At 35.4% G+C, this 144,179-nt stretch overlaps 2 long non-coding RNA genes across 3 annotated transcripts; both read right to left on the bottom strand.

Moving 5' to 3' along the window:
* Positions 1 to 28,954: 28,954 nt before the first annotated feature.
* Positions 28,955 to 69,559, bottom strand: LOC122238429. Of its 2 annotated transcripts, XR_006217347.1 has the most exons (7): positions 69,247 to 69,559; positions 68,894 to 68,995; positions 56,727 to 56,806; positions 49,949 to 50,114; positions 35,697 to 35,768; positions 33,265 to 33,417; positions 28,955 to 29,084 (listed from the first exon to the last, which is right to left on the bottom strand). It is a non-coding gene; the product is annotated as an uncharacterized LOC122238429 (long non-coding RNA). The 2 variants fall into 2 exon arrangements; XR_006217348.1 differs by lacking the exon at positions 68,894 to 68,995 and having other exon boundaries at positions 69,260 to 69,559.
* Positions 69,560 to 107,576: 38,017 nt separating this feature from the next.
* On the bottom strand, positions 107,577 to 143,886 carry LOC122238428. Its single transcript, XR_006217346.1, has 3 exons — positions 143,807 to 143,886; positions 114,888 to 114,946; positions 107,577 to 107,599 (listed from the first exon to the last, which is right to left on the bottom strand). It is a non-coding gene; the product is annotated as an uncharacterized LOC122238428 (long non-coding RNA).
* Positions 143,887 to 144,179: the final 293 nt, after the last annotated feature.

Raw genomic sequence — 144,179 nt, 5'->3', positions numbered from 1 at the left:
ATCCTAAGATAAAGCATGTCCTGAGCGATTAATAATGTTCCTTGGGAACTATGCCTAGAAGTCTTAGATCTTTCTGATATTTGCCTGTGTGTGTGTGTGTGTGTGTGTGTGTGTTTGTGACTCTTTTGAATTATATGGCCCTGAAGAGTTGCTGCATGGAGTATAAAAGAAATTGGAGTCAAGGAATGCTACAGGATTTTGGTCTGAGCAAATAGAAGATAGGGAAAAAGGGAAAACAGTGTTCTGAACTGAAAACTATGCCTGAAAACAGTTCTGTAGACTGGGCCTCATTGCTTCCTTGTGGACTTCAGAATTATGAAGACTGTGATTGAGCAGAAAGATGATCTCTTAGAAAAGTAGAGGTGGTAAAACTGTCATCATAGAAGCCTAGCTGAAGTTTGTGAACCCATTTGTCCAAGTCCTACCCAGAAGAGAAGCAACCATGTACACTTTGGCTCTGGGAATGGAGACCTTGACAGTTAATCACTAGCCCAAATCAAGTTAGCATCTGGTTTCTCTAGTTAGGAAGCCATGTGAAGTTGGTGTATCCTCCAATCTTAACTTTGCTAGATCCTTCTGGTACTCATGGAATGTCCTTAAAATCTAGCCAACCTCCTGTAGCATAGAAAAAGGAAGTGCTCATTCAAATAAAGGAGGTTCCTGACCAAGAACTGGTGTGCCAAGGGGCTTCTTCCAGTGACTCTAGAGACTTGGAGCAGTCTCAAAGTAGACCCAGGTACCTAGAATCCTGGCCATCTAATGGGGAAAAGTCTTTTTAAAATGCCTATGTATGTCTTCCTAAATGTCATATTCATGCTTGTCATATTTACTCCACAAAGAAATACATGTAAGATAACTACCATTTATGTTGGTTCTAGGCTTGGGTACCACCTTTGAAAATCAAAGGCTATGAAAAGCAATCTTACCTGTGAAAAACTTTTAATGTATTTGACACCCTTAAAAAAACAATAGAGGGGGAAGTAAGAAATGTTAAATAATTACAACATTAGAGGGAAAAAGTATAATGAACTCCCATGTACCTACCACCCAGCTTTAGCAATTGTCAGACTTGTTACACCTGCAACTCAGTGCATTTCCTCTCCCTCCACTCTATTATTTTGAAGTTAATCCTTGATTCTATATTATTTTATCCTTTTTTAAAATTTTTTTTTAACGTTTATTTATTTTTGAGACAGAGAGAGACAGAGCACAAACAGGGGAGGGGCAGAGAGAGAGGGAGACACAGAATCCGAAGCAGGCTCCAGGCTCTGAGCCATCAGCCCAGAGCCTGATGCGGGGCTCGAACTCACAGACCATGAGATCGTGACCTGAGCTGAAGTCGGACGCTTAACCAACTGAGCCACCCAGGAGCCCCTATATTATTTTATCCTTAAATATCTCAGTTTGTACTATCAATAGCAGGATTATTTTTTTCAGATATAAACACAAAAGTTGTCTTTAAACATTAAGACATAAAATAACTTGTAATAAAGTGGTAGTGCAAGCAGTTATCAAGATGAGATCCAAATTTCCTCAGTTACCTCATAATTGATTTTTCAAAATTGGTTTGGTTGAACAATATAGTTTGGAAAATATCCAAACTAGGTTCATTCTATTTAGAGTTTTATTGATATGTTTTTTTTATCTCTTCTGTCATATATGTATTTTTTTCTTCTTGTCCTACAATTGACTTAAAAACCCTGGTTGTCCCCTACTCTGGATTTTCCTGCTTGCATCTGTAGGGTCTTGTTTAAATATGCTTTTCTCTCATCTTGTATTTTGTTTAAAATGGCAGTTAGTTCTAGAGGCTTGATTTGGTTCAGGCTTGACTTTCTGGCTAAAAAAATAAGTCATAGTTTGTGATGTGTACGATTAGCAAGCAAAATAAAATGTATCTTCTTTTAGCCTGTGTGTGTGTGATATTACCTGCTATTTTATGATATTATCTACTACCTAGATCCATTCCATTAGGGAAGTACAGAATGTCAATATTTTAAATCTGTCATTCTTTCTCCATTTGTTAGCCAAAATAATTCTATAAAAAGAAACACAAAAATTTGTTTATCCTAAGGTATTGTTAGTATGGGAAAAGCAACATAGATACATTATTATTTCTCTTTACTTAACATTTTGAAAATTATATATTTATTGCCTAGCATTTTTTGAAAGGGTTTCTTTTTCCCCTTGCAGTTTATTGGGGATACATGGGTGTTAATATATTTAATGTGTTTTGATTCATTATAATTATTCTTCACATTAATCCACAAAATGTCCCATTTTGTTAGTGTCAGCCTCTTCAAGTTGGTTCCCGATTCCTTCTGACGTTACCTCATAGTTTTAATTGTTTTGTTTGTTTGTTTGTTTGTTTTTGCTTTCTGGATTGACAGTATAGTCTAGGTTCATCTCTATTACCTTATGCATATCAAGAGTAGTCACATTTCCAAGGGTTCTTAATTCTTTATATGGAAGATAATGTTTAGAAGCTATGCTCTGGGCTGCATGATTATATGTTGCTACTGAGTCAGTCATTGTTTTCAGGTATTTACATTTAAAAATCTGGGGAACACACCTATTTTTAACAGGTAAGGCCAATATATTAGAAGTATAGAAGGGTGCTGAGGTAGTTCAGTCAGTTGAGTGTCTGACTTTGGCTCAGGTCATGACCTCACAGTTAGTGAATTCAAGCCCTGCATCAGGTTCTGTGCTGACAGCTCAGAGCCTGGAGCCTGCTTCAGATTCTGTGTCTCCCTCTCTCTCTACCTCATCCCTGGTTCATGCTCTCTCTCTTTCTCTCTCAAAAATAAATAAATAAACTTAAAAAAAGGAAGTATAGAATTGTGCTTAATTTTAAAAATTTTCTATTTGTATCTTTTTTCTCTGACCCTGAAAATCTTGGATCTTAATTCCATTACAGTTTGCTGTAAACATACACTACCATATATGTGGGTCTATGTAAGTGTATGTAAAACATATAATCGATAAAATATGATTACCATGATGAGATAACTGGGACTTGTTTTATCCTACTTCATAAAACAATTTTAAAAATAAGGTAATAAATGAAACATTTCTTTGTTAAATCAGATACAATATGTTACTATCAGATGGTGCAGGACAGTGATCCTTGGGAGAAGGAAAACACAAAAACTAAGTGAGTCTAATGATTTCCCCAGTTTACCACGTGGACAGCAGAACAGAGACAGTGAACCCAAAGAGGCTGGCAGTGTTGCTGAGGAGAGGAGGCAACATGCAGGATTTGATAAGCAAAGATGGCTAGAATTCATAGGGCATGATGCCAGAGGGAAGAGTGATGCCAAAGATCTGAAGAGGGTTCTTCTCAGGTCTAAGTATTGACCAGTATTTGTGTTTAAGAAACCATCAAGGCCAGGGGCGCCTGGGTGGCTCAGTCGGTTAAGCATCCGACTTCAGCTCAGGTCATGATCTCACAGTTCGTGAGTTCAAGCCCCACATCAGGCTCTGTGCTGATGTCTCAGAGCCTGGAGCCTGCTTTGGATTCTGTGTCCCCCTCTCTGTGCTCCTCCCTGCTCACATGCTGTCTCTCTCTCAAAAATAAATAAAGTTTTAAAATTTTTAAGGAAAAAAAAAAGAAGTTATCAAGGCCAGAGGAAAAAAACACTGGTGAGGGGCAGATAGAACAATTTCCTGAGGTTGCAGGAGAGTCTCATTATCCAGAGTGCAAAGAACTCCTGATACATCGGTAGAGGCTTCAGAGGATACTGTCTTAGTAGAGGAGGAATTTATGCTATAATAATGGCTGATTTTGATCTGATAAAATAGCTTAAAAAGAAGACTTAAGAAGATTGTACTTCTTTTTTTCCCAAATAACTTTATTACCTCTCAGGAATAAGCCAGACAAGAAAAGAAAGGAAAGGAAAGGAAAGGAAAGGAAAGGAAAGGAAAGGAAAAAAGAAAGGAAAAGAAAAGAAAAGGGAATAATCAAAATAATAGAAAAGGATATTAATACAGTTATTATCAATATACTCATGCTTCAAAAAGTAGAGAAAAGTAGGATCATGACAAACAGAGTTTTAATACATAAAAAACACTCAAGTGGAACTTCTAGAGATTAAACCCTGGGCCACCTGATTGGCTCAGCCAGTTGGGCATCCAAATCTTGATTTCAGCTCAGGATATCATCCCAGGGTCATGAGATCAAGCCCCACCTCAGGCTCCATACTGAGTGTGGAGCCTGCTTAAGATTCTTTCTCTCTCCCCTCTGCCCCTCTTCCCTGCTCACACACTGTCTCTCTTTTTCTAAAAAAAAAAAAAAAAAAAAAAAAAATTCTGAAAATGACAACAACAACAAAATCCTAAAATGTCTGAGGGTAAAAGTACTCTAGCTAGGATTAACAGCATAAACAATGCATGAAGAAGATTAGTGGGGCGCCTGGGTGGCTCAGTCAGTTAAGCGCCCGACTTTGGCTCAGGTCATGATCTCACAGTTTGTGAGCTTGAGCCCCATGTCAGGCTCTGTGCTGACAGCTGGGAGCCTGGAGCCTGCTTCAGATTCTGTGTCTCCCTTTCTCTCTGCCCCTCCCCTGCTCATGCTCTGTCTGTCTCTCTCTCTTTCTCTGAAATATAAACATTAAAAAATTTAAAAAAAAAGATTAGTAAACTAAATATACACAAAAGAAACCGTCAAAAATAAAATAAGAGGAAAAAGACTGAAAAAAGAAAGAAAAAAGAACAGAACATCACTGAATTTTGAAGGTTTATCAAGTGGACTTACATATGTGTAATTGGAGACTCAGGAATCAATAGAATTGGGGGGGGGGACAATTTTTGAATGTAATGTATATGACATCCCTATTCCAATTAGATTAAGTTGGAAATAATTTTCTTATGTGATATTTTGCTGCCCACTCTATACTAGGTTTGGTTTGCTTTTGATTTTAAAAACTTTATTTTAAACTTGATATAATTTTTTTAAAATTTTATATAAAAGTTTCAATAATTCCAATGTTAAATCTTTGAAACAAAGTATATTCTGAGAAATCTGTCTTCTATCCCTGGTCCTTCCAACTAGTTTCCTCCATTCCTAGCAACAACCTTCAAAAAAATGTTATAATTTATGATTTCAATTGTTATAATACAAGCAAATATGTGTGGAGGCTCTGTGTGTGTGTGTGTGTGTGTGTGTGTATGTGTGTTTGTGTGTGTATTCTTGTAGAGGCATATAGATAAATAGATTTGTATCTGTTCTTTATAAGCAATACTATACACTTTTGTCTCACTTTGCTTTTTTTTTGTTTTAAGAATTTATTTATTTATTTCATGAGAGAAGCATGCAAGCAGAGGAAAGGCAGAGAGAGAGGGAGAGATATTCCCAAGCAGGCTCTGTGCTGCCAGTGCAGAGCCTGATGCTGAGCTCAATCCCAAAAACTGAGAGATCATGACCTGAGCCAAAACCAAGACCAAGGTGCCCCACTGACTGAGGCCACCCAGGAACCCCACCACCACCTTGCTTTTTCTATTAATAATTTATCCTGGAAAACATTCTATTTTAATTTATGGACAGAATGTTCATTTCTTTTTGTAGCTATTCCGCTGTATAGTATTCTGTTGTTTATCCTTAGTCTTCTGTGGGCAAGAAGGTGGGTGATTTCTGTCTCTAGGTATTCTAACAGTGCTGCTACAATGAATAGGTGGTCTTTTTATGGTTTTCTGATCATTTTTATTACTTGTTTCCTTCATTTCACTATCTCTTTACTTAAAATGGCAAGAGTGTCTGTTAAATCAAGTAGCTTATAGGGAACCTACTATACATCCATATCTGTGTGATATGCTTATAACTGATGAAATTTATACTATAAATGAAGATTATATGAGCATTTATTCCCATACATCTATCAAAACTTTTTTCTATTGTTGATCTTGGATACTTGCTGATTCATTTGTTACTGTTTCAGGTAACAGATGATTTATCTTTTCAGAAAAAACTCAAGGACTCAGTTATCACATTGATTCTATATTTTCATTTTGGTAGATGACTATTGTTCCTCACATGAGAAAGATAACTAAGAGGGAGAGAAGAGGAAAGTGCATAGATAAAGAGGGAGAAAAGAGAAATATATTTGTTAATTTAGATACACAACTTTAAAAGAATATGTGACTTTAAAAGTATTTCTCTATACTAAAAATAAGCCAATAAGTGTAAAGTACTTTATAATATTCCAAATACTTTCACATATATTATGAATTTATTTTATTTATATAAAAATCTTTCTATTTTGGGGGGATGTCTGAGTGGCTCAGTCAGTTAAGTGTCTAACTCTTGGTTTCCACTCAGGTTATGATCTCAAGATTTGTGGATTTGAGCCTTATGTCAGGGGATTAACTAATCATTCCATTTTATCCCAGTTTGGGGAATTAATATTGGAAAAAAATTCAACAGAAATAAAAATTGAAATTCATGGTAATATTTCTTAGTTCTGTGCCTATGATGATAACGGCAACACAAATGGAAAAAAAGCCTAAGTGTCATTCAAGACAGTTTATTAATTATTACACACCAACATGATGTAATATACACAGATAATGATGACTGTCTGGTTTTCTGCAACCTCCCTCCCACCCCCTGGCCTCCCCATCGCTGACCCTAGCAATGAGCCTTCTAAGAATAGTGCCATGCTTGATGTGAGCATTCCAGACTTTTCCTCGTCCTTTTAGGAGTGATACTGATGGGCAGACAGAGGGGGAAAACTAAGAAATATAATGATATGCATTACTGCCTACACTGATTTTTCCAGAATGAGAAAAAAAAACACAAGTCAGAAGGATGCAGATACTCCTGGAGATGGCCAGCTCAAGTGAATGCTTTCATATAACCCTAAAATGTTGCCCTTTTAGGCATTATATCATGTGTGAAGCAACTGTCCCCCTCCCCAGATTACTTCCCGGTCCTTTTCTATTAGACTCCCCCTCTAATTATTACTCACTTCATTTGGATGTGGTTGTTCCTCATCATCATAAAAATAATGCCATAGAGACAAGATGGCATTCTTTTTACCAAGACAATTCAGGAATGAGTGGGCCCGGTTATGCCTGGATTCTGACTTTCTAATTTGTTGGGTCTGAGATGTTCTTGGCTTCCTTCACTTTTGAAGTTGAAAACGTGACAACCGTTTCACACTTCTGTGTATATTCTGGTCTTGTTCTCTTTCTCTGCTTCTTAGCTTTGTCTAATCTGGAATAGTTTGTTCCGAATTCACTGTGTTCATTCCATTTATATGTACTATCTAAACTTAATCCATATTCCTCCTCCTGAGAAATGGAGTCCTTTCTTTAAATTCTTCCTCTAATTAATAAAATCTACTCAAAAATTAAAAATAACAAAGAAGACTATACCTTTTGAAAATAATATAGTCGTTAAAATAGAAGTTAATCAAGTGAATGGAACCTGTCATTTCAATTCCATAAACTATTTACACTTACAAACAAAGTCTAGGAGACATCTGTGAAGTTACAATTGTTTTTGTAGTGGAATATGGGATTTTGTGTGAGTTTTAAAATATATACACTAATATTGTTTATAATTATTGTTTCAATTTTTAGAAACACTTAAAGGCACAACTAAAATAATAATACTTTTTTGTGTGACATAAATTTGCTTTTTAAAAATTATAAATACCTGGTGGACAAAAAAGCATAGAAGTTTTGAAATTAGTTAACAGTATTTGAATAGAGTATATGCCTTTTAAAAGGCAATAAAAGAGGACAATCTTATTATTCTAGGGTCTGGCAATCCATAAACCTGAGTTTTAAAACAGAGCATCATTCAAACAGAATTTCTAAGTTGAAGATAACCACAGGGAAGAAGGTTGATTCCACATTCTCTCTTTATCTCTTCTTATTTCTTCTTTGGACCCCCACACAGAATCTCCCTACACCATGTCTGCAAAATTTCCCATTGTGATGCTGGAAAAGGAACATATGTCCACCTTTTCAGCACGCAGTCCTTCTTCTTTTCCCTTGTCTGGAGAGGAATGACTTTTCCATAAGTTGAGAGTGGGTGCCAGTCTGACATCTACTAAAATGTTCTTTCGTTTTAAAGAAATTTATGAAAACTTCCTTTCTGCTTTGTGCTACATGTTAAGCCTTTCCTTCATACTGTGTTTCTCCTTGCCTTTCAACAACCTTTGTAATATTTGTTGACAGTGAAAAGGGACAAGACTGAGGAAAATAGGCCTTTAGTAGAACAATTTCTGTTGCCGAACCAGGCTGTGTTCTAATGTTTACTGTGGTTAAGAGACTTAAATTTTTTCTAGCGTTCTTGTTTTTTTTCCGCATCTTGCCTTTAGGGCTTCTTTCCCCTGGCACTGCTGCCCCGAGAGGGCCTTCGCCTCACAGCTCTCACTGTCTTGGAGCTGTGGTCCACAGTTGTTTTCCCTTGGCTTCCTGAAGTGCAGTGGGGGGGGTGGAGGAGGCATTCTGTGATCTTGCGATGAAGTCTGGAGGATGGCCTGTGTTTTGGAGCTCAGGTCTTCACAAGTCTTTCAGACTCTCCGTCTTTGCTGTAACATTTTTCTTCTTGCTTGCTACACTGGTTGCGGCCTTCCCAATCAATTCCCTGTAAGTCCTGTCCCCTGCTGACTGTTTCTCTCCTCTTAGGTGAGAAAGGAAGACTGGGGGAGCTGAAGAGAAGGAATTATATTCATCCTCCTGGATCAGGTTTCTGAATAGTGCTTTGGCAAAGACGTCCTTTGTTAAGGAGAAAATTGTGGGACCGGTTCACGGAGGGTCCAAGAAAAGTCACTGTTTTTTAAATTGGTCCAGCTGCTTCTTATTGTAAGGATGGGAGAGATGATTTTCAAGATCTTTACATGCAAGAAGCTCGCAGCCCCTACATACTAGTTTTACCCAGAATCGTTAATATGAATTTGCTTGGATTTAATAATATAGAAATTGAAGTTGAATTAAGAAATCCATTAATTTTAGGGGTGCCTGGGTGGCTCAGATGGTTAAGCATCCAACTCTTGATTTCAGCTCAGGTCGTGATCTCATGGTTCATGGGATTGAGTCCTACATTGGGCTCTGTGCTGACAGTGCAGAGCCTGGTTGAGATTTTCCCTCTCTCTGTCTCTCCCCTGCTCACAGTGTCTCTGCTTTTCTCAAAAAATAAATAAATAAATAAATAAATAAATAAGATAAAAGAAATCCATTAACTTTGTTAAGGTAAGGAAAATATTGTGAAATACATTTTAATGTAAAAGCGATTCCTTTATACCACATAGACCCTCTCCATATCATATTATTGACTATCTATTTGAGAAAATTAGGAAATTCATACATTTATGTTTCGTCTCACTTTGTCAAATGACTTAATATTTTTTGTTTCTTCTGGTGTGCCTTTCATTCTGACAGTGGTCTTAACTATTTTTTTTCTCTATTTCTTTCCTAATTTCTCCCATTGTGCTATTAATCTCCCTCTATAACTTACAATTTCTCCTTTGGACCTATTCCTGGAATTATTATATTGTTGCCAACTTCTTTGATTCTAGGACAAAATAATTGTCTATATTCTTCCATGTTACTCTTAGGTAATTCCTTGTGTAATGTATACACTTCATGTGTCTTCGTTCATCATCTCATCTTCTTTTGGGGGAAAAAGTGCCAATCTCTAAGCATAACTTCTCTCTTGATTTCTTCCAGATTATCTTTCATTGTTGAATGATACAGGGTATATAGTTAAGAAAAACAGGAGTGGGGAAGCTGGGGAGAGGGAGGTTTAGCAATCACACTGTTGACTTCAGCTTGATACATCTTACCTAACCTGCCACATCTTTCCCCAGGGAGAAAGTCTCTTTCAAAGCTTATGGCATTCAGGATGTCAACATGGCTCATGGCAAAGTTGAGCTTCTCTTCGTCATGTTCACTACCTGCCTTCTTCTATGACATTTACTCCTGCAACTTCCTTTGGCTGAGGGATTAAATTATAGAAAAAATAAATGTTTTGACAGAACAATGTAATTTTTCAACTTCATTCTATTGCTGTTCTGAATTGTCACACAAGATCACTAGAGGGAAAATGCCTACTTTTGCCCCAACCCAACCTTAGTGTTCTTCATTTTAATCAAAGAATATATATTCTTTCCTAACTCCCAATCTTAATGTTAGAGAAAACTGCTTTCATCTGGGGTGAAAGAGGGCTGTTGGCCACCTTGCACATTCCTTTCAGCAACATTCTCAGGATCTGCCAAAATATCATTCAGAGATTCTGATTGGAGTTATGTCCATATTTTGTTGTTGTTGTTGCCATTTTGAGAAGTTAGAGGAAGGAGAATAGACCAGCAGGATAAAAATGTCATTTTCTGATCTCAGAAATAATTTTAATTTACTAGTTAAATAATACTGCTAGGGAAAACAACAAAAACATAATGAATACCATTCCTTTAATTTCTTCATTATATTAATGAATTTTCTGAACAGTAGAATTTTGGTTCTGAATTGGACTGTGAAATATTTTAGGCAAATTTTGAGATTCCTTTAATGTATTTGTATCAGATTGGAAATGAGCAGCAAGAACTTTTGGTGGCAGACTCTCATCTCTAGAACTGATTCAGTGCAGACCTTTATGAAATTCTAAGGTACTAGATCTCAACACAGGAGCAGATTTGTTACCTGAGCAACTTCAAGGGCCTGCAAACTTGAATATAAATAAGCTCTCAGAGTGTTGGGATTTTTCTACGATATTATCTTGAGAACTATTGGAATTCCTTTGGCATTACTATTTCTATTTTTATTTTTATGTATCCTCCCAGAAGGGTACATTTTAGCACGAACTCCAGAATAGAATAAAAAAAAAGTTTCTTTCCAAGATAAATATATGTATAGACTATATGCATAAGGGCTAATGGATAAGAAGGATCATATTTTTTATTATTAATTTTCTTTCTTATTATAAATTTTAAGCCGTTGATGAAAGAAGCAAACAGCTTTTTTGTTCTAGTGTATAAATATAAAAATCGTATTACTGTTACAAGTGCAAATAACATCATTCCTTGTAAGTGCTTCCTTTAGAGGCACAAGTTTATTACAATTCTTTTGAGATCTAGTGTGTATATTGCATTTCGATTGTCTGAACACTCCCTGAATACACTTGTGCAAATGTAATGAATATTAATAATTCTTCCATATCTACACTCAAGAAAAGCCAGGCAGTTTTTTATGTAATTAGAATCTCACAATATGTTTACTGCTTTTTGTTATTACCTTGCTTATCTGAAAAAGTGCCTAAGGCCATTTTTTACTGTTAACTGAATATTGTGTAATATCACAGCAATTTCCTATAAAATTTCAAGTGACAAAGTCAGATTGCTAAAACAGTGAATCAGAACACAGAAAATAAATTTAAATTCCATTAACTCTTGAAAACTCTGGAGCTCTAGCTTTCTGCATTAAGAAAAACAGTTGAGAAATTTTTATTTGTAAGTAAAACATTGTGAAATATCATGTGATTTTAATATAGTAAATATCACATGTATTATATCATACTTTAAATATATATAGAAACTTGAATACATTGCTTCTATTGTGTTAGAATGTGCATTAGTCTCTAGTATAAAACTATAGAAAAAGTGGCCTTGCAACTACTACTTAGTAAACTAAAATACTAGAGGCATAGCATAGATAATAGGCAATTTCCTTAAAGAATCATTTTGTAATGATATATGAGCTTCCAGTTGTATATACATTTAGTTAAACTTTGGCACTAGGACTTAGGGTACCTTGTCAAATAGCATTGACTCACATTATGAAAGCATGATGTGTTGGGGCACCTGGGTGACTCAGTCGATTAAGCGTCTGACTCTTGATTTTGACTCAGGCCATGATCTTCCGGTTTGTGAGTTCGAGCTCCACGTCGGGCTCTGCACTGACCGTGCAAAACCTGCTGGGAATTCTCTTTCTCTCCCTCTCTCTCTGCCCCTCCCCTGCTCGTGCACTCTCTCTCTTTCTCGAAATAAATCAATTAATTAAAAAAGAAGAAAGAAAGAAAGTGTGATGTGTCAAAACTCTCAAACTACCAGCATGTAACAATTTTGTCAATTAGGCAATTAAATACTCTCTAGTCTGCTTCTGCTTTGAATTAAACAACAGCAACAACAACAAAAAAGAACCTGGCATTCCTTGTTCCTGGCTCAAACCCAAACAGAAAACAAACAAAAAAAATCACTCCTTGTATACAGTAACACTTTTAAAGAGTATCAGTTGAACAAGGGAAGGACCAAAAAATGTGGTTATAGAGATCCAGATATAACAACGGTACCCATATAAAACCAACTTGTAATTACTGGTAGCAAACAAAGCCTAAGAATTAGTTGTCTAATACTTCAGGAAATAATGCAAATATCCTAAGGATGATATAAGATTCGTATCAGCTACAGTGGGTGAACGTTCTTCCAATGCGTGCGAATGATCTCAATTGTGTGGTGCTCCTTAAACCGGGATACAGTGTGACAGGCACGTATGAGGATTTCAGCACACCATGACCTCTCACCCTCATAAAGTCAGGTGCAATTTTACTTTCATTCTTGGCACAAATTTATGAATCTCGAACGCTTTGTACAAACATTTCCTTGGGAGTCCTTACAACTTCCACACTCTTCTAGAACAGAATACACTTTTTTTTCTTTTTTTCTTTTCCAGGAAGATAAAATGGTAGATTTTTCATGGCAAGAATTACAGTCCTCAGAAAATCATGGTTGTAAATGTCAGGAATCATCATTTTCCTTCCAACCCTATTCTAAAGTTTATTCGTTTTCACCAGTGGGGTCTTCTGAGATGGCTGAGGTGTCTTGCTGTTTCTTCCAGAAACACCCATCAGAATTGTGAGCTCAATGAATGGTTGGTTTTTTAAGTCACTAAGTTTTCTGTTATTTTGTTACTTTGCAATAGGTAACAGATACACCATTCGAAGCTCTCTGTTAATTATGCCCTTTACATATATTATTTAATTGATCATCACAATAACCCCATTGTATTGGAGGAGATTACATTGCTTACCTAAGATCGCATAGTTGGTAAGTGATAGTGTTGAAACCTCATCTCAGTTACAATCCTACTAAGTTACCACAGTTACAGGTAAAAACTTCTCATATTCGTGTCACAGAATAAAGAAGGATGAAAAAAGGGGCATCTGCATGATTCAGTCTGTTAGGCATCCAACTCTTGATTTTGGCTCAGGTCATGACCTCAGAGTCATGAAGTCAAGCTCTTAAGATCACTCTCCCTCTCCCTCTGCCCCTTTCCTGCTCATGTGCTTGCTCTTTCTCTCAAAAAAAGAAAAAAGAAAGAAAGAAAGGTAGCATGGGGAAGCCTTGGGTATATATGGATAAAATGGCTGTAAGAAATAATCATTACCTTTTTTAAACACAGCTTTCTTGAGATACAATTCACATACTGTATAATTCACATATTTAAAGTATATAATTCAATGTTTTTTAGTATATTCAAAGATGTGTGCACCCATCATGATAGTCAATTTTAGATCATTTTCATGACCAAAAAAGAAACCTCATGCCCTTAGGCTACCATACCCCCAACCCCTTATTCTCCCTAGTCCTAAAACAATACTCATCTGCTATTTCTATAGATGTAACTACTCTGGACATTTCATATAAATGGAATTATACAACACATGGTCTTTTGTCTCTGGATTATTTCAATAACATAATGTTTTTAAGGTTCATCTATGTTATAACATGTATCAGCACTTCATTCCTTTGAATGGCTAAATAATATTCCATGATATGTATGTACCCTGATTATACATTCATCTGTTGATGGACCTTTGACCACTATTATTATCACTGCTATGAAGATTCTTGTACAAATTTTTGTTCAAACATCTGTTTCCCATCATTTTGGTTATATATCTAAGAAGGGAATTCTGGGTCATTGCTAATTCCATGTTTAACTTTTCAAGGAACCCCCGAACTGTTTTCTATAGCTGCTACATCACTTCACATTCTCACCAGCAACCTGTAATTTCTTCACAACTTGAAAATTAAAGAAGTAAAAAAATAAAAAATAAATATATACGTATACATAATCTTAGCCATTCCAGTAGATGTATAGAGGTATCTCGTTGTGGCTTTGAGTTACAATTCTCTAATGACTAATGATGTTGAGCATCTTTTCATGTGGTTGTTGGCTACTTATATATCTTTTTTTGAAAAATGTTTATTAAAATATCTTACCCATTTTCAGTCAGTTGTGTCTTTTTTTTCTTTAAAAAAATTTTTTTAATGTTTATTTATTTTGAGAGAGAAAGAGACAGAGTGCGAGTGGGGTAGGGAGAGAGAGAGAGAGAGAGAGAGAGAGAGACGCAGAATCTGAAGCAGGCTCCAGGCTCTGAGCTGTTAGCACAGAGCCAGAAGCAGGGCTCAAACTCACGAGCTGTGAGATCATGGCCTGAACCAAAGTCTAATGCTCAACGAACCCACTGAACCACCCAGGTGTTCCATGTCTCCTTTGCTTCTGAGTTGTAAGAATCCTTTACACATCCTGGATAGTAGACTCTTACAGATATATGTGATTTACAAATATTTTCTCTCATTCTCTGGGCTGTCTTCACTTTCTCAATTGTATCCTTTGAGAGATAAAAGTTTTTGATTTTTATATATTTTTTTAGTTTTAGCTCTTACATTTAAGTCTTTGATTCATTTTGAGTTAATTTTTATAAGTGCTGTAACAGTCCAACTTCATTCTTTTATATGTTGCTACTCAAGCTAATGATTAACTTTCCTACTAAGCTTACTTTTTTTCCCCCACAAAACTTTGCACATTAGTTTTTGCATGCAACTTGTGGGGACTACACAGGATTCTATACTATTTTATCCATGCATTCTTAATGTCTATCATGTTGCCTAGCAGATGAGAAAAGTGTTTCATTCAAATAAGTGAAATTAATAAAGTATTAGTCAATATAAAGGAAGAATAACTCTTGTACATATCATACCTTATGTCATGTGGGAAAAAATTAATTATATAGATATTTTAAAAACATAATAGCGGTATCAGTTTTCATAAATTCTTTTAATAAAAGAGAAAATAATAATGCAAAAATACAGATTTTGAGCCATAAAAACTTAGATTTACATTTTCTTTCTTTTTAAAAAAATTTTCTTAATGTTTATTAATTCTTGAGAGAGAGAGATACAGAGCCTGAGTAGGGAGGGGCAGAGAGAGAGAGGGACACAGAATCAGAAACAGGCTCCAGGCTCTGAGCTGTCAGCACAGAGCCCAATGTGGGGCTCAAACTCAGGAACTGTGAGATCATGACCTGAGCAGAAGTCAGCCACTTAACCAACCGAACCACCCAAGCACCCCATACATTTTCTTTTTTCTTTAAGTTTATTTATTTATTTCGAGAGAGAGAGAGAGGGAGCATGGGAAGGGCAGAGAGAAAGGGAGAAAGAATCCTAAGCAGGCTTCATGCTGTCACTACAGAGCCTGTCGTGGGGCTCAAACTCAGGAACATTGAAATCATGACCTAGGCTGAAACCAAGAGTTGGACCCTTAACCACCTGAGCCACCCAGATGCCCCTAGATTTACATTTTCTTATGATTCTCAGAGTAGTTGTATAGGTAATTAAGAATAGATATATATCTTTTATATATTAATAAACTAATGGAAAAATTTTCCCAAGGTCTATACCAACAATATAATATGGTTAAAAAAAAATCAGTCATCTCTCTTGACTTAAATCAATGTTCCTTTTGTATCATCATGACTGCCTCTCCCTTCAATTAGATCTTTAAGTAATTTGTAGGTCCAGTTAAAATAAATGCGTTCAAAATCAATCTTTCATACAAAGTTGGTGAAATTTTCAGGTCAAATCAAATCAAAAGCCTTGTTGTAATACAGCTGTGTCAAATCTAAGTTTTTTTCCCTCCCTTCTGCCTTGCTTTTCTCCCTGGGAGTCCAGTACAATTTGCTCATCACAAAATCACATTAACTGCTCTTTAGTATCCTACAAGTTAATATATTTCAGAAGGCAGTGATGAGTACTTGTTACAGGTGATTGATTGCTAGGAGAAGCAGATGGAGATATTTTAAATCTTCAAAAATAAGAGACAAGTATTTCAAAGAACTTAATAAAACTTAATGCTCATTTTCCTTTTTCAATGATGATCTTCAAACAGAAGTGAAGAGAGCGCAGAGTGGGGAATAACACACCATAGGAAGAGAAATTTTATTATTAAGATAATTATTTTCCACATGCTTAAGCCATTAGGTAAAGATTCACAAGCATTCCAAGGCTCAGAATATATACCATCTACATAAACTTTGTGCTCCCTCAGCCCCCCTCCCTAAATTATTTGAGAATGTAATTTAACCAACTGGGAAATAAATAAAAAGAAGAAAATTAATAATTGGAGTAAGGTGGCATAAATATTAGTATAATGTTCACTGAATACTTTTAAATAGGATTAACTTTATGTAATTTTGCATGTATGATTATAAAACAATTCAAATGTCATGATAAACCATGAGAGAAAATATGCCTAAGATCAAAACTGATTGAAAATAATAAACTTGTTTAAAAATTATGATTCAACAATATAAATCAGAAAATGAAAAGGGAAGGAGACAGGGGAAGAGGCTTGTGTTATTTTTCTCCTTTTACCTGAGGGCATTCAATAGATCAATAGATACACTCTAAAGTTTTGCCGTCCTTATTTATAGAGTATATCTTCCAGTATACAAAGAAAAAAACCTCTCAAATGTAAGCAACAGTAGGATTTAAAGCATGACATGTATCTTCCAAATCAGCAGGGAAAAAATGTTTTCATGTGACCTGTTTTCATGTGGCAAAATATAGAGTCAAAGGAACTTATTCTAAATGAGAGACAGGAAAAGAAAAAAACACAACATGAGTTAGCAAACAACTTCCTATGGCCAAATCTGGCCCACAGCCTGCTATTTGTAAATAAACTGGAATATACTCACTGGAATTACTGGAATACACTCACTCCATTCATTTACACATTACCTATGTCTGCATTCATGCTTCAGTGGCAGAGTTGAGCAGTTGGGAAAAAAATTACAAGGCCTACCCTACAAAGTCTAAATTATTCACAATCTGGCAATATTTGTGAATATCACAAGTTTTGCCAACCCTTGATCTGTAGGAACAAACATACATACGTGTGAGGAGAGAACTTCACATGGCATGCGTCATTTCTGTTGGATCTTGAAGCATAATTATGGGTTTTCTAAGCAGAGGACAGAAAAGGCATCTGAGCCTGAGAAAATATCATGTGAAGAAGGCATGAGGGTGGAAAACGGATATTTGGGAGGCAGAGGGAAGTGATCAAACAGAAGAAAGTGACCTCTGTAGGTCTTTGCACTCAGTATTCCTTCCCTGTGGATCTTTCAGAAGCGTTTGTCATTTTCCAAAACAGTCTTACATGTTCATTAATACAGTCGCCACCATCTTCCGAAGGTAAGCTTCTTAAGTATTTGTTGAATTAATGGGTGAATGAATGAATGACCAAATTAATTCATGGCATAGTCCACTAAGCATGACATAGTCATGGCATCGTCCATTAAGCATGACTGCTGTGGAGTCCCAGAGCTCGAACAGCACCATGGTCTATTCCCACTGACTGGTTGAGTGACTTAGGTTACTCTGAGCCATGCTTGCTCTACTCTTTGTCTACATGTCACCATTTTCCTGAATGAAGATGGTAAAAGCAAAAGAGAAGTTGAATAGTCAGCTATCTCGCAGATAGTTATAACATCACTTGTTTTTATGTTATTTTATTTTTGAGATAGAGTGAGAAAGAGAGGGCATGAGCAGGGGAGAGGCTGAGAGAGAGGAGGACACAGGATCTGATATAGGGTTGGTGCTGACAGCACAAAGCCTGATCCAGGGCTCGGGGCTAGACCTCGTGAACTGTGAGATCATGACCTGAGCAACAGTCAACAGCTTAACCGACTGAGCCACCCAGGTGCCCCATAAAGTCACTTTTGACCAATGCATTTCTTCTTCTATCTACAAATACAGTTAAAAAGTCTATTTCTGCAGTTTTGTGTAGAGTTCTTATAGCATGTTTGGTCAAACCTGCCCCCAGATGCTTGTCCTGCTGCTTGAATGTCTGTGGTCTATTATTTCAGTCCTAGCCTGTGGCTGACCAGAGTGAAGTGTCTGTGGTCTAGTTAGCTTTTAGTCTGTTTCATGTCACAGACTGAAGCTCTAAGACTCCTTAGAAATGCTGGCTACACAATGTGAGTGACCAGATGAGAGTCAGCGGACAAACTTTTGTCAATCTATCCTTACTCTGGAAATGACAACTTTCTGCACAGGCTCAATTATTGATCAATTATTATCACTTTGATACATAAACAGAATTAGCTTGCAAAGCAAATCTTTATTTTCATTCAAAATATAGCTAGAAACTTTATATAATGGATAATTAAGTCAGAGTAAATGCTTTTTGTGACTTTTGAAGGATTAAATAATCAAAGTAGGAATAATAGTATATACAGAGTGTATTTCTAGCTTTAATGAATAAATGTTAAATGCATATTCACCCCTTATTTAATAGGATTATCACTTTAAAATATATAACATTTGAGTTTCACTTTTATCCAGGGAGCAATTGCACAAGTTCCATCTGCCTGCTAATATTGCCTAATAAAACTGCACCTATCTACCTAAAAAGGGGATTTTAGTTAGCATTGTCATATGCAGTAAGCAAGTGACATTCTTCCATGGAACAACCACCCTTCCTCATGTTTCCTAGTCTTCCTGAAAAAAAAAGTGACAATTTTATGTTATGGTGAAACAGTAACACAAATGGGCCGTGATTTTCATTTTCAAAGAAGATCGTTCCTTCCAAAACTGGAGGAATCAAATTCCATTTCAAATTACAAGACTGGCTGTATTAGAACATGGTTGGTTAGTCACCTATGCAAACCTTCAGGTTTGTGCCAGATGAAACAATCCCGGATGCAGGATTTTCAAGATTTACAGAGGTAACCCAATTGTTTGCGGGTGTTTTCCTTTGAGATTATTCAAAGCTTTAGAGGAAGAAGAAATATGATCACAGGATTTAGAATTTAAAATCCAGGATGAAAATAACTCAGACTAAATCATGAGGCTTTGTGGAGTCGTTTGGTATCCTGACACTTCTGAGAAAGTGAGAGAAGTGTAGATATTGTGAAATAGAGATGAGGCAGAAATTGAAAGACAAAAAACTCGGGGCAGGTATAAGTCAATACTAAGCATTCATGTGCCCACAGATGCCTTATCTTTGTGTGCTTTGTCTTTTTTTTTTATAATATATATTCAGATTCAAATTTTTAAATAACCTATTCCTGAGAATATTTCCAGAATTATACAACTGTGCACTAGAAATCATCTGACTCTTCTTTTTAGTAGTCTTGGGTGGGGCTGGGGGGCTGAGATGATTTCAAATGAATGAGCAGTGAATTTGTCGCATGTTTTATATGATAAAAATAAGCTTATCAACTTTTTACATTAGTTACATCAAATACTTTTTGAGGCTCACAGACATGTTGGTAATACCTTTTTCTTGTCATGAAGTGGATACTCTGAATTGGAATACAAAAAAACAAAAACTAGTTTCAAAGACCACCATTCATTTTAACCAGGCCATTTTGTGTTATGACTGATAGATGGATATTTTTGAAGTCCTTGTTTCCCAAGATGACTTTCTGCAAGAGAAAAAACTTTGAAAACAAAATAATATTTCTTCCAATGAGATTCCTGATTCTTTCCCTACATTATTGTACATTACTGTACATGAATTGTAGAATATACATGTCACACATCTTTTGCACATTTTATAGTGAAAAATCCAATGCCTGGCAAGGAGCAATCATTCAGTGTTTGCCAATGGCTATTGGGATTCCATGGCTTCACATTCATTTTTTTTTTAGAATGGTCACTGTAATTAAGCAAACTTGGCAGAGTACATCAAAGATACAAATATCCCAAACTAAATAGAGTTTTTGGCTAAAATATTCACAGCTGATCAGCAATCCATTAATAGATTATTTGAGAACAAGCCAGGGACTTCTCTAGAGGATCCATTCTGTGTAAGCTGACTTCAGAGATGGGGCTTTTAGGACAAATTTTTGTGTGTTTTTTTAAATAAGACACTGTCATTCTTGGACATACCACACGATCCTAATTGACCTAGTTGCCTTTAGCACTTAGCTGTTAGAGATCTTCATTCTGAAATGTAATATACTCACGATTACTTTTATTTATTTGTTTGTTTAAAATGTGCGTAATTAGGCAAAATTCATCCCAGAAATGTGTTCACTTAATACCACGCTGTATAATTTCTTAGAACAGTAAGAAACTTAGATAAAAAGCACTTTATACATTCAAACTATGTTCATATACTATCATGGTATGAAAGAAAATGAGAACTATTTAGTGAATAGAGACTCTTCATTTTCTCACATAGTTACAGGACCCTGTTTACACCTACACAGCTTTTCAATGGGTGGTTTCATTTCTCTGTTCAGTATAAAGTAATTATGTTGCACTTCCATTCCTATGAGATATTTCCAGATGCCATCAAGATGCGAGAGCTGAAGTCACATCGCTGTAGGCAGCAGACAAAGGCAAACAGTTAATCAAACTGTGACCGTGATTAGCTGGATAAAAAGTGACAGTTTCTAGCCGTTTTGCAGCACCTGCATTTCTTCAGAATGTAGCTCCGAAGCAAGGATGGTCGGCTCAGCAAATTCCAATATCACAATTAAGAAATAATGTAGAGCATTTTGGAGAAAAAGATTATCAGGCACGAAACGCAGACTGCAGGAAAAGCAGTGTTTAAAAAAATTGCGTAAACTTATAATTTTGTATATGAAATGGAGAAATGTCTGTAATAAACTCAGGAGCTCATCCTTAAACTGCAAGAAAGACAGGAATTTGAAAATCATGGTGACGGTGACAATCTTGCAACAGGAACTACCTGCTAATGAAAGGAAGAGGGTGGCAAAAACTTTACTGAAGCCGAAGAATATTAAATCTGGATTAAGGGTGTATTAACATGAGGAAATAACCACTCAGCCTTGAAAAATGAATACTGCCCTTTCACTGTTTCTAGTAATTATGTCATCCAGCATAGTTGCGTGTTTGCATTTTCCATATCCAACACTGCCATGCTTGTTATCTTTATGTCTGAGATGTGAAAACTAGAATGTAAGGTCATTCACTGAAAGTTTTGCACAGAGGACTTTGAAAATCTTTACAGAACTCTTAGAAAATTCAAATGATCAAGGCTTTGATAAAGAATTGAAGTAATACATTATCTACATATTTGAACAAAGCAACAAGGGGGGCCAAAAATTCATAAAAATGTAAATCCAAGCCTTTATAAAATTCTTGACGACAAAACCACCTATGTTTTCACTTTTCTTCACTCATCCATAAATAAACATCTGAATTTTAACATATGTTTAAATGTCAAGCACTGAGTTGGCTTAACAGAAGGATTTAGATATAGTCCATAACCCTGATCCGTAAGGGCTCCATCAACCATTGAAGTTTAACAAAGCTTTAGGCCCTTGTGGAGTTTCACAACACAGCAAGTATTTCACACAAAATGCACCTGTATGGGCATCAATAAGCCAGGGGCCCACAAAGCTACCAGTCTTAGGCCTAAAGTTGGACAATTCCAGAAAAAAAAAAAATGTTTCTTACAGATAGGAGACAGGTCAGTCCAGATAACCTCTGAGAATGGAGGTGAGACAAGTTGGGATCCAGACTCACAGAGACAGGAGTCCTTACCAGTAAACTGAAGTTTATTCAACCTGCCCACCTGAGTGAGTCTCTGGCTGTTTAGACCAAACTTGCTTAGAATAAATGTGACATTATTTAGTAATAATGTTGATTCACAAAAAGAAACTCACAAAGCCACATTCTACCTACTTTCTGTAAATAAAAAAACACTCAAAAATCAGTGAAGAAGAAACAATAACAATGTGAAAAGCAAGACTAGAGAAAATTAAGCACACCCAAACAACCGTGATCAGTTCATAGCAATAAAGTTTTCCTCAATCACTTCCAGGCAGAAAATGGAGTCGATGTGGGCCTTCATGTATGGGAAATTTCAGCATAAAGAATAACTTAGAAAAATGAAATGAGCTGGGGTCACTAAAGTTGGAGGTAAGATAAAGGTAAGAATCCATTACTCTGTTCTATCAAAAAAAAAAAACCCTTAAAATGTATACATTAGAGTGATCTATCATAATTACCAGGCAAGAAGAAGATTACACGCCCTATCCAAAGTAATGCAGGGCTGATGGTTATTCAAAAAATGCCCTCTCCAGTGAAGAAGAATTCCCCAAGCTTAAGAGTAACAACCATCTCAATGATTTGCATCAGAAATACTATATTTTATCAATTTTTCTGGAAGACGACAGTGTTTCATTCACCTGAATACATGTATTTCTTTTAATACTCAAATAAGCTTAAGAAGCCTTAAAAATTGTGTGTGTGTGTGTGTGTGTGTGTGTGTGTGTGTGTGTGTATTGAGGTGGGAATACCATGTGCAACAATTAACAGCAAAATCGACTGTATTATATGAGATACGGATTTTTTATTTGTATTGATTCAGAACACTAACAAAGCCTGCAGAATAACGTTTTGGTCTTTTCCTTTTTTACTGGCGCAAAATAGCTCCTTTATCTCTCAATGTTAAAAAGTCATTTAAGTTTCAAAAATATTATAATTTTGCCATCAATATAGATACAGTGAGTTTCCTAACTTTTATAGTTTGACACATAGTATTTCAGGAATGAAATTCTATTTCTATTCCATTCATTTCTCAGGAATGAAATTCTATTTCTATTCCATTCATTCTCAGGAATGAAATCTTGAATTCTATTTTAAGAATTTTCTTTTTTAAAAAAAAAATCTCAGTTTTATGAAAACATGCCCAGTGCTAGGCTTGCCATCTTGAGAGGAAGAAAAGAAAAGCATGATACAGATTTCCTAACAACAAGGACGTAATCAAAGATTTGCTGTTTCTGTGAGTGAAAACAATGACTTTGAAAGAGGGCACTCAATATAAATGGGAAGAGCCAAGTAGGTTTTCCTGGAAGAATCATAAGTCTCAAGGCAAAAGGGATTAATACTGGGCAGCTTTGCACAGCCAGTTAATATTTCTTTGATTTGTCAAGAAATTAAATATTAAATCATAAATCTAGAAAATCAAGCTTACATCAACTTTTAGAGAATATTATAATTTGCAATACTCATAAAATGAAACATTTTTTTATAACAATATCCTAAGACAGCGTGGTACTTTTTTTCCTTCAACTTCCACTGGTCAGTTCTAGCAAGCCAACATTATTTCCAAATATACTTAGCTTTTGTCAATGGATCCAGGTGATTTTTAGAAACACTAAAAAGTCTCAGGAGAAATATGGCTCTAACTTCAGAAACATCTATACATACCTATACCTATACCTATATCTATACATATATGTGACTGAGACCTTACATTTTTTGATTCATTCATGTATTTTTTTTTACTTACCTAAACAATGTTGGCATTGTTTAGGATTCAAGTCTGAATAAGAGAGACAAATGTATATAAACGATCATAGTCACATGTTGAATGAATAATAGAAATACATACAGAATAAAATAGTAGGACCAATAAAGATATGATTAGCCTTGATTGAGGGTTAACTTTAGAATTTCACCAGATGATACAAGATAAGAAACAGTTTATTTTTTTATTTTTTTTTTTAAATTTTTTTTTTCAACGTTTTTTATTTATTTTTGGGACAGAGAGAGACAGAGCATGAACGGGGGAGGGGCAGAGAGAGAGGGAGACACAGAATCGGAAACAGGCTCCAGGCTCCGAGCCATCAGCCCAGAGCCTGACGCGGGGCTCGAACTCACGGACCGCGAGATCGTGACCTGGCTGAAGTCGGACGCTTAACCGACTGCGCCACCCAGGCGCCCCAAGATAAGAAACAGTTTAAACACTATTAACAGCGTATGAAGACATATAGCAAACTTTGATAGCATATCTTATAGTAATTAATAAAATAGCAAGCTAATGTAATACTGCTCATGCTTAAGATACAGATGATGGAAAGAAGTATTGATAAATGTGGTGACATAGTTGCCAGAGTCATATTTTGAAGGCTCTTTCACAAAAGAGTTTGGACTCTGTACTATGGGTTATGGGGAGTCATTGAAAGTTTTTCATTAAGAGAGTGTCATGGACAAATTTACATTTCTGAAGGTTGCCTGTATGGAGTAGAGGCAGCAGTAGAGTCCGTAGGCAAATAAATTAATCCAAGAGAGGACGACAACAGGGGCTGTGGCTGGAGCAGCGACATTAACACCTGTTTTTAAAAGATTGAGTCAAAATTATTTGGTGACAAATTAAATCATGTGGAGAAGAAGCAAAGACTATAAGTTGACTTTCAGGTTTCTAACTTGAGAGATGGTAGGAAGCTAGTAAATAACAAAGTGAGGTACTGATCAGAGAGTAACCGATGACTCATTTCTTACCTTTTTCCAGCACAAAAGCAAAATTTACAACACTTCTATGGGCTAATTTTGGTGCTATGTGTAGATATAAAAATGTTTAAATACTTCTGTTTTCTACTTTCAAAGAGGTTACTGTATAAGAGAAACAATAAATCTACAAGGAAATAATTATTAGACTCAATGTAGATTTGAGGTCTAGGGAGCAAGTCTTACTGTTCCGCTCCCATGTCCAAACATTATCCAGCATACAAAGCAGAACAGATTGTGCATGACCAGGTCATCAGGGAGTGAGAGTTAAAGCCACCAGACCAATGAGTAGAGCAACATCAACTATCCAGAGACTCTAAACTGTGTGTCAAACAGTATATAATAGAGATCAGAAAACTTAGCTTGCCTGGTGTGATATGGTGATATATAATAAGAAAAAATATTTTTGGTCTTTGTCCCTTTTTCTGGCCCAGAGCTCCTAAAACCATTGGAATTTGCTTAGTGATGGCAGCCATAAAGGCGTCTTTTGTTATGTTTATGAGGTGACTTTGGGAACCAGATGGGGTTGATCCTCAGTGAAGCCAATCATGTGATTAGAGGGTTAGATGGTCAGTCTCCCATCCACTTCTGGGGAATTTAAGAGGGACTGGAGGTCGAATCAATCTCCAATGGCCAATACTTTATTCAATCATGCCTCGTTACAATGAGAACTCCATAAAAACCCCAAAGGCCAGCGAGGGTTTGGAGAGTTTCCGGCTGCTGAACACATGGAGGTGCTGGGAGATTGGTGTACCCGGGGGACTTGGAAGCTCCATACCCTTTCCCCATATCTGTCCTTTGTATCTCTTCACCTGGCTGTTGATTTGCATTCTTTAACATCCCATGTAATAAACTGGTAGGGAAGAAACAGGTTTCCTGAGTTCTGTGAGCTGTTCTGGCAAATTAATTGAACCAGTGGGGTGGGGTGGCATGGCGGGAAGGCTGGGGGGGGGTGGGCAGTGGTCATTGAAACTTCTGATTTATAGCCAGTCGGTCAGAAACACAGATAACAACCAAGGCTTGAGATTGGCATCTGAAGTGGAGTGCAGTCTTGCAGAACTAAACCCATAACCTGTGGAATCTGGATGCTATCTCCAGGTTGTTAATGTCAGAATGGAGTTGAACTGAAGGACACCCATCTGGTGTCTAAGAATTGCTTGTTGGTGCCAGGAAGCCTTTATACACACATTAGAATTGGGTCCAGAAACTCAAAAGGTCTGGTTTTACTTTGGCTTCAAAGGATTCTCTCCAAATGAGATTTGAACTTCAGGAATATACTTTGAAGTCACACCAGAGAAAAGGAGACAAATAAAAATTTTCCAGTGAGACTGACTCAGAATAAAACACTACTTTCTTCTGATGAACCGATGTCAAAAACCAGAAGAGGCTGTAGAGATGGCTACAATGTGCAGTCAACACATTTGTCTTCAAAAAGCTTGGGCCCTATACTTGTGTTAAGGAGAGATTTCCAAAGTCATTTTTAAAACCAACCATGTACAGTATAAGTCAATGTATAATTTGACCCTGGTGTCCATTGGAAATTTTATCGAGTTCTGTGATCATTTGAAACCAAAACTGTGGCCATTGCCACCACTGATTTTTTACCCAATGAAGTAAGATGTTCACTCTTTGGGGGGATTTTTTTCTTCTTTACAGTTCAAGTCATGCATTTGCTCCCCTGTTGTGTACCAGTCAGATTTAGTCTTTTCTAGTTACTGAGAAAATTCTTAATTTCTAGCAACAGGTGAATGACTACAGAATCTTTAGGTGCCAGGGAGGTAGAAATTCTTTACATTAATTGAAACTTGGCAAGGAAATCTAACTTTGGTACCCTCTCTCAGAAATGATGGAGAAATAACTAAAATATTTCTAGATTTCAGAGAAGTATCCTCTTAGCAGTGTAGTTGAAGAGTCTGGACCTAAAGATTCTGATTAGAATCTAGGCTCCACGATTATGTAGGTTGTGGAAATTATTTCCCCTCTGAGCCTCAGTTTTTCAATTTTTAAATGAGGAGTTACTAGATTTCAAGACCTTTCAAGGGGTTTGGTAACTCCAGCCATCAGAGATTCTTTTAAATATCATAGTCTTGCAATAATAATTCTCTGCTATTGACATCTATGACAGTGGCCAAAAACATTAAAAAAAAATTACACTATAATCTAATTTGAGTAGTAATAGAAATGTATACAGCACAAAAGAAGGAATAGTTTGTTATTTTTTAGAATGGGGGTAGGATTAGGGTCAGAGAGATATTCACAGAGAATGTAGTACTCAGTGAATTTCATAATGTGATGTATAACACGGTATTTTCAGATTACTAATTTATAAAGGATGGTCATTTAACTTAACTTGTACATAATTTGGTACAATATTCTGTACAATTAAGTGTTTAATTAAATCTTTTAATAATGAATTAAAAGGAAGTTAATCTGAATGTAAAATATATGTTAAGATGATTGCTCACTGTAATGATGAACAAGAAATAATGTTTCTCTTTTTTCAGTCTATTTAATGATTAAAAATAATAATTCTAAGAAGCATTAGAAAATGATCATATCAACATGTGAAATTCTTGGAATCCTTCACAGTGACAAACACTATGCTTGGTACATAGGATTATATTCAGCAAATATTTGAAGATTATAGTAAATTTCTATCATAAAATGATTTTCTAAAAACTATGAGAATAAAAATATGAATATTTTTGTTCATCAGTGATGAGTATTTTGAGTTGTTCATAATTATAAATAAGTATTTACCGAAGTGTTATATTTGAATGGAAAATATTCTTCCTATTAAATAAAATTTTTAAAAAATCAGGCAAAAAAGTATTGTGGATATATAGACACATCATAATGTCATGTGATATTAGAGATTGGTTGATCAGAACTCCTGTCCTTGGAACGCTTGGGTGGCTCAGTCAGTTGAGTCCAACTTCAGCTCAGGTCATGATCTCACTGTCCATGGGTTCGAGCCCTGCGTCGGGCTCTGTTCTGACAGCTCAGAGCCTGGAGCCATTTCAGATTCTATAACTCCCTTGGTCTCTGTGCCCCTCCCCTGCTCACCCTCTGTCTCTCTCTCACTCTGTCAAAAATAAATAAACATTAAAAAATAAAGAAAGAACTTCCTGCCTTTATGGATGTATTTCTTTGCTTTAGGTTTTGTATTTCAACTCAACATATTTAACTATAGTCTGTGAAATGTGAATATAAAATAGTTGAAGGAAATATTATTTATACTGAAGGTTCTTTCTTGGGATTAGTTCTAGCCAAGAATGTATGCCTCATCTGAAAAAATTTGCAGTTGCTATGGTAATATCCATTTGAATTTAATAATTTATTTCAAGACAGAGAAGAATTAATTTTTTAAATGATCTGGTTTAAATTATTTTAACCAGAAATTAAATACATTAAAACAGAGATTCCTTGAGATGTAAAAGATTGGATAGTTTTCATGTAAGTCAGTCAACTTCACATTGAAAATGGTTGTATCTTGGAAAATTTACCTCAGAGAGACCAAAAAATACAGAGCAGTAGTTTTTCTGGGGGCAGTTTTGTCCCCAGGAAACACTTTGGGCTGTCACTACTCCAGGAGGGGGCATTAGTGGCATCTAGTGGGTGGAGACTAAACAAAGAATTATCTGGCCCAAAATGGTAGCAGTACAGCTGTTAAGAAATCTTTATCAAAATAAAATGGGTGCATCTTATCATTTTCTTTTTTTTCACAGCTGGCTATTTTTGGCTCTCATTAGATTCTCAGGGTTTCAATATTCTCCCTCTCTCTGTCTCTTTCTCTCTCTCCTTCTCTTTCATTTTTCTTTTTCTTTCTCTAATAAACCTCTTCAAAGAAGATTCATTAATATTTTAATGGAAAAAGACATTTTTCTCATAACTAGAAGCAGGGACCTGAAGCTCTCGGAAATAAAGGCCTAAATTACGAAAGAGTATAGTAGAGGTGACATCAGCAAGGTTAAAAAAAAATCTGTTTCAGTAATACTACTTTTAAAGATACTTCAAATTGTCCTAAAGATGAATTGAAGGATTCTACAATGGAATATTTCAAAAACTTCATGAAAGTTAGCCTCAGAGCCTGTAAACAAGGCTATCAACCAGTGTCCGTGAGAAAAAAAGACTTTACATTTGTAAACCTTGCACTGTAAAATTATTTTCCTTCCATGTCCTCAATTAACTTTGTGAGGAAACCCCTGAATTTCAATCACTCACAGTTCTTTGTCTTTGTTTCTATTATTTTAATCAAAAAATAAAAGACCATATTCTCCTTATTTATGATCCTATAAAATCCTTCATCTGGGTTCAACATAAAATTTTTTATTCTTTTTTATTTCATTTTTCTTGTGGTAAAATACATATAAATTTTACCCATTTTTAAATGTACAGTTCAGCAGTACTGAGTTTATTCACATAGCAGTGCAACCATCACTCCCATCAATCCCCAGAACTCTCTTCATCTTGCAAAGCCAAAACTCTGTGCCCATTCAACAGAGGTAGTAGGTAAACAATATTCATCCAAAACTGTGAAAGAAATTACAAAATACAGTATGATAATTTTGATTATCATTTTTTTTATGAATTCAATTTACTTATTTAAATTCTAGCCGCAATCTTTCCTTTGGACCTAATTGTTCTCTATGAGAAATTTCTCTTAAATTTGACTTCTCATTCATTTATTGCATTAATTAATTTGAAGACAAGGGAATAAGAAAATGAGAAAGAGTCTCATTACTGAATTAATTGAACAGGGAAGTTGAGATGTGAAATAATGAAAGGAAAGTGAAATGTATTTCCACAATCAATTGATCATTTTATACAACTCTTCTCCTTACATGGTTTTACATGATCTCATTCTTCATATTAACTATTTTATTTACTTCTGCCATGTGTCCACCATCGTTTCTTGTTTAATACAAGCACACAAGGTTGTTATTTTTCTCTTCTCTACTTCCTTGGCATTCTCAGGCACAGGCAATGCTACATTTAATCCCTATTCCCTGGGCTTTAGGACTTTTCATTCTTCTAATTTACATATTGGTAAAATGTGGTTTCCCATATGGATAAAGCCATAAATTTTACCTATTGGTAAAATATGAGATTTACAGGAATTTCTTGGTATTTAGAACCTACCTTCCGAGCAGAGCATCACATAATGGAATGCTTACACGTGCCAACCAAGTAAATAAAGCAGCAAGTTTAAGTATACACACAGGTAAGAGGAAGGGACTATGGAGGATAGAGTGCAAGTCTCAGGGAAAAGGGTCTGGTTGCCCCTCACCTCACAGAATCACCAGACATTACGATTTTTCAAATGAAGCCCCAGAAAACTTGCTTCCATATAAAATTTCTCAATTTTTTAATGTTTCCACAATTTAAAATCACTGTAGGCCAAACAAAAGCAATCTGTATGCCAAATGAGGTTCTAATTCCTGCAGGTTCTAATTACTGATCTACTGTACATTTTTTCACGGTAGACTACAAATAGAGTAGAGACTGTCAAAGTTCTGTTGCTTGTATTTGTGGACCCTTGAGAGGTAGTTTACATGCTTCCACACCTTCCACTTGCAATGCACTTTAACTTAATCATTAACTGAAATTATTACAGGTATTGTGTAATAATACCTATATTTAAATTCCATAAGGGAAAGCTTTTCTGTCTCTCTAGCTATCACATCCTTCTTTTTCCTCTCATAAGTTTTTTCTTTTTTCACATGAAGAAGACTCTGGGAATACTGTATTCACCAACTTTTATTATTTCTCTTTATTATTCATAATAAACTTTAGAAATACTGATTTTAAAACAGTATTTCATATTTCCATACATAAAGTAAGTGTGATGTACTACTATGGTTTCAGTGAATATATATTTTTATCATGGCATATTTTTCAGTCAGAATTCGTCATAATTTCTCATCAACTATGTTTCTCTTACTAATTTCCATATTGAGAATCCATATGTTGGTTCTAGATCTCCAAGCTTCTATGTTCTTTTATTCTGTGCATGGAATTTCTCCTTCTTTAGTATTTCTGCTTCTTTAGTTACTAAGTTCTTATTTATGTCTTCGAAAGACTATTCTATTCCATGAATTTATTTTTAAGTTCATTTTAACATGTATCGATATCTTTATTTAAAAAGTAATTGAGCTCTACAAAAGTTTTACAGTTATTAAACCTCAGTGAAGAAACTTGGCATTTAAAGGAATACTGTAATAAATATTTTGGAAAGCAAATAATCAACCTGTTTAATTTATTCTTTGTATAAAGCATTTTGTAAATGTTAGATTTGTTTGTAGTAAATGTGCATTTTCCTGATATCTCTCTTTAGATAATAATTTGAAAAACACATAGAAGTTGTCTTATATTCCTCTGTGTACAATGTATATCCTAATAACCAAAACTAATCCAAAAATCTGAAGTCGTGTTGTGAGTGTGTGTGAGCACGTGTACAGACAACACACGCACACAATTTTCCTACTCAATTTCAGGACAGTTTTAACAAGTTCCATGAGAAGAATTTATTTCTACTTGCTTATTTCAAGGAATTACTGTCGCTGAGAATTATTTTCTGGGGTGTGGAGGCAGGAAATCTATAGTTAGACTGCGTTGGCAGAGGGCAAAGTTGGTGGTTCTCCTTGAATCTATTCTACTGTCAACGCTCCATTTCTTGTCTCAGAAATGACATTTAATATATGACTGACCTTTATCTCAAATTCTAAAATTGTCAATTTTCTTTATGATAGCCTCCAGTAAAGAAATTAATCAAAAGTTTAGGAAAATAAATTGGTTATTTAACTTTTGTCACTCGGCACTAAAAATAACATGTGAAATTTCTTGGTGCTGCTCATAAGAAATATGCAGTTTATGATTTTTTGTCTTTGACTATTTGATATTCCTTTCACTCTGGCTTAAATATCTCTGGCTTCTCAGGAACACTGACCTCCATACCAGTAGGTTGTAGTCACTCACACAAGCAGTCACAGTATATATACATTTCACTATCATTTGAATTTTTTCTTAGGATGACCGACCTCAAACTCCCACTGTCTGATTGGGCCTCCTGATGGTTTAGATTTTACGCTTCTAAATTTCCACTGAACGGGATTTTTATCTCTACCAAGATGGAGACCTCTAACCATCCCAGTTGTACCATATTCTTCCTCACGTCCTAATTCTGGCATCACTTGCCTCTCTTCCAAGTCAAAACCTTATAACCAGCTGTTCAAATTACATTTTTCCAACTGTTCGTTTGCCAATTTGATCTACCTTGAAACTATCTGTAGTTTCTCATAGCTCCAATTATCTACATTTATTTGATCGTGCTCTTCTGGATGTTCTGGAGAAAGTCACGAAACGGTGATGAATGAGTAGGTATACCATCAGGCTTTCAAAGTCAGTTGAAATCTTACTTTTGCCTAACAGTCCTGTTATTTATATTTCGCCATTGATTCTTCTCTTAGTCACTGTAATACTTTTGCAATATCAATTGGAAGCTGTCCATTCAAATATCCCCTTAGTCAAAAATGATCTACTTCATCTATATAGCCTCACAACTTCCTTTCTAGCAATATATTGTCTCCTGCTTTTTTTTCTTGGCCAAATCAAATACTATATGAATCCATTATAATTGATTTCTGTTAACCACCTCTTGACAGAAACACCAAATGTAGATAAACTCTACAATCTACAGATGCTGTGACTAAAGCAGAAATATTGACTATTGTGAGGGAAGAATTATATAAATGGGTTTGTTTCACTTGTATTCACAATGAACAACAACCAAACAAAAAGAAAAAAAAGGATGATTCTTTCTTAGATTATCTCTGTTACTCAGTTCTCCCAATTTCCCACAGCCTTTTCTCAATGCAGCAGATGACCAGCAGATGACCTCACCTAATATTCTCACTGCTTTACTATTTTCCTCAACAAATCTCTAATCCCACCTACATTCACCACATCTCTTTCTTTACTGTTTTTATAACTAAAGTAGTGTCAAGGTGCCTGGATGGCTCAGTCAGTTGAGTGTCTGACTCTTGGTTTTGGCTCAGGTTCTCACGGTTCGTGAGTTCAAGCCCTACATCAGGATCTGCCCTGACAGTGCGGAGCCTGCTTAGGAATCTCTGTCTCTTTGTCTCTCTGTCTCTTTCTCTCTCTCTCCCTCTGCCCCCTTCTCTCTGCTCATCCTCTCTTTCTCTCCCTCAAAATAAATAAACTTTAAAAAAAAATAATAAAGGAAGTGTCTTTCCTTCTACCAAAGGCCAGTCTTATGTGTGCTCTAAAGCTTATCCTTTTAACTTTTCACTAAACTCTGCTTTTTAATTTTGTCTCTCCTTGGCAATTTCGTCTCTCCTATGGCAATTACATCATTATAACAGCATCTTCTAGTATCTTCAACAACTATGCACAAAAAATCCAATTTTACACTATCTCCAAATATTTGGCCATATTCTTGACCTATCCCAGAGTCAACCTGCCCAGATTGGTCTGCACAGGCTACCTCCAATTGTATGCCTTTAGTCCACACTTTGATCCAACCCACCTTCTTCATTTCCCTACTACTCCATTAAAAATGTATCTGTCAAGGTCACCAATATTGTTAATCATATTTCTGCTTCAGCTTACTCAATATCTTACCAAATCCCCGTTATTGAAACTTCTCTTTCATAGCTTCCAGGACTCTAACATGTCTTTTTTTTTCCCTTACCTCAACTGATCCTTCTTCGGTCTCCTTTGCTGTTTTCTTCTTCTTCGCCAATTTCTACCTATTGGAGTCATTTGCAGCTTAAATCTGGACTTTCCTCTCCATGTACACTCTTTTCCATGATGTACTCTAGCCCACTCAGAAGCAGTACTCAACCTATACATATTGTTTTGAAATAAATATGTTCCATAGAAAAATTAGGTTCCATAATTCCTACAGTAAATGTGTCTTTTAAGTTTTTTGGTCATTACAAGGCTTGAGGTTAAAAGTTAGATTCCAGGAAGAAAAATTGACATTTTTAGATCCCAAATGAATAAATTGGATAGCTTCTTGATCCTTTCACTGTAATTCAGTACTGTGACTCAAGTCCTGACTATGATAGGAAATAGAATATATAAACATTTTAACTTAAATAGAAGTTTTGCCCACTTGCCTAGTTTTCTATTTGCATTCTTTATATATTTCTGTGGTCACCAGAGTGCATATTGTCAGGACTTTTGTAATCTTACTGAAAATCTATTTTCTTATTGAAATATGTTTCAACAAAGCGTTTGCATATTTAAAAAATAAGTGTTTTATGATAAATAAAAATGTAGCAAACATTTCTGTAGCTAGTTAAAGAAAGGAAAGTCTATAAATTCCATAAGCAAAATAGTCTATAAACAATTTCCTGAATATGACGTCTGCTTTCTATCCACTGCATTTTTCATAAAGGATAATTCTCATCCATTATTCTTTTGAATAAATAACACTTCGTTCTGATCATCTCTGCTACATATTTCTTAAACCCTGATTAGCTGGATGCTAAACCTTGTAACTTTTTCCTACAGCTTTCTAATCTCTCTCTTTTTTTTAATTTACCACATCTTTTATTCTATAAAATCTATGCTGGAAAATTTCTTCAGTCATATCATCTATTCACTAACTCTGTTTTTACTTGTGTCTAAACTTCTGCTGAATGTGTCCATTTAATTTTTCATTTGAATTTTTATAGTTATTTCATGGCTAAAATTTATTTTTCAAAATGTTTAGGTTTATTTATTTTTGGGAGAGAGAGAGAGAGAGAGAGAGAGAGCACGAGCACAAGCAGGGGAAGGGCATAGAAAGAGGGAGAGAGAAGCCCAAGCAGGCTCTGTACTGTCAGTACAGAGCCCGATGCAGGGCTCAAACTCACAAACCATGAGATCATGGCCTAGCTGAAGTCAAGAGTCGACCATTTAATAGACTGAGCCACTCAGTCACCCCAAAAAGGTAAATGCATTCAATACCCCCAAAATTTTATTTTTCAACATATTCCAAGTTTGATAATTCAAATTTTTCAAGTCTTTATGAGTCTAGCACAGCTAATTTTTGTTTTAGCTAATTCACACACATCTTCATTTTTGTGTTGTGTGTGTGTGTGTGTGTGTGTGTGTGTGTGTATTTTAGTTGTAACCCACTAACTTTTTTTTAAGTTTATTTATTTATTCTGAGAGAGAGAGAGAGAGCAGGAAGGGAAGAAAGAGAGGGAGAAAGAATCCCAAGCAGGCTCCACACTGTCAGTACAGAGCATGATGTGGGGCTCAAAGTCACAAACTGTGAGATCATGACCTGAGCTGACATCAAGAGTTGGACACTTAACCACTGAGCTATCCAGGCGTCCCAAGCCACCAATTTTTTTTTTGACACATTAGCTCTGGAAATTATTTGAGACTTGCAATTTGAATTTCTTATGTAGAATATTTGCATGTGCTTTTGCCTTATGGGAAATAAACTGGATTCTCCACTTTAGCTTTTTGCACTTGAATTCAATCATTAAACCTATGTGAGAATTTGTGATTATAAATTACACAGGATCATCTTTCTTATCTCTATTCAAGTTTGGTGTCAGAGAAACTCTAACATATGTGCAAAAAAGACATGTACAAAGTATTTATTGAAATGCTATTTATTATTAAACAAAAATGAGAATCCAAATATCCACCAAAAATAAAATGGGTAGGGGGTGCCTGGCTGGCTCAATCAGTAGAGCATGCAACTCTTGATCTTAGGGCTCAGGCCCCACATTTGGCATGTAGCCTATTTAATTGAATATTACTACCACTACCAATAATAATAATATTGAATAAATAATGTTTGGTGTCTTCATTGGATAAGATACTATACTGTTGTTAAGGTAACTGCATTAAGAAATATATACAGAGTTTGAGGCGCTTGAATGGCTCAGTTGGTTAAGGGTCCAACTTTGGCTCAGGTCATGATCTCACGATTTGTGAGTTCAAGCCCCGTGTCAGGCTCTGTGCTGACAGCTCAGAGCCTGGAGCATGCCTCAGATTCTGTCTCTCCCTCTATCTCTGCCCTTCTGCTGCTTGTGCTAAGTCTCTCTCTCTTTCTCTCAAAAATAAACATTAAAAAAATTTAAAAAAAAGAAATATATACACAATAATCCCCCTTACCTGTAGTTTTATTTCCTCGATTTCAATTATCCACAGTCAACCATAGTCCGGAAGTAGATGATGCTGATATTCCTTATGAAAAATTGTCAGAAGGTCAATAGTAGCTTAATGCTATGGCACAATGCCTATTGTCACTCACCTCGCTTCATCCCATCATGTAGGCATTCTATCATCTCACATCCTCACTAGAAAAAGGATCAGCAAGTACAGTATTTTACAAGTAAGACCACATTCACATTTATTACACTACTTGTTACAAGTATTCTATTTATTATAAATCTGTTACTATCCCTAAATTATAAGGCTGTATTGTAGGTATGTATGCATACAAGAAAATAGAAAAAAGTAGTACATACAGAGTCCACTACTATCTGTGGTTTCAGACATCCAATGTAGATCTTAAAATGCATCTCCTGTGGGTAAGGGGAAACTACTGTACCCAACTATTAATCTCAAAGACAATGTAGAGTGTAAAAGATGCTGTAGGCATAATATAATTTATACAGATTTTTTAAGTATGTGTACAGATTATTTACGAGTACATGAAATGTGAGAACAATATCAAATGCCTCTTAAATAAATAGTTTTAAGTGAATGATTATCATTAGAAATAAAAGAAAAAGTGATGAGAGATTTCTCAGCTGCATCTCTAAAGATTAATCTGAAAAGAAATGATCATAAGGTAAAATGTCAAGATTTGATGTAACTGGGTTATAGGTAATTACATCAATTATATTACTTCTCTTTCTCTCTTGTTTTCGCATTATTGAAATATTTTCAAAGATTTTAAGTGGGTAGAAAAGACAACAATGTCCATGAGTCTCTTTATTCTTTTTAAAAATTATAAGCTTTTCAATGGAATGGAACATCTTTTTGGAGGCCACCTCTTGCTGAGCATGTACTGCTTACTCAAATCTTTAATACTATGGGGTGTCTGGGTGGCTCAGTTGGTTAAGTGTCCAACTTCATCTCAGGTAAACATCTCATGGTTTGTGTGTTCAGCCCCATGTTGGGCTCTGTGCTGACAGCTCAGAGCCTGAAGCCTGCTTCGAATTTTGTGTCTCCCTTTCTCTCTGCCCCTGCCCACTCATGATCTGTCTCTCTCTCAAAAATAAACATTAAAAAAATGTTTAATTCTAGTCATCAGTTACATACTCTGATATTATAATATTCTATGTGTTTACAAAGTATATAAAATGTAGTTTGTGTTCCTTCTCCAAATGATGAAATAATATGCACTAGTAATTTTTATGCTATTAATTGTAGTAATGGCAGTGCTAACAAGATCGAGGCTATTAATAAACCCGAAAAGCCAAGTTGATAGAGAAGGATTGGTATTTCTGAGTCCCTGCCTCTCAGAACACATTGTAAACCCTTCTGTGCCTGTGTTGGGTCTTCATGGTGATTCTTCCAGTGGTTTAGGCATCCCACAGCAATGGAAATATTGGTGTCCCTATAGCTTTGATATTTACTTGAATGTGTAAGTGTGTTTCTGTTCAATGTTATGCTCTATTTTTTCCCCCAACAAATCGAATCTCTTCTGCAAATAAGCAGGGCATAGATTCTAAATTAACAGCAACTACTCCTGTGTTAGGCCTCATGATGCACATCCATGTAGGGATCAAGGCCATATGCCTTACTAGAAATCATGCACACCCACAGGGCCATGTAATTCAGAAAATCATTTATAACTGCATGAGGTTAACTCATTTACAACAGGGAAAAATAGATTGAAGTTTAGTGTGTGTAAGTTTTATATTTCTTGAATGACTGATGCTTCCAACCATTTTTTCCCATTTAATAATTAGTACTGTAAGGGCTGTTGGATTCTTTTCAGCGCCTTGCTTGACTGCTCAAATGCAGAAATTTTAATAGTATGGCATCCGTGACTGAGTAGATAACTAACAGCAGTATTTAGAACCCCCTCGAAGAAGACCTCAATGGTGTTTCTAAGCTTTGAACTTGATTTGCAAGATAGATGTAAATGTATATGCTGGTAGAAGCTTTCTAAAGTAAGCCTCTGTTTGAGACTAATTTCCCAGGACAAATGTATAACACATTCTCAGATTTTACTTGATTTTTTTTAAATCAAAAGAAATCTTTTATTGTATTTGTTTATCCCTGTGCTTGTTTCTACCACTTACCAACCTAAATTCCACATTTCCTCTGCTTTCCCTGAAAGATAATTATGCTTTAATAATGGCATACTTAAAAAAAATATCATCTCCATTTATCACTTTAAGCTTGTTTCTGTACCTTCAAAGGGACAGTTGTCACTGCTACAAAAATTCCATGAATATGAGCATGAACATTCCCAAGAGCTGTGCCAATGTACACACAAGCTCAAGAATTCTCCCTGAATATCCTGCTTCAAGTAACTCAAGCTGGGAACCCCAGCAGTGTCTCTCATTCCTCCGTGTCTCTTACAACCATGTAATCAAATTTCAACTCCTATTGATACTGGTTCTTTTATCTTGGCATCTTTTTTTTTAATGTTTATTTATTTTTGAGACAGAGAGAGACACAGCATAAGCAGGGAAGGGGCAGAGAGAGAGGGAGACACAGAATGTGAAGCAGGCTCCAGGCTCTGAGCTGTCAGCACAGAGCCCGATGCGGGGCTCGAACTCATGAACTCTGAGATCATGACCTGAGCCGAAGACAGACGCTTAACCGACTGAGCCACCCAGGCGCCCCTATCTCGGCATCTTTCTACATGTGTCCTTTTCTTTCCATTCCCACAGCTTCTACCCCAGGGCGAATCTCCAGAACCATTTCTTCCCACTATTGCAATGACTTGGCGATAGTCTCTCATCTTTAATTTGAACACACTCCCTGTCCCTTGCTTCTGCTAATAGGTTGGACTTCTCCAACACTATCCTTCTTTTTCCCTTAAACATATCAAGCCTGAGCACCTTAGTGCAGAATTGAGATTTTCACTAAATCATGAATTATCTGTTAAAAGATTCTTTTTATATTATGTTAAATATGAAAGGGCAAATTTAATAGAAATATATGAATACATTCTATTTCTTTAATTTTCAACTTAAATCCTCAAAAATGATTCATGAACTCAAATATTTACTGAAACCATCTGTAGATTTGGTCGTTAGGAAAACAATATCTACAGCATCTATTAATAGAATTTAAACACACTTGATGTCAGAGGAAAACAAGAAGTTAAGTGTACTCAAATTATATAAGTAACTTTAAATATCCAAACTGTAATTCACCAAATTGTACTTTAATCAGGGAAACCAGAATATGCCTGCAGGACAAATTTTGTATTTTACTATTGTCTACATTTTCTGGATAACATATTATGCGGATAATATTGGATATGAGAAAATTCTTCTTAAGGTAATGAACTTTTTCCCCAATTGTTTTACTAATGGAGGTCACATGCAGAATTCCAGTATACTTTCAACATTCCGAGCTTATTCTGTTCTTAACAAGAATAAGAATATTCTCATATATGTTGAAAAATTCCTTTTATTTCATAAAGATGCAAAGGAAATACTACCTTATATTTCTTTTGCAGTCTCTTTTGGACAAATAACTACGTTCATTCTCAAAAGTATAGACATATTTTCATGCCACTGACTAACATAATTGGGATAGAAGCAACTGAATTTTTTTCAAAATTCTACACAATTATTATTCTTTTAAATAGCTTTTGGTGGGGGCAACTTGGTGATTGGAAAATCGTCCACTTAAAGTTAGAAATCTCTTGACGGAATCAGATTACTTTAGAGAAACATCTCTCGTTTTAGTATGGGAGCTGTATGGATCACGTGGGTTCCTCCTCTGAACACTTAGCCAAAATTATAGTCTTTTCATGCCTCATTCATAAACAGTAAAATTTCTCTCCTGTTGCCAGTGTTTACTTATATGCTAGTGTTAAATTTAGTGGTGGTGCTATTTTATTCTAACAAAGATAGAAGTCACTATGCATTATTTCCAATTCAATTTAATTTGACTTGAAATGGAGAAATTTCATTGAAATTTCCTTCCTCCTTCCCTCCCCCACTTTTTTCTTCCTTCCTTTCTTTCTTTCTTTCTTTCTTTCTTTCTTTCTTTCTTTCTTTCTTTCTTTCTTTCTTCCTCCTCCCCTGCACCCCCTCACCTCTCAATATTCCATCAAAACAGTTTTCCTGGAAAACTGGAATGATTTGTCAAAGTAGGCTTTTTTCCGTAGCAGTCATGGGCACTATCATTGCTTCTTACCATTAACTAATCATAGATTCACAGATTTGAAACAGTGGTGTCCATATATAGATATCTAAAGGAACTTTACGCCTGTATTCCACACAGCTAACTCACAGACATCAAAGTCACCATGGTAGCAGACAGCATATTATAATTCTCTTTACCAAGAGAAGATAATAGAGGAATTCAAAATAGGAATGAACATTCACTACTACATAAACACCCAACACATTTTATAATCTCCCTATCAACAATAAATTAGCAAATTAGAAAGGGACCTCCTCAATTCCCCACACCCTCCTTCAGTAGCAGCAGGGCATATGTTATTACTGCATCAGTCAGCACATCACGGCTTTGGGGGAGTGATTTGTGATCTGGAGAACGATTCTAAAAGAAGATGAAAGTATCTCCCACTCCTCTCCTGAAAGACATTAAATATACTTCAGTGTTTTACTCCTTGTAGAAAAGGGTAGTACCTACTTTGCTTGACCTTGTATCCCCTAGGTTTATTACCATGATTTTGAGACAATCTAGTTAATATTTACTTCTGAAAGAACTAACATACTGAGAAATTTGGAACTGGTTAATACATCTTTGAAGCAGAGGGCTGTCATCTATGTTCAGTGGGATTATATACATTGCATTAAAGAATGATTTGAAGAACTGTCCAGAACTTGTTTTTGATGTCAGCAGCCAACAGATGGCTTGCAAGGTAATTTACTGCTTTCTTTCCACTGGTATTCTAGGAAAGACCACACCCTTCACACCCTCACCAAAATCATATACAATTTAAATAAAAGCTGTGCAAATAAAACATTTTGACAAGTGCCCTAACTCTCCATTCCAATTGGAGATCTGCACAAGGACGCTCCCATTGTAAAGGGATTGGAGCAACATGCTATTTTACTTTTCTTCTGCAGCAAAGGAAGGATTACTGTAAAGTGCTTCCTTCCATGTGGGAGAAAATAATTCCTTCTTCTTTATGAGTGTGTGAGAAATAGCTTAATTTTCCTTATCTGTGACTTACTAGGATGAATAGAAAATGTGTCACAAACAATAAATGTAGTAAAATACATAATGCAATTTGTCACAGTCTGTTTCTTGCTTCAGTTCTTTAGTTCATTCTTTCCTTGAAATGATCTCTAATATTCTTCCAAGGCAGATTGAATTGTATAATACCTATCTATGTTTTAAAATTTAGGATTATCTTCAGCTAATATAGGCGGCCTTCTTTGACACCATGGTTCTACAATATTGCTCCCTGTATATCTTTATCCTTGTACTTACTTTAGTGTGTTATAACTGTCTAACTAATCAGGTTGAATTTATTGGGATGACCAGCACAAAATTATTTTAGCATTTCCAATACTTGCTACAAACTGTACTCTATTGAACTGTTCTTTCTTTTCCTGAGTTGTATACTATTTATGAAACCATGTCTCCATCCTGATTTCATAAAATAACGCAAAGATTCAAGTCCCCTGCTCCCACACACACAGTGATTGAACATATTTCTAACAAGAAAATTAGAAATTGTCCTTCTTTTCTTAAAACTCCTGCCCACCCCCCACCTACACTTTATAGGTGATTCCTTGGGGACCTCTTCCCTTTCTTTAGTGAGGCAAGCCAGTTGAGCCTCGGAAACTTATGGATAGAGAGGTGAAGAAAAGCAAGAGAATAACCTTTCTTCTAGAATGATATATTTACACAAAAGAGAGGCCTGGCTCCTTTCCCATTCACATGCTTCTCCGGGTGCGGACCTTCAAACTAGGACATCACTCTTCATCCTGTGCACCTAAGACTTCCCATGCCTAGAGTGAAGCCCCCTTTGAATTTAGTCCTATATAATTCAAGGGAAAACTATCTCTACTGAAATTCTCTGCACTACTAAACAAAACAAAATAAAAGCAAAGCAAAAACGAAAACTTCTGTGGCAGTATATCTCAATCAGTATCTCATACCACTGTTCACCTATAGAATCCTGCCCTTCCCTCCCTAGAGTATAAGCCAGTGAAGCTAGAGCCTGTGGCCTTTTCATCCTCATATCTCCAAATAAGTTGCAATATTGTGGCTTATAATAAATCCTTCTTGAGTAAATCACTAAGTGAAGTTGATTCTCTCAAATTAATAATCTCTTAAGATATGTTAACAGTAATAACCTAGAGATGCCATTGTCTACTTTACAAGATAGTATACTAAGTGCTATACAGTTACTAATTTAAGACCTCAAGATACTCTGCAGAAAAGTTATGATTATTATTAATTTATCATTAAATTGTGGCTCAGAAAAAAATAAATCTTTCAAGGACCCATTTTTATAGGTCGAGTAAGTATTCACACTTGAGCACATTTGATTCCACAGTTTATACAACGTCTACTATAACATAAAGGCCTTCAGTGAAGTGCCCAGATAGCATTTGTTTTCAGTAAACTGTCCATTGCATTGACATGTTATGTGCATATGCACATATAAACACACTATCGTACTATGCATATATTATGCTCACGATATACATATGAGCAAGTATAGCTATATCATGTCTATATAATTATGATATGCTTTACTTAAACATATAATATATAAATTATATACATCTTCTGTTTTATTAAAAAGAATATTGAAGCGATAAATACAATTTTCTGAAAATGACCCTAGGGCTTACTCCAGGTGGCCAAGATGTTCAGCTACATGGGACACCCTCCTTTCAATGAGAGATAATATACTCAGGCTCAGCTTCTCAAAAAACTGAAATTTTCTCCTTCTGGAGATATTGACAAAATATCCTTCAGACTTAAATGTCTATAAGAGCTGGGCAACTGATATTCCCAATAGTCTTCTCTAAATAACTGACAGCAAACATCTAGGCTTCCTGCCATCTTGTTTATTCTTTCAATGACAAAGCTAATTTTTTATACTTTTTCATGTAAGATGGTGAACTTATGAAAAGCATTGTCTTTTCACTGAAATGTCTCATTTAACAGATGCCCTAATATGATAGGAAGCCGGGCACATGCATGTGTCTACCTTGCTTACCCTGGCTTTGAGAGAATCCCCTTTCCAAAATAGCACCTATAGCTGAACTTCTATTGTGTGATGTCGATGTCATCATGAACCCTGGTGTGTGATCTGGTGAAAAGAGAGAAGTGAGTTCAATGGGGAAACAATAGAGAAACAATCACAAAGTCAGATTTAACCAAGATTTTAATAAGATAAACCCCAAACAGTGTCTTATCTTCCTTTCCTTTTTTAAAACTGATCCTGCCTTTCAAAGAAAGGCTAAAAACCAGCTTACCGTCCTATAGGTTTTTCAATCATCCTTAAAAGACTGAAATCATAAGTAAGAAGTGAAAAGGGGGGAGGGGAACAAAAGAAGAGAAGAATAACTGAAAGAACTCCTGGAGTTCCAATAAACATGGTTCACTACTGTTGTCAATGAGAGTTCAGTGGCCATTAATGTCACCATTCCAAAAGAAAAATTACTCCCACTTTATCTATCAAATCAATATCTACACAGAAGAGAGAAAGCATCATAGATTGTAATCAGCAAGCAGCTCAATAAATTGTCTGAGATTCCTAAGCCACATTAATCAGATCCTTGTTTTAACTGTTATTAATGCAATATATTCACAAATTGTATTGCATACCTTTGTTATTTCAGGGATATTTTGGAAGCTTCCCCCATCACCAAATTATGGTAATTATATGGAGGGGAGGGACAAGGGTAGGAGACAATATTTACATATTTTCTAAGTAATATTTAAAGTTTATGTTAAGTTTCATAATGCATCAATTGGGTAAGTACACTAATGCTGAGGGAAAAAGGGATTTGTATTACCTTCATGAAAATGACACAGTACGGTTGTGTCATACTGGATAAATCAATTTTTTCCCTTGCTGATTCTAGCTCTGCTACTATCAGTATATGTTTCCTGTATCTCAGTCACCAAATGCCTTTAAAATATTTACAAGAAAATATCCTTTTGTCTTTTTTAAATTTAAATTTATAATTAACTCTTTTTCCGAAATACACTGGTGGAAACGTCACTGGTTATGAAACTATTATGAACTGAACCATCTTGGCAACCTGCTTGATGAGGTGAAGTAATTTGAAGCCACTCCCTTCCATATACCTTCAAGTGCAAAGTCTGAATTTCCTTGAAGTGAAAGGTCTCTGCTCACATAATGGCTTTCCTGAGTGCATTTTGTTCTCGGCTAGACCCTTCTTTGCCAGGGGCAGTTATATTCCTGCTGAATATGGGTATAGATATAGAAAGAACAAATAAGGAAAGCTTTGCCTTCTGGAAACACTTTATTAATACTGAACAAGTAGATAAGATACAGAATTAAAATGCATTGTGGAATGTCACAAGACACTAGGGATTTTCACGGAGAAAATGGCTTTGCACACAAGGTTATAATAGGACTATTTTAGAATGTTTAAAAAGTCACGTTTAAAAAATCTCTTTGATGTTCAAGGATGAAAAAAAAACCTCCAAAGGTTCTGGGAGCTGGATTTTTCTTGGTTCTTCTAAGTTAGACCAGAATTCTAGTGGCCCAGATCACCAACAAAGAAGCATCAGATAGTAATAGCTGATCAGATGGGCATAAGGCACTAGGCCAGGTGAAATGGTAAGATAGATGTCTTCTTCCTCATGCATTTTAGTGTGTTATAGGAAAAACAGGCAAGTAAACTAATATGAAAATAAAATAAGAATAAATTTAAGTAATTAAGGTTTCCTCTATCCCACTTTCTTTTTTTTTATATTAAATACAATTTATTGTCAAATTGGTTTCCATACAATACTTAGTGCTCATCCCAACAGGTGCCGTCGTTAATGCCCATCACCCACTTTCCCCGCTCCCCTAACCCCCCTCACTCTCAGTTTGTTCTCAGTATTTAAGAGTCTCTTATGGTTTGCCTCCTTCCCTCTCTGTAACTTTTTTCCCCCTTCCCCTCCCCTCCATGGTCTTCTGTTAAGTTTCTCAAGATCCACATAAGAGTGAAAACATATGGTATCTGTCTTTCTCTGCCTGACTTATTTCACTTAGCATAATACCCTCTAGTTCCATCCACATTGTTACAAAGGGCCAGATTTCATTCTTTCTCATTGCCAAGTAGTATTCCATTGTATATATAAACCACATCATCTTTATCCATTTGTCAGTTGATGGACATTTAGGCTCTTTCCATAATTTGACTATTGTTGAGAGTGCTGCTATAAACATTGGGGTGCAAGTGCCCCTATGCATCAGCACTCCTGTATCCCTTGGGTAAATTCTTAGCAGTGCTATTGCTGGGTCATAGGGTAGATCTATTTTTAATTTTTTGAGGAACCTCCACACTGTTTTCCAGAGTGGCTGCACCAGTTTGCATTCCCACCAACAAAGGAATTATTACAACCAATCCCTCAGAAATACAAGCAATTATCAGGGAATACTATGAAAAATTATATGCCAACAAAATGGACAACCTGGAAGAAATGGACAAATTCCTAAACACCCACCCACTTCCAAAACTCAAACAGGAAGAAATAGAAAATTTGAACTGACCCATAACCAGTGAGGAAATTGAATCAGCTGTCAAGAATCTCCCAACAGAGTCCATGACCAGATGGCTTCCCTGGGGAATTCTACGAGACATTTAAAGCAGAGATAATACCTATCCTTCTCAAGCTGTTCCAAAAAAAATAGACAAGGAAGGAAAACTTCCAAACTCATTCTGTGAAGCCAGCATTACTTTGATTCCCAAACCAGACAGAGATCCTCTATCCCAGTTTCTAATGAAAGAATTTTTTGCTTGCTGGGTCTAATGATTGGGAAAGTGGTAACTGGTATCAGATTTTGGCTGTTATATTTTCTGTTATTGTTTGTGATGTTACCCTACACTGAGATGAACTTCTAGCCTGGAAGATGAGGGTCCAACCAAATCCACTAACATTTGATTACATGAAACATTGTGAGGAAGTAGGGAAAGGGAAAAAGTGTAATAAAAATCCAATGCAATGGCATATGTTTCATTACATGGTGACCAGAGAAGCTGTATTGAGAAAATGAAGTTTAAACCGATACCTCTTATGTGAATAAGAATTAGCCAAGCAAAGTAAGGTAGTCAGGCATGGATGTTTCAGAGGAAGTATGAAGGTGCAGGAATGAGAGTTTTAGATCAGTGAAAGCTTTAAATGCATGTAGTTTAGTATCCAATATTTGAATATTTTCCAGATACATTTCTCTTATTAATTTCTAGCTTGATTCATTATGGTCTGAAATCACAGTTTGCATAATTTTATTCCTTTTAAATTTGTTAAGGCTTGCCTTATAATTTATGATACCCACGTTGGTGAATATCCCGCATACACTCAAAATCAATGTGTCTTCTCTATTGTTGGGTATAAATGCTATGGGTCAATTGGATAGGTTAGGTTGATGATGTTATTTGGCTCTTCTAAAATCATGCTTATTTTTTGTATTGAATTATTGATCACGAAGAGAGGAATGTAGAAGTCTCCATGTGTAACTGTGGATATATTTACGTTTTATTTCAGCTTTTTCAGTTCCTGTTTCATGCCTTTTGAACTTTTATGTAAGGCATTTAGAATTATTTTGTTTTCCTGTGCTTTTACCACTTTGTCACTGGAAAATCTCATGGTTTATCCCTGATGAGTTTTCTTGTTTTGAAATCTACTTTTTCTGCAACGAACATAGCTACCAATCTTTTGATTAATGTTTACATGTTTTCCCAATGCTGTTACCTTTAATTTACCTGCAGTACTATAATCTAATTTTTAAAGGCTCTATATCATTGGATCTTGTTATTTTGCATGTCCTGACAATCTTCATGTTTTAAATAATGTGTTTGGACTATTTGCTTTTACTGCCGTTATTGATACGGTTGGATTTTGGTTCACCATTTTACTTTTTGTTTTATGTTGTACTCTTTCTGGTGTTTTTTGTTCTCCTTTTCCCAATCTCCGATCTTTTGTTGGATTATTTGAATGTTTTTTAGCCTTTAATTTTATCTATTTCTGTTTTGTCTTTTTCTCTTTCTGTTGTGTTTAATATTTTCTCTGAGAAATACAGCATACATACTAACATTTTATAGACCCTTCAGAGTTAATATTTTACCACTTCAGCTAAAATGTAGAAATCTTGCAACTAGACAGTCCTTTGACATTATATGTATTAGATCTAGATACATGAAAATATCACTACAAAGCATTAGATTTTTTTCTGCTTTGAAAGGTCATTTATATTTTTAAAAACTTAAGAGGAGAAAAATAGTTTATTCTAACTAAGCTATATACCACCTCTGTAGCTCTTCTTTCCTTCCATTCCAAGTTTCCCTTTGTTAAGGTTCCCTTTAGTTTGGGGCACCTGGGTGGCTCAGTCGGTTGAGCTCCGACTTCAGCTCAGGTCATGATCTCACAGTTTGTGAATTCAAGCCCCGCGTTGGGCTCTGTGCTGACAGCTCAGAGCTCAGAGCTTGGAGCCTACTTTGGATTCTGTGTCTCCCTCTGTCTCTGCCCCTCCCCTGCTCACACTCTGTCTCTGTCTCTGTCTCTGTCTCTCTCTCTCTCAAAAATAAACATTAAAAAAAATTTTTTTAATAAAAAATAAGGTTCCCTTTAGTTTTAAAAACTTACTTGAGGGGCGCCTGGGTGGCGCAGTCGGTTAAGCGTCCGACTTCAGCCAGGTCACGATCTCGCGTCCGTGAGTTCGAGCCCCGCGTCAGGCTCTGGGCTGATGGCTCGGAGCCTGGAGCCTGTTTCCGATTCTGTGTCTCCCTCTCTCTCTGCCCCTCCCCCGTTCATGCTCTGTCTCTCTCTGTCCCAAAAATAAATAAAAAACGTTGGAAAAAAAAATTAAAAAAAACTTACTCGAGCATTTCTTTTAGATTTCTTTTAGACGGGTTTGTTGGTAACAAATTCCCTTAGTTTTCCTCCTGCTGAAAGTGTCTATTTTGCTTTTTCCTAGAAGATATTTTCCATGAATACAGAACTCTGCATTAACATTTCTTTTGTTTCAGTCTATCAAGAATAGCGTTCTTCTGTCTTCTGCCATCCATTTGTTCTAGTAAAAATATGAATACATTCAAATTACACTACCCTTATATGTAAATGGATCATTTTTTTCTGCCTCATTTCAATATTTATTCTTTATATTTTGGGGCAGTTATATTTTGATGATTCTGAGCGTGATTTCCCTAAAGTTTATCCTTTTGAGTACTAGCTAAGCTTTTGAATCTGTACATATATGTCTTTTGCCAAATTAAATTTTCAGTCATTATTTCTCCAAATATTATTTTCTGCACCTGTTCCTTTCTACCTCCTCAATAACTCAAATAGTAAAACTTTTGATGTTGTTCCATAGTTCTCTGAGTCTCTGTTCTCTTTTTTTCAATCTTTTATTATGTGTTTCTGCTCTGAAGAGTAGTCAGTTTCTTTTTTTTTCTTTTTTTAAAGTTTACTTATTTATTTTGAGAGAGTGTGTGTGCCTAAGAAGGGGGGGGGGAGCAGAAAGAGAGGAAAGAGAACATCCCAAGCAGGCTCCGTGCTGTCAATGCAGAACCTGAAGTGGGGCCCAATCTCAGGAACTGAACTGTGAGATCATGACCTGAGCCAAAATCAAGAGTCAGATGCTTAATCAACTGAGCCACCCAGGTGCTCTCAGAATAGTGAATTTCTATCAGTCCAACTTGATATTTGTTGGTTCTTTACTCTGCTTCCTCTGCTCCACTACTGAACCCATTTAGTGAATTTTTATTTTAGATGCTATATTTTTCAGTTACTTCATTCTTATTGGGTTTCCATTTTAGACAGCTTCTCTCTGTGTCTCTTGTCGAAAACATTTATTTCCATACCTTTCCGGAAACTTCACTTTTACCTCATAAAGCATGGTTATAATAACTGCATTTATAGTCTTTGATATTTTCTACTTTTGACATCTGTTTATATTCGGTTTTCTTCAAATTGATGACATTTCCTTCTTTAGAATTATATCCTAGATTTTTTTTAATTTTTTAATGTTTTTATTCATTTTTGAGATAGAGAGAGACAGAGCATGAGCAGGGGAGGGTCAGAGAGAGAGGGAGACACAGAATTGGAAGCGGGCTCCAGGCTCTGAGCTGTCAGCACAGAGCTCGACGCAAGGCTCAAACTCACGGAGTGCGAGATCATGACCGGAGCTGAAGTCAGACGCCCACTGACTGAGCCACCCAGGCACCCTTATCCTAGATATTTTTGTATCATGTTGTGGGACCTGAATCCTTTTAAAATTGTCTGGAGATGGGGTGCCTGGGTGGCTCAGTCAGTTAAGTGTCCCATTCTTGGTTTCTGCTCATGTCATGATCTCATGGTTCATGAGTTCGGGTCTCACATTGGACTCTGTGCTGACAGTGCAGAGCCTGCGTGGGATTCTCTGTCCCTCTCTCTCTTTCTCTGTCCCTCCCCTACTCTCACTCTCTCAAAATAAATAAATAAAGTTTAAAAAAGTCATCTGAAGAATGTTGATTTGTGTGTGTGTGTGTATTTGCTGTCAAAAACCCAGTTAGATTTAGAATACAAGCTCAGTGTCATTGTCTATGTGTTGGGATTCCAATGTCATCTATGTGCAGTTCAAGATTTGGTGCACTTCTGAGCCCAAGACTTGGGTCATTATGCACACAAAGTTAGTGGCGAACTTCTTTGGCTCTCTCTTGTTTTTTATTTCGTCTATACTCTTTGTCTCCCACAGGCTCATTTTCCCAGGTCATCTAGCCAAACACTGGTTTATTTCAAGGTTTTAGGCTCTGTACTCTTGTATAGCCATGTGCTACTAAGGCTTCCCTTAACAGAGTAAGAAAAAAAAAAGTGAAAACTGAGTTTCCTGAAACACACTATTTGGTCCTCAGGGAATCCTTTTCTTGATTCTTCTGGCCAGAAGAGTTGATTTTCTCTCTAAATTTTGATGCCCACCCTTTTGTTTTTCTCAAGAGAGTGTAGTTTAGCAAATTAACCAATCTTATTTCAAAGCTGAAAATTAAAGGAGAAAAAATAACCAAGAAACTCACCACAGATTGTTGCTTTGCAAGTTTTGACTTTCCTCCCCAACCTTCCTATTATTGCTGCTTATTTTGCATGTCCTCAGTTAGTTCCTTTTCATATTCTGTCCAGAGTTTGCAGTTATAATTAAGGGAGAAGATAGGCTGTTGTGGGCTTACCCCATTTTGGCTGCCACTGGTAGTGAACAAAATGATTTAGAAGGACCTGTTAGGCATACGAATCTGGATCCCAAGCACTCTCATTGGGTTCAATTTGTGATTCAAATAAAAATAGATGATAATTTAATCCATAGAAGTGACTGAGGGTACCCAATTGGTGAGTACAGAGTGAAGAAAGAAGAGAGCAGAATTTTGGCACTAGCAACATTTAAGTGACATTTGAAGAAAGGGAAGAATGGAATACAGACTGTAAGGGATGAGAGAGGTATGTGTGTTATAAGGAAATGACAGAGTACGGAGTCTCAGTACCTCTAGTGTTGAATGCCACTGCAGCGAAGGAAAATAAAGTTTTGAAAAGAAAAAAAATGTTAAAAATTTGAAATTCTACCCAGAGATGAAGAAAAGTAACATCTGAAAAGCATCCACTTGACTTAAGGACAGAGATATCATTGGCGACCTTGGCAAGAACATGGAGTCATTAAGGCCAAATGATAGTGATTTGACTGGTGAGGGGGATGTGAAGTAGATACTTCAAGCTTGGGCAATGCTAAAATAAATTTTGTTGTCAAAAGAAGCAGGTAGGCCAGCAGCTACAGGAAGAAATTTCTGATGGACTGAGAGATTTCTTCTTTAAGTTTCATTTCGGTAGATGTTTTTGTTCTTACACTAGAAGTGGCCTTAGTACTTGAATATGTTAACAGGAAAGAACCAGTAAATTAAAAATAAAAGGCTAAAAGCAGAGAAAGAAATAAAATCCTTGAAGTGGTGGTAGGAAAAGGGATTCTAAACACAGGTGAAGGCATCAGTTAAGAATTAACAAAAGGAGGAATACCTGGGTGGCTCAATCGGTTAAGCTTTTGACTTCAGCTCAGGTTGTGATCTCATGGTTCGTGAGTTCAAGCCCCGCATCAGGCTCTGTGCTGACACTTCAGAGCCTGGTGCCTGCTTTGGATTCTGTGCCTCCCTCTCTCTCTCTCTGCCCCTTCCCTGCTCACACTTTGTCTCTCTCTCTCTATCTCTCTCTCTCTAAAACAAATAAACATTAAAAAAAAAAGAGTGAACAAAAGGAAACTCTTCAGGATAACAGTGAAAACGTTCCTCTGGAGCTCCCAATGGAATTCTTGTCCTTATTTCCTTACCCACCTCCTCACTGGCTTCTCCCAGAAGCAACTGTCTAATGAATTACTGGCATATAATTTTTTATTCTGAGTCTGCTTCTGGAGAACCCAACATGAGACAATTATAAATGTATTTGTCTATCCCTAATTTTAAATTATTCATAGAATTCCAAACACATCTATCCTATTGCCTATTTTATATCTCTACTTGTTTTGTATAACAAATATCTCAAGCTTAATATGTTCAAAGCAAAGCTCTTGATTTTTTTTTCCTAATGCTGTACTCTTTCAGTGTTCTTCTTTTGAGTAACTGAGAATATCCCGCACTCAAGACAAATAATCATCTTTAATTTTTCCTTTCTCCTTAACCCACATCCAAACCATCAGCAAGTAGAGTTACCTTTGAAAGTTCTAGAATTTGTCAAAACTCTGTCAATGTAATATCATCTGCATTGCTATCACTCTTGCTAAGCCCCTAATAATCTTGGACTTGTAGCACCACAATCACCACCTGACTTCTGTAATTCAAGCATCTATGTAATTGAATTAATCTAATATTATCCATAGAGAGATCTTTGTCAATGTGTTTCAAATCATGTATATGCTTCTTAGGAAACCTTCAGTGGTTTATTTTGAACTTAGAGAGAAATTCCTGCTTATTGTCATGTCTATGTGCAGGGTATATGAAATAAATATTTAACAACTGCTGTGGAATGAGCATTCACCAGTCAGAAGATATATTGGTCACAGTGTGCAATACTGAAGCAGTCTCTAATGGAGTATCAGTCTTACCGATGAGATGCTACAAATCCATTCTCTCCTTCATTTATTCTTTCCAATGTTTGCAATTCTGTCTGTCCTTCTTCCAAAGATTCCCTTTGTTGAGAATCTTCCCATGGCTGGCTATTACTTCTCTTTCACTTAGTATCTTAGATATTGTACTCTCTGTGAGGCACTCTTTTACCAAGTTATATCAAGCCCTTACCTTGCCCTGCTCAGTCTCTATCAGACCTGTTTATTTTATTCCCTTCACGAAACTGAAAGCTATATGAAATTATGTTTACATTTACATATTTCTTCTGTTTATCTGAACTAGAATTTAAGTTTATCAAGAATAAGGATCTTGTCTTATATTTTTATCACTGTATCCCCAGAACCAAGTTCTGTGCCCGGCATAGGGTAGACATTTAATGCTCACTCATTAAATGAATGAGTGAATGAATGAATGAATGAAATGTAAAGATAGATTTAGGAAAAGTCATTATAAAAACTGAGATAAAATAAATTATCAAGTGTGTTATCTATCTCTTCTATTATTAGCCTACCCATGAGTTTCTGACCTATACTTCCAAATTCCTTTTGGAATGCTCACCAGCAGCTAAATCTCAATATGAATTCATCTATTTACCTCAAAGTATTCCTCCTTTATTCCTTGTTATGATATATAAGGCAGATTCATTCTATAATAATTTGCAAAACAGCTTTGAAAATGAATTGAATGGATCCCAAACCCATTTCTGCTACTTATTACCTACGGGAAAGTTACTTAACCTCTTTGTGGCTCAATATTCTTCCTCTATAGAATGATTATAATGAAAATACATGGTTTATAAATTTGTTGGGAGGCTTATATGAATTAATTAATTCATGTAATCCCTTGAGAGTACCAGAGAGTAAGCACTCTTTATATCATTGAGATTATGGAAATAATCTTAGTTTTCTCCAGCTCTCTTACCTTGCCTATATGTTTGGAACACAGAATCTGCAAATTTTGCCATCTGACATCTCCCCAGTCTCTTTCTCTAATAAACTCTAATTGCCATTTACATCTGCTACATATCTTGACAACTGCAAGAACTGCTCAGCTACGCCCTTTTGCTCCATCTCTGCTTTCTCCTCTATTCCCCTTATCACACTGATCTTCGTAAAATAAAAAACTGATATATGACTTCCCTGCTTATAATCTCTCAATAACTTTGTCTTGCCTTCAGGATAAAACCTAAACCTAGCAAGACAAGGTTCAATTTCAACTTCTATTTTTAACAGTTTAGGCACATCAACCTCCAAGCCACAGGCATCACAAGACCAGTGGAATAAGAACACCCTGGTGATAAAAGAATGCAGTGCTCTCAGCGACTGCTCATCAATAAACCATAATGAGACCTGCTAAAGACCACAGTGTGATGCACAGCCTGTAAAGTGGCAAATGCTGCTGGGTTGCTAAAGACGAGGAAAGTCAGAGCTGTAGACTAGAAACGTTTATTCCTGGTGAAGAGTCCTCCCAAGGTTAATTACATAGACCTTGAAAGAAGAATTCAGTTTCCAATTCATCATGAAGATAGATGAGATCTTGAAGGTATGGCAGCAAAAGTTCTGTTATCTTAATACTATTGTCCATATTACCAAGGAACCGCCATACAATCCTAAAAAATTGGCCAATATTTGATAACAACATCTTCATATTTCAAAAATAATGTTTTCCTTGACAGGGTCTTTCCAGCAGGCCATGAAATAGTTGTTATAAGAATTCACAAATTGCACATCATCCAAAACAGAGGATTCTAGACTATTTCCTTGGAGCCTGAGGGATTTTGCTATAGCAGTTCCCAGGCTGGTCAGGTCAGAGAAGTGCCGGGGTGAAGCTGAGCAAATGGGACTCCAGACTGAGCTAATGCTTCCAACCAGGGAGGCTCTTCTCTTACCTGATTATATAAGGGATGTCCCCATAAGCTTTTAAAAAATGGAGTGTTGACGGTGGAATAAGGGCTGAGGTATTTCAAACATCTCAGACTTCAGCTCCTTACAATTTGTGCATTTGTAACTTTTATACACTTATTTTTAAAAATAGAAGTGGATTCTATTGTATGTTATTGTATGTTTTTAATCCACTACTCTCAAGTAAGCTTACTTATCCTCAAGTATTTTAGAAGTCCCTTAAAACTTCTATCAATTTAAAGGTGTTTATTGATTATAGGCATTTTCTATTGTATTACAAATATGCATTTATTTTCAGTGAACATATTGCAAGCACAATATACAACCTAAAATAATGTAAATGTGTTTAGGGTGATTTGAGAGCAGCTGTAACTATTTCATAAGCCATTCATATAATAAAAAGCTGCACACAGATATCAATGTTCTGTAATTATTTAACAAACACTTCATGGTATAACGCATAATCCTTACAGTAACTTGAGTGGTTTCTGGTGTTATAATTGTTTTTTTGCTGTCAAAACAACAAATGGTTAGAAAGATCCTTATGCAATGCTACATTTTCTGTCCCAAGTATCTGGTAGCTATTTTAAAATACCTAAGTCTTTTTGCTAACTTGCTATCACTACCAAATACTACCTCAGAATTTTTTAGAGAGATTGTCTTGAGCCTTTGGAAATTATGAATTGGTACAAGAGATTTAAATATATACTTCTGTATCAGGACAAACATGATTCAGAGTAAAGAACATCATGTTGGAAATTTATGAAAAGATGTCATTATCAATGAGGTATCTGTATATATATGATGTGCATCTACAAAATGTTAAGTGTCATGGAAATTTGAAAGTAATAAACAATAGGATATGGCCTCTGCAGTCAAGAAACTTAAATTTTGTTTGAGGTAATAGTTATTAGGCATGGCATAATGAGATGGTAATGATGTATTCAACTAATCGCTCCATTTCTAATCTGTTACTACCATGGGTTGATGGACAATCATTGATGGAGTCTACCACAAATTCATGTTACCTAGAATTAATAAGCTCTCAATTACCTTTACCAAATATTTTGTGCATCACTTTCCTATCACATTCCTTGTAAGATTATTCCCAATAGTCCCTGGTTGTTAATGGCTGTGACTCTTATCCCTAAACGCTTCACGATTTGGAGATCAAGTCACCTGTGGTGCATGATTGAAATAAAAATCAAGACCAGTCAACAAATGTCCCAATTTACTCATTAAAGCTCAAATACAATACTCCTTTTCTTCATGTTTATTTGCTCTTTTCCTAGTGGAAGGATGGGCCGAGTTTTTGTTTAGGTGAATATTTTCACATACAACTGATATAGACTATTCCTCCTCAGAATTCTAAGACTTTGATTTGTCTTTTTTATTTTCCTGTAACATCCTCTAGACCCTTCTTATCAGTTGTATCCTCCCTTACTATCAGAAAACACGCTCAGGTTATAGTTACACTAAATATGCACAAACAGCGATAACCCCAAAGTCATAAATAAACAACTAATACTTTTCCTTCTAAAACAATGACTTTTTTCCTCTTATAACCACATTTCTTGAAAAATAATCTACCTGTCAACTCCACTTTATCACCATTCACTTTTCACTTCAGTTTTTTCCTTAACCATTATACTGAAAATCTTCTCTTGAAGGTTTTACTAACACTTCTACTGGAATTGTGTTAAAGATCATAGGTGAAACCAAAAGCCGTGATGATATTTATTTTGTATCTGCTTTTAACCTATATAATCTTGTAATAAAAATGAACAGAGTTTGGCACGTTAGCCTTTAATAAATATGTGCTGAATTGAATGAAATAAAATTCTTTAATCAATGAAATCCAAGAAAACCTCAAAAAACAAAATCAAATCAATGGTCCTAGCTGAATTTTCTGTCAGTTCAACTTTAGTGCAGCATTTGGTACTGTGAGAACCATAACCTTCTCCTTGGAATTTTTATTCTACTGATGACTTTCATGAAATTACTCACATTTATTGGTCAAAACAGGATTTGGCAGAACGCGCTTACTGAAGAACTGAGAAGGCAAACTGAGAGTTTTGAAATGGAGCTTACAGATGACCAGTGAGGCACGTTCAGGCTTTGAGGATGGATATGGAAATGAGGAGGGCTTGTGTACAATAAAGACAAGGTTAAGCACTGGGTGAGAGCTGTCAGGTGGACATCACAGAGGTGGTCCATCAACAGAAGACTGTTCCAGTGTATACACTTGGCACAGCAAATGATACTCAAGAAACAGGCAAATGGCTGAGACTCAGATATGAAGCCCACACTCAGTATCAAGAGTAAAGCCTCAGGGAGTCTCATCTCCAGGTACATACTTCATTAGGGAAAGTGACATAATAATATTGGGATCTTCGATTATCATCAAGAGAAGGACTTGGCTTCAGATCTCAGTTTTTCAATTGGCAATGCAACCAAAGAACACAATTAACAGGCCTGATTTGTTAAAGACATGGGCTCTAGGATGAGGCAAACAAGGTACTTTTCTTAAGGGGCGGGGAGCGTTTAAGATGTCAAAATATTAATTACATAATGGTTTTATGCAATGTTTTTTAAAAATCAAATTAATGTAAATATTTACGATAAAAAAATTATCAAAGTTTTAAATTACTAATGTCACTCAATGTAGATACTGTGAAGCATGGGCACCTGACTGCCAAATAACTAACATAAACAATAAATGCGCCAACTGCATAAGAACAAAAGGCACTTCTGGATTTGTGAGGACTGGAAAGAGTTTTGAAGTAGGAACTGACCTGGATTTCAAAGGACAGGCAGAAGGGGCCAGTACTGAAAGCAGTAAACATAGTCACGTTTCCTGTTTATGACGAACAACCTGTAAAAAGGAGTTAATTTTATTCACCAGGTTTTCTCTTAGAGACGGTATTATTTGAGTTTGAAAGATTTCTTTTCATTAGGATCATTGGGTGCGGTTTACATTTCAAAGACATATTCTGAGTAACAAATCAGTGCACTTACATAAGGTATTTACAGATAGTCTTTTATTTTAATAGTGGCAAAGAAAAAAAAAGCCCACACACATAAAATTCATCTTCCCAACAATTTCCAAATGCACAGGACAACAGTGTCAGGCACAGTCACATTGTTGTGTGAGTTGTGTAACTGATGCCCAGAATGTTCACATCCTATATGACTGAAACTTTATACTCACTGAACACAGACAACTCCCCACACCCCCACTTCTCCAGCCCTTAACTGAAAGTCTTTGTTTTAAAGATTAAAGATCGTCTGAAGTAACATTATGACATTTGGAGATAGAAGTTGGGTAGATATAAATCTTCTCTCCGTAAAAGAGGAAAGTGAAATCAGAGAGCGAGATAAGTAAAACCAGTAAATCTGGGGACAGTGTTGTCCAAGGGCAGAAAGAGGAATCCTGGTTTGGGGACCATACAGTGAGGGGCAATTGAATGAAGGAAGCTCAGTTTTTTGTTATTTGATGTGAACTGTAATCTGCCTCCCAGATGCCCCTTAATATATCATCAGTATTGTTCACTAATATTTTTGTGGAAGTCAGTAATGCAGGGGAATTTTAAAGAAGATGGTGAGGAAAGAGTAAGTATCTAAACTGCACAAGAAAAGAAATAAAGCATCTGTCATCAATTGTTTTGTTGGATGATTTTCACAGTTTGTAAAATGGGTGTAGAAGTCTTTTTGAGCTACTGTGGCTGTAGACCAAATGATTCTGATACATCTCCTTCTATTTTCCCCATAAAATTGGTGAAAACTGATGTTTGCACTGAGAACTGAAGAGAAGAACATTGGCTAGTATTTGGGATGCTTATGCTACTTCCATTGTGGATAGTGTAGATTGTGAAACAATCCCCTAGACTATGCTCTTGGGTTCCATTCTTTGAAGCAGAATAAGACAGTTATCTTTAATGGAAATGGGCAAAGACATTAACTTTCCCCACTCTTTGGCATTACTTTGTGACACATTAACACACTGAATGGAAAATTATACACTTGCCTTTTACTATGAACCAGAAAAAAAAATCTGCTACGTCTTCTTCTATAACTTGACCTTCCAGGATATAACCCAGATGAAAGAGAAGAGAAATGAGAAAAGACATACTGAAATTGACATATTTAGTTTAGGGGGATACTGAAAACAAGGAAGGAGGCATGAAAAGTTCTGGTAGCAATGCAGTTGAGGATGTAGTCTTTCATGCACTAAAGTTAACTCTAGAAACATCAATACCTTTATCTTAGCCTATTTGACCATATGATTCAAAAAAGATTTTTCCTTTATCCAGCAGCCTTAAAGTAGATCATTGTTGCTGAAATATTGCAACTGGACTGTACTCATTAACCTGAACTATTTTATATTGCAACATATGAAAATACTGAGAAACAGATATTGAGAAGGGATAAGGTCATTCATTCCATCTCTCCAATCTGTAGCAAACATGAGATTTGGAGAAACTCTTTCCAATTTAAGGCTAAAAACAAAAGCAGGCACATAATAACAAGGAGCCTTGAAAGATATTAAATCATTAAAACAAAAGAAAGAGGAAGAAAGAAAGAGAAGAAAGAAAGATAGAAAGAAAGAAAGAAAGAAAGAAAGAAAGAAAGAAAGAAAGAAAGAAAAGAGGGAGGCAGGAAAGGAGGGAGGGAGGAAAGGAGGGAGGATGGAAGGGAGGAAGGAAGGAAGGAAGGGAGGAAGGGGAGGGAGAAAGGAAGGAAGGAAAGAGTTTGATGAAAATAAGAACATGTTCCTGAAAATAATTTTAAGAATATAAGGAGAATACTTTTGTCCATAAAGGTTCTTTGAGAGGTTCTTTGAGAACCTTTGTCCATAAAGGTTCTCAGCTTTTTAACAGTAAATATCTCACATGACATTAGGTGATAGGACACAATGGAACAGTATCTATTGAGGCAAATATGTTGTGACCCAGGAATTTTATATTGAACCAAATTGCCAGATGAATATAAAAGGACAGAAGCCCTGACTCAGAACATTTAAAACTTCTGTGTGTATTTTTTGAAATTGAACCCAAAGATCAAACATAATTTTAAACTAATCAAAGACAGGAACTCAAGGATGAAAGTACATTGTTCCATTGTATAGGTATAGAATAGGTAATTAATCTCATGTTTTGCTGAGACTAACAAAGTTAAATTAAATTTGCCCTTTCTGAGAAGTATCTGTTAAGGCCTGGATTCTGACAAAGGCTGACTGGGTTCAAATTGGCCATTACTAGATTTATGACTCAGTTTCTAAATCTGACATACAGAAATATTAATAGTATATGCCTCCACAAGTTGCTGTGAAAGTTACGCATGTAAAATTATATGTCTGGCACATAGTAAGTCTTTGGTCAATGGTCGACATTATTATTGTCAGCTCTTCAGGTAATCTAAATTTTTTTCATTATAATAAATGATGTTTGATTCATTTGATATGTTTCCTTTTATGCATGCCATTACTTCTATTGGACAATTTCTTACAAATAGAATTTCTGGGTCAGAGTATGTGAACATTTCAAAGACTTTTAATGCTAACTCTTTGCAGCAGAGTATATGAAAATATTATGTAAGAATAAATTTTTCCTTCTTCCATTTGAAGATTGTTCCTCTAATTTAAGTACAAATTTGTAATTAATAGGCAACAACATTATGCTGTTATTTACATTTTTAATTGTGAAGCTGACATTTTGGCATGATTAGCAGCAACTTACTTTCTTTTGTGAATTGCCTGTTTTTTCAGGATCTGTCTTGGTGTTTTGCTTGCCGATAAATAAGCCAAAGTTATTTTTCAAAAAAAAAAAACATATCCTTAAAGTAATAATTATATTTTAATAGATTATCTAACAGTGGATTAAATTAACAAAGCCTGAAAAGTATTAAAATAAACTTTTTATCCTTCATTACAGAAAATCATAAATATCATATTATCATGACTGTAGTAAGAAGCAAAATATAGTCTAACAAGTCAGAAAACAAAACAAAACAAAAAGAGAGAGGAAGTTAAATGAAGGAGAACTAAAGAATTTGCCTGAAACATGGGGACAGAAATCCAAACATATCAGAGATGACAATGAATTTAAATAAATTAATCTCTTACCTAATGGCTAAGTTTTTTAGAAATGGGTTTTAAAAAAATTTTTTTAACGTTTATTTATTTTTGAGACAGAGAGAGACAGAGCACGAACGGGGGAGGGGCAGAGAGAGAGGGAGACACAGAATCGGAAGCAGGCTCCAGGCTCTGAGCCATCAGCCCAGAGCCCGACACGGGGCTCAAACTCACGGACCGTGAGATCTTGACCTGAGCTGAAGTCGGACGCTCAACCGACTGAGCCACCCAGGCGCCCCTAGAAATGGGTTTTAAAAATAAAGTGACTCAAGTACACAGTGGTGAAAAGAGGCCAAATTAACATCAAATGTTACAGAAAAATTAAAAGTATGCTTTAATTTTAAAGAAAAGCTGAGAAATTTTTATTTAAAAAGGGAAAAATGAGAGGATAATTTTCACATAAGCTATTTCTTATATTTTTAAGCGTAGACCATTTTCTTCTTCTTTTTTTTTAATTTGATACTGGAATAAAAGTCAAAAATTATATCAACCTTTCTACATAAATATACCTGTATAAATGTATACAATTAAATAAATCTAAAAATTGAGGAATTGATTACTCAATAACCTGAGTATTTGGGGGAGGGGGAACCAAGTTACCTGGCTTGCAACTCATACAACACCCAAAAGAAAATCTGGGTCATTTAAATATTTTTAAAAGTAAAAAATGTAGTCATACAAGCTAGAAAAAAATAGAAGTGGATTTTCATTGGTCTTAACTGTGCAAAAAGTTTTTCTAAGCTTACAAAGAATAATAAGAATTATATACATGTGCACATCACTAAACTTGGCACTATAAAAATAACATCATTTCAATGCAGAAGAATACCATAAATAAGTTATAAGGCAATTTAAAAACTAGGAACGTATGGGCCACAAATATGATAAACACTGGGTTAGTGCCATATATAAAGTCATCTTAAAATAGATGGGAAAGCACTAATAAACCAATAGAAAGGCCATGAACTGACAATTCCCAGAATGTTCATCCTCATTAGTAATGAAAGAAATTAACATTAAAACAGCAGTGACATTGTTTCAATATGAATTGGTGAAAATGTTAAAAACTTGTAATTGTCAATATGGCTGAAGAGATGAAATTGTCACTCTTATGCCCTTGTAGTGAGAGTATTTGTTATAGGAACTTTGAGTGGTTGGAAAACATATGTTAAGAGCTTTAATAATGTCCTCAATTGACCTGGCTATTTTTTCCTGTAGTTTTTTTCTTAATTTTGTAAAAATGTTTATTTATTTTTGAGAGAGAGAGAGAGGGCATGAACAGGGAGGAGCAGAGAAAGAGGGGGACAGAAGATCCAAAGCAGACTATGTGTTGACAGCAGTAAACCTGACGGGCTCTAATCCAGGAACCGAGAGACCATAACCAGAGTTGAAGTCAGACACTTAACTGACTGAGCCACCCAGGCACCCCATTTCCTGTACTTTTTCTTAATGAAAAAAACCAGGCATAGATGTATATATGTGACCCTAACATACAAGAACATTTATCAGGTTATTATTTATGAAAGCAAATATTAGGAACAATCTCAACAGATTCTTGGTAGATAAATTATAGGACATAGTTATAAAAAAACTAAATATCATTAAAATTAGGTTGGAAGAGTATTCCATCTAATGATAAAATGGTAATTATGTAATATTTAGTGAAAAAAATTAAGAGTATTTCATCCAAAATCATTTATGTAAATATGTATCTGGAGAGCAAAATGGAAGGGACTATTTCAAAATATGAATAACAAAACATGAGATGGCAAGTAATTTATGTTTTCATATTTACTTTCAGTAATTATTCATTATTACCATATAATACTTCTGTTACCAAAAAAAAGTAACACGAAATACAAATATCAGGATATAAAAGTAGTATGGGATGGAAAGGAGAGCCACCATCTAAAGACATAGCCTTCAAGAGACATGTACCAGGATGGGCCTCAGCCGCCCCTCAGAGCATCTACACAGGCTATCGTTTGCTGCTGCCATAGTGTTGGTATGGATCTCAGAACAACAGTGCTCTGTAGAGCAGAGCGCATAATCATTTTGTTATATTTCCCAACCTTATCATAGTATTTCTAGCTCTATCATGTATTCTGTATATATGAGTGTGTGTGTGTGTACAAAGCATATATATATAGTGCTTTGATATGTGTAGATGTGTGCTGTTGGGGAAAATATGTACATATTTTAAATTACTGAATCCACAAGCCAGAAGATGTTATATATACTAATCATCAGAATTATCTAGGATGTTTTTTAAGAGTAATATACCCTTGTCTCATACATCGATATTCTAATCAGTCTGGGCGTGGTAATTAGACAGCTTCATGTATTGCTGTTTACCCTGTTTAAAGCTGGGAATCACTGAGCATAGACTCAAAGAAAGATTTTCATGTACATATACTTCCATATCTTGTTCAATAAGCCTTGGGTTTTTATTAGATATGCGCTATTCAATTGAGCTCTAAAGATTCTGTCTCGGTCCTTGTATGAGTCAAGATTCTCCAAAGAAACAGAAGCAATAGAATGTGTATAGAGAAGCAAAGAAAGACTTATTCTGAGGAATTGGCTCACACCATTATGAGGGCTGGCAAGCCTGAAATCTGCAGGCAGGCCTATGGACTGAAGACCCAGCAAAGAGCTGTTGCTCTCCGGAGTCTGAAGGCATCTGGAGACAGAATTCTTTCTTCCTCAGGGACCTGTCTTTTCTCTCAAGGCCTTCAAAAGACTGGATGAGGCTAACCCTCATGATGGAGGGTGATCTGCTTTACTGAAAGCAGTGTTTGACCAAAATCTGTATGCCCCTTCCAAGCCAAGTTGACATATTAAAATTAACCATACGATCTTCAAGTCAAAAATGATAGAATATTATAAAGTCATTAAAAGCAACTATGTTCATTTCCTTGAATGGCATGTTCTCTAATGATGTCCAAATAAAATATTTTTGGAAATAAGCAACTTATAAATATCCACTCAGGTTTCAGATCAAGGACTTAGGAGATACTTTTGATATAACAAGCTTTCTCAGATTATTAACTAGTATTCCGCAACTTTGTGTATCTCAAGTTGTCAAAATCTTCTAAACTGTTGTTAGCCTTTACCTCAAATGGGTAGGAAGAAAATAATTCATGAGAGAGGAACCCAGATATGGGTAACTGCAGTTCACTGCAGTCTCAATGGTTTTTTATTTATTTTTAATTTCAGGAGGGGTTATAAGAATGTTAAAGTGAGATTTCCTGTGAATCTCCAGGTAGATGAGGCACAGTCACTGCTTCTTCCCACCCCTGTGCTTTCCATCTCATCTGCCTGGTACATGCTCCAGTACATGTAACACTCTTATTATTTTTCATCATTTCCTGTGGGATGCTTGCCCAGGGTCTCAAGTGAGATCCACCACCATACTGCATGCTCTGTTTATTGCAGAACTAAATGAAGCATGCCGGGCAGCATCTGAAAACAATTAAAAATAATTGAAATGAGCTGTGGACTCTACTAGTCTCATTAAGCTTTATATTTCATCCACCACACATTGGGGATTTAGATCTGAACCTCCACTCCCTCAGGCCTCCTGCTGGCAGAAGGGATTCCTTTCCCAGGGCAGATAAAGGACCATTGGTTTAGGATGTAGGAGCTGCAATCTACGACCAGGCAGGGAAAAGGCCTGATGGCTGCCAAGAGGCTTCTGTGAGAGGAGATGATGTCTCTCTCCACTAGCTGCCTTTGAGCAGCTGCTTTATGAATTAATAAACATCACTATGAATATGCACATATCCCTTATTAAGAATTCACAAGCACATTAATCACGCTGCTCAAATGCAACTCAGGATATTGAAGTTAGTTTTTCTGTTGCCTTTCTTTGAGGGAGATAGGAAGAGAGAGACAGAGACAGGGACAGACAGGAAACTAAAATGTAAAATATAATATTTTAAATATTTTTATATAAAATTAGACATAATACAAATTTTGAAATAGTTTCTGAGATGATGCCCTATTTCCAGAGTCCACATTATGGTAGCTTGGACACAAATAACTGAAATATCTCAAATGTTACGTTGGAACCCATTAGATAGTTAAACGATGTTAAAATAATACATAGAATATTCTGCAGAATATAAAAATGGCTATCCTGGAAGACCCTATTTCTGAATGGATAAAGCCATTTCCTTTTTTTTTTTTTTGTACCCAGGAAGGCCAGGAAAGTTTAGCTGTGTGAGGTAATTATTCTTGGTGAGATATTTAACATGATTCAGTGACAGGTATGAGGAAATGAGATTAGTTCTTACCATGAAGAATGACTTAGATGTGAGTTTGGAATAATGTGTGTATAAGAAAGATAAAGGTAGGTATTTTATTAAACTGATAGTACTTGTGAAGATTATTCTATAGGCAGCACTGTGGATTTGCATGTTTGACAAAAAAAAAGAGCACTAGGAAGCTTCAAAGTACAATTGACCTTTTAATTTTCTCTATTTCAAAAAGATCTGATTACCCTTAGGCTTATCTGAGAATTTTCTTCCCCTGTCAACATTAGAACACTAATATTAACAATTTATTCTAGATAATCATGGTGATGAGACTTGAAGAGTTAGAATCCCTTCAGTTTCTTCTTTAAATTTGTATGAGTAAATTAACCACAAGAGAAACTCCAACATTTCAGATAGAGGGCCTTTTTCACATAATGTTGTAAATTTGTGCTCATTCTCATCAGAGCTGTATTAGTCAGTAACACCTCCCTCTCTGCCTTGTCTAAAGACAAACAAGAACTTTCCAATTTCTTCCTCTTTACAAAACATGTTCTCTATGATAACAACAGGTAGCATTTATTGAAGGCTTGCTATGTGCCCTTCACTGCCCTCCATGCTTTGTTCGCACTCTTTTAACACAGTTGAACTGTGAGGTAGGAGACTCTTATTATCTCCATTTTTGCACATACAGAGATGTAGTTGAATGGGGAGAAGTAACTTGCTTATGTAACATTTAAAGGCAGGTCTAGGACTCAGACCCTAACATTCTGGCTCTTGTATCCATCTTCTTAGCCATCACACCTACTGTCTTCATAGAGCTTGTCTATTTATTTTCCAATCATCTGATTTAGGTGCAGAGGCCAAAAGAGGAGAGAAAACAGGACACCTTTGAAGATATGGAAGGAATTCAACAAATCTGGAATTGGGGAAGCACAGATTATGAGGGAGTTAGTTGAGAGTGGTTTGAAATGAGGAACAAATCGGGGTCTAACATGCCAATGGTCACATTTGTATTAAGGAGCGTGGACCTTATCTCACAGTAATAGGAGCCTGTGCAGAGTTTTAGTCATGGAGGTTGATGAGTTTTTGCTTTTCAAGCCAATACTGATTGACAATTTATGAGTAAAATTAGGGATTGGATTAATTAGGCTACTGCCATGGTCCAGTCAAAGATGTAGCTCAATTTTTTGCCCTGAGCATGCTAAGGCGGTGTCTTATATGGACTCCAACAATGTGTAGATAGGTGGAGTCACCGGAAATAGTCACCACCAACATATGTATGAATCATAGTAGGCCTTAACTACATTTCAATTTCCTTACCTCTTTCTTTCATAGAACTAAATGGAAAAATTTCCTCAAATCTTTCTCACACTTTTCATACTTAGTGTGTTATGTAGACACTCAAGTAAGCAAGTACAGAATACCAGGAAAAAATTATCTGCTGTAAGAGATTGGATTTGAATTTTTTTTTTTAGCTCACTTAATAGCTCTCAGTTGAAGTTTTTCTAGTTGTGCCACTTTCCCCTTCTAGGCCTGTGGCCAACACTAATTTCCACTACTACATGAAATTGCAGCCCCCTATTGAAGGGAATGTGAAAATGATTTTGAGATGATTATGGCTCTATCATTATGTTTCTTGCATCACAAATCTCAGATTTAAACCATGAAGACAGTTTAAAGGAACGACAGCAATCAAGGCAAGACCAAAATAATATAAAACACAAAATTCTCTATATCCCTAGAGTCCTTTTGTCCTTTATTGCTCTTCTTTAACTTGTTCAGGAATAAAGAAGTCTCACTTACAGGTTACAGTCCCTTTTTGAAATTCTAGCATATGGAAGTGATTCCTGTTGTCATCAGCAAGAAAGTGAGCACTAAAATTTGAGAATAAAACATGCAATAAAGAAATAGGACTAGAGGTTATTTTTATGAAATGCTTTTGGTGGGGGTAAAACGTTTCTAAAGCCTGGAAGCAGAGAGTGAAAAATAACTATGAAGGAAATAACTGGAAGCTTATGCGGTGGAAGGAAGTGATCATGGGCAAAATCAAGCTATAAATGCAAATATATGTAAGAAATGCAAAAATATATAGAAAGACTGATAAAGATATAGATATATCAAAGTTATATTTAAATGTATATGTATATATAATTATCTTGCATTTATATCTTTGTCTCCTTATGTATATTTTTGTGTATATACAGATCTTTATATCTATCTATCTACAAAAATGATTAACTAAAAGTCATCTAAACTTAAAATACTTAAATTTTCTACATCTTAGGATCTGTCGAGCTAGTCTAGAGAAACAAGACTCCATGACACTCAATTATAACATCAAGAACATTTGGATAAAAGAGTAGACACAGAGGAATGTCATTTGGGATTCATTTTATCTATAATTTGATTTGTTTTGATTAAATCCTTCTGGAACTAACAAGGAGTGGAAGTATGTATGATGGATGTTACATTACCAAGTCGCTCACAAGGAGAGAAAATGAATTGAAAACAATTGCACATTTTTACTAACTTAACCATATTGAAAAAATGAGATTCTGTGTATTTGGAATGCTATCTTTTAAATTAATTTCAAAAGTACTTGTAAGGGCTTATTTATGACCTCATTCACGCAAACTATTTTTTTTCCTATTAAGGCTTGGTTACTTAGTGGTACACTTCTTTCCTATAACAACATATGAGCTCGTGAATTCTTTACAAATAGTCTTTGAAGAGGCTCAACAATTCAGCGTCCACTTTAGAGCCTTAGTGTTAGGCTATTTTTGTGAAATTATGAGTTTGAAAGCACGTCTAATTTGTTTTATATATCACGTAGTACATATTTACTCTGTAGAAATTTAAGTACTTTCTGATAATTGACTGGATTGGAGCTGTACTACTTTTGACCGTGTCACCTTTTTTTTTTTTTCCTGATGTTATTCAGGTCTACATTCACCCCAAATACTCATATACTCCCAACTTAATAGATGAATGATTACCAAAAATCATAAATGAACTAAATTTTACAACATATATTGTTACTGACAAAGATGGCTTTAATGTTCTCCTCAGCTTGACTAAAGTTTCTTCCTGATCATAGGTCCTGACCTCCCTTTCCTTAGAGCATTCACTCTAGAAACCTTGGAATTGTAACTTTTTCTCTGCCTCTTTGTGATATAAATCTTTACTGCCTAAAAATGTTTTTCTCAAGGACCTGAAAGCCAAACCTTTACATTGCAATCAAGAAAAATAGAGCTCCTATCTCCTAGTCTCTGTGTGAAGATAGAAGTCTAATTTTGATAAGGTAAACACCAAGATAAAGCACAGAGGGATTAATCACATTGGCTAAACCCCTTCCAACATCTTTTAGTATGTTACCACTAGCTAACCCCAGATTTAAAAATTATTTACAATAGCCAAAATATGGAAGCAACCAAAGTATCCATTAATAGATGAATAGAAAAAGCTGTCACACACACACACACACACGCATTCACACACACACACACACACACACACACACACACACACACACTAGAATACTACTGAGCCATAAAAAAAAAAAATCTTACAATTTGCAACAACAGGGATGGACATAGAGGGTATTATGCTAAGTGAAATAAGTCACACCAAGAAAGACAAATATCATATGACTTCATTTACATGTAGAATCTAAAAAACAAAACAAAACAAAACAAAAAATAAACAAAACAACACAGAGTTTTAAATACAGAGAACAAATGAGTGGTTGCCAGAAGGGAGGTGGGAAGGGAGATGGGTGAAATAGGTGAAGGGATTAAGATGTACAAACTTGCAGCTACAAAATAAATGAGTTAAAACAGAGTTTCAAAGTACAGCATAGAGAATATATTCAATAATATTATAATAATGTGGTATGGTACAGATCATAATTACACTTACCGTAGTGAGAGTTGAGTAATGCATAGAAGAGTCAGATCTCTGTGTTCTATGTCTGAAACTATTGTAACAGTGTATGTCAGCTATTCTTCAATAATAAATTTAAAAAAATTCCCCTGCCTTTTTTGCATTGGAGTTGAGTTGAATATCTTTCCTCCATCACAACTGTCTTTAACCTTATTGCAACAGTATTGGATAAAGTCTTCCTTGCTTGTTTTACTTGTCTGGTGCAGTTTTCTTTGACGGTCTCAAATTTTATGTTTTATTTTCAAATATTTTATTGATAAGGTCAGGGATTTTTCCAAAGTATAGTTGAATATGACACCAAAACATAATAGGAAAAAATAAAATTAAGAACTTTGTGTGTATATTAAAATGATTTTATACATTTAATGACAGAGAAAGTCATTAAGTCAAAAACATAATTTTAATGACTTTTATATGGATCCAGTTTTATGAGAAATGGATATCAATAATGTATGTATTTGTGCATGTGTACATCAATACAGAAAAATATATAGTAGCCCCCATTACAAAGCAAGATTATTATATAATTTAAAATTTATGTTTTCTGGTTTTCTGATTTTTTAAAAAAATTTTAAGCTTAAGTGCCAATGTTTAAAATTATTAAATGCTAATATTTAATTATTTAACTAACCAAGATAGATTCTATTGTTGGCAAAGGCTTCGGGTGTATTCATTAGTTATTCCTGATGGCTCTCTTCTCCGTAAAAACCATAGGGAGAAACCTTAGTGCTCTCTGCAGGAAAAATTATAATGATAGTTAAGTTGTCTCAGTTTTCTAAAGCCAATATGGAAATTTTCTATGGAAAATTCAAAACTTCCCTTAAAAGTTTCTACTAAGCTAATATTGAGGGAATAGAGGGAATTCCTGAGCTTCAACATATAGAAAATAAATATGCCCTACAACCACAGGAATCCGTCTCTGTCGATTAAACATGAAAAAAAAAAAATCCTTACAAAAAATATTCTACATCTCCGTTCTCAAACCTCATTTGTATACCGGTCAAACTGAAGTCTTCTTTCCAGGAAGAGTAATTTACCACTTGAACGATTTTCATTCTTGTTTTATATATGGACTTGGGGAAAAGCAGACAGGAAGGCAAGACTGTGGAGTGCTGTGTCAGTTGTCAAGGTGCCAGAGTGACTCTGTCTATCATTTTTGCACATGGATAAACGTCGTGGTTGTCAGGGAGACTTTCTCTCATTTTCTTCAAACTTCTTTGTTTGCCGGGTTGAAACGTTCCATTACAATATGGCTGTGCTAAAGCCATATGCCCTGCAGATGACTAACAGAGGTTCACATGGCTACCAAAATAGAATGCCCACAGTCTTGTAAACAGCACTGGAGCCTTTAGTAAAGAAAAGCAATGATACACCGAGGGGGGAGAAAGTAGTCTGCATTATTGTACTATTGTACTGTCTGTATTTTTTTTATAGAAATGAGTTAAAGAGAGACTGAAGAGATGTTTGCGTTGATGTGTTTTTAAAAATTCAGTTGCTAAATTATAAACATGTTGCTTTAAGAGAAGCTGAAAGGTGTTAAGAAGATTATTTGCATAATAAAACAGATTTTTTACATCACAAAAGAATTTCAAGGGAGAGCTTAAAAATAGGTGTCTTTTATCTCAAATTCTAACTACATTTAGATTTCCAAAACTTAGCTTTCTGGAACCTCTAAAAACATTCATCTATTTACAAAGTTAGAATTTTTTTTAAAAATGACTGTTTTTCAAAACATAGGGACAAATCTCATAAAAATGGTTAAATGCCCACAAATAATTGTAAGAATGTTTATTAGTTCCTATTGATTGATAGACAACACTGATCACAGACCATTTTCTCCATCTACTTTTAAATCTTTTACTTAAGTGAAAATAATTGATATGAGATAACTCATGTTTTTTTTAGATATAATACTTTTGCAAACATAAACTCTGTGTGATCCAGTGTTCCTTTAGTCCTGATAGATTGTAATGTGATTCCACTATCCTGTGTGACTTGTGAACTAGCTGAAAACTCATTCTCCTCCTGTAAACAATCCTACATGGTTCAGCAGCTATCTTCTGCCAGAATCACTGATATGGATGATCGTTTTTTGACTTCTAACCTCTGCATAATAGAGATTAAATGCTAGATGAATGGAGTCAGTGTTGTCTAGTATTGTAACTCTAATAACTACGTTAGGATCTGGGGGAAGGTGGGAGTGAAGCAGAGGAGGAATGTTCGATAAAGGGAGGGAGGGATTAACACAAACAGATTTCATATCTCTTATCCCCTTTATTGAAGTCTAGATTAAGTAGTTTATAACCTAGGTGCCTTATGGCTTGTCTAACTAGCTGGTGGGTGCTACCACATTTCCTGGGTTATATTTGTTGACCTGCTCTAGCTTGCTAAATCCTTTGAGATTTTGAACAGAAGGTGAATCTCTAAGACCACAGTAATGAAATCACTATCTTTCTCTGTAGATAAAGAAACTGGCCAAATGCATACATTCACTTGCATTTACACTGGATAAAAAACCACTTTTCTTTGTATCTTAGCACCATTTACAAAATGTATGTCTATAAGAGATATATTTGGAACTTCATCTGTTTCTATTGTGAAGAGAATATTATAAAAATTAGTGTTATACTCTGAAAAACCAAAGCGCTAGTGGAAATTATTTTAGAATTTGATAGGGCAAGGGCCTGCAAAAAAGGTAGTTGGAATTGGACAGAGGGAAGGCACTTCAACTTTCCCTGATATTCATAGATTTCTTTGAATATTTTATATTTTATAAATAAAATTATTTTTATTAGAAAGTAATTGCTTATTTACAAGTATTTTATTATATAAAGAAACATGCCTAACTTTTAGTTGATGCATAGACAGTTCTAATAATATGAACAAAACTTCTTTGAAAGACCCATTTATTCTGCTTTTCTCTCTGTGCCGATGGTAACACCTATTGATTGACTTTTCTGCATATATCTTTGAGAAGCCAAACTTCTTGTTTAATTGGGCGACAACAAACCTACCACATAATAGTTACTTAAGGGGAGAGCATTCCTTTCAGCAAACTGAAAATAAAGTAATAAAGAGACAGTAAGGCAACCTGAATTATGATTAGAAACACGAAAAGATTGGGAAAATTATTGAGAACATCATAAAACTGAAATTTTATTATTAGTGGTCAGGAAGATCTACAGAAAATCATCTTTGAAAAAAAAAATGCTTAAATGTTGCTTGTAGAATTTGAAGATAGAGAGCAAAGGGAGTGAGTTAAATGACCACAGAGATTTCTGTCCTGGAGCCAGGCGAGTGTGATGGATTCATCTTCCTGAAGAAAACTACCCATCAGGAAGACCAGAGGCTTAGATTTTTTCATCAGACATACTCTTCCATATGTCTTAAAGATATACTGTCAATTGTTTTTCACAAGATAGCTTTTTAGATATCCAAATGATGCTAGTATACGATAATAATATGTGATCAAAATGTGAACACATATTCTCTGTTGCACAGATCTTTTTAACTAGAATCTAACAATGAAGACAAAGAAGCTTAATGATATTGACATTTTGAAGAAAGAAAAAGCAATTGGGCTAGATAACTTTTGAGGTCTTTTGAAGATGTCTGCATAATTGTCTTTGCTAACCCAGCAATTACCTCCCTCCATACCCTCCATACCCAGAAACACACTTTTTATCTCTAGAGGCAGACAATTCAGGAAAGGAAAGACCATTTCAATGATCCTTAGAGTTGCTAGACATTCAGTGGTCTTTTCTCTTCTACATGCACCATGGATGCTCTATATACTTTGAACCCCGTCCATGTAATAAGAAGAGGTCCTAGGAGAGTGGCGAGCAGGAAGGGAGACAGGAGCTTCTTGCCCCCCCTGAATGTTTGATGTTGAGGAATTAAGTGACCTTACTCTGGTGCCAACATTAGAATAAGTGTTAGCATAATAATTAGTCATGCTTTCTTGTGATGTGGTCACCTTCGAGAAAGCATGACTAATTCCCTGAGATTTCGTTCTGGTACATACACATGGTCACTAGAGCTTGCTACTTTCTGCAAAATTCTGGCAGTGGGAAGCTTGTTAAAGAAGTCCACATTATGAAGATGAGGAGGGATTACAGGTTCCATGCCTAGAACAAGAATCCCATAGCTTCTCCAGTTTCCAATGGCCGTTGGAAGGCTGGAAAGCAGAGTAATGGTTTCTGTGGCTCTATCCAAAGAAACGTAAAAGTAAACGAATATAGAAGATTGCCTAGGTGGCTGCCAAGGAAGGAGATTTCCCACCTAAAATCAGGGCTGAGAGCCTGGTCTACTGCCAAGGACTGAAAGAAACCAGGAAGCCCTCTATGATGTTGGAGGCTGTAATAAACACTATTTACAAGAAAAAGACATGCCAGAACCAGCTCCGGCTGGAGTGAAATCAGCAATGTCTCTCTGCCACCGATGGGCAACGGCTGACAACACAACCGTGGCTGTCACTCCATTTCTTTCTCTCCATCTCAACATAAAGAAGGGTAGGATCTGGTATGCATTGCTTTCTAGTGTCAGCCCCCAGAGCCAGGGGGAAGCGTGATGTGGAGGGAGAGGGAGCTCTCAGAGAAAAATGTGAGATGAGAACACATAACTGGCCAGAAGTGAATGATTTCATGTCTTAATCTTAAAGCGAGCAGGAAGTTGAGGATCTCCCTGAGATGTCATTAAGAGTTTAGAAAGAGATGGGGTGCCTGGGTGGCTCAGTCGGTTAAGCGGCCGACTTCGGCTCAGGTCATGATCTCGGGGTCTGTGAGTTCGAGCCCCACGTCGGGCTCTGTGCTGACAGCTCAGAGCCTGGAGCCTGTTTCAGATTCTGTGTCTCCCTCTCTCTGTCCCTCCCCCATTAATGCTCTGTCTCTCTCTGTCTCAAAAATAAATAAACGTTAAAAAAAAAAGAGTTTAGAAAGAGAGATTTTAGAGCATGATTAAGGGCAATCTTAGAGAAAATAAAGCTATTTTATATTTGTTTCCCCCTCCACACAGCCATGTTGCTCTGATTCAGAACAATAAATCTTAAAGAATTTCAAATTAAATATGATAAACAAGCCAAAAAAAGGCATTTTCTATTTTTGACTGTTCATATCCTAATCTATTTATTTCAGTCAGTAGATGAATTTAACACTCATTTTATCCTAACAGAAAGCAGCTAGTACCTGTTACACCTCACCTGGTCCCTCAAGAGTACCAAATTCATCAACTCAGGATTTCAGCTCAGAGAGCCGGTTCCCTACTTCTGTTAAAAATAAAACAAAACAGGGGCGCCTGGGTGGCTCAGTCGGTTGAGCGTCTGACTTCAGCTTAGGTCATGGTCTTGCAGTTTTGGGGTTTGAGCCCCGCTTCGGGCTCTGTGCTAACAAACAGCTCAGAGCCTGGAGCCTGCTTTGGATTCTGTGTGTGTGTCTCTTTCTCCCCCTCCCCTGCTCATGCTCTGTCTCTCTCTGTCTCTCAAAAAATGAATAAATGTTAAAAAAAAAAATTAAAACAAATACAACAAAACAAACACACAAAAAAACATAGTAATTATATTTCATTTTTTTGGGTAAAGAAGCCCACTTTGTAGGATGCGATGGATTTGAATATAAATCTTTTCAACAGGGGCCTATGATGCCAAGACGTGAGCATCAGGAAGCAATTTGTTACAACTGAAGGAACATGGGCTTCAGAAACAAATAAATCTGGGCTCTAGTCACTCTTCCACAATTTATTTACATGAGACTTTGAATAAGACTTTTCTAAGCCTTAGTTTATTTAAGGGTAAGGAATATTGTTATGTGGTGAAAGACGAGAATAGTTGAAAATACAAAGGTAAAGCACAATATTTATATGGTACCTAGGAGTCATCGAGCTGATATTTTTGAGTTTTAACTGTGGCTCCCGTCCTTCGCTGTAATTTGTGGTGCTGGGGTACATCTGTGAACAGTGGAGTCCTCTTCCCCTCAGGCAGAGACATGAGTGACAGGGACCCCCTTGGAGGCTGTCCTCTCCAGAGGAAACCAGAGTCAGGTAAGAATTCATTTAGTGAATGACAGAGTGATCGTAGGCACAAAATGACATCAAAATGATCTCCAGGCCCACCTCGCCATGTACTTCTGTCTGAATCTCCAGAGGACATGAGCTCTGGGATAGGACCTAAAGAATAAACAAAAAGAAGCATCTTTTAACAAAAATTGAGCTATATATCAAAAATAAACAGTAATATTAATTTGGCACTTATAAAGAAATTATAAAACTAAGTAGAGACTATAAAAGTCAAAGAGAAAAAAAAATGTAAATTTGATGGAGAAAATGACAGGTTTGGGGTATGATTACCAGACAAAATTCTTGAGACAACCAAAAATTATCTGAAGAACAGTATAAAGGCCTATATGTATTTCAGTAAAAGTAGATGCAAGAGTCAGTGAAAAATATGTTGTGTTGTACCTAACATTAAAAACTTATTTGGGGAGCATGGGTGGTTCATTTTGTCGGGCGTCTGATTTCGACTCAGGTCACGATCTCACGGTTTGTGAGTTAGGCCCGGCCTCCGGCTCTGTGCTGACAGCTCAGAGCCTGGAGCCTGCTTCTGACTCTGTGTCTCCCTCTCTCTCTGCCCCTTGCTTGCTCACATTCTGTCTCCCTCTCTTTCAAAAAAAAAAAAAATTAAATTTTTAAAAAACTTATTTAAATCTCCAGGAGCAATTTGAATAGGTTAAGCTTAAATAAGGTATTTTTAATTTTTTGATGCCTGTCTTTTTGTCCTGTGCAATCCTAGCACAGGATATAATATATGATAGAAATTCTGGGCAGGAATTTTGAATAATTCTGTCTTTTGAAAGTTCTTTCATATTACTGATACTTAGTTGATGTTAAACATCTTGCATTTTTTAATGAAATTTCCTTCTTTTTCTTGTAAGTGTTTCTATGAAACACTTGCAATTAGATACTTTGACAGGCTTAAATAATGACTCTGGAGCCATGTTTAAAAACATAATGTTTTAGATATATTCTGTTTAAAACATATTTGTATGTAACAATAATATTTAAGGTTCCCATGCGCATGTATGTATATACATTTTTACCAAAATGAATTATAGTAGTGAGTAGAATTGATCAGCTAAATAGCCAATTCCACGAGGTGACTATAATGAACCTAACTTTAAAAGCTTTCATGTATGGCTCTATCAATGCGGTCATCAGTGAATAGGTAGAAGCCACGGGCATTTACTAATATGTTTTATGGTAATATCTTTCTAAATGAAAGCCTTGATTTTCATTTGTTTCTTCTTAGTCACTACTATTGATGTTAAATTTTGATAACGCTCCTCAAATCTTTTATCTCATCTGTATTTTTTCCTCAAAGAGTTTTTAAGTAAAGCATGCCTGGGTGGCTCAGTCAGTTAAGCATCTGATTCTTGATTTCAGTTCGGGTCATGATCTCGCAGTTTGTGAGTTCAAGCCCCACCTTGGGCTCTGTACTGACACAGCAGAAACTGCTTGGGATTCTCTCTCTCTCCCTCTCTCTGCCCCTCCCCAACTACCATTCTTCTCTCTCTCTCTGTCTCTCTCTGTCTCTCTCTGTCTCTCTCTCTCTCTCCCTCTCAAAATAAATACAAAACATTAGAAAAATCTTTCAAAAAAGAGTTTTTAAGTAACGTATAACATGTGTAAATAAAGTATGAAGCACTGCATAATATTTATTTTGGTATCTTATGATTTCAGTTTCATTCATTCATTTTCTTGTTCATTGAACAGTAAGTCACTGAAACTTTCAAGTTTCTGGGTATTAAAAATTATTTTTCTGGGACAGCTGGGTGGCTCAGTTGGTTGAGCATCTGACTTCGGCTCAGGTCATGATCTCGCTGTTCGTGAGATCGAGTCCCACTTCGGGCTCTGTGCTGACAGCTCAGAGCCTGGAAACTGCTTCAGATCTTGTGTCTCCCTCTCTCTCTGTTCCTCCCCCACTCACACTCTGTCTCTCTCTCTCTCAAAAATAAATAAAGATTAAAAAAATTAAAGAAAGTATTTTTCTCTTTGACATGCCCTTCTTTCCTTTTACTCTGGAAATTTTCCATTTATCCATCAAGACTTAGGGAAAGTATGCTATTTTCAGTGTAGCATTCACAGACTCCTTCCTTCACATGAGGTTAATTGCTACCTTTTCAGTGGTCCCCTGGATCTTTATTTCTTATTGAGAGACCCGAGGGCAGGAGGTAGAACCTGAAAATGCATTCCCTCCATCCTCTGGTTTTGCAAAAAGAATTGTGTTCCTACTTATTCTATGGCTTTTGCTCCACATCTTATATATCTTCCTGGAGATAGAATGATTTATCTGGTTCCTGTGTGACAAGTCAAGAATATATTCTAGATTCCCCAAAGTTGGACATTATGAGGTCTTTTATACTTAATTTAAATAAGGTTAAATAATGTGTTCTAATGCAAAGATTTTTTGTACTATTAATTTCCAAATGTATAAATGACTGGGTTTTCAGTATTCAGAACATGTTTACAGTGTCTAAAAAGTTTGCTTATAAATCCCTTTTATTTTTCCCACTGAAGATTTGTTATATCTTGTCATTTAAAAATAGTATAGCAGAAGGAAAAATACACTGTGTGTCAATATACTTTGTAATGGTCTTAAAAAAATATTTCAGAACGAGCAAGGATGTCTTTTGTTTCTTATAGTCTCTTTTCTGTTCCTCGAATAGGTCTTTCATTTTATTGATTCTTTTTCACTGTTAATGAATTCCTCAAGTCTGATAAACTTAAGTGGTTGATTTGGGGGGTTTCTATTTTTCTCCAGCATGTACTTTTACCTATTTTCCTCTTTCTCTTCTTGCATAGGACATTCTTTCTGTCCTGCAAGTGATTACTTATGTGAAAGAAAAGCTCTGAAAGGTAATATATCATGGAAAAAGTAGATCAAGTGCTGTGTCCTCCCTGAGGGATAACAGACTTGCTTTGCATTATGCTGCAAATGGCCTTGCCTTTGCTCAAGTAGAGAATGACTCATTTCAACACGTGCAATTATTATTTAACTCAATGTTGTCTTTGTACTTGTGTTAGCATTTAGATTTTTTTTAGATCTCTTTTGGATTATTTTTCATCCAGGTATTTTGTTTATATGTTTTATTATATTATTTATTATGTGGGGATAAAATATCTCTATTATGTGGAGACAAAATATATCTAGCATTCAATAAACTTTTTCTTATAAAACAGTAGTCATTTAGTAAATATTTGTTCAACTGAAGGTGTTGAACTTGATATATGCTAGGTATTTTTAAAATATAAATGGTATGGTGTGGAACCTGCAATTACAATTTTTGATATTAACGTAAAGAATATTCTAACCCTTAGATCTACGATGTCCTGGTTCAGGAAATGCAGAATTATCCTTCTCTGAAGAGCTCAAAGGAACATGGATAATCACTAGACAGGAATATAGAAGAGACATTCAATACCTCTTGACATTGGTCAACCTGCATATCCTTCCTACAATTCTAGAAAGTGCAAGTTTACAGGTAAGATATTCCATCTATCCATTCCAAAAATGTTGTATTAATTAGATTCTCAGTGTGATGAAACCTGTAGAGGAACCGGAAAACATGCCTAATGATTGGAAACATCCAATCTGCAACACAGCAAAGGTATGGATTTAGGAGAGAGGTCATAAAAGAAAAAAAGATATTAAAGTAGCCAATATGGAGAGATTTTCTAAGAAATCCATAGAAGCGAAGGTTCTTTGAAGGCCCATGACCACCAGCAAAGACAGAGAAGAATGAGCAGGGGTAAGATGTGATATGCCTGGGCTAACTTCTTTCCTTACATCCCCTCCCACAAGGTTGAAGATAGTCCATATCCCTTCCTCTCATCCAGATACACAAAGCATTCCAGTATTCTCTCTCTCTGTTTCTTCCCCCACGACACACGCATACACACACACACACACACACACACACACGTGTGTGTGTGTGTGTGTGTGTGTGTGTGTGTGTGTGCCAGCATCCAGATTAAGATTAAAAATAGTCTCAAGATCTCAGAAAGCTCTGATGATCTTCTTCCAGGTAACTCAACATCTTCAACCCCAGCAGTGGCTACTATTTGCTGACTTCAATTACCACATTCTGTCGGTTTTTCAAATTTGCCTTCTTTACTCAACAATGTGTTTTCTTTAATATTGTTTAATAGTGTATTAACATATATACAAAATTATAAAAACAATGAAATGGACAATGATGTATTCATCCACTATTTTAAGAAATAGAACATTGGGGTTTGAGATTTATCATTTTGAAACTTCTCTTCTGATTCATTCCAGACAGATAAAAAGGGAATTTTAGTGCAAATTTACATATATATAATATGACTTATTTAAGTACCACAAATCTCCAAGAAAACTTAGTTTATGTACACATTTTCATTGTTACCAAACTCTGCACAGACTAATAAGACTCTTAGAAGTGTCCTAGAATTTATGAGATTTTTTTGGTGTTGATACCTAGAAAATGGGTCAGAGAATATGTATTCTCCAGCTCTCCTATTTTTAAATGGCTCTCTAATGACCTTGCATTGCCACCAGCAATGTAGTTTCCCTTTCCTCCTCTTTGTTTACAGTATTTGGTGACATTGGACATTAATATTTCAAACTAATGAGTATGACCTGGCATTTAATTTTTGTTTAATTTTATAATCCCCTTAGTACTTTTAAAGTTGAATATTTTTATGCTGATTATATTGATTTCTATAAACGATCTCTTTGCTCATTTCTCATTTCATTTTCCCTTTAATTCATGATTTGTAGAATTATTCGTATATTCTGAAAATTAGTCTTTAACTGATGATATAATTTTCAAATATCTTCTCTGAGTGTACAGTTTGTATTTTAACTTTTAGTGTGGTGTCTGTTGAATATATGTTAAACTAAATCAAGTTTATCAATTTTTCCTCCGTGGGTTGTGCATTTTGTCTCTTGTTTACAAAATCCTTTCCTACCCTCACTACATAGAGATATTCTACGTTTTATTTTTTAAATCTTACATTTTTAAATCTTTATGCTTAAGCCTCTAATTCATCTGAAATTTTTAAAAAGTGGAAAAAAAAGTGTCCTACAGAAATCCAATTTCATCTTTTTTTTTTTTTTTTCTGAATATCCAGTTGTTCTGGCACCATTTGTTTATCTGAGCATTTTTTAAGTTCCTAATTTATTAGATATGTCATCCTTTCCTTTTTGATGTGTGATGTTTCATCTATTATATAATTTATTTTTTGTTTTATGAAATCTCCTTCTAGGGTTACTATCCTGTTATATTGGTTTATTGACTGTCTCTGTGCCAATAACACTATTTTAATAGTATGGCTTTATAGAAAATCTTAGAGCTGACAGAGTAAGTCTAAATTCTCCTTTTATAAATTGACTTGGTTACTATTGACCATTTAATAATTATATGTATTTTAAGAACATATTGTAAATTTTTGTAAAAAATACTATATAAATTTTGAATGGAATCACATTGAATTTAAAAGATTAGTTGCGAACAAATTGTCACCCTTAAAATACGGGTTCTGCATGTGTTTTATCTCTATAATTATTTAGATTAATTTTTATATTTTATTTATTTTTGCTATATTTTTCTGTAGAAGTTGTTTTTTTTTAAGTTTATTTATCTTGAGAAAGAGACAGCATGAGTGGGAGGGAGGCAGAGAGGGAGAGAGAGAGAATTCCAAGCATTGCCAGCCCAGAGCCCCATATGGGCTTGAACTCAGGAAACTGCAAGATCATTACTTGAGCGAAACCAAGAGTTGGAGCCACCCAGGCACCATTCCTATAGAAATGTTAATATCTTTCACAAAATTTAGAATGTTTTAATTATTTTCCCTTCAAGAGTGTTTCCATTTATTGGTCAATGTATATATACTCTTTATGGTTTTGGTTTCTATTATAAATAAGACATTTTTTTCTTAATTACATGTTCATAAATTTATTGTGCAATCCTTTACGTAAGAAAATCCTGATTTTGACCATGATCTTGTGTTTCCAGAAAATTATAATTTTGGTTTGTATTTGCCCCTTGATTTGGGTAGATAATCATAATGTTTGTGAATTTTAACTATTTCTTCTTTTTGGTTCCTCATCACTTCATTTTGGTCTCTTTGGTCAATGCATTTGGTAGAGCCTCAAATAAAATATAAAATTAAAATAAATATAGTGATAGTGGTTATTCTTGCCTTTTTTATGATGCTTTAAAATTTTATCATGAAGTCAAATTTCCATTCTAATCTTCTGGTAAATATGCCTTGTGTTAAGTAAAAGTTTTGTTGAGTTAGAAACGAGTGAGTGCTGAATTTTATCAAGCCCTTTTTCTTCATCTACAGAGAAGAAGATATATTTTTTCCTCCATCACTCTTTTAGTGTATTTTGTGAACACATTTTCTAATATAAAAACATTCTCAGGGTGCCTGGGTGGCTCAGTCAGTTAAGTATCCAACTCTTGATTTCAGCTCAGGTCATGATCTCATGGTCTGTGCTGACAGAGTGGAACCTGTGTGATATTCTCTCTGCCCCTCTCAGTTTGTACTTGTGCTCTCTCTCTCTTAAAGATAAATGAATAAACTTAAAAAAGGTACATTCTCAAATTTCTGTGATAGATTTTACCATATATATATATCCATTCAGATTCAGTTTGCTATTATCTTCTTTTCTTTAATATGTTTAAATATATATTTTTAATATAATTTATTGGCAAGTTGGCTAACATACAGTGTATATAATGTGCTCTTGTTTTGGGGGTAGATTCCCATGATTCATCTCTTACATACAACAGCCAGTGCTCATCCCAACAAGTGCCCTCCTCAATGCCCATCACCCATTTTCCTCCCTCCCCCACCCCCCATCAACCCTCAGTTTGTTTTAAATGAAATTGGCCCATAATTTTACTGGTATAGCTTTTTTCCAGTTTTAATACCAAAGCAATTTAGTTTCCTAAACTATATTAGGAAGAATTATCTCTACTTGTTTACCTTTAAGACAACATATATACATTTGGATTACTTATCCTGTGAAAATTTGAAAGAACTCATAAGTAAGAATTTGTGGTAAGAACAAGAGTATGGTATGATGGAAGACATATAAAAGTATTATTCAGGGGTAGAAAAATGTTGGATCATATAAGAGAACTAAGAATTGGTCACTTGACTTAGCAAAACAGAGATCATTGTCGACTCTGCCAGAAGATTCAGTGAATTAATATTAGTGAACACCTATGTGAAGTAGATTTAATAAAAGTGTGAGAAGAGGATTTGGAAACCATGAGAATGGATCACACTTTTAGCAGAGTTTACTGAAATGAGAAGCAGATAATTAGGTGGCACGTTGGAGATGGTTTTTATAGTATTACTGCTTTTCTCTTTGTTTCTCTTTCCTCAGCCAAATTAAAGGCAAAATTGTAAGCTAAAATGGAGAATGGAGAGGAGGTATTGGAAGCTAAGGAAAGAAGAGAAGGTATGGAATGGTAATCTAACACTAAAAGTATATATATATACTAGGGAAATGTGTGATGTTGCTAGATAGCTCTAACTACCCCAGTTAAGAGTAGTGACAATTAAAGTGGGACTGTCGGCAAGATTATATGATTTCTTCTGCTGTACTCAACTCTATTGATGTAAGGTTACAGTAGCTAGAGAGTTCAACTTATCTGAGATCCTTTTCTTTTTTTTCTCCTTTTTTTGGGGGGAGGGGGGCCACTAAGTACAACAAAATGAAAGAAATTTAAAGAAGTTGAGAGTTACAGAATGATTAAGATGATAGTACATGGAATTTAAGTTGAGTATGAAAGAAAATGAGGACAAGTCATGTGCAAAGTAAGAGACTGTAAAAAGCGTCAGGAACAATAAATTGTAAGTTTATTCCGGGGGAAAGATTGTTAGTGTCAGAATAGTAAAGGGGGAAACTGGAGAGTATGTAAAGATCAGAGAGTAAAATTCTTAAAATTAAGATTATAAAGGAGCTGGAGTTATTGATAATCTCAATATTTAGTAAGTGAATGGCTGAGTTAAAGTGACACATAAAATCTCAGGAGTAGATAAGGTCAAGGATTTGAGCAATCTGGATCAGTCATATAGATATTAGTCATATGATACAAATAGAGTGTCAACGTAATTGCAAATAAGCTTAAGAATAAAATATTTAGAAATCGATCCAGATTTTATAGATGTAAGTGTTCTACAGTTGTAAGTTCTGATGACAGGATATTTGAAACTAAGAATGTCAGGAAAGACAGCGTTAGAAAGTTCTGGAAGAAGAAATATGAAGCCAGAAACATACTTCCTGATCACCAGAAGATTTCAAAGATATGGGAGAAAAGAAGCCCCTACTTGAGAGGGTTTCCAGGGAAGCAATATCCTAGGAAGATTCTGGGGGAAGAGCATGAGGATGATCCTAAGCCTTCAGAGAAGTTGAGGATACAGGGAAAGTGAGATGAGGAAGAGTGCCCCCCCCCATCTGAGAGTGGACAGTTAATAAATGGTACTTCCATGGATGTCTTTCCATTTTTCCCTAAGACTTTTTATCTCCTCTTTAAAAAATTCCTCCAAACAATATTAGTCATCAAATCTCTGTACAAAACTCACCTGCTCAATAAGACCAATTCTGGGGTGCCTGGGCTGTTGAGTCAGTTAACCATCTGACTTCAGCTCAGGTCACCATCTCACTGTTGGTGAGTTCCAGCCCTGCATCAGGCTCTTTGCTGTCAGCACAAGGCCCACTTCAGATCCTCTGTCCCCCACTCTCTCTGCCCCTCCCCTGCTTCTGCTCTCTCTCGGTCTCTTTCAAGATAAATACATAAACTTAAAAAGAAAAGACCAATTCTTACTATGATCATGCTCTCATCCATCTTATTCTTTTGTCATGAAAACTTTTACCTTCTAACAAACTGCATAGTTTACTTATTTGGTATGTCTATTATCAGTCTCCCTCCTGTTTCTCCTGCTAGACTGAAAACTCCATGAAAGTATAGACCTTTATTTCCTTCAACCTCACACCCAGAATGGCGTCATGCCCATGGTCACATTCAATAAATACTTCTTTCATTACAACTTGTGCAGCTAAGTATTTTCTTTCAGCTTCTTGAATATAGAGGTAATCTCTTATGTTTAATATTTTTCCTTCTCCTCCTACCCAACAAGCCCTGTTGTCTAACACACACTCTTTGAATCTGTTCATGAAAGCATTGGTGTCTTATAGAAACCTAGTGGGGAAATGATGATGAGGGTCTGATGTAAAAGCAATTTCTTTTCAGGGCACTGAAAGAATATGCATGTTTGTAAACACCTCCAATTACTTATTTTTCTTTTTCATAATCTCCATGGTTTTTTGTTTTGTTTTATTTATTTTCTGCTATTCTATTAATTAGTTTCCTTAATTACAAAGAAAAAGCATTAGAAGAAATTTAACTGTTTTGCCTGACATCCAAGAATTTTATGTATCAGGATGAGACGGAAGTAGAACAAATTATAGAACAAGTCATTGAAATTTTTCAGTGACTCCACTATCATACTAATAATAAGCCTTGTACACCCAAACTTTACTATGTATTGATTTTCTCAATTAATATTTAGCCATTTTTTATGCTTTATGTTCTACTGATTTCTTAAATATAGTATAAATACACAGCAAGTTAAAGTACAGGAAATTAGCCTTTAATATTTTCTATATTAATACATTTGACACACATGGATACAGATTTGGTACAATACCCTAAACTTCTTCAGGAAGACTAGGACAGAAATTAGAAATGCTGAGTTTCTGGTGGTATACATGTGACTGATGGAAGTCATGAGAATTTGTCTAAAAATCTTAACACAAATGTTTTCTTGCAGAAAGGTGAAGGCTAAAGATATTTAAGTCAACCTAAAATACAAATGGCTATTTAATGGACTCTTTAAAAATTCTGGGGATAATATATAAAGTTTATGTCTTGTAGGAAAAAAAAAGATTTAGGATAAAATTTTAAAGAGTCATTCCATTCACTGATGTTTTAACATTGGTCTTTTTTAGAATCTATAAATAAAACATGTGGTATGAAATCTCAACAGTGAGGAAGTTAGTACTGTAGTACAATTTTCTACTCTCTAAGATCCTTTTTGGATCAAGTCCCCTAAATTTGTGACAGTGACTTCATAGAATGATTTATATCTTTCATCTTTTGAAATATTTCGATTCTCAATTCTGGTAAAACATAAAAATAAAACTTCAATTTAGAGTATAAAGAAAATCAAGAATTGCTGAGGCCCACAAATGATTGAGCTGCACCTATAAAGAATTTACTAAAAATATGGAAATGTTACATGCTAGGAGAGAGTTCTTGCTGAGCTAGGTTAATGGGTTCAGTCAGATAAGCCAGTGGCCTAAGTGGGTTCTTCACTACTTAGCTTTTTCCTTCAAGGACCCCTCCAGGTGTGTCTGCTGTGACAGCAGATTTAGGACTTTAACAACACAGTGGCTTTTGATCTCATTTCAGCTGCTGTGATTAAACAGACACACATCACTTGCTGTGCCATAGCGAAAGAAGCTTGTGGTTCACCTTTGGTGAATTAGTACCCACTGAGCACTGCAAATATTTAAAATGTCAATCCATTTGATAATGTCAGGGAGGCCTGCAAATACCACAAAATGGCACCAAGAAAGCATTCAACACAGACAAAAGAACATTTAACATCTCTCTCATTCAAGGTAAAATGAGAGTTAAATGGAAACAGTAAACCTCTGATGAAGTTACTAAGGTCAGCAAATTTAATAACCCTAACTGGGTCATGAGTTTATAACTCACTGTTTTAGTATGTTCTCTCACAAAAAAGCATTCTATTACTGATCTTAAAACCAGTGCTGTTGCAGAAGAATTAATTTATACTGACATAAGATTAGGGAGTTACCGCAAAATCCATCTGATGTCATCCTTGGGCAATTTTGCCCCAAGAGCTCAACTCTAAGGGGAGACTTCAAATTTCAAAAGACATCTTTATCTCATTTCAAGTTTTCAATTCCAAAAGGCAACAAAGAAGGACACCATACTGCTGTGAAGTTCAGAAATGTCAGCAAAACCAAAGACCTCCCAGAAATCTCATGATCTTTCTATAACCTGCTAATACTAAACTCAAGCCCAAATACAACATGTTTTGGGGGTATTTTTGTTTTGTTTAGATTATAACTATTTATACGCAATGCATAAGATCTTTAACAATTTTGTTTTCCTGCTTACATAGGTATTAATTCGAGTAGAAGGTTTTAAATGCTTTGAGAAACGACCAGATCATTTCTCAATCAGGGAATGTTAGGGAGTAAGTGTTTAATGTCACTGGATAGCTTGATTCACACACAGGGTTATTTAGGGTCCAAGAATGTGTCTCTGCCATGTTCACAGAGGACTTCCAAGGCCATTGGAGTGATTAATCATTCTTGCCTGTGATAAAAGGGAAAGAGCTCTAGATTATCTCTTAATATGTGAGACGAAAGTTGCACATACACTTTTCTCTAACATTCTACTGGTGTGAGCCTAGTTGTATGACCACACACAGCTACACGTCTGGGAAATATGATCTAGTGTCCAAGAAGAAGACAAAGAGATTAATTTTCTCCATGGAATATTTGTTCATCTATGTGTTTCAGAGTGATTCTATTTTTGTCATCGTACCAGGAAAAGAATGGCAGTTGGAATTGAACCTGACAAACAGAGAGACAAAAAATATGTGAACACAAAAGTCAAGAACATTCAAATATTGATAAATATAAAATTCTCATATAAAATGTTAAAATACGTTTTAGACATTTGTCTTAGCATCTAAGATCAAAAATCTCTTCTGATGAACATGGTGGGGGGGGTGCTCTAATAAAGCAATTAAATTTTATTTTTGTCATCAGATACTTCTAATTTTCAAATGTAAAAATGTTTACAAAGTAGAATTAAAGTTAACTTAAAATATAGTAAATATTTTTAAGATGTACATTTGTACATGTTTATTTTTGAGAGAGAGAGAGAGAGAGAGAAAGAGAGAGAGAGAGAGAGACAGTGAGAGCAAGGGAGGGGCAGAGAGAGAGAAGAGAATCTGAAGCAGGTTCCAGGTTCTGGACTGTCAGTTCCAGAGCCCAACGTGGGGCTCGAACTCACAAACCGTGAGATCATGATCTGAGCCAAAGTCGGACGCTTAACTGACTGAGCCACTCAGATGCCCCTATAGTAAATATTTATAAGGACCCAATGTTTGAAAATTATAGGGAAAGTCATACTTGAAAGTAAAACATTATGAGCAGCACTATCTTTCTAATATTTGCTTTATTTATATTTAATTTTTATATATTCATATGTTTATTTATATACTTATTTTTTGAGTTTTAGGCCCCATACTCAATACCACCTCAGTCTGGCTATTCCTTTCAATGATTTAAATATAATAGATGCTATGAGCATTCACTCATATTAGGAAAACCAATATTTGGAAAGGAATTTTATGTTTTGTTGAAAATTTCTCAAGTCTAATTTCATTTTATTAATTTTAGAACTAATTCTTCTATCCAACACCTTCTATTTTCAATTGGTGTTGGTGTGCCTCCAATAATTACAGATGGTTATTATATTTTCTTTAAACCATCTTTGAGCCTTGCTTTTAAAATGTAATTACTTTAGTTGCAAACAGTCTAATTTGATGAAATGTATCACAATTAAAATAGAGTGGATACTTATAGCACAGAAAACAAGCTCTGTCCTGTGTAGTCTACAAAGAACCCAATTTCACATTCAGTGCTGAGCTGATTGTTACTATTCTACCCACGTGAATCAATCACTCTAACTCATTAATCCCTTTCACTGTCTTTCTTAGAAGTGCCCCCACTTTGTCTTCATCATGTACAACTTTTCTAACATGCTACACCTAAATGATACTATTGTTTGAGATGTAGATTTAACAAAACCAAATAGTGATATACTTATCACACTTCCAGACTTGGTCATTGTTCTTAATTTTAACTTGAATTTCTTTCAGGTTAACAGTTATAATAATAATTCCTTCTCAGTATCAGAATTTCCATTCTCCTAAGTATAACATCCAACATTCATTCATTTATTTTATCACCCAGAAAATTTTCTTGAGGGCCTATTAAGTGCTAGGTACTTTACTAAATACTGAAGTTTCCATGATGAGTACAGAGAGACACAGAACCTGCTCTCATGGTTTGTCTAGTAGAATAGACAGATAGTAATGTAAAATTCAAATATTTATTTTTAAGAATTTAGATGCAACAAACATTTTGAGTGGGTTACTAAGTATTCTACAAACTTGCAATGAAGAAAACTTATCTAGTCAGTAAGGATAGAGAAGCCCTCTTTGAAAAGGATCTGGCTGAACTATAATCCAGGGAAATGCTGGAAATAACTAGGTAAAAACAAAGATTAGGTTAAGAGAAGTATCAAGGGTAACAATTTGTGTTATAATGGAGTATAGGTACATCTAGAAAATAGTAGATTTTAGGTATAAACCAGTCTTGTGAAAAGCATATTGTAAAGTAAGACCAAGAATATAGGAAGTGGCTTACAAAGCTAAGTTATAAAATCTTTATTTGATTCTTAGAATTCTTTTAACCATATGAGTGATATGATCAGCCTTATGTTTTGAAAAAATCACTTTGGCTGGCTATGGAGATGCCAGTGAGGGTGGCATGAGATGATCCAGTAAGTGAAGTAAAGGGGCTATTGCTGTCCTTTATATGAGAAATTATTGTCATTTGGACCATAGTTATGGAAATGGAGAGGCAGAGAGGTGGGTTGACTCAAGAGTTCCTTAGTAGGCAGAAACAATAAGATTGTATATAATACACATGGATAAAAAGGGAGAGACTGGTATTGAGAAAGGCCCCTTGATGAGGGTTAGCTCCTGGAACCAAAGGGGAGGTATCATGAAGTTCAATTTGAAAAGTTTTGATTTAAATTATTCTAGAGGTCTAGTAGATATCTAGTAGAAATGTCATGTGAGTAACTGGATACATGGGTCTGGTGGTCAGAGGAGAGGTATAGTTTGTATATAAAAAATCATAAGTCTTCCTTCATGAAAATGAAAATTTAAGCCATTGTTATGAATACCATTACCTAGGCATAACATATGGAGTGAAAAGATAGGAGGTAGAAAAAAAATCTTGAAGAACTTCAACTTATAAAGCTTGGTAAAGATGAGCCTACAGACAAGAGGAAGACAATACATATAAAGAAATAGAAGAAATGTTAAGATACTGTTTTATATCAAGTAAGCTAAGGTAACAGAGTGTCTAGAGATAAAGGGTAAGGCCAACAATGTCAAATGCTTTTGAAAGCTCCCATAAACCTGATAATTAAAAATGTTCATTAGACCAAATGACATTGTAGTCACAGTCCACCACAGGATGAAATGAGAAATGTGAATCAAACCGAAGGGTTGAGGATTCAGTGATTGGTGACAAAATGGAGATAGTAAACATAGATCTCTCTTACGAAAAGTTGACCTCGAAAAGGTAGGACGAGATTAAACAACAGTGGGAAGGACTGGAGTAGTCATTGATTCTACTAATCTTTTTATTGATATCTTTTCAAATGCTTGCATAAGAAATACTTGATTACATTTAAAAATTATTAAAAAGAAACAAGTTACATACATGAAGGAAAGAAGGGATAAGTATTAGTAGAGAGTGAAGGTGTGAGGGCTTAGGTTGCAAAACACAGGTGGGAAAGAAGTGCTGTAATTTTTTCAGCACAGAAGAAAATGGTGGATAAATTTAGTAAGGTAGACTTGCATGTTTAATAGAGGTGATATTAAGCATCCTAGCTTCTCATGGCTTCTAGCTTCTCTGTCAGAAATTTGAGGGGACTGGAAAATGTAAAAAAAGTTCTTGTAAAAAGAAAGAGAGTGCAAGTTTAAGGGGAAGCAATTGTTCATATATCTCTTAGGAGACATCTCCCGTGATAAATTCTAATTTTACTGGGGCTATTACATTAATAGAAAGAAAAATAAATGTGTCTCTTTCCAGTATTCATTTGTATATGAATGATACTAAAATCTATAGAAAAAAAGTAGGAGGCCAAGGAGTCTTTTAAGTTCCTAATAAAATATGAGATTGAAAACAATTTGACATTTAAAATGAGCAACTTTGCCTTTTGTTAAATATTTTTTTTTCCATTTGACTAACCTACTATTTCAACTGTCTCAGGTATGTTTAGTATAATAAAATACTTCCCCAAGACTTTTAACTTAATTGCTAAAAACTTGACTTTTAGAAAGATACTGTAGTCTATAAATGGTAAAACTATCCATGTGGCATCAGTGTTCTAAATCATTTCTTGGATGATATATCTTCAAAATATTTTGAGGCAATTTTTGCATTGAAAAAGAAGAAAAATTAAAAAAAAACAATCTTTGACAAAAACATTTTAAAATAAAAGTATACTTTTCTATTGCAAATGATTCAAAACCTTAAATAATTTGGAGGGTAAGAATAAAATCTTGTTGGGCTTCATTGTTCATGTTAGTGTTATCATACAAGCTCAAAGTGTATCAGGGGTAATTAACCAGAGGACTAGACAGTGTGTCTAACTATTATACCCATAATCTAATGAAAACTCCCACTTCTTTCCCCCGAAGTATGAATTACCGCTTTCACAACATTTCTTTCTCTCTTTTTAATTTTATTACCATTCAACTTCCTGTAGAACAAGTAAAATATCAAACAGTGATAACAGTGGTTTCATACTGGCTTCAAAATGATATACTGTTGGGGCGCCCTCGTGGCTCAGTCAGTAAAGCATCTGACTTCAGCTCAGGTCATGATCTCACTGCTCTTGAGTTCAAGTCCCGTGTCAGGCTCTGTGCTGACAGCTCAAGGCCTGGAGCCTGCTTCGGTTTCTGTAGCTCCCTCTCTCTCTGTCCCTCCCCTGCTCACACTCTGTCTCTCTCTCTCTCTCTCTCAAAAATAAACATTAAAAATTTAAAAGAAAAAATGATATACTGCTAAAAAAAACCAACACTCACACCACATTCTCATCTTGCTCAAGCTGAAATGCTTTTTGAAACACCACTAAATTCCAAATAGATAAATTAATGCATTTATTTCTGCAAAAGTGACAGATTCGTACATTTTAAAAGATGTATCGTAAAGTTACAGGTTTAATAGTGATTCTCAAGCTTCTTTGTAACGTTTGGCTCAATTTAATCAACAATCACTGCTATGGCAGTATTTCTTGAAAAGGAAGATATGCTGGTGAAAAGAAATATAGTTTGGTGACATATAAGAATAGAAAAGCTATAGGTAGTCGGTGGAGATGAGACAGCAATTTTTAAAAATGCTCATGTACTTACCAGAATAAATTCTCAACGGAATAACTCAAACCACTGCTGAAGATCAGTAGCTTACTATTCTTGACTCGGGGGTAGAAATCTGGCTCCTTTACTGGTACATGTTTCCATTAATGAATATAGGAAAGAAAGAGACAGAAACAGATCGAGATATCAGTCTCTTTCACAAGGCTTTAACTGTTAGAGGATCAACATTGTACTTCCATATTTTAAAATGTAGCAACAGCCCAAATTGCCATCACCAGATGAATAGATAAATAAATTGTGGTATATGAACACATTCACCTATAAAAAGGAATAAAGTACTGATAAGTGCTGCAAAGTAGACAAACCTTAGAAATATTATGCTAAGTAAAAGAAGTCAGACACAGAGTATTACAGGACTACATTTATATGAAATATGCAGAATAGATAAATTTATAGACATAAATCCATAGAACGCTTATGGTTGGGATTAGTGCCTTTAAATATAAAAGAGCCATCAGAGAGCTAATTCCCCCCTTCCACCATGCGAAGACTCAATGAGAAGACTGTCATCTGTGAACCAGAAATCAGGAACTCACCAAACACAAAACTTTCCAGTACTTTGATATTGGACTTAACTTCCAGAATTGTGAGAAATAAATTTTTCTTGTTTTTAAGCTACGCAGGTGTTTTTTATAGCAGGCCAAAGAGACTAAGTGAATTTCAACTCATTATATTAATTAAAAAAATGTTAATGTACCATATTATAAATGAGATTTCATTAACTTTGATAAACGATGGTGAGTTTAAGGTCCATATTTTTATATAATAATATTAACTCTCACTTATCAAGCATCTATGTCTCTCACTGAATTCACCCAGTGATCTTTTGAAGTATGTATTGTCATTCTGCTTTCTCATATTGATAAAGCAAAAGTCACAAAGTTTATTTGCTGAAAATAACACTTAGTGAATGGCAAAAGTAAACTTTCTTTTCCTGACTTCAAAATTTGTGCTCTTTCCATTATATTTCCCTGCCCTTATTATGAATTCTTTACTTGTTATACACCTTTTCAATTGGACTCTATTACATTATGATCTATAATGAGGACTATATGATCCCTACTTCCTAAGAGAAAAAGTTAGTACAAACCGAAGAAGCCAAGAAATATATTTGGGGAAGGAAGAGAGAACAGAAAGGGAATAAAAACAAATGCATAAATATACCTGGGAGAAATATTTGAAATTCCAATTTTTATTTCAGTCTTGAAAATGTAAAAATATTGAAAACATGTGAAAAGCTAAGAGAAAAGAAATGAGCCTATTTGTTATTTAAAAGAATAAGTTGAGGGAATAGCTAATATAATACAATAATTACATGGAAATGACTAAGCAATTAATTATTTTTTTCTTTAGAATCATGAGCATGAGAAAATAGGTATAGATTCTAGTGCATCTCCTTGAATGTGAAGAATTGGTTGGTGTAGAAAGGAGACCTTGAGGATTAAGATGGGTGGCACTGGGTACATAAAAAGATTTAAGTGGAATATGGTGGAATATTCTTTTGTGGAGAAGTTATAAAATATAAGGCAGAAATAAAGCTACAATACCTTTTCCAAAATTGTAACTTTTTAGGAGGACTAAGAACAAAAAATTAGCAATATAGAAATTTATACATATATAAATATATATACAATCACAAATATACACACACACATACACACACACATACAGGTATACACACATATGTGCACATGAAACTCTAGATTTATTATAATCTGCTCATATTTTTTACTTCTCCCATTGTTTTTTTTTTGTAGAATTTATTATACTTTCTCTAAGAAGGAAATCTAAGAACCAGTTAACTCTAGTTCCTTTCAAATTCATCTACTTCACATCTAAAAAAAATATGTATTCTGAAAACTCATGAAAACAACATCAAAATTTTAAAAATCAATTGAAGAATCTCATTTTTTACTTTATCTTTTCAAAAGCTAAACTTCTGATTTACTGTATTATTATTGTCACTATGTTTGTCTGCCTCTCTCTCTCTCTCTCTCTCTCTGTGTCTCTAACAAAACCTCTACATGCTTGCACACTGCTTTTGAGCAAACCATGGAACTCAGAAAAAACATAGCATTTCATAACTATGCATCATTATATATTTTGTCTTCTGCCATATAAGTTTCTATCAATCATTATGGCTGTCATTGTTATTACATTACTACACTTATATGCACAGATAGTTTAAAAAATGTTTCTATGCCACTTCTAGGATAACTGGATGCCTCTAGTTGGATCATCTTCAAGTAAGAGAGGTAAGATTAGAAAATGACTCTGACATTTAAAAAAAACTCAGATTTGCAAAATGACAATAGTCACATTTTCTCTCAGATGCCTCCAGTTTGGATATTTGAAATCCATATTTCTTTATTTTGTTGTATGTATCAAAATGAGGGGACTAAAACATTCAATCTCTACTCAGATTTAATCTTGCTCAGCGTATTTATTTTGCTTTTGCAGGCTCAAGTTTTAAGGTCAGTGAGGAACTTACCATGGACACTGCATATTTTCTTAAAACACTTCATAATTTTCCTTATGTGATTTTCTCAGTTGATGGTTTCTCACATGGAAAAGATAAAGGAAAGTGCTGAATATGAAAATAATTATTTAATATCTTGGAGCTTTATTTTACATTGCTCTAACTTGTTCTTGGATTATGTTATTAGACAAGCATTTAAAATAGTGTTATTCCTCTTTTGTAATTTAGTTCAAATCCCCACTCTCCACCCTCCATGGAGAAACCACTGTACTTGTGATTAATGCTCACGTTACTCAGGCGTTCATTATTGGGTAGCTTGACTGATTGATTTTCTTAAACACCCTCTTCAAATATTTCCACTACTTCTAAATATTGTAGTACAAATAGAAATTGCTTAGGCAATGGAAGTGTAACTCTCAGGTTAATCCATGTACTATTCTATAAACACAGAACAAACTTAATGAAGAGTCATTTGTGTGACTTGATATAGTAGATACTAGAAGTATATGAGATCCTGATCCAAAAGTATGCTTGGCCTTTTTTTTTTTCCTTGAATGAAAGAAAAGGAAGGAAAAATTTTTGCGGAAAAGCCTACCACAGAAATTGAACTTTAAACAAAAAATGTAATGAATGGTAAATCATCTGAGTATCAGAAAACAAAACAAGTAAATTGTATAATTATTTTGCTCTACTACACAGCCTCTTTTGCCCGTGTGTTAGCAGACACAGATTATTGAGCCTAACGGTCCCAGGTTTCAATGTCAATGATGCTCCCCAAATGCTAACTGTGTGTACTCAAGCAAATCATTTAATGAAAGCTTCCGTAGAATGGGAACAATTCACAATTTGCAGCGTTGTTAAAAAAAAATTAAATCAGATCTGTTTCTAAAGTGTTCAATAGGTTCCATGGGTCATATAGAGAAAATAACAACTGACAGATGTCGTCATCGACTACTGTTCCCTTTCTCACAAACAAAGCAAATTTTCACATCTATTAATGCTTACTCAACTCTTCTTCCCTAGGTCAATTCTGCACAAATTATATTCAACCCAATGACAATTATCTTTCTTGAGACCTACTTATTCTGATCCTCACCTATAACACTTACTATAGGTCCTCATACTTATTAATCATACCTACATCCATATATGAAATTCTAATATAGTCTTTCTATTGGTATGAATATATAATTTTTTTATTCATAGATACTCCTTATCTTATAATCACTTGCTAACTACAACGTGACTAAGAATTAAGTTGGCCAAGTGTTTTAAGTTCTAATATTATGAACACTGTTTTCTAGATTCTGGAGACACAAGGATTTCACTTGTCGAGAAGCATCTGGAATCAGAAAACCTTTCTTACATTGATAAAAGTATGCTTATTTCTTTTATATACAGAGAATTGCATTTGGAAAGGAACATGTTAAGCACATATGTCTAAAATGAACCTGTAGCTTCTTTTACCCCCTACATTTACCCAAGGACCTATTGATCTTAACATTTTGACCACACTGTATGATTTAAAATGGTGACTTTCCCAATGAGCATAAAATTTAAAGAGCATAAAGAGTAATTGTAAAGGAAATCAAAGATAAAAATTGACTGGAGAATTAAATCTTATGTTTATATTAAAATTACAAAAAGTGACTTAAAATCATATTGATAGGATATTTCCTTTTTGGAAATTGGTGAGAGGCCACTATGGCACCAATAGAAGGATAGAATTGGATACAGACTAATCCTTGCATCAAACTTCATTCCTATATGTGGTTATCATACATCTTAGTTTTCCCAGGACAGCTCTAGTTCATGCTTATTTTTCACGCTCAATTATTGATAAGTAACACTCACTTTCACTGTTAAAATAGCATCAATTCAAGATAAATTCTGTACACATTACTAAAGCATAGAGGTCTCTAGTTCATTACAAAATATTGCCCTGTGGTGTCGGAGTCCCCACACACTAGTACAAAGGCATCTGTTCATTTGGGTTATACCATTCAACAGATTCCTCTGTTTGTGTTGGAATGTGTGTATATGTGTGTGTGTGTGCATTTTCAAATTTCTAATGTTATCATGCTTGGATTATTATTCTATATCTGGCATTTTAACTTATAATTATATTATAATTCTTCCTCATTTAAATATATAAAAGATCAAATTCATTCATCTTAATAATGTATATGCAGTTGACCCTCAACAAAATGGGTTTGAACTGTGTAGGTATCCTTATACATGATTTTTTTCTCAATAAATACGACACAGTGCAGTAAATATATTTTTTGATCCTTAGGTTTTTCTAAATAACTTTTTCTTTTCTCTAGCTTACTATATTGTAAAATTACATCATATTATATATATATATATATATATTTATATGACATATGAAATATGTGTTATTTGACTGTTCATGTTACCAGTAAGGCTTTTAGTGAATAGTACTCTATTAGTAGTTATGTTTTGGGGGAGTTATAAGTGATACACAAATTTTTTACCAAAAAGGAGGTCAGAACTCATAATGCCCAAGTTATTAAAGGGTCAAGTGTATATCATAATCTCTTTAATCATGATCATTTGATAGCCATACATATTTCCATTTGGGATGGGGTGTCAATATTTTATGCAATAAATATCCTTGTCTCTTTGGCCAGGAATCAAAGCTGAACATGGAAATCATCTTTATCTGAGAAGATCGAAGACAAAATTCAGGGTAGTTGAAGCATTTGGACCTGTAAAGCAGAACACTGGAGAAGAAGCTAAATTAGAGACCAGATTTGCCCGTATATCCTTTACCAGGGGCTATCTTGTGCATTTGCAGGTTGAGTAGAGTAGTTGCTATGAGTTTGGGGGAAAAGAGAGAGAGAGAGAGAGAGAGAGAGAGAGAGAGGGAGGGAGAGAGAGATTGAAATGGCTGGTCAGTGCTGCCAGGGGACACTGAAGATCTGGCCCTGCCAGACTATAGAGACCTTGTTAAAACTTCTCAACCACACTGAGCACCCAGCTGAAATATGAGGAGTAATATGCTTTAAGTTTAAGAAATATTCCCTAGAACAAGGTACTCAGTAAGTAGATCTGCTTGAACAAAGCCTTAAAATAAACCTTGATAATAACCACGGGGGACAGGAAATATGGGCATTCAATGGTATCAGGAAGGGTTGCAAGAACATCTCAATGATGGTACATATATGCACTAACACAACATATAAACAAACTTATATGAGATCAAGATGACATGTCATTTATTCAACTACTTACTTAAATAAGACAAACACTATTTAAAGGAAAATAAAAGATCCAAAGTCTTTATATCTTGTCAGTGATGTAAAGTACACAGTCAAATATTACTGGACAAGGAAAGGCCCAGGTAGTTTTTATCTATGATTAAAAAATAATTAATTTAAATTTAAAAAGTCATAAACAGGATCCAGTCCTAAGATGATTCAGATACCCAGCTGTTGGATTCGGTGAACAAATATTTTAAAGTATATGTAAATACTTGGCAAAATAAAATTACGTTCTCAGTGTCAGCTCTGACATGTTGAAGTCTTGGAAATCTTCACTTTTAACCATAGAAGAAAGAAAGCTCAACAAACTGAAAATCGGTATATTTTCTTGAACCTGTATCAGAGATTTGAGGTCACAGGGCAAACCACAGAAACCTGGAGAAAGAAGCAAGTATGAAAAATCACAGCAGAGATGAGCTAACCTGGAGGAGAAACTGCTGGACCCTTAAACAACTAGTAACTATTTTTTGTTTGTTTGTTTGTTTGTTTATTCTTGAGAGAGAGAGAGAGGAGAAAGTGAGTGGAGAAGGGGCAGGGAGGGAGACAGAGAATCTGAATCAGGCTCTGTGCTGTCATTACAAAGCCCAAATGCAGGGCTTGAACCCATGAACTCTGAGATCAAGACTGAAGCTGAAGTCCAAGGCTCAAATGACTGAGCCACTCAGCCACCCCAAACTAGTAGTAACTCTTAAATGGTAACTTTAATGAATTGCTAGAGACTAAGTGTTGACTAACATAAGACTGGGAAATGCCTGGGGATAGTAGTCTTTGGGGTAACCCACACCTTCATGGGTCTTAATTTCAGGAACAATACTAGGTGCCATGGTGAAAAGCCAAGAAAAAACCCTCATGTTTCTGGCAAGGAGGGAAAAGTTAATCATTTTGAAATACTTCTAGTGTGTTCTCCATAAACCTCCAGCCAGGCTAAAAAAGAGAAAGAGAAAGAGAGAAAATAAATAAATTATTCATATTAAAAATGAAAGAGGAGGCATCAGTATGATCTCATAGATATTAAAAGGATGATAAAAGAATATTATAAACAACCTATGCCAACTATCTGATAACCTGGGTGAAAAGTACAAATTCCTTGACATACACAAACTATCAAAGTTCACCTAATCTGATTAGGTCTATGTTTATTTAAAACATAACTGAAAATCTATAATGTTCCAAAAAAAAAAAAAAAATCTTCAGTCCCAGATGGTTTCAATGATGAATTCTACCTAGAATTTAAAGAGGATATTATACTAATTCTGTACAGTCTAAGTTAGTAAAAAAAGTAGAGGGAACACTTTGTAATTCATTCCACAAGGGCAATTTTATACTAATGCAAAAACTCCATAGACATTACAAGAAAAGAAAAAAAAAAAACAGGACAATAGTTCTCAAAAATATAGGTGCAAGTGCTTGCAATGAAAAAAAAAAGGGAAACTGATCCAATAATGTATAAAGTGGGATTTATTTTAGGTCAACAAATCTATTTAAATTTAATTTAAAAACCAGTAAATCAATCCATCATATCAACAAGCTAAAGAGTAAAAACCATACCATCATATCAATAAAAGCAGTAGAAGCAGTTGGCAATATCCAAGACAAGATAGATAAGAAGAGGAAATAAAGATTATGTGGATAGAGAAGAAAAAATAAAACTGACTTTATTTGCAGATGACATGATTGTGTGTGTAGAAAAATCTCAAATAATTGACCAAACAAACAAACCCTTCCAGAACTAGAAAGCAATTTCAGCAAGGTCACACGATTGTGATTTTGTAAATATACAAAAGTACAAAAGTTAGTTGCCTGGAGTTTGGAAGACAAAGAAAACAACAACAATAACAAAAGGAAACAGAAACACATTTTCAATTGCACTACAAAAAGGAAATATATTTAAGTATATGTCTAACAACATATACACTGGATCTCTATGTGGAAAACAACAGAACTCTGATTAAAGTAATCAAATAAGATCTAAACATATGTAGAGAGATTCCATTTTTGTAAATTGGAAGACACAATATTCTGTATTTAAATACTTCCCAACTTGATCTGTAGAGTCAATGCAATATCAGTCAAAATCTAGCAAGTTCTTTGTTGTATTCTAAATTGTGTGTTAAAAGATAAAATATCCATATAACCAACACAATATGGAAGAACATGGTTGAAAGACTGACACTACTTGAATGCAGAACTCACTCTAAATCTTCAGTAATCAAGACAGCAGGGAATTACCAAAAAAGTAGACACATAAACCAATGGAACACAATAGAGAGCTCCAAAATACAACACAGTTCTATTCAACTCACCTTTGACAAAGTAGCAAAAGGCAGGCAATGAAAAAAAAAAAGTGTTTTCAACAAATGATGTCAGAACAGCGGGATGTATATATTAAAAAGATTAATCTATACAGAACTTACATCTTTCCTAAATATTACCTCAACATATATCATAGACCTAAATGTAAAATCAAAAAGTATAAAACTTCTATAAAAAAGAGGTAAAAATCTAGCTGACCTTTTGGCAGTAGTGTTTTAGATACATCATCAAACATAATACACAAAAAACCAAAATTGATAAGGTGGATTTTGTTAAAATTAAAAACTTCAGCTCTACGAAAGATACTCTTAATGGAATGAAAAGACAGTCCATAGAAGTGGAAGCAATATTTGCAAAACACGTATTTGATAAAGGATTTATATCTAAAATATGCAAAGAACTCTTAAAGTTCAACCATATAAAAACAAAAATGCAATTACAATATGGGCAAAAAATACCTGAAGAGACGCCTCACCAAAGAAGATACACATATAGCAAAAAAGGCATATAAAAATATACTTAAAATCATTAGTTATATAGAAATTGAAAATTAAAACAAAAATGAGATGTAACCACTCAAGTATAAAATGGCTAAAATCCAATTTTAAAAAGTTGACCATATCAAATGCTGGATGATATATAACAACAGGAAAGCTCATTCTTGGCTAGTGGAACTTCAAAATGGTACAGTCGTTGGAAGATACTTAGGCAGCTTCTTAAAAAGCTATCATCTTGCCACTTGACCCAACAATCACACTGCTAGGTATCTACCCAATAGATTTGAAAAGTATATTCATACAAAAACCTGCACATGAATACTTATAGCAGGTTTCTTCATAATTTCCAAGACCTGGAAGCAGAAAAACTGATGCCTTTCAATAGGTGAATGGAAAAGTAAAACTGTGGTACATATATAAAATGAAAAATTATTTAGTAACAAAAAGAAATGAGGTATGTCATTTGAAAATGAAAAGACATGTGAGAACTTGAAGTGTATATTCCTAAGTGGAAGAAATCAATCTGAAAAGGATACATACTATATGATCCATCTGTACACATTCTGGAAAAGGCAAAACTATCAATATGGCAAATAGATCAGTGGTTGTCAGAGATTCAGTGTGGAGTGAAGGGGGTATACAGTATTGAATATACGAAGCACAGGGAGTTTTTACAATGGGGAAACTCGTATGATACTGTAATAGTGATGCATGAACTTGTGCATTTTCAAAACCTGTAGAAATTTACAGCACAAAAAAATGACTCTTGATGTATACAAAATTATAAATGTATTAAGGAGGTTAGATAATTCCAGGAAGGAATGTAGACTTGACACGAGAATCTAACTTTATTACGAAGGACGCACTAGTCTCACTGAAGGAAGTGGGGAAAGAAAGGCACTGACCTAAGTAACTGAAAAGGAGTGAAGTCCGGAAGACCAAAAACAAAAATATCGACTATACTATAGTCGATAATGTTTTTCTCTACAGGAGTATGGGTTAAAACTTTTGACACTGCTGTATGTGTATACCGGAAGTGAATGATTAAATAAAAGGATGACAGATGGGGAGAGCCAGATTTCTCACTTATGACATAGGAATTTGCCAGCCAGCAAGAGGAAGAGGCTAAATGATCCAGATGTTAATGTATTAGAGTTGGAGACATCAGGAAGAACTCATATTTAGTTTTAAATAGATAAAGGTTATTACATTTAGAAGGAACTCTGGCTTACATGCGTGTATTTCTTTGCTCTATCAGTTGAGAAGTTCTGCTCAGGTTTAATACATATGTTAACAGTTATCCCAGAAATAGAGTGAAGACAGAAAAAATATGTGAAATAACAAAGACCAAAGTTATTTAAAATTTTGATGATAAATATTAATTTATAGATCCACAAAGCTTGGCAAACTGAAAACAAGATAAATTCAAACTAAACAATACCTAGGGCCATCACAGAATAGTTAAACAGCTGAAAAAATAAAGAAATAATACTGAAACAATATTCAAAATAGCCAGAGAAAAAGAGGCATATTGCTTATGGTGAACAATGATAAAAAAAATACTGTGATTTCTCATTAGAAATAATAGAAGCCAGATGTCAAAGGAATGGAATACTTGAAATGAAAACAAGTCTATAAAATTCTAATGCAATGAAAATACTCTGCATAATGAGAGTGAAATGAAAACTTTTTTCAGAGAAACTAATAGCGTAAAGGCATAAAGGCAAAGATAATCATTTGGAATCAACTCTATGTTGTCTACCAGAGATATACTTCATAAATAACATCACAAATACATTAGTTTTTAAATCATTTTTTATTTTAATTCCAGTATTGTTAACATACAGTGTTATATTAATTTCAGATATACAATACAGTGATTCAACACCTCTATACATTACTCAGTGCTCATCATGATAATTACACTCTTTTATCCCCATTACCTATTTCACCCTGACCGCTCCTGCCTCCCTGCTGGTAACCATCCGTTTGTTCTCAAATGAAAAATATTTACCTATGCAACTGGAAGCAAAAGAAAGCTTGCATGCCTACCTTAATATTAAAGAAAGTATATTTCAAGACAAAATATAAAGAGAGTAATTTCTTAGAGGTAAAAGGGCCAATTTCTAAGAAGCACATATCAACCAAAAATATATATGCACTTAGTAACAAAGTTTCAAATTTTATGAAAAAAAAAAGTTAAAGCAAATGGAAATAATACAAATTTCCACAGCCATAGTTGTAGAAACTATCACTTGCTATAGTCTGAATGTGTGTACCCCCTTAAATTTCATATGTTTAAACCCAATTCCCAGTGTGATGGTTTGGAGGTATGGCCTTTGGGAGGTGATTAGGTCACAAGAGCAGAGCTCCATGAATTGTATGAGTACCCTTAGAAGAGACCCTGGAGAACTCTCACTCCTTCCACTATGTGAAGACACATCAAAATGGCCATCTATAAACTATGAAGTAGGCTCTCATCAGACACTAAACCTACTGATGTCTTGAACTTCTCAAACTCTAGAATGTGAGAAATAAATTTCTGTTGATTATAAGTCACCCAGTCTATGGTATTCTGTTATAGCACATCAAATGGACTAAGACATCACCCTTATCTCAGTAGTCAATAAAAAATTTTAGGAAAAAAAAATCAGAATACAAAAGATCTGAAAAGCTCTATCACCCATTACCCTTTAATTAAAATTTTAAAAAGACAGTTCAACTTCTACAGAATCCATATTCTTTTCAAGTAAACATAAAATATTAATGAAGGTAGACCAAATTCTGGGCCATAAAATAATTTTAATCAATAAAAAACTGAAATATTACACAATATATTCTCTAATCCCAACAGAAATAAATTAAATAATAAAATTACATGCCCTGAAATGTTTGGAAAGTATATAAAACCCAAGTGATCTATAATTTAAAAAAAGATATAGAAAAGTAAAAAATGTTTGGAGATGAGTGACAATTAAAAAAATCAACACTTCTGGGTATGCAGTTAAAGCATTACCTGAAGTTTAAAGACTTGCATTAGGGAAGAAAGAAAGGGGAGGAAAGAAAAAAGGAGGGGAGGGGAGAGGAAGGGAGGGAATAAAAAGAAAAGGAAAATAAATATTTAGAAAAAAATTATCTAAGTTTCTATTTTAAAAGGCAAGAAAATATAGAGTAAAATTAAACAATAAGTAGGATGGAAACTAACATTTTAGGATATGACACTAAAAACAATGACAGCAAAAGCAAAAAATTAATCAAATGGAACTACATCAAACTATAGCGTTTCTGCACAATAAAGGAACAACAACAAAATGAAAAGGAACAGCAACAAAATGGAAAGACAACCTATGGAATGGGGGAACATATTTGCAAATTATATCTGGTAAGGAGTTAATATCTTAAATATATAGGAAACTCATGCAACTGTAGAGCAATCATCATCATCATCATCATCGTCGTCGTCATCACCATCATCTGATTTAAAAATAAGCAGAGGAACTAAATAGACCTTTCTCCAAAAAAGACATACAGATGGCCAACAGGTATAGGCAAAGGTGGTCAACATCACTAATCATCAAGAAAATGCAAATAAAAATCAAAATGAGATATTGCTTTACCACCGCTTGAATGTCTATTGTCAAAAAGACAGTGGATAACAAGTGTTGGTGAGGATATGGATAAAGGGGAACTCTTGTCTACTGTTGGTGGGAATGTAAATTGTTGCAGCCACTGTGGAAAAGAGTATGGAGGTTCCTCAAAAAAATTAAAAATAGAACTACTATATGCATATATATATATATACATATACATACATATATATACATATATGTATATATGTATGCATATATATGTATATATGTATATGTATATATATATATATGCATACATATATATATATATATATATGTTTCTGTGTGTGTGTACACACACTGAAATATTCTAAGCCATAACAAAGAATAAAATCTTGCCATTTGCAACAACAACGTGGATGGAGCTAGATTGTATTATGCTAAGTAAAATAAGTCAGAGAAAGACAAATACATGATTTCAATCATATGTGGAATTTAAGAAACAAATGAGGAACAGGGAAAAAAGGGAGGGGGGAGCAAAACAAGAAACAGACTCAAATATAGAGAACAAACTGATGGTGACCAGAGGGGAGTTGGGTGAGGTAATGGGTAAAATAAGTAATGGGGGTTAAGTAGTGCACTTGTGATGAGCACTGGATGTTGTTCGGAAGTGTTGAATCACTATATTGTATACCTGAAACTATGTTAACAATACTGGAATTTAAGTAAAAATTTAAGAAAAAATAGAACTACCATATTATCCGAAAATCCCACTTCTAGGTATATACTCAAAGGAAATGAAAACATAATATCAGACAGACATCTGTCTGTACATTCACACACACACACCAAGTGCACACACACGGTAAAATGCTATTCAGCCATGAGAAAGAAGGAAATCCTTCCATTAAGTCGAATACTGAATGCTATCATTTTTATGTGGAATCTTAAAAAAAAAATTCAAGCTCCTAGACTAGAAACAGAGAGCAAAAAGTGGTTGCCAGGGGCTGGAATGGAGCACTGTTGGGGGAGGTGAGAATAGGGAGAAGTTGGTAAAGGGTACAAACTTTGAACTGCAAGATGAGTAGGCCTGAAGATCTAATGTATTAAATGGTGGCTATAGTTCTATAGCTGATAACACTGTATTGTAGAATTGAAATTGCTAAGCATTTGGAACTTAAATGTTGCCACCAACATACATATATAGGAAGTAATCGATGTGTCAATTAGTTATATGGGAGGAATTCTTTCACAATATATACATATATTAATATTCACAATGTACACTTTAAATATGTTACAATTTTATTTGTCAATTATTCCTCAATAAAGCTGAAAAAAATAAAAGACAGTCTACTGACACTAGCAAGGTCACATGGATGAATAGAACAGCACTAAGAGTTCCAAGATAAACTCATACATCTATGGCTAACTGACTTTTGGTAAGTGTGCCCAAACCATTTAATGGAGAAAGGACAGTCTTTTCTTTTTTTAAATTTTTTTTAACGTTTATTTATTTTTGGGACAGAGAGAGACAGAGCATGAACGGGGGAGGGGCAGAGAGAGAGGGAGACACAGAACTGGAAGCAGGCTCCAGGCTCTGAGCCATCAGCCCAGAAGAGCTCGACGCGGGGCTCGAACTCACGGACCGCGAGATCGTAACCTGAGCTGAAGTCGGACGCTTAACCGACTGAGCCACCCAGGCGCCCCGAAAGGACAGTCTTTTCAATGAATTGGAAAACTGGAAGTCCCCATGCAAAAGAATGAAATTGGACACTTACCTTGCACTTCATACAAAAATCAACTTAAGATGGATCAAGGACCTAAACGTAAGAGTTAAAACTAAAAAAAAATCTTTTAACAAAACAGACATAATCTTCAGCAAGACATTTTTTAATATGATACCAAAAGCACAAACAAAAGAAAAATTAGCTTAACTTAATCAAAATTCAAAACTTTGTGCTTCAAAGGATACTACCAAGAATGTGAAAAGACAATCATGAAACTGTGCCCCATAGGGTTAATGAGGTTGAAACTAGCAGAAAATTTAAAGCTCGTTTTTCCAAGAACTGTTTCTCCCTAATCAGCTATTGTGTCTTTTCAGGCTCCACTAACTAATTCACCAGCTGTCTAGGCAGAAGCTTGGACTCAGGGTCAAATGACATGGTTCAAGCCTATAAACAAGCGAGGCCCTGCATACCTTGCCTGACATAACTAGCCCAAGACTTCATGCAGTTTATACCAGCTCTCAGAGCATGCCCTTCGCCCCTTCTCCTGTCCTAAGGTCCTCCTGATGTCAGAGGCTGAATTTTGCCTCATTCTGATGTTGTCTCCATCTCAAAGTGAACATGAGATACATGTTACCTATATGTTTGCCCAGTGTGCATCCTCCATCTTTTCTTGTGAATAGTTGTAAGTTTCCCCTCCCTTTTCATCAATATGTATGTAATCTCAACCCCTATGGTTATAAAATACTTGTTCTCTCCCATTTCAGGAAGGGGGATTTTAGTCTTGTCCTCCTATCTTCTTGTTTGGCTACCTCTTGAATCAACCCTTTCCTCGATGCGTGCCTGAGGTCTTAGTGATTTTCTTTGCTGTGCATCGGGCAGACAAATTCGGGTTCAGTTACAATCACAGAATGGAAGAAAACATTTGCCAATCATATATCTGAAGACAGATTTTGCATGAAATATATAAAGAAGCCTCACAATTTAATATGAAGACAAATAACCCAAGCAATCAATTGGGAAAAAATTAGAATAGGCATTTTCCAGGGAAGGCAGATATTCAAATGACCAATAAGCACAAGCAAAGATGCTCAGCATCATTGGTCATCAGGCACATGCTAAGCAAAACCACAGTGAGATATCACTTCATACCAGTTAGGATGGGTAGAATCAAAAAATCAAGTAACAAGTATTGGTGAAGATGTAGAGAAATGGGAATTCTCATACATTACTTGTGGGAATTTAAAATAGTGCAACCGCTTTGGAAAACAATAAGGTAGTCCCTCAAATGGTTAAAAATAGAATTATCATATGACTCAGCAATTCCCCTGCAAAATGAGAACATGTTTATACAAATAAACTTACATAACAACACATATACTAGCATAATTTATAATAGTCAAAAGGTAGAAACAATCCACATGTTTATCAATGGATAAATGAATAAACAACATGCGTTATATACATGCAATGGGATATTATTTGTCCATAAAAAGGAATGGAGGTCTGATACATACTGCAACGTGGATAAACTTCTTAAACATTGAACTAAGTGAAAGTAGCCAATCACATAAAGCCATATGCCCTGATTTTATCCATATGAAAATCCAGAATAGGAAAAGCTACAGAGACAGAAAGTAGAATAGTGATTTCTTGGGGATGAGGAGAGAAGTATGAGGGGACAGAGGAGGGTCAGTTAAGACACATAAGGTTTCTTTTTAAAGCGATGGAAATGTTCTATAATTTACTGTGATGATGTTGCAAATATCTGTGAATATCCTAACAATCACTGAACTTTAAACTTTCAGAGAGTGAATTGCATGGTATGTGAATTGTATTTCAATAAAGTAGGTAAAATTATTTTATCTTTTAATTTTATATCCAAGTTAGCATATAGTGCAATGATGATTTCAGAAGTAGCACCCAGTGATTCATTCCCTACATATAACATCTAATGTTCATTCCAGCAAGCATCCTCTTTAATGCCTCCTGCTCGTTTAACCTATCCCAAACCCCTCCAGCAACCCTCAATTTTTCTATGTATTTAAGTCTCTTATGTTTTATCCCCCATACTGTTTTTATATTATATTTGCTTCCCTTCCTTTATGTTCATCTATTTTGTATCTTAAATTTCACATATGAGTGAAGTCATGTAATATTTGTCTTTCTCTGACTAATTTCACTTAACATAATACATTCTAGTTCCATCCACATTGTTGCAAATGGCAAGATTTCATTCTTTTTGATTGCCGACTAATATTCCATGGTGTATATATATATATATATATATATACACATATATATATGTATATACACACACACACACACACACACACACACACACGCACCACATCTTCTTTACCCATTCATCAGTTGATGGATATTTGGGCTCTTTCCATACTATGGCTATTGTCAATAATGCTGCTATAAACATTGGGGTGAATGTGCCCCTTCCAAACAGCATACCTGTATCCTTTGGATAAATATCTAGTAGTGCAATTGCTGGGTCATAGGGTAGTTAATTTTTTGAGGAACCTCCATATTGTTTTCCAGAGTGTCTGTACCAGTTTGCATTCCAACCAGCAGTGCAAAAAGGTTCTAACATGTATCATTGCCTGAGTTGTTAATGTTAACCATTCTGACAGGTGTGAGGTGATATCTCACTGTGGTTTTGATTTGTATTTCCCTGATGATGAGTGATGTTGAAGCGTCTTCTCATGTGTCTGTTAGCCATCTGGAAGTCTTCTTCGGAAAAATGTCTATCCATGTCTTCTGCCCATTCCTTCACTGGATTATTTGTTTTTTTGGGTGTTGAGTTTGATAATGTCTTTATAGATTTTGGATATTAACCCTTTATCTGATATGTCATTTGCAAATATCTTCTCCCATTCCATTGGCTGCCTTTTAGTTTTGCTGATCGTTTCTTTCGCCATGCAGAAGTTTTTTTACAGTGATGAGGTCCCAATAGTTCATTTTTGCTTTTGTTTCCCTTGCCTCCAGAGACACGTTGAGTAAGAAGTTGCTGTGGCTGAGGTGCCAGAAGAGACCCCAAATAGCCAATGCAATCCTGAAAAAGAAAACCAAAGTTGGAGGCATCACAATCTCAGACTTCAAGATGTATTACAAAGCAGTAATCATCAAGACAGTATAGTACTGGCACAAAAACAGACACATATCAGTGGAAGGGAATAAAGAAGCCAGAAATGGACCCACAAAATAATCTTTGATAAAGCAGGAAAGAACATCCAGTGGAATAAAGACAGTCTCTTCAGCAAATGGTGCTGGGAAAACTGGACAGCGACATGCAGAGGAATGAACCTGGACCAGTTTCTTACACCATACCCAGAAATAAACTCAAATGGATGAAAGACCTAAATGTAAGACAGGAAGCCATCAAAATCCTCGAGGAGAAAGCAGGAAAAACTTTTTTTTTAATTTTTTAAAATGTTTCTTTATTTTTGAGAGAGAGAGACACACACACACATAGAGTGCAAGCTGTAGAGGAGCAGAGAGAGTGAAACACAGAATCTGAAGCAGGCTCCAGGCTCTGAGCTGTCAGCACATAGCCTGACGGGGCACTCAAACTCATGAACGGTGATCTCATGACTTGAGCCAAAGTCAGACGCTTAACCAACTGAGCCACCCAGGTGCCCCAGGTAAAATTATTTTAAAATACTTGCTATATGAATTAGTAATCCCACTCCTAGGAATTCACACAAGAGAACAGTTCAAATATGCTCATAAAAGAATGATACATTAAAGTATAATATCAGAATAACAACTTTAATAAGGCCCCCAAACTAGAAATTACCAAACTGTCCATGAACAGGTGAAGGGAGGTGGAAACATTATATAATCTTATGATGAGATATGCAAATTAAGGAATGAACCACTTACACAACCATGGATTCAATAACGAGCATAAATTTTGAAAACCTTATATAGAGTGAAGGAAGCCAAATACAAGAGTAGCTGTTATATTACTATATTTATGTGCAGTTCTAAAGTGCCAAATCTAATCTATACTGATAGAAATCAGATCAGTGGTTTCCTGAGATTTCCTGTAAGGGGGGCATTCCCTACAGGGGGCACAAGAGAATCTACTGATGTGATGCGGATGTTCCATATCTCAAAATAGGTAGAAATTATAGTGATGTATACATTCATTAAAACCTATCGGCTACACAATTAAAATGTATACATTTTACTGTATATAATCATACTTCAATAAATCATACTTCATTAAAGTATCTGTACTTGATTTCATAAAATCAGATCTTCCTGTTCAGTGGGAGTATATCTCTATTTATTCACATTTCTTATGTTCTTCAATAATGCTTTATAGTCCAATGGCTTTTTAGAACTTTATTAGGATTTTACAATCTTGATTACCATTGTCAATGACATACTAATTTTCCACTTGAATTTCTGATTATTGCGAATATAGAGAAAGTTATTGACTTTTGTGTATTCATCTGATATACAGCCAGTATTCCAAATGGTCTTATTCATTTTCATAAGGTTTTAATAAATTTTCTTTCATTTTCTAGAAATGAGTTATATCATCTTCAATTGAAGGAAAATTTTGTATTTTTTTTCCTTATATGTCTTATTTTTATTCTATTCTTGCTTCATTGTACTACCTAAATCTTCAAAAAGAAGTTCACCAATTTTGCTGACTGTGACCTGTAATACTAGAAATAATTCTCTTACTGATATGTTGAATTGTTGAAAGTGCAGGCATTGTATTTTTAAATCCCTTTGTGTTTTGTTTTTAAACTACTTTATTTTGGACTTATTTTTTAATGTCTTCTTAATTGATTATAAATTATTTTTCTAATTTATTAACATGAAAATTTATTTACTTGTATATTTCTTTTTAAATAATAAATAAATTTAAATTATCTATTTTGCTTTGAGTACAGTTTTAATTGTAATCCATAGGTTTTCTTATGGAGTATTGTTTATTTCAATAAATTCATAATAATTTGTCATTTTGTTTTTGAATACCTCATTGGCAAAGAGGCATTTTACCAGTATCTTTCTTAATATCAGAGAGCTTTTGTTTGTTGCCATTTTATGCTTACAAGTATCGGATGCTTGAAAATTGTAAAACATCTTTGTTTTGAACTATATGCGAAAGTTCTTGACCTCACTGATTTCTGCTTGTGGGTACAAGGGTATTTATTGAATTGGGCCTCTTGGAGGAGCCTGGTTGGCTCAGTTGGTTAAGTGTCGAATTTGGCTCAGGTCATGATCTTACCATTTGTGAGTTCAAGCCCCACGTTGGGCTGTCTGCTGTCAGCACAGAGCCTGCTTCAGATCCTCTCTCTCTCTCTCTCTCTTCTCTGTCTCTGCACCTCCCCCACTCATGCTCTCAATCTCCCTCAAAAATAAATAAAAACATTAAAAACAGTAGGCCTCTTAGATTTATGGTACATAAAAACTATATGAATTATTTGATTAATAAATTGTGAAACTATACCTTAATATATGTTGATTCAGAAGATTTAGGATCTGATAAAATAATGAAATCCTGAATGTAAACAAACAGGAAAGATGCAACTAGTATTATAAATAGAAGTGGAATGAAGAAAAGAATTTAAGGAATGTAGAGAAAACGGAAACTGTATTATAAGTGCCTGTTTGATTACCATAGTATCTTAATTCTCTTCTAGAAGAACTTTGAAATTTTAGAGTGGTGAGAACAATTACTAACTTATCTAATATGTATTGACGTGGAAGTGTATTAAGAGTAGGAACTATAAGGAAATGATTAAACTGTTAACATTAAATCCTACTTTAACTGTCATTCTTGGAAAATTGACAAAAAAATTAGGTATTTAATAGTCATAATGGGTAAAATTACTTAATTCTTTTATTACAGTGCTTATTTTAAGGCCTAAAATAACTAGCTAAAAAGCCCCAAACAATTTTGAAGTGAAATAGCTCAAAATTGAAACAAATCAAGCAACAATAGAGTTACCCAGATAATAATAAATACAGAATGAATTAGAATAAATCTACCAAAAATAATAAGCATAATATCATATGAATTGTTGCTTATTCACAATAAGCCAGGTGATAGACACTGTAAATCATTTAATCCTAAAACAACCTTATGCAATAGTTATTAAGACTTGCATTTAACAAAGAGAAAAATGAAGCTTAGAGAAATATTTTGCCAAGGTTCATTTTTTCCATCAGCCTAAGCTGTCTCCCGTGCTGCCAATTAAAGTAAAAACACCAATGTCAATATACAACTTTATAGAAAGGGCAATTTTTCAAGCTTTTTGTGACATAAACTAACTCAAGAAAGTAAAAGATGGAGTTTATCTTAATTATTGAGAGTTATCCCATGAAATCCAATGGCAAGAATAGTAATATCCGCTCACGTTTATCAAAGTGCTTATTAGGTGCCAAGATCTGCTCTAAACACATTATATGTATTAACTCATTTAATCTTTGCAACAAAACCCATAGGATTTCTACTGGGGTAACATACTATAATTATCACAGTCATATATAGTGTTACCATGGTGTAGCATACTATTACGATCATTTCCCTTTTATGAGGAATGAGGAAACTGAGGTACAAAATTTAAGTTTCTCGCTTGTGGTAACAAGGACAAAGGTAGGTACCTGGTGGGAAGACTGATAGTCTGGTGCAGGTTTTACTGCCTTTTGAAGAGTGGAGTTAAACAGTGAAACTAAAAACTCCATCAGTACTTTCTTCTCAGCTCCCCCCTGTTGTGTACATATTCTAGCCTCTGTGTCTGGATTTCTCTGGTTCTTGGGCCAAAAGAATATGAACTACTATTTCCAAGTTTACATGTCACAGGTTGGTCATACATGACATTCACAGTCATTGTAGTTCTAACAACGTGAAAGAGAAACTACTTGGCTCATCTTGAGTCATTGTCCCACCCTGGTCCAGTAAGTTATAAGCGGGAAGAAGAAATCACCTGTTAACATTTTTTTTTCCTGTGGTCCTTCTATAATGTAAATAATGAGGAGAAAAAAAAAACTCCTCCCCCAAAAGAGTTGCTCTGAATAGACAAAGAAAAACTACTATTGACGAAAAAGTAAGAATCAGGAAAAACTAAAAATGGACTATGAGCTATGATATAGCATGATCATTATTTGGTTTCAAGTCGGTTTCTCTTTCTAGACAGCCTGTTTCTTCATATCGTAAACTCTGTCTTGTTGAGCTTTGAATTTCCACATTTGTGGGCATTGTCCAATACAAGAAGTTGTCTTAAAATATTTTGGAAGTGATCTGAGTAACATACTAATTATTATTCTTCCCATTACATGTGTATAATTTGTTAAGTATTTTTCCAAGGAGTAAATTTGAGAGAGAAAATAACTCCAGATTTCACATTTTTTTTAATGCTTATTTATTTTTGAGAGAGAGACAGAGTGAGAGTGGAGGAGGGGAAGAGAGAGAGAGAGGGAGACACAGAATCCGAAGCAGGCTCCAGGGTCTGAGCTGGCAGCACAGAGCCCAACACAGGGCTCAAACTCACAGACCGTGATATCATGACCTGAGCTGAAGTCCCACACTTAACCGACTGAGCCACCCCGATGACTCCAGATTTCTAAATAATTATATTTTTTATTATCTCCATAAGTAAATTAGCTGTAGAAGTGAGTCACTTTAATTGGGAGCAGGAATAAAGAAATAATAGTAAGTAATGTGTTCACAAAAAACAGATATTAACAAAGCAGGGAACTCTGAATTGATACAGTGTAAACCTCATCCCATACATAGAGGAGCCCAAGAGCACAATGAAAAATTCAGTGATCTCCCACAGGCCAGCAGGGCACTAAGGGGCCAGAGCGGGTCCAACATCTAACCATTCGTTAAAAGGCCTCAGAAGAAATTAGAAATTGCTTGGCTTAATTTAGATAAATAACAGAGGTTCACCCAAGAGCTTTTATGCTGTAATTGAAAACATTTATTATGTTAAATAAACAGAGATTATGAAACAGTAGGAAGAAAGGCATGAGCTCTGAGGGAAAAAAAGGCATTTTTAAAAGAAATTTGGGTCTACAGAGAGCCATGTCCCTCCATTTTCCCAGATCTCTAGTTTACCCCTCCCTGCCAAAGTGTGGTTTTTCACCTTATTTTGGATCACAAGTAATTTCTTGGGTTTGATGAAGGTTGTTCCTGAAAACAATAATACAGGCATAAAGACAAAATTTAACAAGCAATTTTAGGGAGTCCAGAATCATCCATGTAGTTTCTTTCTTTCTTTCTTTCTTTCTTTCTTTCTTTCTTTCTCTTTCTTTTCTTTCTTTCTTTCTTTCTTTCTTTCTTTCTTTCTTTCTTTCTTTCTTTCTCTTTCTTTCTTTCTTTCTTTCTTTCTTTCTTTTAACGTTTATTTTTGAAACACAGAGTCAGAGCATGAGCAGGGGAGGGGCAGAGGGAGAGGAAGACACAGAATCTGAAGCAGGATCCAGGCTCTGAGCTGTCAGCACAGAGCCCAACGCGGGGCTCGAACTCACAAACCATGAGATCATAACCTGAGATGGAGTCGGAAGCTTAACCGACTGAGCCACCCAGGTGCCCCCCATCCATGTAGTTTCTATTGGTCATTGCACCCCAAACATAAAAGGACCTACTGGATTAGAGTACACCAATCAAAAATTCCGGGGAGTCCTGTACAAAAACGTGAGCCAAGGGTGAGAGGGGAGACTAGGCTAAGCCATTTTAAATAATTACTATTTTATTGTAGTTTTTCCAACTCTTTTCTATTCAATACCTGACTCAGGCACATATACAGAGTAGGAAATTTGACTAGATACACAAATCTTTTTTTTTTTTAAGTTTATTTATTTATTTATTTATTTTAAGAGAGAGAGAGAGAGAGAGAGAGAGGGGAGCACAATCTGGGGAGGGGCAGAGAAAGAGGGAGAGAGAGAATCGTAAGCAGGCTCCATGCTGTCAGCACAAAGCCCAATGCAGGGCAGCATCTCACAACCACGAGATCATGACCTGAGTTGAAATCAAGAGTCGGACGCCTAACTGCCTAACTGAGCTGTCAGGCGCCCCTAGGTACACAGATCTTAAATACAATTATCTGATGAGCTAAATATTAACTCAAAGGGAGCTTAAGAATACAGTCAAGGACAGGGGACATGCTACGGTCAACAATTTTTGCCAAATTTTTATTCATAATCTAAGTGGATACCAGTAGTGCATCCCCTATCCAAGAAAGAAATTTTGACATAAGCCATTTTCAAATTTAAAGTTTAAAAATAATATCTAAAACCTGCAGTGTAATTATTCAAACAATGTATGAGTATTTGTGTGTAGGTTGTGTGCACAGGGTGTGTGTGAGAGAGACAGAGACAACTGGGGAGAAACAAAAACACAAATTTACAGACACAAGTCTCCATAGAGAACTAAATAATTGTGAAAATTATATTAACTATGTCCATAAAAGACTTCTTGCTTGGAATCTTAGGTGTTATGAAGATTGCTAAGAATATTAAAATTTGAAAGATTTAGTTTTGTTGCAATTACCAATTATTTCTGGAAATGTAATTTTGACTTAAAAGCAGCAATGAAATAATACCTGTAGGTTAAATGTTTGGCTATATCAATATTCAATTCCCAGAAAAGATTTCCTTTAGGAGATGTGTTAGAACCCGGAAGAACTGATTTGTGGAAAGCAACTTACTACTGTGTCCTAAATGTTAAAGGTACCAGTTCTTTTGTTGATCTATGATTCCAAAATTTCTAAGTTATTAAAAAATGCATTAACTTTTTTCTGGAAATGATGGGACCACTCAACCCATTACATATGTGCTATTAGAATAAAGGATAATTAATGAGCTCAGATGACATAATCAAATGTATATTGTAAGCTTCTTGAAAATCATGAATTTCATTTTCAGCATAAATAATTTTTGGCTAACTATGTTTCACCATAGGTGAAAAAATCCTTATGCTCCTCACATTTTCCTATAACACCATCAAATAGCATTCTGATCATTTTGTTATGAAGCAATTCTTTTTATTGTTGTACTCAAAACTAATAACCTACTCATTCATGTTTTCTAATTATTGAAATGTACTATGAAGGATTTTTAATATATCATGCTATAAATTTTATGATGCTTCAGCAAGAAAGAACTATATTAAAGCATATACAATATATAAATCCTTAACATAGAATTTATACTTCTTTTATAAGAATATATCAGTTTAGCAAAATCTTCTTTTTTATACACAACTCACCAAAACAGTGAAGATAGAAAGAATTAGCTTAATTATAATGATATGTAACTCTTCTCGTAACCCGTTAGTTATTTTGTGAAGTATATATGAAAATAGGCGATATTACCTATGAAAGTTTGTTGCCTATATGCATGCCTTCTTGTTTCCAATCCATGCAATATCTTGCTGCAAAAAAAAAAAAAAAAAAAAAAAAAAAGAGTCATTTCTTTATCTGTATTGCTTCCCTGTTCAACTAGCCATGATGATTTCCACTTGTCTGTTGTATCAAATTTGAACAGTGTGTAGTTCCCATAATTCTTCATACCTGGACTTGCTCTGTCTTTTCAGTCTTATTTTTCCACAGTACCTAATCACCTTTGCCTCCAGTTTAGGCCAAACCCATTATTCGCTCAGCAGCGCATCAAGGCTAAATGAATTATCCTATCATTCACTCTAATGTTCAACGTTTTTTCTTTTAAAACATATTTATTCAGTCTGTATTTCCTATGCCGAATATCAAAGGGCATTGAAAAAAATCATCAAGGCCTTATGACAATAATATCATTTATGAAGCACAATTTAGGTGGTAGACACTGTTCTATCCTCTTTTCAACATATAATCCTTTAACACGGGAATTATTTCGATCCACACTTTACAGATGAGGAAATCGAATCTTGGGGAAGGTTAAGTAGTTTCCCCAAGGTCAGACCTTGGAAGTGACATAGTTGGAACTAGAACCCAGGCATTTGGATTCTTGGCATAAAAAAAAGAAATCTAATCCAATCTTCTCCATTGTTCTGTGAGGTAGACAGAGTGCATGTTACTTATCTATTTATAGACTAGAGGGGGGAAAATTTTTTAGAAATTAAATGACTTGTTCAGCATTTAGTGGCAACCCAGAGTTAAAATGTGGCTTTTAGTTTCTTACTATTTTTTTTTTATTTATACCACATTTTACAAAGTAAGTGTTAAATTCTATCAAGCATGGATTTACCTTCAGTTGAGCCTCGCTGAATGGAATTAGTACAGAAAATGACCCTTAGCACCACATTTTGAATGAATGGTATTTATATTTCTTAGATAAGAAATAAAGGAAGGGAGTATAAAAAGAAATAGATGGAAATTTCCTGGAGATTATTTGAGTGATAGCAAGTCTTTTGTTTGAGGGAAGTACAGGGTAAGCACAAGATGATTTACTTATCTATGAGCTGGAACCAGATTATGGAATGCCTTAAAACTTGGACTTCATTAGCTCACAGGAAGATAAGCACCAAATGCTGCTTAGCCCGGAATCTGGGATTTAGGATGACCCATCTGAGAATGATGTATGCAATGCAGTACAACAGTGGTATATGATTACCAGTATGTGTGCTGTTGAATCAGACCCACCTAGAGAGCTTGTATGAGACCATGAGCTTCTGAACATCAGACTAGGTAGGTTTGACATGGTCCTTGGAACCTATATCATTTATATGAAAGGCTATATTTGAGTTTAAATTAGAAGATAGAAAAATAGAGTAGAAGTATGGAAGTTCGATTAGGTTTAGTTAGAATATTGAAGTATTGAATGTGAGAAGGAGAGAAAATTTGAACTTGGATAGTTTCAAAAAAAAAGGGGGGGGAGTGTGGCAAATGCACACTATTAAAAGATTCCATATATGTTTGCAAGAAATTCAAGACATTTCTAAGGCATTGAGGCTGTGATACTTTGAGGTTATGGAACTCGAAGAATTCATAAATACGTGAATCAAGATAGGGCGAAAGAAAGGAAGGGAGGTTGTGAGGAGATTAGGGATTTTACTTTGAACATGGAGTAGAGATGGTCAAGATTGTCTCTGTCCTGGTGGTCCCTTCTAAAGCAGGAGTCACATCTCACCTCCATCTCCTTCTAAATAAGTGAGTCTAGATGGCCTTGTTTATACCAGGTGACACCATCTCCTAGGTCACAGCTTTGAAGAACAGAGATGGTATCAGATCCAACCTGCATGAGTCTTATGGGAATGTGTCTAGCAACTCAGTCTACAATGTTAGAAATTATCCACAATTTTGAGGCTTCAGTTTATGTTCATCAATAACAGAATTTCTATTTCACATTCTGATATCTAGCTATTCATACACTTCTTTGTGTAACCATATATCATTTAGTCCAGATGTCAGCTGTCACCTCGTCTCCTCTTTGAGCACCTAAAGATGAAAAACAAACTCACAGATACTTGCATATTTTTTTGAACAATATAGTGTTTATGAAATACATCATAGAGGAAATGGAGGAGAGTGTACACATTTCATGCCACAGGGCAAATTTAGTAAAACCCCAGGAGACACAGAGCAGCAGGCTGTCTTTGTGTAAAAGTGCACTAGACAAAGGCTCCCCACAGAGATGCTGAATAGAGATCAAAGTCTAGGCTAGGTTCCACTCATGAAGACAAGTCCTGGTGAGAGACTGTATCAATCAAGATCAGGAAAAGAGCCTTTGTATACCATATCTTCTGAGAGACCTGCTTTCTTGAAAATCATCTTCTTGAGGGGTGCCTGGGCAGCTCAGTCAGTTAAGTGTCCAACTCGATTTCAGCTCAGGCCATGAACTCATGGTTCGTGGGTTCGAGCCCTGCATCTGGCTCTGTGCCGACAGTATGGAGCCTGCTTGAGATTCTTTCTCTCCCTCTCTGTCCCTCCCCTGCTAGTGTTCTCTCTCTCTCTCTCTCTCTCTCTCTCTCTCTCTCCCCCTCCTTCTCTCTCTCTCAAAAATAAATAAAAACATTAAAAAATTTTTTAAAAAGAGAGAACAAAAAAGAAAATCATCTTATTGAAAGGGGATTTTTTAGTAATTCATACAATGGTGTCATCAAGGCTAGGAGGCACGCCTAAATAAATATTTTGTTTGACCCCAAAACCCCTCTTTGGCCATGCCACCACTGGTCATCTTCCTCCCTTTATTCATGTCTTCTCCATTAATCTTGTTCCCTCAGTCTTCTAGCTCTAAAAATTATAGAGAGATCCATTTAGCACCACGAAATGCAGCCTAAAGCAGGAAAGGAACAGAAAAAACTATACTCTTTTTCTCCTTCCCCGGGATCCCCTGCCAGTGCCTCCGATCAGCTGACACCAGTGGGAAGGCAGAAAGCAAAGGAACCCTGGTGAACTGACCCTTAGGCATGAGCCTTCTGGTCGAAAGCATAGGGTGGAGAAGTGTGGAAAGTGGATCAGGGTGGGAGAGGGACTAAAATGCAAAATCCCTTTGCATCCAGCCTTGGCAGTCTAAATACCTCAGCCATCTCTCCCAAGTTCAGTTAGCTTCAGGTGTGAAAGAATGACTTTCACACAATCTTTTCTCTGGAACCTAGAATTTTAACAGCATTAATTTGAGACTCATGCTTCATTTGTGCTCATCTTGTCTTTGCTTATCTAAGCAACCCTTTTAAATCAAGGAAAACATTGATCCCAAATATTTAATAAGAACTTGAAAACTCAAAAACACAGACTACAGTTAATTTAAGAAACTAGAGAAGTTAACTTAATAATATTTTAAATTCTTCTCAGCGTATAATGGACAATTTTTCCTAGAAGTCTTTTTTTTAATGTAACATGATAAAGGGTCCCCCAAAGTATATTTTGTTGTTATGCAAAAGAGAAGCATGTCCAGGAGACCATTTCCAGACTCAATTCATTTAGTCACTTTTTAGCAGAAGAATCATGCTTCAGACAGCACAAATCCCCTGGGGATGCCCAAGGATACTCACTATTTAGCCTAGTCAGCCATTCTGAGTAAATTGAAAAGGCTTGATCTCACATACAACGACAGAGGGTCAAGTAACTAAAAAAAAAAAAAATCACGAGCTTCAATTTAGTGTTGGTGGGAGTTCTGTTTTTGATCGGCAATTGACAATGCTTTTCAATTTCATCAAGATGAGAAGTTAAGTAATTTCTATTTGATAGCATTGTTAAATAAATGTGTATTGTCAGAAAAGGAGGAAAGCAGAGTTTACTGAGAAGTAAAAATATACAAATAAGCCACTCCCAATCAAAATTCTGTACACCATAACTGGAATGCATGAATGTAATAAACGAGATAGAAAGTAGAGCGCTGAAAAAAAAAAAAAAAAAAAAAAAAACAGGTTCAGGGGAAGGTGGTGAAGACAGGTAAACAAAATTCAAGAAGAAATTTCAAAAAAGGGTGTCCTCTAATCTATTTGTAACTGAGGCTCGTCTGTCACAAGACAATGTTTCATGATAGTTAAACAAATATATTCACTGAAACTTGGGAGTGGATCTGCGACTCCTGGTGGCTCAGTTGGTTGAATGTCTGACTTGGCTCAGGTCATGATCTCACAGGATGGGTTCGAGGCCCATGTTGGACTCTGTGCTGATAATTCAGAGCCTAGAGCCTGCTTTGGAGTCTGTGTCTCCCTCTCTCTTTCTCTGCCCCTCCCCCACTTGTGCTCTCCCTCTCTCTCTCAAAAATAAATAAAAATTTAAAAATATAAAAAGAAAACTTAGGAGTGGATCAATGAACCGATTATATGATGTATATGTCATTTTTGTATAAAGACAGTTTGTAACTAGCACAATATTACCGCTCAAGTCTTTGGTGAATAAGCTGAAATTTAGTAAGCAGAAGTTAGATTACTTTGTACCTCCTATAGACAAATACAGAAGGATTCAATATGAAGGTACACCGAATACTGCCAACACACAATTAACTGTATGGCTCCAGATAAAACCTTATACATTTTTCTCTTTACTGTTACTTTTGTTCACTGTGGTACACATTTGGCCTTAAAAAAAAAAATAGGACAAATTTATACTTGGATGCTGATGATGGGTAAAGAAATGGAAAACATTTTGACAGTTTTTACCAAGATTAATCTGAAAACAAATGAGACTAATGGAAAGAAAGTTCTGAACTGGAGGAATGGACAAGTGCATACAGTAGAACTTAGAGGGATGGTCGATGGTCTTAAGCTCTTAATTGAAGGTGAGAGGAGGTGGCCAACCATTATCTGAATCCTGTTTCAAGGGAATATATTAAAACTTGATACTAATGACTACCTTTTACTGTGGTGACTCAGCCTGTAATCTGGCAATCCTCCCAGGGATTCGTTTTGTTGGGAAATTGTCTGAAAGGGTGTACAAAGGATTTGGTGGCCTGTTTTCACTGAAGCAGAGGGTAAACATCCTTTCTTCTGAGGGTGTCTTCCAAAGCAGCACCTGGTACTTTCAACAAGGTGAAAGGGCCACTTTCTGCAACCCAGATTTCCAGCACATAATCTCTCCCATATGTTTCTTTATAGAAAGCATCTGGTTGTTGAAAATGTCAATCATATGTCTCAGTTTTATCCCAAAGAATCCCAGCCAGAATACCAGGATCCCCTAAAACTTCTGAGTTTAGTCAACACTTAATGAAAGTAAATTTAACATTCCATTTAATATATTGAGGACCACACTGAGAATGAAATCTTCAGATACCTTTAAGAGTAGGAGAAATGCACTGTTTACACCCAAAGATTTCTACATTTTCACTTAAGGAAATGAGGACCAAAATAGAGCAACTTAAAATTTACCTTGATCTCTAAATATGCCCAATTCTATCATTTTTTTACATGTCATGAAGCACTGTTAATGTGATAGAAAATAATTATCTGAGACTATGTTTCATGTCTTTGGAATATTGGCAGTGGACCAATTTTGGAGCAATTTTTTAGCATTTTGAAGGTCAACTGGGTAGATAGAAATGGAAAAGAAAACTTACTGAGTAGTCAATATTTGGAGAATTCATACAGATAAAATGGTGTGCACCCATTAGAAAAATATAACAGCATTTATTTATTTATTTTTTGGGTTTTTTTTTTAATGTAACAACATTTAAATAAAATATGACATCAAAGAGATTGAATTGACTGTAGGCATATGCATTAATATGATGAATCTGAAAAAAATATTGAGAGATATAAATCTCAGAAGACGTATATTAAGATTACATTTATATAAAATGAAAAAGAAAAAAAGTCAACACTAAGTAATACATTGTTTAAGGATCCAAGCCTCTATGGTAATGCAATAGATGTAACAGGGTCAGCAAACTACAAACCTCAGGCCAAATCCAGCCTTCCACCTAAATAAAGCTTTCTTCCCTCCTCCCAGATACAGACACATCCATTTACTTATGTATTATCTGTGACTGCTTTCACACTACAATAGCTGAGTTGAGTGGTTATAACAGAGACCATATGGCCTGTAATGACTAAACTATTTACTATCCAGCCCGAGGTAGTTTTTATATTTTATGGAACCTGATAAATGTTTTTTTCTATAATTAACATGAAAGAATACAGTCCAATAATTGCCAAGCCCATCTTGAGCAAGAAAAAATGGTGCAATTTGCTTTATCAGACCTCAAAAGTTATTATATAACTCAATTGAATCAGACAAGGTAAACGGATACAAGTGTAGAAAAACAAATCAAAGGAAGAAAGCGTGGAACCTAGAAATAGACTATACTGATAAGCCAAATTTATTTATAACTTATCTAATACTGCAGATCAGTAGGAAAAGAAGAGTTTTTAAAGATGGTAAGATAAAATTTTTATGTGGAAAAATGAACATGGACACCTACATAAATAACAGATCTATTCCATGTGGGTTGAATTCATAAATGTTAAAAAAAATTATAATACATTAAGAAGAAAATACATGAAAATATCTTTGGATAAGGAAGTATTTCTTTTCTTTTAAGTTTATTTTGAGAGAGAGTGCTCGCACGCACATGCGTGTGCACACAAGAGGGGGAGGGGAAGAGAGAAAAGTCCAAGCAGGCTCCACAGGGCTCCATCTCACAAACATGAGATCATGACCTGAGCCAGAATCAACAGTCAATCCTTGATTGCCTGGCAACCCTGGATATGGAAGCATTTCTTAGGCAAGAAACAAAATTTTCAAACCACAAAGTATGACTGCGTTAAAATTAAGAGTTTCAGTTCATCAAATATATCACCTAGAAAATTAAATAGCAAATCACACACAGGAAGAAATTATTTGTATTGCTATTAAAGTAAAGCTTTTAGTGAACATGCCCCACCCATAAAATAGAAGAAAGCCAATCCAAGCAAAAAGAGAGGAAAAGAATTTAAAAGACATTCCATATGATGTTTTTTTAAAAATTCAATAAACGTAAGAAATTACGTAAAATCAAATTGTATGTCATTTTGTTTTATTTTATTTTAAATTTAATGTTTATTTTTGAGAGAGAGAGAGACAGTCAGATAGACAGAGTACCAGTAACAGAGGGACAAAGAGAGAGGTGGACACAGAATCCAAAGCAGCCTCCAGACTCTGAACTGTTAGCACAGAGCGGGGCTCGAACTCATGGACTGCAAGATCATGACCTGAGCCAAAGTCAGACGCTCAACTGACTGAGCCACCCAGTCGCCCCTTTTTTTTAACATTTTTAAAAAATTTTATGCCAATTTATATCTTGCCTTCCTTCTACATCTACACTTAATTTCTTTGGACATATTAATTTTTACATTCTGGTGGGTGTAAAATGACTGTCATCAGTTACTTGTTTTTCTACATAGAACAATTCCCTAACAATTCTTCATACCTTGTCAATACCATAAGTAATGGATTTATATTATATGCTTTGTTTGTAAATGCCATTCCCAGCTATGCTAAAAAAAAAGTCTCACAGACCTTCACAGAGAATTAAAGACTTTACTGGAGCACCATATGTTGAAGACTACTGGTCACATTAACAATGAGATGTGGAAAGGAGAAAAGGAGGGCATTTGAAATAGAATGTACACATGTGAGTTTATATGTGCACTCACTTTTATTTTCTTGAATATTTGTTCACTGGGAACAAACAGCAAAGTAAAGACTTTTTCTTTGGGAAGCAAGCTGTGTCCCAATCGTATTAAAGTCTGATCTATAGAGAACGAAGCAGTGTCCAACTGCACCGATTTTTCCCTGTAGGAGTAATGAGTCCAGTAGAGCTGTTTTAGAGCTACATGCTGGTTTCCCGCCCCGCCGCCCCCCCTCCCCCCACTGGAACAAGACATGCCCAATGAAGCTAGGTGAGAGGAGCAAGAACTGAGAGACAGTGAGTACAGGAACCTGTGGGTCAGACAAGGACTAAAAATGAAGAGATTTAATTATTAGAAAAGAGGTGTGCAGGAAGAAGACAATCATGTGAAAGAAAGGCACAAATAAGCACTGAGAAGGAGACAGAAACAAAATAGATGGAGGCAGAGACTTCACATGATCACACAATTAAGAAAGATGAATTTAAAGGAAAAATCGCCTTCTTTTTATTATAGCTCATTAAGCTGTATCTGTTTTCAACTACATGAGGATTCCCATTTCCTTAGAATTTTAATTTCAAGAAAAACAGACTATTTTTTTCTGCTTCCCCTTTAACTGCGTTTTGAAACTGTTTCAAAAGCAGTATAAGCGATGTATAATTCTCCATTCTTACTACTGAAATTCTACATTGATATTTCTGTAAAGCACCCTCTGTCAATTACCTAACTTCCTTTATTGCAGCCCATGTTCCCTTCTTTCCCTAAAGCCAATTTTATTGTCATACTTTACTTTTTCTCTAATCTCTTAGTCCAAATACAGATATCATTTTGCAGAATGTATTTCAGATGATGGAGCGATGAACTGAGGGTTTTGATATTTTTTGGTAGATATCTATTTATCAATAGGGAGATTTCCTGGTAAGCATTATTGTATAGCCTTGGAATTTCTTTTTTTAAGTTATTTCCTTATCCTCTCTTTTTAGTACTTGAATATAGTGGTTTGTTTCTGTCAGTTGCAAGCAACAGTAATCAACTGATTAACTGAAGCGGAAAATAAGGGGGTGAAATTGTATTTCAACATCCACAAACTTCCAGCTTGCACAATGCTTGCATAATGGGTGAGAACCAAAGAAGCTGGCTAGCAAAGAACTTGCCCAAAGTTGTGGCCAAGAGTATTGTGTCTCACACAGTTTTGGTAACACCAATATCAGACACTCCACCAACCTCCTCAGGATGGAAGTAGGCCATCACCACACCATGGAGGCGTCCCTGGATAATGTCTCCAATGGTCTTCCCTCTTTGGTTCATTGCCTCAAGATTCAGAGCCCTACACAGAAGCTCAGAAACTTGCATCATATGCCTGTGCCCTATCTCTCAGGAGTTACCTAAGAGGAAATACTCAATGTCTTGTGCTTCCAATAATGAGAATCTCTGCCTCTGAACGCATCTGTAACAATGAAGGATGCCCTTAATTTCAGAATGGTATTTGGATGTGAAACCGAAAAGTAACAGTTGCCCACATATCACTGTTAAATTCACTTTTCTCTTTACCTGCGTCACTGAGCCTTCTATAATTGCCCAGATTTTATGCACCTATGACATCTTCTCCGATATTCAAATTACAAATTTTCTAGCACCCCACATATCAGAAATCACCTCCCTTTTTGCAGTCAGTAACCGTTATCAGTCTTCTGCATTGTTTATGCCATTCTATGAGATTAAAATTAGTCATGTTTTGACCTACTTGGTATGAAAAATAATGATTAAAAGTTATGGGGGCACCTGGGTGGCTCAGTCGGTTAAGCGGCCGACTTCGGCTCAGGTCATGATCTCGCGGTCCGTGAGTTTGAGCCCCGCGTCGGGCTCTGTGCTGACAGCTCAGAGCCTGGAGCCTGTTTCAGATTCTGTGTCTCCTTCTCTCTGACTCTCCCCCGTTCATGCTCTGTCTTTCTCTGTCTCAAAAATAAATAAACGTTAAGAAAAATTAAAAAAAAAAGTTATGAAGTGACTACATATATTTGGAAAATCATGTTGAAATTCTATCCTTTTAAAGTAATGGAAAATAGAATATACATAGCTGTGCTTTGGTAGAAGGAAAGTATCTTTAAGAGAAAACAAGTAACTTTTGATACTATATTCCATTCAGGAAACTGATATTCCAGGAATAAGTAGATCCTGAGAATTAAGGGATAGAAAAGTTAGTTGAGATCCCTGTGCTCACGAAGTTTGTGTTGCCATATATGATATCTTTATAATTCCTTCTCTAGATTACCAGGTTATATAGGTTAGGGATCATGAATTCTACACTTTCTCTATTGCTAAACCTGTGACAAGAACACAATACACAAATGAGTAAATATGATCTTAGAATTTCAATTACATTTTTACTCTTTTATCCTTATTATTTGATGAAGGTTTTTTTTTTTCCTTTTGGTTTTCTATCTAAGCAGTCTCTTTAAATTGAGAAGGGACCTTTTATCTAATTAAATATCACACAATCAAACTTTATAAAATGGAGAATGGTACTAAGGCCTGATCTCCATGAACTAGACTGTTTTTGTTGCTCTTGATTGATTTAGAAGAATATATGCTCAGGGTGAAAAAATAAAATAGAAAATTGAAAACCTATATACAATTAGAAATATGTTGGGGCGTCTGGCTGGCTCAGTCTGTAAAGCACATGACTCTTGATCTTGGGGTTGTAAGTTAGAGTCCCACGCTGGGTTCAGAGATTGATTAAAAATAAAACCTTTATTTTTTTAAATATTTATTTTTGAGAGAAAGAGAGAGAGAGAAAGAGAGTGCAAGCAGGGGAGGATCAGAAAGAGAGGGAAACAGAGGATCCAAAGCAGAGTCTGCGCTGACAGCAAAGAGCCCCATGTGGGGCTTGAACTCAAGAACTGCAAGATCATGACCTGAGCCAAAGTTGGGCACTTAATCAACTGAGCCACCCAGGTGCCCCAAAAATAAAATCTTTAAAAACAAACAAACAAAAAGTATGTTTCTTATTAAAGTACCAGTAAGCTAGTTTGTGGAAATTGACAAGGTAACTCTAGATTTTATAGAAAACTGCAAAAGTCACAGAGTAGCCAACATAGTACTGAAGGGGTGAGATGGAGTGAAGGTGATCAATTGGTTACTTTGGAAATGAAAGAAGTCTATAAGATTAAAGGCAAAAAAAAAAAAAAACTGCATGAAATTAAAATCTAGTCGATAAAGTTCTGTTCCATGATGATCCAGGTTAATTGTACTGATACAACTATAATGCATATTCAAATTGAGGAAATAGATGGTGGATTATAGTAAAAAGATTTCTCGTTATTGGAGTGAGAAGTTGCAAATAAGCAAGGGGAGGGAACTAAAATGATCCATGTTATAATGAATTAAAGCTGTATACATCCATAAGAATTCATGTTTGCCTTAATATAGACTCAGATGCTTAGACATGGAAATATTTACAGGTACAGGTATGCACAAAGCTTAGTATCTACACATATATTTCTTTGTCCTGTCTACAAAGAGGGTCTAGATGCAGACCCATCCCACTAATAAGGAACACTTGCTCGGATAGTGGTTTCTAATACAATTATCCAATAAAAGGAAGCTTTGGAGAAATAACTGATTATAGGACTGGAGTAGAAAACACACAAGGTTAGCCTACAGAACCTCAGATAACGAGAAAGTAAGAAAGAGCTAAAAAAAAAAAAACCAAATTTTATTTTTCGTAGGAGGTATGTTACTATGGCACAAGAGTTGACTAAAAGAGTTCTCAAAGGTCAAAGCTGGAACAATTCGAGCAAAAAAAAATTAAATAGTATTAAATTATAATCAAAATTTTAAAATAAATATCTATGAGTCTATACAGGTATAAATAAATGAATCCTGTGCACAAGCATTCCAACTGATTTATGCATTCACTTCGCTCCCAAGGAAGTGGAGCATAACTCTGCATCCTTTAAATGTAGACTGACATAGAGTGACTTTTTTCAAAAGGCCTTAGCATGGGGCTGTGAGGAATAAATTTACAGTGAAGAAGCATGACAAACCCTACCTCTGCCAAGTGATCAAGGTTAATATCAACAGTGATGGTCACGTTTGATGGTGTGCACCCCTGTTGTGATGTGATGGCAGTGGAAATATACATCTGTGGTTTCCCTCCAAAAAACCTCAAATTCTTATCAAATCATAAGAAAACCATCAGACCAGTTCAAATAGATGGATATCCTATGATGCAACAGACCAGTATTCCTCAAAACTGTTAAGGTTGAGTAAAGTTAAGTCAACAGTCAACAGGCACCTAAAGAGGAATGACCACTAAATGCATTGTGTTATCCTGATTGGGATCTGGGAACAACAACAACAAAAAAAGACAATGGAGAAAAACGAGAAGAATTTGAAATTAGGGAAATTAGGGACTTTAGTTACTAACAGTATATCAATGTTGGTTCATTAATCTCGAAAATCGTACCATACTACTATAAGACGTTGCAGAAGAAAAAGATTGTGAGATATATGGAAATTCTATGTACTATCTTCACAATTTTTCATTGAATTTAAAACTATTTTAAAATAATGTAGTTAATCATATTTATGTTCATAATACTATATGCTTTATATATTTAAAAGCATATATTTTTATACACACATATATTTTTGTTTACATCAATTTCAGTGTTCTACATTATATACTATTCTGAATATTTATTTATCATTTAATAATTCTCAGAAATAAGTTTATACTGATACATATAGAGCTACTTCATGTTCCAACAGCTTCTGGCATGGCATTGAGTCAATGTATCTGAAGAGAGTTAATGAATCTCTTAATGGGAAAGTATGTTGTTTTGCACATTTTTGTGTGATTATATTGATGTTACAATTAGAATTGCTGTATCAAAATTATGTGCACATGAATTGTTGACAGATGATACCAAACTGCTGTCCAATAAGGTTTCACAATTTACCCCCCATCAGCTATGTATGAAAGTCCCTATTGTCCCTCACAATCAGCATTATTATCCATTAGTAAATTTTTCTATGAAAATATATTGTTTTTGTTTTAACATATTTCTAAATGTATAATCAAGGCTATGCATCAATTTATATTTAAAAACCCTTTGTACCACAAGTCAGCAGTGGTAATTATGAACTTATTACTCAATTGTGTTACACAAAAGAGTAGCCACTTAGAAGTGGATTAAAATTGGATTAATATTTCATACCCAACCACAGGTCTAAACCACAAAATTGCCAATAACTTAAATGTTTACAAAAATGAATCCTTCAAGTAATTGAAGAGAACAGGTTGGAATTGTATTATGGTTTTGGAGTTGGAAGGCCTTTTCTATCTATGCCTCTGGAACTACTAAAACATTTCCCAGGAGCCACAGAAGAAAAGTTTAATCATTCAACTGTATAGAAATTGAATTTATTTGCAAGTTCAAGAAAAAACAAAAGCAAAACAAACAAAACAAATAGCATAATGTATTCATACACACACAAACAAGAAAAATAATGGTGAAACACAGGAAAAGATATTTTTATTCATATTAAAAGTTACACTAACACGTATATATATATATATATATATATATATATATATGTCCATATACATATATATGTATACATCTATGTAATATCCACATAGTTAACAAGTTAAAAATTTGACAACTCTATTTGCAGAGCTTTGAGAAAAGAGGAACACTCACACACTGTTGGCAGGAAGGTGAAATAGTTCAACCTCTAATAAAGGGAAACTTGACAGTATCTTGCAATTACATTTACTCTTTGACTCAGGAATTCCACTTTGGGAAATATATCTTACAGATATACCGATAAACGTAGAAAATGACCTATGTACGCCACTCTTCATAGCATTCCTGTTCATAATAGCAAAATACTGAAAACAAGCCAAAGGCCCATCTTTATGGGAGCTGTTAAGTAAACTATAGCATATCCACAGTGAAATATGTAGAGACCCGTGAACAATGAGAATGAATTCTATGTGGAAAAAAAGGTAAACCTCCACATTAGTGTGTACATCCCCCTCCCCCCCAAAAAAGGTGTGGTACAGAAGAATGGATATTATATGGTATGTTTTGTGTAAAACGAGGGGAAATAAACCTGCAGATTTCCATTTCTTATGTCTGCGTGAATGAACACTGCACAGATACATTTTAAAGACTACTAAAACTTGTTTTGTCCAGAAGGTGGAGGTATGGTGTGGACATGGGCACAAGGAGAGGAATGAATTTTCAATGTTCATCAGTGTATATCATTTGGATTTTGGTTACTCTGAATATATTACTTATTGAAAAAAAATAGGCAAATAATAAATTAAAAGGTGTAAACTGCTTCTGTATGCTCTTATCGATTTTTATTTTGAGCTATAGATTCCCTTCTTAGTGAATGTAAGAATTCTTTATAGAATAAAGACATTGAGCCTTTGTAATATATTTTGTAAATATATTTTTTTTCATGTTTGATATTTGTCTTTGGGCTTGTTTACTAATTCTTCACCTTGGAAAAATGCTTAGTTAGACATCAAATTTAAGGGCCCTTGGGTGGCTCAGTCAGTTAAGCATCTGACTTCAGCTCAGGTCATGATCTCCAGGTTTATGAGTTCGGGCCCCATGTTGGGCTCTGTACTGACAGCTCAGAGTCCGGACCTTGCTTCAGAATCTGTGACTCCCTCTCTCTGTGCCCCTCCCCCACTCACCTTCTGTCTCTCTCTCAAAAAACAAATAAATGTTAAAAATTTTTTTTAAAAAACAGAAATCAAATTTAACAATCTTTACCTTATGGCTTTTTTTAGCCCACTTTTTTTTTTTTTTTTTTTTTTAGATAGAGAGACAGAGTTCAAGTGGAAGACAGCACAGAGGGAGAGAGAGAGTCTGAAGTAGGCTCCACACGCAGCATGGAGCCTGATCCCATCTCACAGCCCTGGGATCATAACCTGAGCTGAAATCAAGAGTCAGAATCACTCAGGTGCCCCCTTTGTAGCCTACTTAAAATGATCTTTACTGTCTCACCATTATTAAAACAAAATTTACCTTTTATTTTCATCTAGTTGTATGGCTTCTTTATATTTAAAATTAGCCTTTGATCTATCTGTCAATGTATTTTGTTGTTTAAAACAAATATGGACTGATATTTGCCCCGCCTTTAAATGTTCTAGCCAGTAACTGTAAGATTTATTGAGTGATGCACCTTTCTTCCCTGATTAAATAATGTTAGCAGCGCACACTCAATTCTTTTTATAAACTACACTCGTATATTTCTTTATAAATTTATTTCTGATCACTGAACTGTGTCCTGCTGTATAAATAGAACATTTTTCTCATTATATTTTCCCTAAGATTATCGTTTTCAGAAAATCTATCAATTTTTGTTTGATAATCATTTAATGAGTCATTTACTGAATACTTTTATATTCCTCATAGGTTTATAGTTAATTTCTTGGGTTGTACAAATATAAAATCATATCAGTCAAAAAATAAGTTAATTCACTGTATAAACGGAGTCATAATGTGTGCTTTAATTAGCGTGAACCTGTCTAAATGAAATCACTCCTTGGTAATCTGAACACCATAGAGACATATTAAAGTTGCCTGTATTGTCTCTGGATGCTTTGTTGTAATAATTTGTTTTATTCCCCAGCAACAAATACTGGAGAAAATGGATAAGAAACAAGAGCGTAAAAACCGCAGACTATTTTTTTCTGGTTCTTCGAAGCCTATTTCATATAAAGGGGATTTGGAATTATTTTTCACAATCAGCCACAAAGATAATATCCAACTTTATAGTGAAGGAGTCTCAAGGTTCAGAAGAGAATGCATTGCTTCTAGAAGAAGAATATAAATAATGATGGAGGTCATTAAATCAGCAATATAAACAGATTGCTTAGTAATGTATAGCCTTATTTTCATCTCAGAATATTACATCCATATTTCTTAGCTAGTATTTTTTTTCTCTAGCATAATCAATATTCAATACAATGTAATAATGTTAGCTAATGCTGCAGAAGGTTTTCACAAATGTTCTGCAAAAGTCTATAGGACAAATTATCCCCTTTGCCACATTAGTTGGCTGCAATTTAATTTATTTTCTTCAGTTGTTCCTGTTCTTAGTTAAATTAATAGTTGTTGGAGTTCAGTTGCTTTATAATTTGGGTAATTATTACTGTGTTCTGTTTTAATGTTTCTGTTTAGAATATGTTAAAATCTTTTTAGCACCTTTACAATTTCCTAAAGCTGAAAAATGGTATCATATACCACGTTCAATTCTTTATATATCAATACTTATAAATACACGCCCCACATTTTAAAGATTATGTGATATCATGACAAATCCATTACAACAAAAACTATTTCATTATGATATTTCTAATACCAGTCTTAGGACTGCTTTTTTATCTCTTTATTTTTTTAAGTTTCTTTTTTTTTATGTTTTATTTTATACATGAGAGAGAGAGAGAGAGAGAGGGCATGAGCAGCGGAGGAGAAGAGAGATGGAGACAGAATCTGAAGCAGGCTACAGGCCCCAAGCTGTCAGCACAGAGCCTGATGCAGGGCTCAAACTCACGAGCAGTGAGATCATGACCTGAGCTGAAGTTGGACACTTAACCAACTGAGCCACCGGCACCCAGGGAATCCTTTACTTCAGAGGAAATGTACAACCTGTGTCTTGGGCATGTCCATGTGTTGGCCTATTTTTTGTATGGACCTCTTCTAACCTTAGGAGTTGAAAGTATATTTTCATGTGTCCAAATAGTTGGGAACTTTCTGTCAGTCCCTTCCTTTGTTTGTGGGTAAATTTACTTCAAAGGGCAATGCGTTACCATAAATGTAAGTGAAGTGATTTGTGGAAATTTTAAAAGTAACTCAGAAATAAGTAAATTCCATTGTTAATAAAGAATTCGTTCTTGGGACACCTGGATGGCTCCGTCCGTTGAGCGTCTGACTCTCGGTATCAGCTGAGCTCACGATCTTACAGTTGGTGGGATTGAGCCCTGTGTCAGGCTCTACACTGACAGTGTGGAGCCTGCTTTGGATTCTCTCCTTCCCTCCCTCTCTGCCCCTCCCTGGCTCGTGCGCTCTCTCTCTCTCTCTCTCTCTCATGATAAATAAATGAACGATCAAAAAAGAAGAATTAATTCTTTTCAGTGGTATGTCTCCAAAGCTGATTTATAATTACAGAAGTACGTGTTTCAATATATAAGTGTTAGTGGTGCTCATGATGTAGAACACAGGTATTTAGAGACTGTTGCCCAACAATTGTCAGCAACTCACGGTCCTGAGGATTTTTACGTTTAAGAAACTTAAATTCATGCTTTTTAAGTTTGAATGACAAAGTTCTTCAGTTATTCCAAGAGGATAAATTCAATTCAATTGAAGAGGATAAAATTTGAATAAGAACTTTCTATAATAAAAATTTGCAAGGATGCTGGTAGATTATGCAACTTCCTGTAGTAATTAGAACACCTGAAGCCGGAGTATTCTAATTCCATTAATAGTGAAACATTGCTAGCTCCGAGCCTTCATCTGGGGGGGATCGATTTTGTATTTTGACATTTTTAAAGAGCAATGAAGTTCCTTTCAAAAAAAAAAAAGGCTTCTATTTATAATTTATTCTTTTATCCGTTATAATTTCGTTGAAAGGTTTTTGAAGCTCTATCTTTTGAAACACACTAAAGATATTATTTCGTGTGTCTGGTAGGTTTTTTTTCCTCTCTTAATATTTTAGACATATTTCCTCACACTAAATTCTGAAGATTTAGTATGTTTTTTATGTAACATATTTCTTCTGTAGAAGAGTGTGTAACATATGTGTAGTATTTATGTAGTTTCCATGTAAAAATCATGGAGAGATGTCTATACCAGAATGTAGTCACTTAGATCGAGCTAGTGGCTGCAAGGAAGAGAATTTCTTACAGTCTTTGTAAAGTCTCTTTTTAGTTAGATCAAGTCATAGTTCCTTGTGATTTTTACCCATTGCTTTAGGTTGTAACTTCTGGGAAAGTAAACACGTTCTCCCTTTACTCTGTACCATTCTTTAAATGATTAGAAAACTATTCTGTTTTTGGTACCCCCAATAGCTAACTTCCATCCTCTTTATGTGCTTTCATCTGAAATGCACATTCTTACTACTTTAATCTTAGAATTTTTAAAGTACTTGACATTAAATACGTAACAGTTTTGAGGAATTATGAAGGGTTAGGGCTTGGGCCAGGCAATTTTTAGATTACCTTATTTAATAACTGTTAGAACTGTGTACCAAAATAAGTAACTCCCAAATGTCAGTGACTTGACACGCTAAAAGTGCTGTCTCCTCATAGCACAATTCATTGTCATCAGCAAAGGTAGAAGGGAGCAAATCACATGTGAGAGATTTCTGTAGGTAAGGCCTAAAAATAATGCAGTCATTCCATTCAGGTTCTAATGGCCTGAATGTGAGCTCAGACACATGGTCAGAATCTATCTACAAAAGAGCTGGAAATGTAGTTTGGCTGTGTACCAGGAAGAAAATGAAATCGGTTCGTTGAACACAAAGTTTCTCATTAACAAATATCTGCCCACAGTGGGTCAAAGGTTGGTTAATACTTCCAACTCTAAGTCAGGCATCTCTGGCTATCTGGTCTGGCATCTTTATCATAGGGAAAAGGATTTTGATGTGCAATCTCCAAATCCTTCCTCACTTCAACAGCCTGGCTTGCAAGACTGTTTACTGTTGTGTAATCCTATTTTGAATGCCAAAAGCTGAAAATTATCTTGGTCTTTCCCTTTGTATTCTTGTTACAACTTTCTAGATCAATATCTCAAAACAGACATTGTCTTTGGTAGATTAGGTTGAAGGTCTTATATTAAGACAGGCGAATTCTTGGCATATCCTTCCTATTTCAAGTATTTCCCAACAGATGATGAGAATAATTTTCAGAAAGAATACTTCCATTTTGGATAAGAGACATCTTGCCTCTTCCTTCTCAAAATGTATTTTATGTAGAAGTCTGCACTATTTTCTAATTTCTCCCCTAAGTTTTCTTAAAAAGTCTAAGCTATTACATCATATTTTCATCACACAAAAGTTCACTGAAAATAAATGTTAATCAATGGTTAACAACAAATTTAATTTTAACAACTTAAAATAGGTTAATGTTATAAAAATGAGTCATATTGATGTGTACTTAGAGCAAATGAAATTTCTATTAAAAATATTTATCATTTAAATTACAATTAGCAAATCATCTAAGTATGGGTATAATCTTAACATCAGTAATATTTCTGTGATCAGTTCCAGCCGTAACAGCAATTAACCAGTTTTTAGAGGTTATAAAAGCAGAGACCGGTATTTAAAAAGTAGATTCCATTATATAATGGCAAAACAAATATTTATAAATATTGGTGGATTAATACATCAAGAGTAGGGTGATTAACGCTGGCTAAAAACGGAAGATACTTTAATTCACCAGGTATACCTTATAGTTAACATGTATAATGGGATTTATATAAGAGAAAAGGCAAATGCTATGCATAGCTTTCAGCTTAGTAGGGGTTTTTTTTATAAAAATGTTAAAGCCATTTTAAAAGTGAAATTATGAAAAAATATCACCTTTAAATTTGTTTTCCAGATTATGTGATAGAAAAAAAAAGATTTCATTCCAGTAAGAAGAATCAAGAGTGGCAACAATTGATTTCCTTCCTGATTCAGTATATCAGGCATCTTTCAAAAGGAACACACACACACACACACACCCTTCACAAAAGGAAGAAGTTAAATGCTGTGATTTCAATCCCTTTACTCTGACATATAAAATAATGTAATACTTGTATAAAGTTGCATTTTTATCACATAATATATGCCAAATCCTGTGGCATGTAATTTATACATAGTATGTCACTTAATTATAATAATTCCATATAGGATAAATTTTCAAAAAGGGGACACTGGGACTTAAGGAGGTTAAAGAATGTTCTTAGCCACAAAGCCAATAACTAAAGATCCAAGAATTAGGTCTGGCCAATTCTAAGCTCATACTCATTCTCTCTCTCTCTCTCTCTCTCTCTCTTTTAATGTTTATTTATTTACTTGGGGGGGGGTGGGAAAAGTGCCAGCAGAAGAGGGACAGAAAAAGAAGGAGACAGAAAATCCCAAGCAGTCTCTGTGCTGTCAGCACAGAGCCTGATGTGACCACAAACCATGAGATCATGACCTAAGCCAAAATCAAGAGTTGGATGCTTGACTGACTGAGCTCATATTCTTAATAACTATACTAACGCTCTCTAAAACTAATTAATAAAAAATCTTTAATATCTATAAACATTAGTCTCATAGCTAAAATTTCTTTAGATTTTTTTTAAAGAACTCTTTTAATTAATAAGTAGTTTATTCGTGCTTATCTATAAAAAGGATGTTTTTAGGCTTTCTTCACCTCCTTTAGTAGATTGCATGATAAATCTACTAAGGAATGATCTTCCTGAGACCATGATGATGTAAATCTAATATTCTCTAGTCTTTCCATAAAGATATTAATGAATACTTACATTAATAATAATATCATATATTTAAACAAATATTTTGCTTTTCAAAGTATCTACAAGGTATCTTCTTTTATTTTCTCTCAAGGTCTTTGAGAAAAGTAAGGCAAGTATGATTGTATCTTTTGATGGAGAATTAAGTACAGCATATATGAAAATCCATTTGTTAAAGATAACTTTGTTTTAAAAAGACAATTATGACCAAAACAGAGAGAGCAAGGATATGTGGAAAGAGTGAAGGCAGAGAGGTGAGGAAGAACTCATGGCAGAATTATGGGATGTTTCCTATAATACGGCACTTTCTCAATATCCTCCCATCTGGGAAAATTTCATTTTATGCATCCCAGGGACCTCCAATTCGAACCAAAGTCGGAACTTCCATTTGCATGCAGGGTGCTGGTGTGGGAAGGGGGATCTGCCAGTCAGACTCAGCTACGTGAGACTTTGATTCAGACATGGGCAATGTGAAGAAGCAGAACTGAGTCAAGTCAATTTGGGCGATGTGATGGGTGTAGAGGTATCCAGGTTTCAGGGCAGTGGGACGTCGATTCTGCCATCTAGGTCAGCAACAACGATGGCAATGGTGTCTGTAGCTACAGGGGCTAGTAGACCCAGCAAGTGTGGTGTGAGATTTATCTCTGGCTATGTGACCTTTAGGCCTGACATCTGGCTTTCCTAATTGATAAACTCTTTAATGTTCTTGAATATTTTTTTAAAACTACTTTAAGAAGTTTTCTACCATTTGTGGGGCACCCGGGTGGCTCAGTTGGTTGAGCGTCTGACTTAGGCTCAGGTCACAATCTCACTGTTCGTGAGTTTGAGCCCCGTGTGGAGCTCTGTGCTGACCGCTCAGAGCCGGGAACCTGCTTGGGATTCTGTGTCTCCCTCAATCTCTCTCTCTCTGCCCCTCCCCACTCGCATTCCGTCTCTCTCTCAAAAATAAATAAACATTAAAAAAATAATAATTTTTCTACCCTTTGTGTGTAGATCACTGACTGACAAAGGACAAGGCTATGGAACACTCCTAAGTCTTTAAGTGATAAACTCTATTTTGAGCATATCTTGAATAAACATCACAATAATAAATTCAGAAATTTAATTTTGTTAGGAAAAAGCAAACTTGCATATTTTAATTTTTTTTAATTTTTTTAACGTTTTTTATTTATTTTTGAGACAGGGAGCGACAGAGCATGAACAGGGGAGGGTCAGAGAGAGGGAGACACAGAATCTGAAACAGTATCCAGGCTCTGAGCTGTCAGCACAGAGCCCAACGCGGGGCTCGAACTCACAGACCGCGAGATCGTGACCTGAGCCGAAGTCGGCCACTTAACTGACTGAGCCACCCAGGCGCCCCTTAAATTATTAAATTTAGCACCTGAAAAAACCCTAGAATTACTCATAAGAGGACATCATTTCACATGGTGGTAATTACTTCAATAGGATAGTTAAATTTAACAAATTTTTTTAAGTTTACTTATTTATTATTTTTGAGAGAGAGAGAGAGACAGAAAGCAAGCAGGGGAAGGCAGAGAGAGAAGGAAAGAGAGAATCCCAAGCAGACCCCATGTTGTCAGTGCAGACCCCAATGCAGGGCTCGAACTCACACACTGTGAGACCATGATCTGAGCCGAAATCAAGAGTTGGACACTTAACTGACTGAGCCACATATAGGTGCCCTTAAATTTAAGAACTTTTAATCCACCACTATGTATACAAACAGGTTTTATGTTGGACATTTGAATTATACTGATAAATAAGAATACTCTCTTTCTCTAAAGAACCTGTAATCTAGGAAGACCATGTTTTTAATGCAATAGCTTTCCACTCTGTATCATCAATAGATGGCATTTTTTTCTAAATTAAGGAAATGTAACTTTCTGATAAATAGTAGACAGAAACTTTAAATATTTATTTATAGGAATATAAACTTGTTAATTACTGACCCCGCTTATGTATATTTAAAGGGAAAATCTTTTCCAAATGATAGTATCAGAACTGAGCGCTACCAGATTCTTTTTTTTTTTAATTTTTTTTAATGTTTATTTATTTTTGAGAGAGAGGGAGAGACAGAGCATAAGCAGGGGAGGGGCAGAGAGAGGGAGACACAGAATCCGAAGTAGGCTCCAGGCTCTTGAGCTGTCAGCACAGAGCCCGATGCGGGGCTCGAACTCACAAATCGCGAGATCATGACCTGAGCTGAAGTCGGATGCTCAGCCGACTGAGCCACCCAGGTGCCCCAACTACCAGATTCTTTAGAGGCTACTAAAGAAAAATTATCCGTGCTTTGTATTAACTTCGTGATTTCTATCTTCCAACATGTGTCTTAAGACTCATGGATTAAAAATAATGAAGGGTAAAACAAGATCAAGTGGAAAATAATAATATTAAAATAGACTAAGGTAAGTATACTTAGTCTAATGTAATAAATAATCAATTTTTGGCCAATATTATAGGTTCTATTTTTTCTGTGTAATTAATGTTTTTCTTTTTTTTATAATTTATCTTTTTTTGTTGTAATTTATGCTTTGTATCTAAGTTTTATTGTTCCTAAACTTTCTGGAAAAACTTCCACAGTAAAGTTGTGCTAATAAGTAAATTTGATGAAATATTTTCCTCTATGATTTAAACAATTATTTCTGGAGGGATGACTCATGGGCAAGCAGTTTTCCTAAGGCTTGATTTCTTACACTTTTTTCTTTGCAAAACTTTTTCTAATGTCATACTTCTAAATATTCATACTTATAATATTGATGGTCCCTCAAAAGTGTTCTGGAGGTTTGTTTTTGTTTTTTGTTTTCTGTTTTTTCTTTAATGTTTATTTATTTTTGAAGGAGAGAGAAACAGTGGGGGAGGGGCAGAGAGAGAGGGACACAATCTGAAGCAGGCCCCAGGCTCTGAGCCATCAGCACAGAGCCCGACGCGGGGCTCGAACCCAGGGACCGCGAGATCATGACCTGAGCCAAAGTCGGACACTCAACAGACTGAGCCACCCAGGCGCCTCCTGGAGGTTTTTAAATTAGCCCCAAGAAACTAAAGAACCATATGTAAATTAACATAAGAGTTTATATGAATAGCAATAAATTATTTTCATTTGCCTTAATTGATTTTGCCTTCACTAGAGATAAGATAAAGTAGGTATGGTTAACCTTGTTTATTTATCCTGAAATATGTTCTCTAAGGAGGCTGCAAACTTTATTCAATTAACTCAGCTTATAAAGTGCCTCCTGGACAGCATTTCAGAAATTCTAACTTCTGGAGCAAGTCTCTGCCCCTCAAATCAACCATGTAGTCATAAACAATATTGGTAACTTCTCACTTATTATATTCACATTTATACCATGTGCCGTAGGTATGTTGCTTCATGTAATGCACTAAAAAGCTTAACTTCATCGGGCAGATAAGAAAAGGAAAGCTTATAGAGAATTAAAAAACATAAACAGTACTCAATCTTTCTGGCCCCAGTTGTACCATAAATATGTTATCAGATACCAAGGTGTCCAGGAGGCTGGCTGAAAAGGGGAAGAGAGTTTCAGGCGTGGAGTTTCAGGTATTCTTCCGCGGGTTTTCCAACTCCACAATGGGGGGAAATTCTCTCAAATTTAAAGTCTGGGCCTTTTGTGGTGGTGGAGGAGGTTTGTTATTTATTTGTGTTTTCTTTTTGTTTGTTTTGTTTGAAACTCCAAATTTGAACAAAAAAGAAACACCCTGGGGCTTCTAGCTGAGTCAGTAGAGCATGCTACTCATGATCTTGGGGTTATGAGTTTGAGTCCCACATTGGGTGTACAGATTACTTTAAAAAAATAAATACATAAGGGCCTCAGTGGCTCAGTTGGTTAAGCGGCCAACTCTTGATTTCGGCTCATTTCATGATCTCGCTTCAGCTTCGTGAGATGGGGCCCGAGCTTCGTTGGGATTTTCTCCCTCTCTCTCTGCCCCTCCTCCACTCACACTCTCTCTCTCTTACTCTCAAAATAAATAAATAAACAAGAAAATAAATAATTTAAATAAAGAAATATTTTTTGAATTTAATTTAAAAATAAATAAATACCCAGTGGCTGGTTGTAAGATCGGCGTAAAGTTTGTGACATTTTGAAATCTATAAAGACCCACCCAACATGAGAAACACAGTAATTGATATTTTATACACGTTTAGCCCTGTGATACCTCTGAAAAAATTCACTTTAGGAAATGAGATAAGCTACCGGAAGGTTGATGTTGAAAGCCAACTCCAGTTTCTGATAAAGATTAAATGAATGTGCTTCTCTGGCAACCAGGACCAAAGAAAAAAAAAGAGATTTATAAAGTGTTAAGTCATTGTGCTATATCAATTACAGTTCATGTTTCTCATTCCAAAATACAAAATTATTATCTAGCCAGAATGCTTCTTGATAGACTCTACAAATGTGAATTTATAGATTGGATGATTTTGGAATAGCTTCTAAATAGCTTTTTTTAAGCAAAAATATATATATATACCATACTAAATTTTAATTAATTCATTCACTTAAAGTATCATTAAGACTCTTCCTTCGGAAATAGATTTATATAAACACAATATTGAATATGAAAGAATATGCAGGAGATGGGTAAAAATATTCTTTACACTTTCAAAAGGTATTTTGGCACATATCCCTGTGCCAAAGAGGGTTAAAGCAGACTTGTTTCACTGTTTCTTACACACAGTGACACTTGTGACCATGTAATGAAATACTGGATGGCTGGGATTCCAGCTCTTGAACTCCATTTTGCCCCAAAAGCACAGTGCCACAAGTCATTTTATCTCACTGTCATTAGGTACATCTTACCTTTCTAGTCCATGTACTAGGAATAAAATCAGACAACTCTGGCGTTCCAAGGACAAAAACATGTTCATCCTATTAAGCCCAGGCAGTTGGTTTTGGTCTTGTTATTCAGATGTAAGTGAATATTAACACTTAAGAAATTGTAGGGAGCTTAAACCAGAGATCTGGAGTTATAAGATGAAGATTTAAGGCTCTGTTCCATTGTTTATATTCTATTGGACACCGAAAATATTGGTAAGATTTCCTACTTCTTCATCTACTAAATGGGATTAATAATAATAAAATAAATTTAAAAAATTTTTGGTAATGTTTATTTATTTTTGAGAGAGACAGAATGCGAGCAGGGGAGGGGCAGTGAAAGAGGGAGACACAAAATCCCAAGGAGGCTCCAGGTTCTGAGATGTCAGCACAGAGCACAATCGTGAGATCATGGCCTGAGCCGAAGTCCGACTCTTAACTGAGCCACCCAGGTGCCTCTATAATAAACATTTCTTAAAGAAGACCCCTAAATAGTGATGCAACTGGATAAAGAAACAGCCCAATCTGCTATGCTGTTGAAAGAACTTCTTAAAAACAAAAGAGAAAGAGAAGAAGAAGAGAAACGGCTGGGCACTCTACACTTTTTCAGAATAAATCCTATATTCTCTGAAACTACAACCAAATTTCCTAATCGAGTACAATATGGTTCTAGCTAAACTTCTGTTGTTGTCAAGTTGAATATTGTAAATCCAACAAGAGAAGAAAGAATATTGACTAACTAGTTCACTGGCCATTTCATCCATCTGCATTTGTTTTCAACCTGCAAACTGAGGAGTTTGAAACCAAATTATCTCTAAGTTCATGTCCAGTTATAACTTTGGTAATTTCGAAGATATTTAACACATTACCTCCCCCTTTTGTACTTGTGTCTTTTGACTAATCGATACCAACAAAATGTACAAATTCCCCTTACCCAGAAAGTTCAACACTTTCAGCACTTCATTCACATTTTGTAAATACCCACTGACAAAAATTTTGGCACCAAATTCTAAAAGATTTCAGCACCTCATTTCTATTTTGTAAATATCTGTTGGTCAGAGTTGTGTGATATTCCCTGAGCCAGACCATCTTTGAATTAATCATAAAGATGAAGTGGGAAACAACTGAAGGATGAGGGCTTTGAGAATTAATATGTTGCATTTCTGGTTTAATTGTCAGGGTCTGAATAACACATAAGAAAATGTTGTCGGTGTGATGTAGTTGTCCAGGTAATTGCAGCATTTTGGACGTGGAAACCAATTGATTTTCAATTAACAAATGGTAGGAGCACTATTACAGTAGTGACTGTTAGATTATTGCTCAGATGAAATGTTGGTCTCTACACATTCCATACACACTTATCTTTAATATATCATTTGCAAAGCAGATAGATCGCTAATTCTAATCTACTGAAAATTGTGTAATATTTCCTCTCCCATAGGAGAAAAGAATGATGGGAGGAAAATAAAATGAGCTCTATGTAAAAAATATAGCTCAGTGACAGCCATCCCTGGCATGGTAGGCGGCGAGTGTCTTGAATGACCAGAATCAGTAATCACATTGAAGACTGCATCAGATATTGCCAAGAATAGATTTGCCTTGAACATTAGGTCAGTACTCAGGTCTGAGCACAGGTGCCAGTAAACGACGCCACTCAGAGGACAAGGGAGGTCATGGAGGAACCTGCCTGTATAATCTTCACTAGAAAGCAGCTCTCCTCAAATGATGTGGGAATAAATAAAAACAATGAAACCTAATTCTTGCTCTAAAGATGTCAGAAGTTCATCTCCACTGAGGAGCGCCTGGGTGGCTCAATTGGCTAAGCATCAGACTTCAGCTCAGGTTGTGATCTCGTGGTTAGTGGGTTCGAGCCCCGTATCGGGCTCTGTGCTGACAGCTCAGGGCCTAGAGCTTGCTTTGGATTCTGTGTCTCCCTCTCTCTCTGTTCCTCTCCTGCTCATTCTCTCTATCTCTCTCTCTCTCTCAAAAATAAACTTTAAAAATAACATTAAAAAAAAAGAAATAAGGATTAAATATGGGATGTGTTAACTTTTGGACTTTATTTATTTATTTTGCTGAAAGCATACATATTGACTCAAATAACTCCTTTCCCAAATTGTATATTATCTCCCAAAATGTCCTTTGTTACATATCTCCCCACTCTAGGGAGTTCTTTGATAATGATATCATTGTAAAGCTCAAGATAAGATTTTTTTCCTTTGAGTAATAAATTATAGTGTTTATCCTATTAATGAACCATCCTCACTTTCAACCACTCTCTCTCCATCCCCACTTTCCCCAAAATCAGCAGTTTTATTTCTGCCTAGCAAGTCCCTTACAATCAATTTTATTACAGTGACAATAACAGAAATGAGCTTAGAGGGTAGAGTGAAAGCATTGTTGTAATAGCATCAATAGCATGTAATAGCAGAAAGTCTTCTGACTTTCTAGAAATAATACAGCATACGTGTTTTCTCTGGATTTCCCTCTTCTTTGGAAAGATCAGATTGAGGTATTGAGAAGGCAAAAGTTTTAGGCTTTCATTCTACACAGAACTTGGATTCAAATGTGGGATCCATACTTTATAGCTGTGTGACCTCAGGCAGTTGTTTAACTTAAACTTTAGCCTATTTATCTACAAAAGGGCATATGAACTGGACAAACTCTCAGAGAATCATGAGGGTCTCATGATATACTATGTGAAACTATAGAGCACAATGAATTCCTGGCACATAGAAACACTCTATAAATGGTATTATGTTTAATATGGTTATGTTATGCATTATGTCATGCTATTCATTATATTCATTATTTTTTTATTTTTTTTATTTTTTTAACGTTTTTTTTTAAATTTATTTTTGAGACAGAGAGAGACAGAGCATGAGCAGGGGAGGGGCAGAGAGAGAGGGAGACACAGAATCAGAAGCAGGCTCCGGGCTCCGAGCCATCAGCCCAGAGCCCGACGCGGGGCTCGAACTCACGGACCGCGAGATCGTGACCTGAGCTGAAGTCAGCCGCTTAACCGACTGAGCCACCCAGGCGCCCCTATATTCATTATTTTTAAATTTTTCTTGTATATTTCCCTTTCATATTCACTCATACATATGTACAAAGAAAAGATTGCAAAATTAACTGTAGAGCACATACACATGAAAAACTTGGCATCTAAAAATATTATTTTCATTGTTTTGTAATTTAACTTTTCTAGAAATTTATTGTTTGGTCTTTTGCCAACATATCAGTCCACAATGGATGGGGCAGTGTGGCTTGGGGGAGACACACTGGCCTGTCACCACAAATAGCCACAGAGTCTCTGCCTAGAACAGGGCATCTTTTACTTTAATGTCAATGCAAATATCTGGGCTGCAGTGAGGCTGAGGGCCTACATTTTCTTTTTTATTTAAAAAAATTTTTTAATGTTTATTTATTTTTGAGAGAGAGACAGAGTGCGAGTGGGGGAGGGGCAGAGAGCAAGGAAGAGAATCCAAAGCAGGCTTCAGGTTCTGAGCTGTCAGCACAGAGCCTGACGCGGGGCTTGTACTGGAATGCAAGATCATGACCTGAGCTGAAGTCTGATGCTTAACCAACTGAGCCACCCAGGAGCTTCCGAGGACCTGCATTTCTAACAAACTCCAGGTGAAGCTGATGCTGCTCAGAGGACACCCTCCTGGTAAATGGTAAAATATGAGAGGACTCAGACCAACCTGCAGAATTTCTGACCCATTTATAGTTAATAGACAACTGTTGTGGTCACCATAAATAAACTCTATTGGTCACCTTATATCAACTGAGTGTACCAATGGAGTATATATAAAACTCAGTTAGGATAAGTGAAAATGTTTGAGTTATTGAAATTGTATTATTATATATCAGTATTTGGGGGGAATACTCACAGCGTAAATATGCCGGAATGCCTTTACTTCTGGTATAGACAGGATCTTGACTCCCTGTCAAACATAAAAGTATCCTTCAAGAGGCAAGGAAAAGGGGTTTTGGAATTCTAATCTCTCCTGGGACAGAGGCCCATTATTGTGTCACAGTGAAGTTTCTCTGATGTACCTAGAGCACTTGTTAAGCCTCCTTGTGAATAAGAGAGATTGAGAGTTTCTTGGATGTTTGCCTCCTATATGTTGTGGGGAGAATGGGAGGAGAAATTTCACTAAACTCTTAGAATTGGCTTTAAAAAAGTGTCTGTGGTAAATTAAATTCCATGCACAAAGGAATTGGTGAGGGAGTTGAACACTGGAAGAAATTCCTGGCTAACAG

This window comes from Panthera tigris, chromosome B2 (genome assembly GCF_018350195.1).
Source record: "Panthera tigris isolate Pti1 chromosome B2, P.tigris_Pti1_mat1.1, whole genome shotgun sequence".
Lineage (NCBI taxonomy): Eukaryota > Metazoa > Chordata > Mammalia > Carnivora > Felidae > Panthera > Panthera tigris.
The sequence above is the reverse complement of the archived record's forward strand: the minus strand, read 5'-3'. Positions and strand labels throughout refer to the sequence as shown.